Here is a 121,163-nt window from a genome sequence, read left to right on the forward strand (position 1 = left end):
AAACAGAAAGAAAGAAAGAAAAAAAGCTCTATAGATAAGAAAACTACAGTGAAAGAAATTTTTATTTATAGATACAGAAGAAAAGATTGTTCTTTTCAGTTTATTCCAATCAGCTTATCCAATCTGTAAATCTTCTTGTTTTTTTTTTTTTTTTGGCTTTATCAATAATTTTTCATATTATTAAAAGTATTCTAGCATCATATATATATATATATATATATATATATATATATAACTTTCTTTCATTTTTAATGTCAAAGTGAGGCTATATTCACACGCCAAATTAATATGTACTTTGTTCATGTCTACGGATGATTATTCATTTCCAATCAAATAATTATATTATTTCCTTCTTTAAGGAGTTCTATTAACGTTACTCACCATATGTCCGCATTAAAAAAGAACTCCCCGAAACTTGTCAATTAATCATAATTTCTCCAAAAGCGGAAAAGTATAGATTGTGACAAAAGAACTAGTAGCACTGATTCGATTAACTACTCGTTACTTATTATAACGACACATACGAGATGTGCTTATCATAGGTTTTAAAATCTCTGTCTAACTAACGTTACCACGACCCCCACTCCCCGCCCCGCGGCCCAACCCCACAACCCACCCACCGGCCACAACACACACACAAAAGTTGAGACAAGAGATAGCCCAAAAAAGCCACACATCCACACAAAACGAACTTCCCAACCCCACACTGCAACAACGTGCGTTCCACATAGGCACAGTTAACTATTGTTAATTGAATATATATTGGACTATGTGTTGAACAAAAAAAAAAAGATATATTAATTTGACTATGTGCCGAGTTACTGGATAGTGGTAACAGAGACTTTTGTTGATTACTTATAGCTCTTTATAATTTAATAAAAGGACGTTACATAGACCCTTTTTTGGGTCCACCATTTTATAGACTTGGAAAAGGAGAATAGAATTTGAACCGCGTATGGATGTATATTTTATACTTTTAATTCCTAAGACTTTCTAGGAATTAAGAAATCTTCTTCCTGCAGCTTGTGTTGTACGTGATCCCTTGCAAATTTGTCCAATTGAAATAAATTTCATATTTTCTGCTAAATTATTATGTTTGTGCAAAGAAAATGATCCCATATATCCACTTATAATATGAATAAAAGAAATAAACTTACAAGTTACAATGATTTTTGTATTATTTTTACAAATTTCTCTTATATTATTTTTACTGATCTCTTGTGAAAAGAGTTATATATAACTAAATTAATATTGTATTGGACTGCAAACCAAATCTTTATGTTGCTCTTTTACAAGAAAAATATTAATATTTGTCTAAAAACGACAATAATAATAAGGAACGAAGAAGAAAGAAAGAACATTGATAATTGTCTTGGACTCTTGGGGGCTTGGGATCGGAACTATATATTAAAAGATGATGGAGAAAATGATTAAATCATTATCCATGTTATCTAACGTTTATGTTCGTCTCCAACTAAATTTAAATAATAACTCTATATGTTGATGCTCATGAAAGTGATTATACTATGCGCTATCATGTCATACTATCTGTACTTTTTTCAAATTAACATTAAAAAGAGCTAAGTAAGGACGCCAGTCACAATCTTTTGCTTCTTTGGTCCCTTAAAGATATGATTAGTCCCATATTTTGTTTTGCCAGCAAATTAAATTACAAAGTCTTTTGCCATCATGAAGAGAAGGTAAAGCCTTTCATTTCATAAAATGTCTGATCGTACTTCTAATTTTCTTGAATTAAATGCATTTAATTAATAAATTTGGCTTAAGAAAACCATTTGAAACCAGCGTAATTGCTCATAATATCCTTCTCTATGACTTTTTTTTTTTTTGTTCTTTGAAGGTTTGATAAAAGGAGATAAAATGAGTTATATTTACCCAATAAAAAAATGAAGGTAAAATTGTTTTGAAAGACCTGCAATAATTTAAGATTAGTGTGAACTACTCTAAAAAGAAATGAAATTGAAGTAAAGAATTCATACATGTGATATCAACTAGTTGGAATAACATGAGTCGTTATTGGTTCACTTACATCTTTTAATTTAATCTAGGGTCTATTATTAATGTAGGGATAAATATGAGATTTATAGATCATCTAGTTTTAGATGACACCCAAATTTAGCGTAAGAGACAAATTATTGAGTATGTTTGTTTATATGCGAAATGGGGCTAAACTAATGAAATTAATGAATGTCCATATTAATCATATTATATTAAAAGTGGGAAACTCCTATCATCAAAGTCAGATTACAATTTTACTCTTGCACTAAATTAAAATGTAGTAAATAAAAAAATTAAATATTAAATACTAATAGTTAAATTACATGACGAAGGTTAATTACACATTCAAGAGCAGCAATAAATTACATTAATCAACATTACGTGTGCGTCTTTTCATTGCTATACATAATTAGTAGAGTTGGAAGAGTGCATTGAACAATTAAATGTAGATTAATCAAATAGTATAAATTGCTAAACATTTCAGTTTAGAAACAGAGGAGTCAGTATTCAGCCGAAGAATTAATCTCATTATTATTTGGCAGTCTTTTCTTCTTCACTAATAATATTATAAATACTCATCTTAGTGAGACTAAAAGATGCAAAGCATCCTGCAACCAGATTTTCAAGAATTTTGTTCATGTAATGCTTTCATCTTTTCTCTTTTAGTGTTTTTGGTGCATAATTTTTGGACTGTTGTGGAATTTTCAAAGTCTTGATTGATTCGGGTGACTCAAAATTTTTGTTGCAATTATGGTAATGTAATTATTCTCCAATGTTATATGGTGTCTATGTATATATATATATATATATATATATATGTATATATATATATATATATATATATATATATATATATATATATATATATATATATATATATATATATATATATATATCTTGTAGCTTTAATTTTATTGTATTTGATTCTTGATGTGTATGCTTATATTTAGTTTGTCCCGGCTTGTTGAATGAAATAATGTTGCACAGATAGTCATGTGAGCAAGATTTTGCCTCGATTATAAATCAGAATTGAGTTTCTATTGAAAATATTTTGTTTTCCTTCTTAAATTTTTGGCCAAACATTTGATTTATAGTATGAACTCCTCTAAGAAAGATTAACTAAAGAGCAAGAAAAATGCTTTTTGAGTTGTTAAGATTATTTGTGTGCAATTTTCTTATTTAGTGTTATTTTTATTCCATTTCACGTGATTGCCAAATATCCAGGAAAACTAAATTGACAATTTATTTATTATCATTATTGTTGAACTTATTCATTGGATTTAAATGCATATCATAATATACTCTTCAATTGTGAGCTTACATTTTCTCACTTTTTAATCATATCATTATTAAGTATAGAGAAAACACGATTACTACTGAAATATCAAATCAAATCATAATTTAAAGAATTGGAAAAGTAAAAAACTGGGTAGATATACAAAGCGTAGATCCTCAAATTTAATTTTACCTATTAGAAAATGTACTATATTGGTGTAATTCCATTCTAATAATTGCATATGTTCTGGCAGAAACTTCTTATATATTTTGATTTATAATTCTGGCTCAAATACCAGTTTTTACGATATAATTGTGATTAATCTTTTTTTATACTCATTTGTGATAATTGATATGGGGTACATGTGCAACGCACGTGCCCAAAAACTAGTTCACTTAAATAAGGCAGTCTAATTTTTTCCTAGCTTGACACTCAAAACAGCTCCCAAGTCCCAACCATGACTGTGAATTACATGTACTACTCCTCAATTTTATTATCAATGAAGATTCGACTAGGATCTAGCATGGGGCCGAAGTGTGTACTTAAAAAATATGGACATGGCAACATATAGTCTTTATAATAAAAAATAATAAAGAAAAACAAAAGCAAATAATATCCCTCTTTTCTATGCTATTTGTGAGTTTCATATCCACTCTTTTTGGACGTTGATGCACTTTGGCTCCAAAAAATTCTGGGTGGATCTAACGTTGAGGTACCGAATTCTGCAGAATTCAATATTTTAAGCATAAACTTTATATTTGAATTAAGAAATGCACTTAATATATAATAAATTAACTTATTCAGAATATAACAACAACATATTCAGTGAAATCTCACGACATAGAAAAACTTATTTAGAATCAAATAACTAAAAAAAAATTATGGTCCAGAATCTATAAATTTAATATAAATCCATCACCTTTCCCTTTCCCCCTCCCCTCCCTTTATGTGATAAGGAGAAAAGTTGTCCAAACTATAAGTCACTGTGTAACTTCGCCGAATTGCCTTAAATAGAAATATCTGTTCATGTAATGCTGCAAATTATTATGCGAAGTTTCGAAGAATTGCTTGAGAGTGAGTAATATTAGTCCTATATGTCTAACTCGGGTTGTCATCTTTTTTATCTTTTTTTTTTTTTGGCTTTTCATCTCTTCAATTCTATACGAGCAAGAACTCAAGAAGAAAGAACAAACATTGCCAGGAAACAAAGCCGTCCTTTCCAAGAAATACTAACAGAAATTATTCTGAAAGTGTTACGAAACAGAGAATTAAATGACTTCCGAATTTATTCTCTTCTGATTAAAGGGGAAATATTATGAAAAAACGGATGATTTTTTGCCATAATACTGTAGCTGATGTTGATTTGTTGTAAGGAGCCCATAAATCATTTTCCTCCGAGATGTACATCTTCTTGTAAGTTGGTAACAATGTTGAAGGCTCACATTTATCAACAATAATTGTTGTGGATAAGAGTATTAAATATTTCTTCATTCTTAATCAGAGGTCTCGAGTTTAAAGTCTTGACGTATGGAATCTTCTTTATTAGGGAACGTTTTACACCCATTGTGAAACCTCTCGGCATGAATTCTAATTTAATCGAAAACCCCAATACAAATAGAGGCGGAACCAAAATTTTTAATTATAGGTTCTAGACCAACCCTCTTTGCTTATTGAATTTTTGATAAGTTATTTATATACAGGGGCGGAGCTACCCTTCGCTCGAAAATTACATTATATAGATAGGTGAAATTTTGTTTTATAGATATGTATATCAGTGTTGACACTCCTTGACACAAGTTGGAGACTTAGCACAGCGATAAGGGGTTGCAAAACCTCCCTAAAGTTGTGTGTTCGAGCCTGAATCACGACATATCTATCTTTTTTGACACTCCTTAGTATAATTCGGATCCGCCACTGTTTATATATTAAGGAAACTTTTTAACCCAAATGTTGAGTCTGTCCCAACGATATTGGTTATGCCGAACTCGTAGCCACCATTATGACTTCACCCTTAAATACAGGTATGAGACATCAGATTATAAAAACTAAACATAAAGGGCTCGTATTTATGTTTCTGCTACCAACTTTTCCTCGATGTTAAAGCCTCATAACTACGTATGTAATATTATGTTTGTTTTTTCTTCCCAGTTCTATTTATTATAGTTATTAGTTGATAACAATAATCATAATAAGTTGATGGAGATAGTAATCAAATTAGGATCGTTATTAAGCTCAAGCAACGGAATGATTGAAACCTTTTCAGGAAAAATACTATAAAAATCATAAATCTGACAGTGACTTATTTATTTATGTTTGGACTATTATATATATTATCGTCAGTCGTTATATGTCCGAGTCACTTAATGGTGATTTCATTTTCTAGAGTAGACTTGAATAAGAAACACATTAACTTTTTCAAATTCATCCCGACGAGTATAACACATCGCTTTTGGTACTCGGTTTCGTCCAAGTTTACAAGAAAACAACAAGGTGCTAACCCAATATTATATTCCATCCGGATCAAAAAGAATATCCACTTAGGCTTTTTTTCTTGAATCATAAATAGTGTCCACTTATCAAATCAAGAAATAATTAATTTTATTTTTTCATATTTGCCCCTATTAAGTGTTATGTGATCAAATCTCAATACCTATTTAATTAGGGCAGTTTAGTCAAATTACATATTTTTTTAGGAGTTAGTATTTTCTTAAGGGATATGCAAATGGCTAAGTGGACACACTTTTTGATTCGGAAGGATCATGATTCAACGGTGAACGAAAATTGTTAAAATCGAGACAGAGACGAGAATTTAGAGAGACAAGAATAATGGGAGAATTCTTTTTGTTTTGTATTCATTATAATGACCTCCTTATATAGAAATAAGGTCTTCCTTCTTGTAGTATAATAAGGTAATCCCATTCTAATTGGACTAAGCATTCTATATTACTATAATTACAATTTATCATAAATAAAACTATTACAATTAGACTAGATTAGAGTTCCATACCCCCGCCCCCCCTCCCCCTCAAGTTGGAGCATGAGGGTCTCGAATGCCCAACTTGCCAATCAAATATTGATGTTGTTATTTGCCCAAAGCCTTTGTACACACATCGGCCAATTGCTCACTGGTTGACACATAACAGGGAAGTATTAGACCGGATTCTGCATCTGGACATAGTGACAGTCGACTTCAATGTGTTTAGTATGTTCATAAAACACTGAATTTCGTGCAATATACAATGCCTCTTGACTATCACAGTACATTTTCACCGGAGATTTAAGTTCAACGCCCAAACTATGCAAAATTCCCTTAAACCATTTCAATTCACAGACTGTCATTGCCATTGATAGGTATTCTGCCTTTCGCTGACGAGCGAGAGACAATGTGTTGCTTCGTGATTTTCCATGATACAGGTGAATTTTCGAGAGAGATAAACCAACCGGTAAGTGATTTTCGAGTTAACGGATATCCGGCCCAATCCAAATCACACCATCCGTACAACTGAGATCACAATTTTTTCTCATCACAATGTCTTGTCCAGGGTTCTTCTTCAAATAGTGCACCACATGGAGAACCGCGCTCCAGTGTGCTTCCTTCAGTTGCTGCATGAATTGGGACAGAACATGCTGTCACGCCCCGAACCATGGCCTGGACGTAACACGGCACTCGGTGCCTGACTGCATGTGACCGAGCGAACCACATGGCTTGCTGAATCATCATGATACATAACATAAGCGGAATATAACGTGAATGCACGATGAGCCTTTATAAAACATGGTAAGTCATAATACTTACTAAAATACTCGTTTAAACATGAGTGAGCCAAAATGGCTATACGACTCCAAATGTCTGACATGACATAACTGACTTGTCTAGTCTATGAAACCTCTATCATGAGTCTGACTGGAAAACATACTTACTGGGACAAGGCCCCCAGCATACCTTTAGATGCAAAACTAAATAAGGAAATACAATGTCTAAACCCCGAATGAGATGGGGCTCACCAATAAGCTGGTACGTGCAAATCCTAATGAGCAGAAGCGTCGTCCTGTAAATCCGTACCTGCATCGTGAAATGCAGGCCCCCGGGCAATAAAAGGGGACGTCAGCACATTGAATGTACTGGTATGTAAAGTAACCGAAAGAAATGACATGGAACATGGAATAACATGATAAGAACTGAAACTGAAAACCTGGACATGAACAAGAGCATGTGTACATACGTATATATATAACATAAGTAAAAACATGATAAGTAGGGAGAGCAATAACTTATAACCGATCCATGGTCTGGTGCTTGCGTCCCGCCAGCAGAACACTCAGTCCTTGCCAGGGAACATGAGATTTGATAAAATATGAAAGGATCCAGTCATTATGAGAGATCGTCCGGGACATGGGTGGAGCGATCCTCATCCTACGGTGGCTACGTAGTTTCAGGCTATCTGAAGCCCTCCTCGGTAATTAATGCAACTCCCAAAACATGAACATGTAAAATTGTGGCACTTGCTGCCCATGGTATATCATGAATCATATCTTGCTTGTACATGGTTTTCATGAATCATAACTTGCTTGTATAGTTTCATAAGATAACTTGTCACAGTCTTACAAAACATGTTTTTGGTTCATGAGTAATAACAATAATTCGAAATCATATATATACTTGTCTTGAAAACATACTTGTAACTTGCTGGATGAAATCATAAAGTTTCATATAAACATAATGAGAACACATGAGGAAGAATTCATGATTCATGGATTAAGCTAGGATTCCTAATATCCATAATGGAAGAGTAAGAATACAATAACGAACATAGATACAAAATTCATGTACATACGTACATAATTACGGGCTACCAATATGTTGGGTTTAATGCCCTAGGATTTGAACTTCATGGATTTTACGAAACAGATCATGGGGAAGAACGTAGAGATTCCCACATGTGGATGGAAGTTCTACATACCTTAACTTCCAGCTTTTAAGCGTATCACGATGTCCTTCAATCCCTTCAACTTCAATCTATAGCAATACAGGTCATAGGGATTCTATGTTAGCAACAATATCCATGCTTTGTTCATCTAAGCATTTTATCAAACACTTGGTGGGCATGAAGCTCCACAACCTTCATTAATGGTGTTTTCTTCACCAAATCCCCATTCTATTACTTATAGATAATTCCACAATCACAATTAGATGTAATTAACATCATTCTTCATCACCCATATGAATACAACAATCCCAAGTCAACAATCCAACAACTCTAGCATAGTTCATATAATTCTCTTCATCAAACCCAATTATTATTCTCCCAAGAATTCATCAATTCACAACTATAAATGATTAGGGATAGAAACATTACCTTTTATGAGTAGTCACCACGAAATCAACATCCCCAAGTTCGATTTTTAGCTTAGAATGACGACAACAACTTGTACTACGCTTTATCCTTCACGAGCCTCGGGATTCGGGGCCTTCAACTTGGTTGATTCTCTACTTTCTCTCTCTAATTCTCCTCTCTCTCACTTTATCTCTCTAAAATCTGAAAATATGGAGGAAATGGGGCTGCTAGGGTTAACATTTCCCTTAAATACCAAGGGGAAATGGGTTTGACCCAACTTGAAATCGGGTTGGGACCTTTCTGTCTTAAAACGTCCATATCTCTCTATCCCGATGTCACCTATGGGCCCACGACCTATGGTTGGAAAGGTATTTCCATTATCTACAACTTTCGTTCTTTGAGTTTTCCCAAATTCCCAATTTATGATAGGGTTATGGCCTCCCGAAGTCAGGTGACCCGAAACATACATACGGACCAAGATACGGTCACTGTTACGGTCCCGTAACACGAAGTACGGACCGTACCTTGGTAAAAAATTCCAGTGAGGTTATAGAAATTTTTGGTGTGTTACGGTCCACTGTTACGGCCCGTAACACGAAGTACGGTCCGTAACGTCACCGTTACGCTGGCAGAATTTCCAGCGAACAGGCTTCAGTAAAATAGGCATAACTCTTTGCACAGATGTCCGTTTGACCCCCATAATATACCGTTGGAAATATATTTCAAAGGGATACAACTTTCATCAAGGAAGTTTTCCCAAATTCCAAATTAATAATGGGGTTATGGTCGTTGGAAGTAAGACCTTCTATAAACTCACTTGCAAACATGCCCCGTAGAGTGGTTTTCAACTTTGCTTTGCCCAAAGACTCTTCTCATGTCTTGATTGGGTTTCAAACACCATTTATACACTACTCAAATTGGGTTCATTATACCCCCATCTTATAAGACAAATCTTAACCCGGATGTACGAGGTGTTACAATATCTCCCCCTTGGGATCATTCGTCCTCGAATGATGGGTCTTGGTTAAGGATATGGCTAGACATAACTTGAATATATGAACGTGAAGAAACATGACATGGAATATGGAAAACTGACATGACATAGTTTCATGAAAACATGAGTGCTAAATCGTGAGACATGAATAGAGAATACATGAACTTGAACATGAAACGTGAGGCGTGAATACATAAGGGACATGACATGAATACTAAAGGTATTTACCTTGAAGTCTATCTGCTTGCTCTTCAAACAAGTGAGGATATCTGTTTTTCATGTTTTCTTCGGCTTCCCATGTAGCCTCTTCAACCTTTTGGCTCCTCCATAAGACCTTTACTGAGGCTACTTCCTTAGTTCTCAACTTGCGAACTTGACGATCAAGAATGGCTACAGGGATCTCCTCATAAGTCAACCCATCCTTAACTGTTATTGTGTCAGTAGGAACAACCAACGATGGGTCTTCTACACACTTCCTCAACATGGACACATGAAACACGGGATGCATAGCAGCCAAGTCTTGTGGCAACTCAAGTTCATAAGCCACTAGACTGACCTTTCGTAGAATTTTGTAAGGTCCAATATATCTGGGACTTAGCTTCCCTTTCTTGCCAAATCTCATAACACCTTTCATGGGTGAGACTTTAAGGAACACCTAATCATCAACTGAAAATTCTAAATCTCTTCGTCTCACATCTGTATAAGACTTCTGGCGACTTTGAGCCATTAACTTGACTTTCTCCATAGCCTGATAAACCAAATCTGGTCCTAACAACTCTGTTTCACCTACTTCGAACCAACCAATTGGTGATCTGCACCTTCGCCCATACAGAGCTTCAAATGGTGCCATCCCAATACTAGCATGATAACTGTTATTATAAGAAAACTCAATGAGAGGTAAGTGATCATCCCAATTACCTTTGAAATCCAAGACGCATGCTCTCAACATATCCTCCAGAGTCTGAATAGTACGCTCTGCCTGGCCATCTGTTTGTGGATGAAAAGCTGTGTTGAGGTTCACCTTGGTACCCAATCCTTTCTGAAAGGATTTCCAGAAGTTCGCTGTAAACTGAGCACCACGATCTGAAATAATGGACACTGGTGTCCCATGCAATCTGACAATCTCATTGACATACAGCTTGGCATAATCTTCTGCTGAGTCTGTGGTCTTGACTGGCAAAAAGTGTGCTGACTTAGTAAGCCGGTCAACGATCACCCAAATAGAGTCATGTCTCCTAGCTGAACGAGGTAAACCTAATACAAAATCCATATTGATCATTTCCCATTTCCAGACAGGAATATCAATATTCTGAGCCAAGCCACCAGGCCTCTGGTGTTTGGCTTTCACCTGCTGACAATTCGGGCACTTAGCTACAAAATCTGCCACATTCTTCTTCATATCGTTCCACCAGTAAATCTCCTTGAGATCATGATACATCTTAGTGGAACCTGGGTGAATGGAATACCTGGAATTGTGAGCTTCTGACATGATTCGCTCTCTGAGTCCATCTACATCTGGGATACATAATCTGCCGTGGTACCTCAAGGTACCATCATCTCCCCCTTGTTCAAAAGCCGTTGTCTTATGCTTGTGAATCCCCTCCTTCAGCTGCAATAAATAGGGATCACTAATTTGTTTCTCCTTGACTTCAATGACTAAAGAGGAAAGAGCACTATTCTGAACAACCACACCACCATCCTCGGAGTCCAAAAGTCGAACTCCAAGATTGGCCAAACGGTGAACTTCCTTTGTCATAACTCTCTTATCCACGTCTACGTGGGCTAAACTTCCCATGGAATACCGACTAAGAGCATCAGCTACAACATTCGCTTTCCCCGGATGATAGAGAATATCCACATCATAATCCTTAAGCAATTCGAGCCATCTCCTCTGTCTAAGATTTAGCTCCCTTTGCTTGAAGATATACCGCAGGCTTTTATGATCTGTGAAAATATCAACGTGCACTCCATACAAATAATGACGCCATATCTTAAGTGCAAAAACTACAGCTGCCAACTCTAAGTCATGAGTCGAATAATTCTTTTCGTGAACCTTGAGCTGACGAGATGCATAAGCTACAACCTTACCATGCTGCATTAAGACACATCTGGCAAAGTCAAAACTGGAGCAGAAGTCAATCTCTTCTTCAACTTCTCAAAGCTTCGCTCACAAGCATCTGACCATTGGAACTTAATTTTCTTCCGAGTCAGCTTAATCAACGGAGCAGAGATAGAAGAAAATCCTTCTACGAAGCGTCGATAATAGCCTGCCAGACCCAAGAAACTTCTTATATCAGAAACTGAGGTGGGTCTGGGCCAACTCCTTACGGCATCAATTTTCTAAGAATCAACTTTAACGCCTTCACCTGAGATCATATGGCCTAAGAATGCCACTAACTTAAGCCAAAACTCACACTTTGAGAATTTTGCAAAAAGTTCGCGATCCTTAAGAGTCTGCAACACTATTATGAGATGTTCTGCATGATCGGCCTCATTACAGGAATACACCAAAATATCATCAATGAAGACAATGACGAATAAATCGAGATAAGGCTTAAAAACTCTGTTCATAAGATCCATGAAAGCAGCTGGCGCATTTGTCAACCCAAATGACATAACAAGAAATTCAAAATAACCATAACGGGTCCTGAAAGCTGTCTTCGGAATATCAACTTCCTTAACCTTCAACTGATGATAGCCTGTTCTGAGGTCAATCTTGGAATAACATTGGGCGCCCTGCAGTTGGTCAAACAAGTCATCTATTCTAGGAAGAGGGTACCTGTTCTTAATGGTAACCTTGTTCAACTGACGGTAGTCTATACACATACGTAAGGAACCATCCTTCTTTCGGACAAATAAGACTGGTGCACCCCAAGGCGAGACCCTGGGCCTAATAAACCCCTTATCCAGAAGATCTTTCAACTGGGATTTTAACTCTTTTAACTCTGCTGGGGCCATTCTGTATGGCGGAATAGATATCGGCTGAGTATCGGGAAGTAGATCAATTCCAAATTCAATCTCCCTGTCAGGAGGGACTCCTGGAAGATCTTCGTGAAAGACCTCTGGAAATTCATTTACAACTGGTACGGACTGGAGAGTTGGAGTCTGGGCATCTGAATCCTTGACTCGAACTAGGTGATAGATATAGCCTTTAGAAATCATTTTTCTGGCCTTTAGGTAAGAAATAAATCTACCCCTGGGTACTACTGAATTACCCTCCCATTCTATGACTGGCTCATTAGGAAACTCGAATCTTACCACTTTAGTTCTACAACATATTGTGGCATAACATGAAGCTAACCAATCCATACCCATGATCACATCGAAGTCTACCATTTCCAATTCCGCTAAATTAGCTATGGTTCTGGGGTGATAGACCAAAACTGGGCAACCCCTGTAAATACGCCTAGCTATAACTGACTCCCCAACTGGGGTGGACACCTCAAAGGGTTCATACAATTTTTCAGGTTCAATACCAAATTTTTTAGCAACAAAAGGGGTTACATAAGATAAGGTGGATCCTGGGTCAATAAGGGCATATACTTCCAAAGTGAAAACTGTGAGTGTACCTGTGACAACATCTGCTCTAGCCTTTGTATCCTGACGACCTGTCAATGCATACAAACGGTTCTGACCACTGCCTGTATTGCCGGGCCTTGTCGGCCCACGCCCTTGCTGGGCCTGATTGTAACGAGGAGCTGTTGAATTTATGGACTGCGTCACATTACCTCCGGTTCCCTGTCTGGCTGATGGACAGTCCCTCTGAATGTGGCCTTTCTGGCCGCAAACATAGCACACATTTGTACCCCTACGACACTCACCTAAGTGTCTCTTGGTACACTTGCTACAAGCTGGAATAGTATAGACTGACTGACCCACACTAGCCTGAGAATGAGTACTCGATGGTCTAAAGTTCTGCTTCTTGTCATTTCTGAAATTAGGGACTGGGGCACTAGCTGCAGATGGAGCGGGTCTTGCTGACCTGTTCTTAAAGAACCGCCTACCTCCTCCCTGACTAAAGTTACTTGAAGATTTAGCCCTCTTGTTGAATTCTCTATCCTTTTGTTTCTGCAGAGCTTCCTCCTCCTTCAGTTCAGCTTCATTACCTTGCACAAATGCCAAGATCTTAGAGATAGTCATCTTATCATTCTGAGCAGCAGTCTTGGCATCTCTATGCAATTCGGGTTTCAACCCCAGTACAAATCTCCTAACCGTTGCCCTCATGTCGGGAACCATGTGAGGAGCATATCTGGACAACGAAGTAAATTTGAGATAGTACTCTTGAACGATCAAGCTACCCTGCCTCAATCTCTCAAATTCCATAGCCTTTGCTTCCCGGACCTCGATAGGCATGAAGTGGCCAAGGAAAGCGTCAAAGAACTTATCCCAAGTAGCAGAAGATGCATCCTCCCCTCGAGATTGTTCCCATGTCTCATACCAAATTTGAGCAACATCCTGCAGTTGAAAAGCACCAAACTCTGCTGCCTCAGTCTCAGTGACGTGCATAATACGAAACACTTTCTGTAGGCCATCAATATAGTTCTGCGGATCCTCCTCAGCCTTAGTCCCTGTGAAAGTTAGAGGTTTCATTCGCAAGAATTCTTAAGTTCTTGAACTATTTGACCCAACACTGGCACTTAAGCTAGGGGCTGATTCTTGTCGCTGCGCCTGGTTGGCAACGATCTGAGTAAGCAGCTGGATGGCTCCTCTCATCTCCATGTCCGAAGTGTTAGGAGGTGTAGCTGTAGGAGCCGTGAGGACTGCTGTTTGAGTCGGAACAGTCTCTTCGTGAACTACTTCCGCGGCAGCCCTTTGGCTGGTGGCTGTGTTTCTCTTCTTGTAATTTCTTTTGTAAGGCATTTTCTGAAAACACGTACACGCACGAATTAGGAAGCCATCCTAAAAATACTGCTCTAACTGCACGATCTAGAATATGAAAGAAACGAGACAATCCTGAATGTCTTGGCGGTCAACTGTTTATATGTGTGGGGCCCTCAGACATATAAAAGAGACCCCACTGGACACGGTTTCATAGACTCCCTAAAGATCCTTGAACCTGGCTCTGATACCAAGCTTTGTTACGCCCCGAACCATGGCCTGGACGTAACACGGCACTCGGTGCCTGACTGCATGTGACCGAGCGAACCACATGGCTTGCTGAATCATCATGATACATAACATAAGCGGAATATAGCGTGAATGCATGACGAGCCTTTATAAAACATGGTAAGTCATAATACTTACTAAAATACTCGTTTAAACATGAGTGAGCCAAAATGGCTATACGACTCCAAATGTCTGACATGACATAACTGACTTGTCTAGTCTATGAAACCTCTATCATGAGTCTGACTGGAAAACATACTTACTGGGACAAGGCCCCCAGCATACCTTTAGATGCAAAACTAAATAAGGAAATACAATGTCTAAACCCCGAATGAGATGGGGCTCACCAATAAGCTGGTACGTGCAAATCCTAATGAGCAGAAGCGTCGTCCTGTAAATCCGTACCTGCATCGTGAAATGCAGGCCCCCGGGCAATAAAAGGGGACGTCAGCACATTGAATGTACTGGTATGTAAAGTAACCGAAAGAAATGACATGGAACATGGAATAACATGATAAGAACTGAAACTGAAAACCTGGACATGAACAAGAGCATGTGTACATACGTATATATATAACATAAGTAAAAACATGATAAGTAGGGAGAGCAATAACTTATAACCGATCCATGGTCTGGTGCTTGCGTCCCGCCAGCAGAACACTCAGTCCTTGCCAGGGAACATGAGATTTGATAAAATATGAAAGGATCCAGTCATTATGAGAGATCGTCCGGGACATGGGTGGAGCGATCCTCATCCTACGGTGGCTACGTAGTTTCAGGCTATCTGAAGCCCTCCTCGGTAATTAATGCAACTCCCAAAACATGAACATGTAAAATTGTGGCGCTTGCTGCCCATGGTATATCATGAATCATATCTTGCTTGTACATGGTTTTCATGAATCATAACTTGCTTGTATAGTTTCATAAGATAACTTGTCACAGTCTTACAAAACATGTTTTTGGTTCATGAGTAATAACAATAATTCGAAATCATATATATACTTGTCTTGAAAACATACTTGTAACTTGCTGGATGAAATCATAAAGTTTCATATAAACATAATGAGAACACATGAGGAAGAATTCATGATTCATGGATTAAGCTAGGATTCCTAATATCCATAATGGAAGAGTACGAATACAATAACTAACATAGATACAAAATTCATGTACATACGTACATAATTACGGGCTACCAATATGTTGGGTTTAATGCCCTAGGATTTGAACTTCATGGATTTTACGAAACGGATCATGGGGAAGAACGTAGAGATTCCCACATGTGGATGGAAGTTCTACATACCTTAACTTCCCGCTTTTAAGCGTATCACGATGTCCTTCAATCCCTTCAACTTCAATCTATAGCAATACAGGTCATAGGGATTCTATGTTAGCAACAATATCCATGCTTTGTTCATCTAAGCATTTTATCAAACACTTGGTGGGCATGAAGCTCCACAACCTTCATTAATGGTGTTTTCTTCGCCAAATCCCCATTCTATTACTTCTAGATAATTCCACAATCACAATTAGATGTAATTAACATCATTCTTCATCACCCATATGAATACAACAATCCCAAGTCAACAATCCAACAACTCTAGCATAGTTCATATAATTCTCTTCATCAAACTCAATTATTATTCTCCCAAGAATTCCTCAATTCACAACTATAAATGATTAGGGATAGAAACATTACCTTTTATGAGTAGTAACCACGAAATCAACATCCCCAAGTTCGATTTTTAGCTTAGAATGACGACAACAACTTGTACTACGCTTTATCCTTCACGAGCCTCGGGATTCGGGGCCTTCAACTTGGTTGATTCTCTACTTTCTCTCTCTAATTCTCCTCTCTCTCACTTTTTCTCTCTAAAATCTGAAAATATGGAGGAAATGGGGCTGCTAGGGTTAACATTTCCCTTAAATACCAAGGGGAAATGGGTTTGACCCAACTTGAAATCGGGTTGGGACCTTTCTGTCTTAAAACGTCCATATCTCTCTATCCCGATGTCACCTGTGGGCCCAAGACCTATGGTTGGAAAGGTATTTCAATTATCTATAACTTTCATTCTTTGAGTTTTCCCAAATACCCAATTTATGATAGGGTTATGGCCTCCCGAAGTCAGGTGACCCGAAACGTACATACGGACCAAGATACGGTCACTGTTACGGTCCCGTAACACGAAGTACGGACCGTATCTTGGTACCGTACCTTGGTGAAAATTTTAAGTGAGGTTCTGGAAATTTTTGGTGTGTTACGGTCCACTGTTACGGCCCGTAACACGAAGTACGGTCCGTAACGTCACCGTTACGCTGGCAGAATTTCCAGCGAACAGACTTCAGTAAAATGGGCATAACTCTTTGCACAGATGTCCGTTTGACCCCCATAATATACCGTTGGAAAGATATTTCAAAGATCTACAACTTGCATCAAGGAAGTTTTCCCAAATTCAAAATTAATAATGGGTTTATGGTCGTTGGAATTAAGACCTTCTATAAACTCACTTGCAAACATGCCCCGTAGAGTGGTTTTCAACTTTGCTTTGCCCAAAGACTCTTCTCATGTCTTGATTGGGTTTCAAACACCATTTATACACTACTCAAATTGGGTTCATTATACCCCCATCTTATAAGACAAATCTTAACCCGGATGTACGAGGTGTTACACATGCACGCAATACGACAACTCAGGTCGTGTAAAACTGAGGTATATCAATCTACCGACCAGATGTCGGTATGGTTCCGGATCACCCAAATTGGCTTCTTCGGCCAACACCAAACCGTGATTCTATTCCAAGGGAGTATTGATTGGTTTAGTTCCCAATAATCCGAACCGAGAGATTATATCCAAGGCATATTTTCGTTGACAGAGAAATAACCCAGTTGGTCCACGTGTAACTTCAACTCCCAAGAAATAATTTAGAGGCCCGAATCCTTCATGTGAAAACATGCTTGGAGATAGTCTTTTAATCTTTCAATGGCACTATGGTCATTTCCAGAAATAATCAAGTCATCCACATAGACTAATACGTTAAGTTGCATAAATCTTTGGTGCATCGTGAAGATAGAATAATTCGAGTACGACTGTTGAACCCGTATTTCATCAAAGCACTTGACAGTTTCGCAAACCAGCACCTTGGGGCTTGTTTCAAACCATACAAAGATTTTCGGAGTCAACATATTTGGCCAAGACCAGGAACACGAAATTTCGGTGGCAATTTCATATAAACTTCCTTCGCAAGGTCACTATGCAAGAAGGCATTACGAACATCCATATGATGCGACTGCTAATTTCGCGCAGCCGCAACTGCCAGGAAGGTCTGAACGTTTACTACCTTAGCACCTGGAGCAAACATTTCATTGTAGTCAATTCCTTCCCCCCATTTATTGCCGAAAATGACCAATCAAGATTTATAGCGCTCGATTGTACCGTTAGAATTGTACTTGATCTATACACCCATCAATATCCGAGCATTTTCTTGTCGATGATAGTATTTCTAATGTCCACGTTCCATTGTCCTTCAATGCTTGGATGTCTTACTGCATGGCTTTTCTCTGATGTTCATTTTTCATTGCCTCAGAGAAGGTTTTTGGCTCGATTCATGTGGTGATTGCTCCAAGAAAGATTTAGTGTTGCGAGAAAAAATTATCACAAGATATATAGTGAGCTAAAGGATAAGGCGCACCTGAGGATTGTTGAGGATCGGGCGGACGCGTTGTTATACTTTCTTTACGGAATGTTTTAGTGACGTAGTTGCGCAACCGAATCGATTCATGATTCTGACATTTACCTCGACCTAATTGTTCTTTCGGTGGCACTTCGTTGGTCCGGACACCTTCCGTCTGTACGTTTTTCACATTTTCTCTATCTAGACTTGTATCTATCCGATCTAATTCTGCCTAATCTGTTGGTTCGGTATGAGGTGTCCGTATTTCGTCCATCTGAGTTCCGTTCGTACTTACATTATCAGTATGGTCTTCTTCGAAGTTATGTTGGTTTCTTTCTCCCGTCATTTCGTCCGGAATCACTTTTATGTTGTTGACCAACATACCTGATCCTATAGCAAAAGGGAACTTAGTCTCGTAGAAGTCTATATCTCTTGAGACTAAATATTCATCATTCTCTAAGTCATATAATCTCCAACCCTTCTTTCCTTGGGGGTATTCCAAGAAGACACACCTACGAATCCAACTCTCAAACTTGTCCCTCGTTCTTCCCTTTGTGTGGGCATAGCATAGTGACCCCATCACCCTTAAATAATTATACTGGGGCACCTCCCTGTATAAAATTCATAGGGATTTTCCCATTTAAAACCGAAGATAGTGTTTTATTGATCAAGTACGCCGCAATCAAAGCATATTTTCCCCAAAATTTGATTGGAAAATGACCCTGAAATCTCAATGCTCGCACCATATTAAGAATATGACAGTGTTTTCTTTCAACTCATTCATTCTGTTGTGGTGTCCCTGTGCAAGATGTTCAAATAAGTAAGTCTTCATACATGTGAACTCAATTTCGTTATCACTTCTAACAATCTTCACCCTCTTACCAAACTGCCTATCCACCAAGGCGAAGAAATTCTTCAGGGTTTGGGACACTTCTTTCTTGTCGACTAACAGAAAAATCCACACGGCTCGCTAACGATCATCCACAACAGTCAAAAAATCCAAAGCACCACAAGAAAAAGGGGTTCTATATGGACCACGTAAATCACATATATAATCATTTCAAAGATATCCGAAACTATATTATCACTTAAGAGAAAAACATTTTTTGTTTACTTTGACTTTAGCATATATCACATTCTTTATCTGATCCAATACTACTCCCTTTTAGGCCTAAAGCCGTAATGGACTTAGTTACTTGTGCTGAAGGATGACCTAACCATTTGTGCTAAAGATTGAACCAATCAACTGCCTCTGCCTTCATAGCTCGAATCCATGGCACATTTCCTAAATAGTAAAGTCCATCTCAACGCTCACTCGTGGTAATCATCTTCCTCGTGGTGGGGTCATGTATAGCACACATAAAAAAATGGTACTTCACAATCTGAATGATCAACAAGTTATGGCACATAAATTAAATTGCATATTTACAGATAGTGGAGATTGTAGACCCTTCTTAGATCACGCGTGCACTTTCCGCATGTACAAGTTGGAATCTGTTCATAATTCGCCATTTTCTCCCACAGCTTAGTGAGTTTTCCATAGTAATCCATTATGATCCTTCCCTTATGCTTGCACTCCAAAAGTTCTATCTTTAGTTGTTGCATCCGAGGGCCATTAATAACGGCGAATCCCTTTCGGATGCTCATCCATAATTCTTCATCTTCCTCTTTATGTGAAATCATTAAGCGAAGAGTTGGTTCTATGGTGTTGCGAATCCACGACACCAACAGTAAGTTTATAGTCCATCAATCTTCGAAGTCTGACAACTCTTCATCCGGCTTTTTAATCGTACGATCGATGAAGTCGAACTTAAGGCTATCCTCATGGATCTAGCCCATTCCTCATAATTCTCACCCTTCAATTGGACTCGTGTCACCACTATTCTAGGGTTATCATTCGACGTAATGTGGTAGGGGTAAATTGTTTTTCTTTGGGTTTTGTTTTCTCCACCGGTGATTCCTTTGCAGTCATCCCCGGTTCTTGTGTTCTTTCTAACGTGACTCTGATACCATGTTAAAATCAAGACAGGGACAAGATACAAGAATAATGGGAAATTCTTTCTGTTTTGTATTCATCATAAAGACCTCCTTATATAGAAGTAAGGTCTTCCTTCTTCTAGTCTAATAAGGTAAACCTATTCTAATAGGACTAACATTTTATATTACCATAATTACAATTTATCAAAAATAAAATTATTACAATTATACTAGAATAGGGTTCCGTGAAAATTCTTCTCTTATTAGTACTTGTCTAGAATACCAGGAATCATATCTAAGGATTGCCGGAAACTTGTTTTAACAAAATAAAAGTTAATAAACTAGTATTCCCTCTATTTCAAATTACTTGTCTATAATAATTAGGAAATGTTTAATTCTGATATTTGATAAGAAAATGAATCATGAGTTTAAATTAATCTAAAAAACTAGCTCACGAGGTGAGAACAACCCAGAATTCCAAAACCATATAAGAGACCAATTTCCCATCTCCACATTGATATAAGAATTCAACAGCCCTTCGCACGTCCAGAATTGAACATCTGGAGTATGGACAATATAAGATAAGGGTCCAACATCGAGTAAACCATGAACTGGAATGACCTGACTCTGATACCGTGATAAGAAAATGAACTTTGGGTCTAACTCAACTTCAAAAGCTAACACATTAGAAAATCCCAAGACCATATATAGAGATCAATTTTGTTACACCTCAGATTTTTTTTTCGCGTCATTTATATCGTAAGTTAACTAATGTGAGCTCTTGAGGAGTCATGAAACCCGTAAAAGGCTAAGGATGGTATTAAACAAATGTTAAGCATGTACCATAAGGTTTCGGGGTTGAACGAATCAAAGGTGGCATAACCCGTACTTTCAGGGTTAAACTAGGAGTTCGTAATATGATAAGGAGGTAGTGTTTTAAGGTACTTGAATCATATAATATTCGTATTTTATGTATTGAAGTCAAGCAAGTTGTAAAATAAAAAATCGGCGAAAGTTATCGCAAGTTAAATTCATAATTTTGCTGAAATTTGGGTATAATGTCATTATATACTTGGAGTTATGGAGTGATTCACCCACCAAATTGAAGTCTACGAGTCTAGTTTCCAACTCATTAAACTGTTCGTCGATGCGACGTCGGAGCATAGAGATATTCACGTTTTTACGAGACTGCGCAAGCAGCCCCTTATTGGGGCCCACTATAGCGGTGGCCGACTTAAGGGGCTTTTAATTACGTTTTGGGGCTGATCTTTGGTCATTTTTTTAGCATGCTTCACCCCCACATTCTCTCAAGGTTCCCTAATAGTTCCATAAGGGTTGAAGGCGAATCCAAGTAATTACATCAAAGTTAGTTCTAGTGAAGAAGAACAATTCTTTGAGGTTGTGTTGTCATTGAAGATTGGTGTGAGTTGTGTTTAGCTGAAATCAAGTGGTTGCTACTGGGTTAGGTATGTATAATACTCTACTACTCGTGGTTGAAGTTTTTTCTATGTTGGTTGCATTATTTGAATAAGATACCATAAGAAGATACTTGAGATAGTTTGAGATGTTATTGTTCTTAATGGACTGTTTTGGAAGGGTTGTTTCCATGAAGTTTAAATGGTTGTAAACCTTGTAAAATGACTTGTCTATGATGTTGTTATTATGAATATATTGCTTAGATGTCGAACTTGTTGTTGCTATTGTGAATAAGAAGAGAAAGGACAACATAACAATGGAAAGTTATACTTCTTCGTGTTGTTGGATTGTTGGGTTGTTTGAGTGTGAATTAGGAGATGAATATGAAGTTGGAAGTCCTCCAATTGTACTTAATATCATTCTGGACATGTTGTTAAGCTAATGAATGAATGACTTTAGGGTTAAAGGGTTCAAAAGGGATTCAATCCGAGCTTGCCGCTCGTCGTGTTAATTAGTAGTTTCGTTAGTGATGTATTGTGCCCTTGTTATTGTGAAGATTGAAGTATATCTTGAGCTTATTTGGATTGTGTTTTGGAGGAAAGGAAACAAAGTTATGTTAAGGCACATTTTTTCTTTCTTTGGGCATGACTCCAACGAATGACATGAAAGCGAACGATATTCATAAAATGACTCGATTCTCACTAGTGGTAGAAACGTACATTCTTTGCCCTTAATGGATAATGAATTGAATATGATATTCCTCTTGAACTCTCCATGAATCATTGTTGTTGGTATTTTTTGATTCTTATAAACATTGTATGATTGACGAAGTATCTCACACAATGTATTCGGAGGTATACCGACCTTACGTCATTCCGATGACCTTGTGGTATCTTTCATGGTTCTGATAAGTTTAAGAAGTCTTTCTATGACTCATATATATGCATGCATACATATATAAAATTATGATGAGTCCGTGTGTGGCTCTAATAATGATACTTATGAGTCTATGTATGGCTCCGATGATACTTATGAGTCCGTCTATGGCTCTCATGTTACCTATAAGTCCATGTGTGGCTCCAATGATATTATGAGTCAGCGTGTGGCTCCACCGATAATATATATATATATATATATATATATATATATATATATGCATATACATACTGCATTCATAGATATCATAGCCCTCAGAGGCGATTCCGAGACGAGATTGATCTTCTTGCTCATTCTTTACATTGAGGCCTTTACTTGTGTTGTTGTTTTTGCCTAGGCCTTTACTTATGTTGTTGTTTTTGCCTTACATGCTCAGTATTTTACTCGTAATGATGTCCCTTTGCTTGGAGACGCTGTGTTTCACGCCCTCAGGTCCTGATAGACAGGGTAACGATCCGCATCAGTAGGCTATTCTACCCAGCATTAGTATTGGATCACTCCACTTGTCCTGGAGATTACTGTCTTATTTTGGTACGATATTTTTGTGTAGATACGGGAATGGCGGTGCCCTGTCCCGACCTTATGATGTTCATATACTCTTATAGAGGCTTGTAGATTGTTGTCCTATGTATAGATAGTTTGTATGGCCTCGTCGGCCTATATTTCGCTGGATAGATGACTATGACGGCCTGGTTGGCCTACACTTTCATATCCAAATGTATACATACCATTTTAGGTTGCTTAATGTCAAATAGTCTCCTTATAATTATCAGATTATTATAGGATGGTCCTTCGGACCCATTTACGTTGGTAAGCATGGTTATACGTTATGTTAGTGCTTGGCAAGTAAGGCTGGCTGCCCATCGTGGCCCTCCGATTTGGGTCATGACAAATTTTCCCAACCCACACCATTGTTGCATTGTGGAAACTCAACATTCACATTTCACTCCGAATGACAATATGTTATAGTAAATATGACATGTTCAAAACCACATGATTCAAAAGATATTTTACACAGCTAAATTAATGCATAAAATATAAAACTTTACATTTTTAAACTTCATAACCCATGAAGGAGGAAGTATACCATATACACATGAAAAAAGAAGGAAAGTTTGGTTCTTGGTTTGTGTCAGGTTTAGTCTCTTGAACAATAACAAAGAAGCTACCAAACAAAGACTGAGAAATTTCAAAGTCCCTCTTTTTTTCCTTTTTTTTTTACTTCGGTTAGGGGTTATTCTCGAAGGGAAGACCAATTTTTATCAGTTGGTAGCTAGGAAAAACAATGTAGTACAATTTTTTCTTCGCAAAAAACATATATGTACATAGTAAGTGAACTCAGTGGAATTGTGCAACATTGATCAAGAAGCAGTCCAGTTCCTTAGTCACAATATAATTTAATTTTATTTCTATTTTTTGTTTACTTCTCAGTTCTCACCATTGACAACAAACAACCTATTCATTTGTAACACAAATAACTAGAAGAGAATACGACGTATTGTCAGTCCTGTTGAACACGAGGCAGCAACTAGAAATGATTTAACAAAAAAAGTCAATCAAACAAAAAAAACTAGTGTGATAATATACAACAAATACAAATATCAAATCAGCCGAATTTCATGATTTTAGGAGCAAGCCGCAAAAGCCTATCTAAAGTACTCGGCAAAAACTTCCTAGCAAACAAGTAACACATGTTAGTAGGCTCCCCATTATACTCACATTTGGTCCCATTTCTCATTTGATTAAGCAAATCGGCTGTCACTTGGGGCCGAACAAATTTTGTTGGATGAGGCCCACCTTTGGCCCAGTCAACCCAAGTCAACGTTCTATTTCCATTTTTCCACCAATATCTCATTGTCACAAATGTTGGCAAATAATGCTCGTCCGAGTAACATGCGGGCTTGCAAAATCTCTTGAATAAATGAAAATATTTTTGATCGGAGACTATGTCGATAGCGATCTCCCGATCGACCTCGAACCATTGGGACCCCTTTCGCCATTGGGCGAGGGTGACCCATGGTCGCATTCGCTTGTTGTAACGGCCTCGTCCCACGGGACTCAATAGGTCGTAAGACTCCATGAAGGTTTTCGCAGAGTTCATGATGTAGTTGTAGATTGTGGTGAAGTTATATAGAGGAATGCAAGACTCTGAAAGGAGCACGAAACGCTCGTTTGACAAGTCCAGTAATGCGTTTGCGAGTAATCGTCGTTCTGCTTCCACCATGTTAAATTTTCCCCATTCTACTCGCTGCATATATAGTGAAAAAAAGTCATGTCAAAATGTTAAGTTTGTAATCAACTACACAATTAAATCCTCCAACTAACTATGTGAAAAAATGGATTTTTGCAAATTAAGCTTTTGTTATAGGAATGGACAGTAGTTGCTAAACTAATTGGAGGGAGGCCCATTTATTGATGGTCTGTTAATGTACAAAGTCAAATTCGAATTGACTCGAACTTCCCTAAAAGCCCAGATCATTATCCTTCTCACAGAAAACTGTTGGGCTGAGTCCAATATGGGCTCAGCTTCGAAACTTTTCTGGAGTCCAACATGCTCTTCTAGCGTTTACGTTCAAAAGGGACAATTTGCACGATTATCGTTATTTGGGGCTGGTCTTTAATTTTTGCCACTCAAATTGCAGGTCTTTAATTTTTTCCATTCGTTTAATACCTCGAGGTTCAGGATTCGAACCCAGCTTAGTCAAAAAAAAAAAAAAATCGCAAGGCAGAGTTTCGTAGCAAAATTAAGTCTATTCGGACAAAAGTTAAGCCTTAAGGCGGAGGTTTGCCTTGCCTTAAGACTTAATTTTGGGTAAATATTAAGCCTTAAGGCAGAGGTTTCATAAAAACCTTGCCTTGCGAAATTCTTTTTCTTTTTGACTGAGCGGTGGTTCAGACCCAAAACCTCGAGGTATTTTCGGCCACTTTTATAAGCGAAGGACAAAAATTAAAGACCAGCAATTTGAGGGACAAAATTAAAGACCAGCGCCTTTGAAGGGCAATCCACGTAAAAAAAAAAAAAGGTGCAAAAGAGGATGTCTAAGTACAGAAGAAAGGAATTTGGTGAAGTGTGACAACATATTCAGTAGAAGGAAAAGGTGTGATTGGCAAAAAGAGTAGAAATAAAAGACATCTACAACAAAAAGTGCTTAGCAAAATCTTGTCAAGAAAGGCAGTATTGATGCTTAGATCCTTCAACAAAAAGAACACATTAATTTACAAATACTACACTTTACACTTAAACCCCAAAATTTCTAAAATTCCAAGGCAAAAAAGCATCTTCCTAAAATTTCACGAGTATGTTCGCTAAGTTAGCGACGCTAACTCTTCTCATTGCCGATTTTAGCCGACTATCGTGAAAACTTATTCACAAATCATTAGGGCCTTGCCCTAAAAAGACTTCCATTTTCCTAATACAAGTCGATAGTATCAAATATTTACTGCCTGCCAAAAGCTATAGCTGATAGTATGTAAAGTAGAATCTAAGATTCAAAGTTTATAGGTTTTACATCAATTTCAAGTTAATATACAATAATAACTGGGTTCACAATCGAACACTTATAAATATTTGATGAACTTTTAATATATATATATATATATATATATATATATATATATATATATATATATATATATATATATATATTGGATCTTAGCAAAAACTATTTTATTTACCCGTACGTTACACTCTAGATTTGGTCACTGATAGTGCACAATTTTATTTTTAACCAAGCCCATCAAACAACTGTATTTGATCATAGCTCCGACCCGGGTCATTCCCGGCCCATCACCAACGTCTCGCCACAGGATTATTGACATTAATTACACAACATGTACAAGTGTCGTAAAATAGTCCGATCTTACAATCTTCTAACCAAAAGAATGCCATAATTAAGAGTACCATGATTCTCCATAATTAATGCTAAAAGACGCGTTTTTAAATCACAATACAAACGGTCCAAGTCAACTATATATGGTGATATATATTCATCAAATCAGAATCTTTTTCTATAACGCATGCATCAACAATTAAAACGTCTATACTTGGAATCATTAATAATGAATCTGGTCCAGATTTGGAAACAACGATTTCAGCTCAACTAATCCACGTCTCTCTGCTTCCGTGCTGTCTAATAAAACAGGGACCATTTGATACGGCGCCATTTTTTATTTTTTTTTATTTCCCTCCTTAATATTATTTATTTTTCCACTATACTAGGTTTGTGCGTAATACTTAAAAAGTGAACTTGTAGATCTCTATGTGATGGAAACAAACAAAACATTACTTTGTGAAATTCACCAAAAAAAAAAAAGAGCGCCATTGCATGAATTAACTATAAGCGATTTAAGATATATATACACTCATATAAAATACAAAGGTGATGTATGTTTAACCGGTGATAAAAGGTCAAACCTACCATTTTGATCAGCATTTAAGTAAATGCGGAAGATGAGTAAGAAGAAGGTGCATGGAAAATCCACATTGATAAAACACGAGAAAGATATATAAATAATCAGACATGCCTTTTACCCTAATCATGCGTTGTAAAACAGTGCAGACCTAGGACCAAAGCAGACGATATCACTAGTGAACTTGACTGTGAATTGATTTGTGTAAATATCTTAATCTAAGGAAAATAGAAGAATTAGGAGATGCAGATTAACTAAAATACTAGTGTTAGTAAATAGTCTTACCTTACTTGGTACTCTTCGGCCATGAAATATTGGTCCTTCCCCTGGAGCAGTACCATTGAAGGAAGGTTGAGAATGAATGTAAATCGAATAGAGTCCTTCATGTCCTTCAAAAAATCTTTCCCATAATGGAGCCAATGGCAAACTTCCTCTTGCAAGAAACATAAAAGCAATCTTTGGGGTTCTCTTAAACGGCAAATCCCGTACACGTGGCACCATCGAAGCCCTCCAAATCAACTCTTCATCTCTCATATCATGTTTACATTTTGGTGCCTTAAGAAAATCTTGTAACCCAATTCTAATATGACCTACACTTTTGGTCTCATTGTTTAGCAAATTATATTCACTTAAAACAAATGGAATATGTTGTTGAGGCTGAGGAGGAGGTGGTGGCGCTATTGGTGTAGGAGGGGGTGGTGGTGGTGGCTGGGTTTGAGGAAAGAATAATTTGTTTTGTAATGTGTTAGGAAGATCTTTGAGATAAAAACTTAGTGATATACCAATGACTAGACCGGACCCGAAGAAAATAAAATAGACAACAAGATTATGAAGGTACCTTTGAGAAATACTGAATATTTTTGTAGTAGTGAATTGATGCTGTTGTTCATTCTTCATTTTCTTGAAACTCTAATGAAAAATACTATCAGAGAGAAATGGAGTGAAAAGAGGAGGAAGAAGAAGAGGCAATATATATAGTTGATATGGAAGCAAAGAACTACATGCTCTTCACTTTGTATTTATTATGTGCTTTCTTTTCTAGAATTAGACAGGGACAGATTCTAATTACTAATATTTTAACCTATAAGAAGTTTCGGTTTCCCAAATTGGTATTAATTAATTAACACCCCCAAGACTCTAGTTTCTGATCTAAGAAAGTCACGTTGCAAGGATTTTAATAGTAATATATAAAAATACATGTATTTAATATTCACTTTATTTACCTCTCTTATTTTCTACAACAATTTGAACGTATCAATGTCAATTATACAGTTATTTGTACAAGGTTCTTATCGAAAAGAAACTTAAAGAAAATACTTACTAGTGGGATTATTACAGGAATAATGTGCAAGAAGATAGAGAGGAAACGTGATGATCTTATCATTGCTGGAATATATAAGGAATTGAGTAATTCTGAAAATTAGCGGAGAAAGAATATTCTTGGAGTTGATGTAGAGACATGTTGAGGGCTTTGATGATTTACAGAGTGGAGGGAATATTTATTCGACGGATTTAAGAAAATTTTATTAGTTTTTACAGCTAATTTACAAGTTTGAGAAGAAAGATGGAGGAAGGTGAAGAATTGGAATAGAGAGAAAAGAAAGAAGAAATTGTGTTATGCCAAGTGGATCTCATTTAGTCCAAAAATATTTCCATGACTTCCTTCTTTGTAGGATGACAGCCTTGGGCATTGGCCAGTCCACGTACCTGCCTCATTTTCTCGTTCAATTTTCTTGCTACTATATGCATGTGTTGTTACTTTATTGCTAAAATTACAAAGCCCAAATTACAAGGTGTTGGTCTTTCAATTAACAATTAGAGCAAGTTTTGTGCATTAAGGTCCTACTTCTAAAAGAGCGTAATGTGAGTTCACTGATAATAACTGAAAGGTTGAACCCATCAAATTAAAATCTTAAATCTGCTTCTGTTAAGTTCCCATTTACGGTCTTCTAGTTGACAAAAATAAGAGAAAATCAAACGCTAATTTTTTTTATAGCTTTTTTAATTGAAATATATTAACTTCTGCATACGTCATAAAACAACATATGAAAATTTGGAGAATAATAGAGAAGGATTAGTGGGTAGAAGAAAACAGATTGGAGAACAACACATTATCTTTTCTTTGAATTACTTGGAATGAACGTTGAACAAAGTGGAAGGTAATTCCTTAGCGGTGAGATGGCTGCAAGAAATATTAGAATGTATGTTGTTACGTTAATACTTTCATCAGTTCATAGAGGTGAGGTATAGATGCAAGAAATGAGTATTTGAATATCATTTCACACTTTGGCGTAAAGGAGGATCTCGTATAGCACCGACAATGAGCTGAATTGATGAATGATTACGGTTGATTCTCTCATTGATTTTCACATAATTTTGACGCCATCTTGATGTGTTAATTGTTATTATCAATAAAAATTTCGTGCATTCCTAAAAAAAAAAAAAAAAAAAAAAATGTATGGTCAAACACCGATCAAAGTCCTTGCCTCCAAGATTTGCGGCACTTTCCACTTAACGTGCCCAAAGGGGTGCACTGATTTCTTACTTTAATTTCCTATTCCATTGAATCAAATTAATTCATGTAGATGCACATCTCTTGTCGTTACTACATCACTTATAATTCCCTGACTTCAAAGAAAATTGCCTAAACGTCCATTAATCCGAAGTAAAAGGTTGAGGCTTCTATTAAAGAGAACGATGTCGTTCCCTTGCTCTTCCACTAAGCTACTGTGTATCTTCTAGGCAATCACTAGTTTAACTAAAATTTATTTGTGTCGGTAATGCTGTTGTAAGTCTCTCTCCCACACCGTCAACACGGTAGAGAAGTAGCAGAAGAATAAGAAGCAGGTCTTTGTGCTTTTTTAAAGTTGTATTAGTTATTTTCCAATTACTGTACTTGCAAACGTTGGTTATATTCTGAATAGCAGCCGTAAAAGTGAATAATTGGGAAAGTCATCCATTTGCACGATTGTGCTTTTTCGGGGATGATCTTTAATTTAATTTTTGTCCTTCGCCTAAAATATCCCGAAGTTCTAGATTGAAACCGGCTCAGTAAAATAAAATTAAAAAATCGCAAGACAAAATCAGCAAAATTAAGCCTATTCGGGACTCTCGTAGAATTCCACCAAAGTAACATGTCTACCGTGTTTCGGTAGAGAAGTAGAACAAGCGCAGAAGAACAAGAAGCAGGTCTTTGTGCTTTTTTAAAGTTGTATTAGTTATTTTTCAATTACCTTACAAACGTTGGTTATATTCTGAATAGCAGCCGTAAAAGTGGATAATTGCGAAAGTCATCCATTTGCACGATTGTGCTTTTTCGGGGATGGTCTATAATTTAATTTTTGTCATTCGTCTAAAATACCCGAGGTTCTGGATTTAAAACCGACTCAGTAAAATAAAATAAAAATTCACAACGCAGAATTTGCAAAATTAGGCCTATTCGAGATTTTTGTAGAATTCCAGCAAAGTAAAAAAAAAAAAAAAATCTGCTTGCAAAATTTTGCAAGGCAAACTTCTGCTTTAAGGCTGAATTTTCGTGAGCCTTGCCTTGCGATTTTTTTTTTTTATTATTGAACGAGGTTCGATATTTTCCGCCACTTTTTTAAGCTAAGGACAAAAACTAAAGACCAGCGCCTTTGAAGGACCATCCGTGCAAAAACAAATATATATGAGTATGGGCAATTCGCAGGAATGCCCCTTATTCTGGTGGTCTTTAATTTTTGTCCCTCAAATTGCTGGTCTTTAATTTTTGCCCTTCGCCTAGAATACCCCGAGGTTCTGGGTTCGAACCCTAGCCCATGCATAAAAATTTAAAAAAATAAAAAATAAAAAATCGCAAGGCAAGACTTTTGGAAAAATCTACCTTATGCGGCATAGGTTGCCTTAACTAAAGTTCTGCCGGATCGGGCAGAGATTACCTTATAAGGCAGACTTTTAGTTATGCCAAGGCAACCTCTGCCGGAGACGACATAGGTTGTCTTATGGCATAACTCCGAAGTGTAAGAAGATGAGGAATCTGAACCGACAACAGTCCAATCAGTTGGTTACCTGAACTTTCACCATGTTGGTGAGAGTTCGATTCCCCACTTTGTAATTCATATCCCTCATATTTCATCCACTGTATACCTCGCATGAATATCAAGCTCTCCGCTTAGCTCTGCTGATGATCACGCAGAGAGTGTTTCAACATAGGGTTTCTGAGATCACATTTCCTCCACCCAGTCTTTTATGACAAAGTTGAAACTAATAGCAGAAACAATTTTTTGACAGGAATAACAGAGCAGAGCATATACTGGGCAGGCAACATTAGACTTGACGTTGGAGTAAAAAGAGGGGAAGGGGTGGGGGGTAGCGTTCCTCTGCTTTCACAAAGATATTTCCTTTTCTCTTTAAGAAGACATATACTGCATCGTGTTTTTTTTTTTTTTGTGTTGGGGGTGGGGTGGGGTGGGGGGGGGGGGGGGGGGGGGGTTAAGGAAGACATCTACTGCATCTGTCTGCAGTAACAATAGATTCACACTCATGGCTAGAAACAACTGAAGAAGTTTTTCATGCCAGCAGACTACAAGTAATAGCAAGGAATTGAGTCAGTATAACCTCCCTCAAGGTGCTCAACCAGTTCACCGGAATTCATAGCTATTACACAACCGGAAATCCCAAACTAAGGTGGAAGTCCAATATCGAAAGCTAATCAACGGATACAATTTCCGTAATGTGTTAGTTATGGCAGTAAAAATCCATAGTGAAGTTAGTGATTAGTTGTTTAGAGGGGAAATAAAAAAGGGTCAGAATGCAAGAGGCTACCAGCTAACTCGATCCAGAAAGTTATCAAAAATAAGACAACAAATAATGGCTTCCTGGCAATAAAGAAAAGGACAACAAATAATGGTTTCAGTTATTAGAAGGAACTGCTTGTCTATTGGTTTCTCTCTTTCTTTATAACCACGCCCACCCCCTCACCCCCTTTTTCTCATTCCACAAGGATCCCACTTACCCTCCACATGAGCAGAATCTACCTGTTGGCGGTGGAGGTGCTCTACCACGAAAGCAAGCCTCAAAACGTGATGATTTTCCTTAATTAAAGGGAATAACTCATTTTCTGATGGAACTTTTTTTCCTTTGATTGGCATTTGCTGAAAGAACTGGCTTTTTCAGTTATAGCACCGGTGTACAGCAATCCTACAAGTAGCTCGTTCTTAGGTTCGACAATGTCAAAAGAGTTTTTCGCGCAAATCTTTTGTGCATATTTTTTCTCATGACCATAATCTAAGCATGTCCATATTCTCTTCTTTTCCCTGAGTTATCATGAACTCTCACCAAGCGTGTATTGGCATCATGATGAAAAATTACAAGCATCATATATCTTATCTACCAACTAGAGGAGATTTACTGTGCATTTATTGAACAATCCTTTAGCTTTTTCCATAGTGTATGGATTAGCCCTCTTTTATTCTTACCAGCCTCTATATCATTTTTATTAGGGCAGTTACAGTGACTATAAGCACACTTAGTTTTGATTTTGGAAAAGCTCTTTGTGCCTGTCTTTTTACCTTTCATCAAACTAGCAAAGAATGTGAGTCCATGCATGAATACAAAGATGAGAGACGAATAGAAAAACAAATAGAACCAAAGGATCATAACCGGTCAAGGCCTTGTAAAGGTTTCCTTGTACAAAGTGTTAAGAAGTCAAAGATATACCCTTCCCAAAAAAGAGATTTCACACAGTAAAAACCAGAAAAGATGGAGAAAACCCACTTCACCAATTGCAAGTATAACAAGTAACTAAAACAGAAAAAAGAATGAAGTGTAATGTACAGAAGAAACTCACCTAAGCCGTAGTGATCAAATTTATCATATTGATGATCAAGATCCCAGCCCTCATTGCTACAAAAGAAAATCAGGAATAACATTTGATTGTGCTGCTAATGTTAGAGCCCCATCCGCCCTTTGTCGGGATTTATGCTTGCCATGGTGATGGCTAACCTTCTGCTTATCTCCCTCTTCATGTTCATCTCTATCTTTTGCAGTACTTCTATGTTTCTTCTCTTTACCACGAGAATGGAGTTTGCTTTTTCTCAAATTTGCATTTTCTAGTTCAGAACTCTCCATTGATTTAGAATCCTCTTTTGGTCCGGAAGACTTGTCTATATCCAACTTGCCCTTCTGTCTTCTCTTACTTGATGACTTGTCAGACTTCTTAGTTCGTGATGATGATGTTGCTTCATCACCTAAAAGAACATCTCTCACAGCACCAGAGATTAGGTCATCTTTTAACTCTACCTTTTTGGCAGAGATAAAAGGCCCATCCCCATCATCCAGTTTCACCACTACTGGCCTAGGCCTTGCTTGATTTGCCTTTTTCTTAGTGAATAGAGATTGTTCTGTCAGCTTAATCAGATCATCAGCCTCATCGTCAGCATTACTTCCAGTCTTAAGGTCGTTAGCAGGTGGATAATCATCATATACCATCTCCTTTTTCTGTGACTGTAAATAATATAGCCCATGGCGTTTGCGATGCTCAGCAAGAAGAGATGTTGATTCAGTTGATTCCAATTCTTCCTTACTTTGTCGATCAGACATGGTAACATCATCCTTTTCTGAGGAAATGGATCTTCCAAGGGAGAAAGAAGTAGGTATATGCAACCCAAAGTCACCACATATGGCATCCAGATCATCCAGACTTTGATTAAGCACCATTCCTTCGGGCATAGGTACCTTTTCCTGAGAACTTGCTGAAACTGGACCAAGCTCTTCCGAAAAGGCTTCAGCAATTAGTTTGATCATTTCATGAGTCTTCCTTTGTCCCTTGTCATTATCTTCTTCCCTTTTCACCAAGTAACCAGGTAATTCTTCTCTTATCAGTTCAACCAAACCAAGGACATTTCTTGATCTCTCCAGTAGCTCGACCTCATGGCTTCCTGCTAGTGGCCCCAACGTTATTTCTACAAGATTTAATATGTTAATGATAGATTCTTCAGTGATTGGCTCCACCTTTAAGGAAGTTGAGGGAAACCACTCATGAGTAATAGACATATCCTCAAAACTCTCTGTGTCACTATCAGCAACTGGTCCAGTTCTTACAACCTGAGAATTCTCCTGCATCAGATCTGCCACGCCTTGGAAAGCTGAAGAAATAACTCCCTTGGTAGAAATAGAGTAATGCAGATACAAGGTTAGTACTTTGAATGCAGACTGAATATATACAGCTTTTATTGATGATGGCAATAAACTGGTTCTTGGTTGCAGTAGTGCTTCCACAATTTCAGATGGATTTTTTGAAAATTGAACATACTCCCCTGACACCCAAGCAGCTGCTGATAAAATCCTGTGTAGGAAAGGATTGCCAAGCAATGCAGGATCAATTAGCAAATCACGGCCAACTCGAACAAGTTCCGGTCTTGCATCTTTAACTCTCATACCTATATCCACAAGCTGGTTCTCTATTTCCTCCCCCTTCTGACAGTGCGGAATTCTCACCATTTCCCCAAGAAGTGACACATACCAATCGAAATCCACAATTATCTCATACACATTTTTTGAACAAGTCAACAAGATGCAACCCAAAATCTCATTACAGAACTCCGGGTCTGACTTAAGAGCATAATTAATCAAAACCTTGCAAAAATCCACCACATTATCCTCACTAACCATAGCCAAAACAAGCTGCAACGCCTCAAGTTTAATATTCACATCCGCATCACTTAACGATTTAATCACAAAATCCTTATTCTCCATAACCGCCCACAAATGCTTCGGCGCAACAATAGTAAGTGCTTGCAAACCAAGATACTTAAGATTCGGATCATCTTCATTAAAAAACTCCTTAATCTTCCCAACAGCAAGCCTCACCGCACTCTCATGCTCACTAAAACTACTAACAATCGTCCTCACACACTCAAAAGCCAACGACTTCGCCCCCGTTCTCTTCAAATGATCGCAAATCGGCTCCACCAACCTCTTCCCCAACCTCGGTTCCAACGGAGCCAACTTCACGAAAATCTTCAAAACCTTAATCAACAGCCAATTATTCCTCGAATCGACCAATATCTTATAAAACTCAGGCGCTAACGGTAAATACGACTTGGGTTCTTTACAAGCAAGCTCACAAAATACACCAACAACAGCACATACAATCCCCAAATCATTATTCTCCAAATTTTCGACCAATCTCTTAAAACAAACCCTAACCGAATCCGGAAACAACTCAAATAACCTCAAAACAAGAGCAATAGCTTTCTTCCTAATATTCCCTTTACTACTATTAAGTAAAATAAACACTTCAGGTGTTAAATCCCTAGCTAAATCAGGTGTACAAATATAATAAATGGCATGTAAAGCAAGACTTACTTCATGCGAATTATGTGATTGAAGGTCTTTACGTAACTGATGAGTCAGCAAGAGGATGACGTCAGTAGTTAACGGATCGAACGATAGAGATGCTGCCAGATAAGCAATGCGTTTAAAATTGAAGTGTTGTGAGGATGAAAGTTCGATTGCGTGGAAGGCAGCAAAAGACATGTCGATGCCATATAAGGAGTGGAGGTAAGTGAGTTTTTGGAGAGCAGTGGCTTTGGTTTGTTGATCTGTTGATTTGATTTCCTTACGGATTTCATCCAGGGATTTGGAGATGAAGGAGGATTCGTCGCCGATGTAGAGACGGAGACCTTTGATTAAGTCTTCTAAAGAACGTTGGAACAGTGAATCCAGAAGTGAAGAACCACCGGACATATTGTTGAATTCAGTGTACAGTACTTGTGTTGAGGTTCTTTACGAGGATGATGACACGGTAATTGTCAAATTGGGGACATTGCTTGGGATTTAGTTGTTGCCCAAAAAGAAATCCAATTGTAAGCGACAAAAGCGAGCGACTTAAATGCTATTTATTTATAGGGAAGCATTATTTCACAAATGCCATTATGTATTTAGAAAAATGCTATATTTTAGGTCGTATTTTAAAAAATGTGATTCATGAATTGTTGTTCTGTAAGTTGTATTTTTAAATATTTTCAAAGATGTGAACTATAAGTTAAATTTTTAAAATGTAATTAACAAATTACATTTTTAAAATGTGATTAAGTTAATGGCATCTTTCAGATTGTCCATTAGTTTTGGAATTCTTACACTATAGAGGGATTTTTCAAGCCAAAATTGCACATTATGGGGGGCAAATTCCCGAAACAAATATTGCCAGCACATGTGAATTGCAATTTACTCGTTCGGTGTTTACTGTTTAAAAAAAGCAAACGACATTTTGCTAAGATATTTCGTGCTTTTAATTAGTATATATATTTATATATAGATTAAAGAGTACCTTTTTTGTGTGTCATAAAAGAGTACATAAATCGTATAAGTAGATTTTCCACTTACATTCCTTTCTCTAAAGACTATGCATATTTTTCTGTAAAATTGATAGGGTTTACAATCACAATTTGACTTTATAATGCAATATAGGAAGCAAATAATAGGGTGATGCATGTAGTGAAATACCTTTCCCGTATTTAACTGTTGATTTAGTTTATGCAAAACATAGTAGAAGATATCCGTGTATACACTTGTACCATAACACAGTTCTGCATCCCACTTCGCCCTGGTACATATTCAATTTTGCCGCTAGTTATTTAGGCTTTCCCCCTCTCTAGTGGCAACTAATTTGTTATTGTCGTTAGAAACTTATAACGTTCATGTATATGAAGTGTACGATGTACATAATTTCTAATTTAGAAAATCTCCAACTTGCCTTAAATTATTTAGAATTGGAATGAGATGCAACCTAAGCAGGGCCGAAATCATAGAGAGGACTTATAAATCGAATTCAGTTAGTTCTAGACCTAGGCCTAGTTATTTTAATTGATATTACACAGGCAAGAAAATTTTAAGCCTGAAGTTAGATAAATGGGTTTCTTTCACCAAGATAAGAAAAATAACAACAAAATTTCATGCCTCATCACTAAGAAAAACAGCTAAATAGGCAACTTAGCATCATTATAAAAGAATGGGGAAAAAGCTATTTCATACACCAAGACTCCGTTGTTACTCCAATTCGTCTAGTCTTATCTCCAGTTGCTCACCCGTTGAAAGAGTCTTAACATTGACCATACCTTTTTCCCATTCAGCCTTTCCGACCAAAATCAATCTGCGTGCATTTATCCGTGCCGCTCGCTTGAACACCCTTCACAACAAGTAATGGAAAATTGGAAGTATGAGCTTGAAAGTGAAACAACAAAGACCTAATGAAGGTATATTAACAAAGAAATAGAGAATCTATAGACCATAAGCATTAGAAGAATAGCATGTACCATTTAAGTGGCTTGTTCTCCAAAACCAAATCAACGCTTTGCCCTTTTTCCCTGAGAATGGTGGCCACTGCAGATGCCGCACCTTGAAGTTCCTGATCCAGTGAGCAGACAATGTTCTCTACTTGGAGGCTAAGTTCTGGTAGAAGTCCCCTTTCCTTGAGCAGCTGGAGTATCCCAACAGGGAAAGCACAAACAAATACCGTTTAGACCTAAATTTTCTAACAGAAAACATACAGATGAGTCAAACAAGCTAGAACAGGTTTGTTCCTGCAAACATGGTGGTTCTCAAATTGAAATTATGCAATATAGGTATGTATTTTACCGCAGCACTTTCATTTCACTGAATCCAAACTAAAATGTTGAATATAGCGTATCAGAAAAGAGTTACCTTGAAGAAACATATTATGAGAATAGCTGTATGCAATACACTGACAATGTTGGAGGCAAAAATTGTTCCTAAGTAGTGAATAAGACAGCTGCTGTTATGTTTGAACCTGAAAACTTAGGAGTCTGGTTAGAGAATTTGTTTTCTTCTCCATTTTCCTTCTCCCAATAAGTGGAAATGTTTTTGCCAACCTCTCTATCCTTTTCCAGACTACTTTTTCCCAGCCAAAGTGAAATTAAATTAGGTGTTCTCCTTTATCTTTTACTTTAGTGATGACGCATTGTCAAAATCTATCACGAGTGCAAGGGAGACATTTTCTAGACATTACATAAAGAGAACTTGTTCCCTTTGCTGACACGTTTCAATAACAAACTTGTTTTTCCTCCACTCACATACTCAAACTTCATCTCTATCAGCAAGACTTGCCCCATGTGAAACCCATCTTAGTGAAAGTCAACTATTCCGTTAACCAAAAGGTTATAAATCTCAGGAAAACAAGCAGAGTGTAGAAAGCAGTGTAAAATTGTCGTATGACTGGTAAAGATATGAAAAGTTGAGAAGACTGTCTTGGTTGTAGCCCTTCGTGCAATCACATATGTCAGATAAGGTGGTGGTGATTGTCATTTGGTGCATGTTGTGCGCATATGTGATCTATTTAATGGCATATGCCTACAACGGCTACAAGTGTTACATATGCAGGTTAATGATACAGTGGTGGATAAAACAGTGTCCGCGATGTTCAGAGATTAATCGATTTTAAAAGAACCAGATGGAAAACTGAGAATGGTAGTGTTTGGAAGCGAAACAGGCAAAAAGTCTCGTCTGGACAATGTCCATAAAGTAAATGTGAACTTCCACCTAAGTTCAAAGTAGAAGCAGTTCATGGTTCAATTGGAGAACATATTAATTTTTTATCCATAGCATCCCGCAAAAAAAAAAAAAAAAAAAAAAAGGACTGGAAACAGGAAGTTTTACTCACTTCTACTATTACAGCATCACCAAATCCAAATCCACAAGCTGGAAGATCATCGCCTCCAAAGGTAGACAATAGCCGATCATATCGTCCCCCACCACAGATAGCCCGGAGCTTTCCTTCACGATCAAATCCCTGCAGGAAACTGTAATTACTCAATGATGTGGAAGAGATACCCTGTTTGCGAGCAAATAGTTTACCAGTAAGATGACTCCAACAAGCAGTTAACCAATTCCAAGTCTTCTTGAAATACACTTCCATGCACAAAGTTCAGAATATTAACAGAAAATATCTTGAGTCTAACCTCAAAGACAATCCCAGTGTAATAGGCCAAACCACGGACAATTGAGGCATCAAACTGAAGCCACTCTGAATAGCCATACTTTTCAGCAAGTGAGAATAGTTGCTTCAAATCAGACAGTGCTTCTCCTGAGGCCCCAAGTTTCTCTACGCAAACAAAACGGTATTAAAACCAAGATCACAACCTCCGAGCTATAATATTTGCTAATACATCAATAGAGGATTTCAACTGTTCCGTCTCCAACACGGATAGAAATACAATCTTCATCTGGCAAAGTCACATATGATCAAGAAGTGGGCATCTTTGTAGAAGTTCTATCACTTTGTATTCTTGTAAACAGTCTACAGCCAGACTAGACAAAACTGTGCTGCAATTCGTACAACTTTCATGGATCCACTTCCCGGGTGTTTAACAGTTTTTACTAAACAAGAAACTTACATGCAATAAAACTTTTTTTATATAAAACTTCAGAACTGAATAGATTATGGTACATATTAAGGGGTATTTTGGACCATGCATAACACTTTCAACCCAATTATCTTTTGAAAATATTTAATAAACTAACAATATACATTCAAGTCTCAAGAATTAATTTTGATGGGATAGGTCAACGTAAGCAGCTAGTGGATTTTTTACCCATCCAGAAATTCTATGCACCCTCCAACAGCTAATTTAATATTTTCTACTGTACAACTCAGGTAATATACAAGTCACACTAACTTGTTGATGATCACCTACATTAACTACTAGACATGTATGGATGAAGGGAATAATAAAAAAACAAGTGAAGAAACAAACTCCAGGAGATGACTATATTAAGAGACTTCCTGAGCAACAAATAGAAAAAGACCATAGGTAACCTTAGTCAAATAAATGCTGTAACGGCCAACCTTCTAACTTTGTCAAAGACTTCAGTGATAGGACTTGCAATAGCTCTTCAATAGCTACCTCTGACATATCCGCAGACTGCAGATCTTTCCTGATATCATCCATTGGAATCTTTCCGATCTATTTCAGCCAACATGGTAACAGAAGTTGATCAGAAAAGGAGACTGGAAAGTACATAGGAGATAACAACAACAACATACCCAGTGTAATCCCACAAGTGGGGAAAGTATAGTAGGAGATACGTAAATCAATTATATTATAAACAACTGGCTGTTCATTAATTAGGCCCTCACCAGAGTCACCGAAAAATAAAATAAAAAGATTGAGCTCCTAGCAGAAAAAATAATGCTAGATTCTTTTTAGCATAAAAGGGCTCTAGCCTCCTTTAAGCGGTAATGCTAAAAGGAGTAGCTTTGAAAATGAGGGATAGCACCTAGGGGAAATGACTCCACCTCCAACCTTAAGGCTGGTAGTTCGGGTCACCAAGAGAGAGAATTCGGGAACAGGGACTCCAGGTCAAGGGGTTTGTGCTTGGATTTACCAGGTGAAAAAAAATGAATACAGACTAGTTTTAACAGAGCTTTGGAGTTTCTTTTTCTATCTCCTTTACTGTAAGCTTTTCTTTTTAATTGATAATCATTTTTCTTGTTTTTTTAAAAAAAAAAATTGAGGGGGGAAGGTTAACATAAGATCCAAGAAAAATGGAAGATGGAGTTTCAAAATATGTGTATATATATAATGCATTTAATGCAAAAGAAGCAGCTCAGAACCAAGAGCAACCAAGAAGCATAGCTGCTATCTCACTGATGGTGATTAATGTCAACAGTTAGTGCAACTTTCTTCGGGCAGAGGAAGAGACAAACTCCCAAATACTGAAGCTTCAACTAGTCCATTGGATTTATAGAAACAATGTTAACAAACTACCAGTGAATCATATAAGCACGCACAACTCAGGTATAAGTAAATTGCTACCTTTACTGAGGATCCTGCCAAGACATTCTATTCAATAATTTACATTATTTTTTCTAAGCAAGTTCTATAGAGCGATTATAAAACCAGTAAAGTTATATGGGAGTGAATGTTAAGCTTTAATAATATGAAAGTTAAAGAAATGACTAGATGCAATCACAGTAACTAGTATGTTCTACTTTCTGGAATACTATAGATCAAACAAGAGGAACTGAGTTGCATTATCAAACTGACCTTGTCTATAATGATGCAAACTCTACCAAACATGTTTTCCGCGACAGAATAGCACCTCAGCACTTCTTGCAAGACCTATCAAATAGCACAATACGGAGAAACAAATAAAAAAACAATGAAGTTGTTTAAGCCGAAATAGCACCATAAAAGAGAATTTGAATAAGAAGAAACTGCATCACAGGCATAATTCTCATACTTATTTCCAAATAGATTTGCTTAACTTCCATCACATAAGCAAATTCGTTAACTCACTGAATTTCACTTCTTCCCTTTTTCCACTCACTTCCAAGCCAAAATCTCTGATAAAACACCTAGGAGTGACATCATTTTGGTAATTAGGAATTATGTAATGCCTGTCAAAAGGCAAAAGAAGGAGCCACCTGAATTCCTTAGACATTTTCAAGCCTCATCCACCCATTTGTCAGACTGATGCTAAGCTAAACAACATCATAACTTTATTTATTTTTATTTTTTAAAAAGCACTAATATTTTTGCATTTTCCAAGAATATGACATCATCAATTTAAAGAACAAGTTATTTGTAAAACTTGAAATATTACCTAACTTGATAATAATCTACTAATAGATCATCTTCTTTTCAACTTTCTAATAGATTTCGAAAATTTTAAACAACATAAAAGCTGCTTTTTTATTTCAGTTTATGGGTGTTGAAGACATAATTAAGTTAATAAAAATGTGCTCTCTCTAATAGCTTAATCTTCTAGATTAGATGCGACACACTTCAACATAGTATCAAAGTCAGACGCATCTCAATTTCTTGTTTACCCAATGTTAGGTCACCATGTAACATTGTCCATGCTCCAAATAACCAATCCTACTCGTGGAGGGTCTTATTGGTTAAGCAATCGGTTGTTTGTCTCCTTATATGGTTTTGGGTAATCCTAACATAAGCTAGCTTTTGGGGTTGAGTTAAGGCAAAAGGTCCATTTCTTCACAATGGGCATTACAATTTACAAGTAGCACAAGTCACCAAGTAACTACAGATCTATCCTTGTTTCTTGATTTAATTTGTATATTATGGACGTAGTAGAAAAGGATGTGACTGGAATAACGGTTTACAAGCTGGTTTTCGAGTTAACATGTCATGTTTGAACCTAAGTTCCAAATAATTTAATATTATAAAAGGATAGTGGCAGTAGTATAAAATATTGCATTAGTAGCATATATTTCAGGATTCACTAAGTAGAAAGTGGGTCACCTAAAGAAATGACAATAACAAATGATGAATCTTCCATTATATGATATTGACACAAAACAGCATTTAAATTATGTGTTCTTTCGCCACATATCGTTTCAGGTAACTGAAAGTCTGAAATACAAACAAGTAGCAAGAACACGAAGAGTTCTGGCGAATAACAGAAAGAAAAAATGTAGTTTCAAGCAGATACCTTTCTACTAGAGATCTTAAACCCAACATCTGATGCTGTGAGGCCTATGCGCTTGAAGAAGGTAATAATTGAAGATATCAGCTCTGCTTCAGCCTAAAAGCCAGGAATTAGAAATAAATTTGGTGAGTGAAAATGCGAAATTACCATCTAAGCCATTGCATTATATATTTAAAGCTTCTCCAGCAAGAAAACATCTTTCTCTAGAAAAGCTCAGAACTTACATGCAATGGAAGAGTGAAAAGAATACCTCATATAGGCACTAAAGATACAAGTTAATTTGAATCAAACAAGAAAGTTACATTCAAGAAGAACTTTTCACAATAGTGATCAAGATGCTACTGATGAGAACTTAACCCGATTTAGATATAATGACCAGCAATAAGGGGAACTGTATTTGATGTTGACTGATTCAACCCTTGAAGTTGTCTAGTTATCTCTCTCCAAGTCTAGTGTTTGTGTTTTGTCGTTATGTTGCTAGGAGAATTTATATTAGTTGATGTCTTAGGGTTTTGTCCTGTCAGCTTTGGGTTTCTGTATGCTGTTTATTAGCTTTTCAGAGCCACAATGATCAAACTTGGAAAACCGATCTTGGCAAGCAAATTAAGCAGACAGAAACAGGAGACCTGTTAGAAGACAGGATAAACCTATGCCAAGCTGCCATCGATCCTTGCCAGGTCTCCAAGTTCTTCACGTCTTTATGTTATCTATAAGTGACACTAAAAGGTTTTAGCAGGCTTTTACTGTATAATATTTAGGAAAATTAAGTGAGAACGCAAGTTGGTTTACCTATAATGTACCTCAACCAAGACATGAAATTTTGAAATACCTCGAATACATACATCTGCAATATTCTCCCCCATAAACCTGGTTCATAACCTTGCAGACACATTTCTGATTATTTTCATCGATCCTTATCCAGCTAGTAAATCTTTTTCCTCTTTTCACTCAGATTATTTTCTTCAATCCTTATCCTGCCCATAAATATTCTTCCTCTTTCAACCAAGAGAAATGCTGCTGTCATTGCTAATGTCAATCAGCTCAAATGACTAACCACTAGCCAGAAAATATGTTCATCTTTCCATTTCCTTTATGCTGGTCAGATATATTTTTTGTCTGCATACACTAGGCTTAAGTTACTCTGTCATCAGGCTTACAGTCTGAATGAGAAAGAGGCTAGATACTTTATTGGGGTTGCTCAGTTTCCGGAGAAATCGTCTGTAACTTCAAGGAGTTTTGGCACATTACACAGAGAGAGAGAGAGAGAGAGAACTGTCTTTTCTTGTCTCAAGGTGTTGTTTAGAGGCATCATTCCTCCTGCTCCTCTCATTCCCCAATTTAATCTGCACATTAGTTTCTTATAATCTAATTGTCTCCACATCACGACAACATCACCGTTTTCTCATGTCACAAGACCCATGATGTTAGTCTCGTATGATCTCTCTCCCCTCTCCTTTTATAGGTCATGATTAATGTTCAGTGCTTAAGAATTTGTTTCTCAAATTTAAATTGCCCCTTGTGATAGTATTATGCACTCATGTTAACAGATTTGTGCACCATGACAACCATATCAAAGTGCTCTAGCTTATACTTGCACAAATACAACATGTGGGAAACCATTTCATTATCTGTCTACGTTCCTTGGTTCGAGTCTTACCTCTACTAATTATTATTTAACAGAAAAGGTGAAGAGCGGAAAATTAAGTAAAGACGACATCACTGAGTAAAATGGCCTAACAGAAATCAAGCTCTGTCCACATCAAATAACTCAAGACTTCAATTTCATCCATGCGAAGATTTTGACTCAAGAACCAGAACTATATGATGATATTCCTTTTGCCATGAAATATCATCATATAACCGAAAACCTACCAAGAATTTTTCACTTGGAACATCTTTTATTAATAAGGATTCCACTTGGAACATCTAATCCTACCATATCTTCAGACTTAGATTGAGGCATAGTTGACTAGTTGCGGTTTGATATCAACATTACATAGACTAATTCTCAAAGATCAGCAGCATTCAGCTAGGTCTAAATGGGGTATTTATATAGCAGCTGCTACATGTAAACAGCCAAGTATAAAGTTCCAGCAGGTGGCAATAATTAAAATTTTTAATGCTTTTTTTTTTTAATAAACGTGGTGCCCATGGTTCTGACCCTTCATTGACCACTAGATCACACTCTTGGGTGCTTTTTAATGCTTTATAACAGTGGCAAGGATCAACTAAACAGATAGAGCTTAACCTACCGTTACATCTGATACACCAATTATATCCATATTCCATTGGTAATGTTCACGACGTCTTCCCCTGGTCATTCTCTCATAACGCCAGCACTGCCCAATAGCAAACCATTTTAATGGAAGAGATACAGATTTTCTGGACAGAAAAAAACGTGCAGATCAAAATGTGGCATCCCCGCCTGGATACAAAAGTGTAATAACGTATAAATGAATGGTGAACATTGAAAAGTTGCAATAATTCTTGCTTCGCAAGTCGATGAAGAATCATGACTCTCTAAGGGCAAGTGAACAAATTAGACATTTACCCTTTTTGTATCACAAGTCTTGCCAATGAAGGAGTCAGCTCGGGCCTCAATGCAACTCGACGGTTTCCACGGTCCTCAAAACAGTAAAGCTGCAAGATAGAAAGAGAAACAAATGATGTCACAGTTCATCACATTTCATTTTCTTTCTTTGCTATGCTTGAGATAACATAATAATTTATGCAGAACGAAACATGCACCGACTACTAATTGCCTAGGAGTGAGCTTAAGAAAACCTCTAATATACATTTAATGTTAGCTATTTTGATTCAGCAAAATCAACATGTCCCTCGTCAGAATTGAGCTCTGAATCCAAGGTCTCGAAGTATTAAAGCATCCAAGAAATAAAACCAAACATATGCATGTAGTGTGTCAAAATTCACAAGATAACAAATGAACAGGTCAAAACCTGGTCTCTAATTTCCTCTCCAGCCTTCCTAATATATAGAGCCTCTGACTCTAGCACAGGAAAATCAACCTCTTCAAACCCGAATTGCTGCGATACCTGAAATATAAGAAAACAAATAAGCAACTATACAAGGGCAGCAGCAGCAGCAACAACAACAAACAATATACTCCTTCCGGTTCAAAATAAGTGTCCACTTAGCCTTTAGCACACCCCTTAAAAAAATACTAACTCCTAAAAGAAATAGGCATTTTGACTAAACTACCCTTAATTGAATACTACCTATTACTCCCACTGTCCCAAAATAAGTGTCACCTTAGCCAAAATTACGCCTATTAAGAAATCAATAAGTACAATATGAAGTTTACTAAACTACCTCTATTTCTTAGATGTCTTTCAAGAATTGAGCAATATTAAAGAGGACTACAGTCAAACCTCTCTATAATTGTCATTCGTTATAACATCATTTCACTATAACGGCCTAATTTTCTCCTGAACCGATTTTTATGTTATATTTTACTTCTCTATAACAGCAATGGCATTCATTATAGCGGTACATTCTTTATAAAATTACCTCTCTATAACAACCACACTCAAATATTGTGTAATAATATTTTGTAAGAAATATATTATCTATAAAATAAAATTTTAAAAGTATTTATGATATTCATCATTAATGTCATGTACATAGTAAATTTCAAGTACGAATATCTAAAAATCTTCAATTATACTATTAAGTTCTTAGATAGCCTTCAAGGGAAAGCTATTGAATTCCCTTTTACTGAAAGTTTGAACAAAAATCTTCATCAGTTCAAATGTTATATTATTACTAAGAGACTGGAATTTATGAAATAATCTACAATTTTAGAATTCTTACATCAAACTTGAAAATTTAAATTTTCAATTAATTTTAAATGCATATGTTCCTTAGATTTTATTTCTTTATCGGTATGGTATAACTAGTTATGAATTTCTTAGTAATTTATTAGTCTTTTCAATTTTTAATTAATGAAATATGAAAATCAATTGAGATTTTAAAATTAACAAGTATTTTTGGTTTCGTTTATACTAGCATAAAAAGTTTTAAAAAAAAAATTGTGTAGTTTTATTTATAACAGCTAAATGAAATCTAAAGCCCACTATAGCAGCATTGAAATTTTTGGACAAACGCTGCCATTATAGAGAGTTTTGACTGTACTTCTTTTAACGCTAAGGGCATAGTTGGAAACAATTGCTAATTTTTGTCTTGAATTACTAAAGTAACACTTTATTTTTGGGACATTTTTTTTCCCCTAAGGTGACACTTATGTTAGGGATGGAGGGAGTACTACTAACGTGACACATTGGGATTTGGTCACAAAATACAAAGTTAATTCCTCCTTGACTATGTAAATGAACGGCTAAGTGGAAACATATTGAATACCGGAGGTAGTATCAATTTATATAAGTACCTCTGTGAAGTGATGGAAGAGCCAATTGCGGAGGCGCATGTCTTCAGGTGGGAAATCTCTGGTACCTTTAGGAGGATTAACATCTATTTTCTGAGCAGTATCGTTTTCAACTGGAGGCGAACTAACTGAACCAGACCGGCCTGTTCGAACATTCTGGTTTGCCGATGATAATGAAGAAGTAGAGCAAGCTCTGAGAGTATTATTATTAATGCGTGAAAAGAGAGAGATGTTAAGGTGGTGACGGCGGAGTGAGAGAACCGCTGTTGAGAAGAGTGGATGCTGGAGAAAGAGGGAAGAGTTTAAAATTGCTGGCATGTTTTCACCGGCTGTGTTTTCGGCTAAGTTATCCGCTCTCCACGAATGTTTGGGGAACCTTCAGAAATGAAGAGTAGGATTTGAAAAGATTTAAAAAAGATTTGGGCCTACAATACTTCAAAATACCGTAATATTTTAGTTATTAGTAGTGTAACTTGTATTATACACCACTTTTTTAATTTAAAAAAAAAGGTGTTTTCATCATGTATTATTTAAAAATCAAATGCAAGTACATTAATAATGATAGACGGAGGGATAGTATGGCATTCCATCGAATCAGACATAGAAGCAGACGCTTTAGCGAGACAGTGAGCAATTTCATTCACTGATTCCTCAATAGACAACAAGGAGAAAAACGGTAACTTTGAGAAAAGTTTTACAATCAAAATCTAAAGCATCAAGCTAAGAGTAATTCGCCAAATTTCCATCCAGAGCTCCCTTCATAAATAGATTATCAATTTTCATGACAAGTTTGTTGTACTAAATCGCCCCTTTAACCAAGTAAGAGACTCACACTCCTATGATATCAACCAACAAAGGATAGCAATACAGCCAAGGAAAAAAAAAAATCCAGCGATAAATTGACTCAAGTAATCACGTAGCACCATACCTACCCCCACTAAACCTGCATGGATATTGTATGAGGCATCGACATTACATTTTATTGTGGAAAGCGGAGGCAATTTCCATTTAGTCGTCATAGTATTCACGATGGCAATAGGTATCTCGTCCCTCAAATTGGCATTCCTCCATTCTTCTAGTTCGTTCTTCGCACGCTAACCGCTTAATAATGCTGATTTAATCATTTCTTAACCATTCTACCCTATATATTTAAAATATTTATCATGCCATGGGAGAGAGATTCTTTATTCTTCCCATAAAAATAAATTAATGTTAAATTCCCGTTTATGAATATTATAGTAGTTTCTTTACATAAAATGTATTTACATATTGTTATATTTTTTAAGAGGATAGATAATTTCATATCCTGTTTTGGAGACATTTGTATGTTTTATGTCAAATCAATATAGTTCTGTCCGATTTTTAAATCAAGTATGATGCATTCATCAAATAATTTGTGTTTTGCAAAAGGTGAACTTGATGAATGGATCAATTTTGTCACTCGTTTATAATCAAGCTAATAATTCCCTCCCATTATTATAGAAGTGGCTCATATGTATCCTTCGTTAAAGATTAATGATTCTTTTATTAATCTTATTGGAAGAAGGATTTTGGATTATCATTGAGTCACCCGGTGGGAACGGGAATAAAAGTAGAAAGTTAAAAGGGTGGGAGGTCGTATTGTGGTGTCTTTTAGATAACGTATCTTGTACTACTAAAAATAATTAAAGGCTAATAATCAAGGGTGTGGGTTCCATTCGTGTAAAAGGGTATATATGGCACAGAGTTGTAATGAGAAAGGTAATATTGACCCCAATTATTAACGAATGACATAATTGCTCCATTTCGTGAATGTTAAAGCCTTTTCCTTTGTAGTTGTAATCCTTTTTTCATCAGTAGACAAACATTTGCCACTTTTAAAAACATAATGGATTAATGTCTAATGCTTTAATCCATAGATCTTTATTTTTGCAGGTCTTCACAAAAACAACAACAACATACTCAATATAATCTCACAAAGCGGGGTCTGAAAAGGGAAAAGTGTATGCAGATATGACTCCTACTTTGAATTTTGAGAGTTAGAGAAGTTGTTTCCGATAGACCCCCTACTCAAGAAAAGCAATTCAAAACAGTCTAGAGAAGAAAAAACAAAAATGAAAAGGCTATGACAAAATGCTATATAGAGAAGTCTGAAAAAGGAATAATTACTATCAAAAATTAATACGATAATTGAAGTACAAGAGACAACAAATAATAACACAAGTCAAAGAGCAAGAAACTACAACGATAATACTACGACTACTAGTATGGAAGGATAAGCGGGACAATGCTCAACTACCTATTAACTTTCTACCCTAATCCGTGACATCCATAACCTTTTATCTAAGGTGATGTTCTGAGTAAGTTGAAACTGTGTCATGTCATGTCTAATCACCTCTCCCCAATACTGCTTTCACCTACCTCTACTTCTATCGAAACCATCCATAGCCAACCACTCACACTTCCACGCTGGGCATTCGTGCATCTCCTCTTCACATGCCCAAAACATATCACCTCACTTCTATCATCTTGTTCTCTACTGAGGTCAGTTCGACCTTATACTAAATATCTTAATTTCTAATCCTATCTCTTATAGTATACCCACACATCCACGGCAAAACATCATTGTAGTTTATTATATCAATTCCTGTTAGTTTGAACAATTTTGATGATTTGAATAAGGTCAATTAGAATCGTATTTAATGAGAAAGGTAAAATTTTAAAAGTGAAGACTATACATCATCGGAATTTATAATTTTTGTGAACAAATTTAACAAGTATTTATTTGTATCTTCCATAGGTAACCTCAATTCAGGCCTTAATAACCAAATTAAAAAAAGGAAGAAGAAGATGATCCATTAGAAGAAATTTGATAATGAACATCTTACATGTGAAGCAATTTAAAAGCATGTGTCACTAACATAATGTTCAATAATTCTGTCACAAGTGAAAAAATACATGCAATTATGCTAATTAAATACACTCAAACAACTAGCGCGAGAAACAATATAAAAATCTAATTATTTACTAATAGTATATAATTATATAATAGTTTATACACAAATATGGACTAAATCGGATGTTTATACCTAAAATACGTGCTACATGACATAAATATTTTCAAAATAGACACAGAAAGTAATTTTCCCATATCAAAATAGGATTCTAGTAACTTAACCAAAGTGCGATTATGGAGAAAAGGACAAAAATGGTCCCTTAACTATGATAGTAGGTTCAAAATAGTCCCTTAACTATGCACTTAACGGTTTTAGTCCTTTAAGTTTGTTACAAGTTAACAAAAATGGTCCCTTAACTATGAGAGTAGGTTCAAAATAGTCCCTTAACTATGCACTTAACGGTTTTGGTCCTTTAAATTTGCCATAAGTTGACAAAATGGTCCCTTAACTATGAGGGTTGGTTAAAAATAGTCCCTTAAGTATGCACTTAACGGTTTGATAATGTCAGAAAATGATGTCTCGAAACACAAAGACCGACGGACTCTATCGATTAAAACTGAGGGAATCCATCGACTAAATAAAATACACTAGACTTTAGAAATAAATTAGAAATAGCAGAAACTAAAAAAGTTGTCACTACCAAAAACAAGCGAAAAAATGATGGACGGAAACCGATGGATAAAATCGAGGGACACTATTATTTTTTTTAATTTTTATTGTTTTTTACGAAAACCAACGGAAGTCGATCGGTTATTTTTGAGGAAAAATGCGCAGAAGTCCATCCTATAACCGACTAACGTCCGTCGGTTTTGTCCCAAGTTATTTGACCGATCTAGAGTTCTCACTAATTTTTTTTTTTTCATAGTTCTCGTCAAATCTAACAAACAGAGTTCGATGAATATTTTGTCGAGACTAAAACTGTCAACTTATGGCAAACTTAAAGGACCAAAACCGTTAAGTGCATAGTTAAGGGACTATTTTGAACCTACTCTCATAGTTAAGGGACCATTTTTATTAACTTGTAACAAACTTAAAGGACTAAAACCGTTAAGTGCATAGTTAAGGGACTATTTTGAACCTACTATCATAGTTAAGGGACCATTTTTGTCCTTTTCTCTGCGATTATGCTAATTAACCGCGTCATTCTACTTTTCCAATTTCAACTGTAGTTCAGTATTTAGGAAATTTCCCGAATGAGAAGAAAAAGAAAGGTATCAAACCGAAAATAAAGGAAGGTAGAAAGGATTTTACAGGGAATCATGGCTTAATAACGAATCATCAACATTGCAGCAAAATCACATTTCTCAATACTGTTTCTTCCCATTCTTCAACTGTTGTTGGCCGGTGTTGACAGCAGTAAGTAAGCTTAAGATTCGAAATTGCTTTTCCTCTGCTCTCACTGTCTTGCCATTCATCTGCCACAAACCCTTAACTGATTTCCCTCGACAAAATTAAAGTAATTTTGGGCTGTCTATTTGTGTGTGTTTTTTCCTAATTATTTGTTACGCAGTTCGGCTTCTTGTCTTTAATTTGAATAATATTACTTGCCATACACTTTTTTTAACCTTCCAAGCATTGAGCTGAATCACAACCTATTGAGAGATAGAATAGTCAGGGGTAGTTTTGTAATTATGGTGCATATTTGTGATAGTTGACAGCTGGTAGTTAGTTGTCACTTAGTCTGGTATGTATATATACGTGTAGCTTGTACAAAATACACAGATCAATACATTTTAATTCTCCACAAGAACTGCTCTTAGATATTTTCATTCCATAGCTTTTCTCTTAGGTTTAACCTCAGTTGTTGTCGATTAACTGAAGCTATATTATCAGCCTTGATATGGTATATCACTCTGTTCACTTATCTGGCCTACAGTACTACTGCATTGTGTTTTATTTAATATCTTGCTATGAAGTATATTAACTTTTTCATGACTTGAAAATAAATACATTATGAGCTAATCATGTCTTTTGAGGTAATTGATAACGTGGAATTGGTCGAGGTGCAAGCAAGCTGGCCAGACACCACAATTATAAACAAATTACTCTTCTGGGATCTTGTTATATTTTCTATTAGCTTGGCAAAATAAATGGTTTGACTTGAATTTGTAGTGTTTAACTATTTCTGTAATTCTTTAACTCGAGATACATAAAAGCTGCAGATTAAATGATCAAGTAGACGCCACTGCTAAATAAATCCTGTAGTGTATTTTCCATCCTCCATATAATTTGTTTCCTCTGTTGGGACTTTTTGAGAACCAACGGGTGCGGATAAACTGATTGGTCGTCCGAAATTGATGGGAATTAAGAAAGCAACTTATACAGTCTTTATATAAGTAGGTAGAATAATACAGTCTTCGTAGAACTTTGTAACTATTAACATGACAAACTAGCTGGAGTCTACTCTGTTGGCATTCTTAGTTAACTTTATTTTTAAATTTCATGGCTCTTCCCTGGAATTGAAACAAATAGTAGAACGAGACAAGTCATATAGATATCTATATACATACACGAGGATAAACACAGAAACTGATAGATATAGCTTGTGTATGACATTGTTCCTCCACATCATAACTGCAAAGCAAATTTATTGGTATTCATAATTGTGTTATCTTCCTTTTCAGAGCTTGTTTCAACAGATTGAAAAGCTGAGTCATCTAACATATAACCAGCTGTGAGCAGAGATAGGATGAACATTATGAAGAATCTTAATTTAAACTTTTTTCTAATCTAGTAGCTTCTTTGATTGGACAGGAAACTATAATCTTTTCCCCCCACACTCGGCACAATCAGAGAAGGTCTTCCTCTCTTCTGTGTATTTTATGATTTTTCTGCACAGACTGGGATAGGTTTTCCTGGTCTGTAAATCAGTTGGAGATGTTTTCCAAATGAAGTCATCATCTTCAAGGTAAATTACATTTGTATTCTACTTTATTTCAGAGTGAAAAAGGAAAATTGTGTTTTGTTTTACTGTTGGATTTGCTGGATTAAACATTTATGTCACACCTTGATAATGTGGGTTTGATTTATCAAGACGTTAACCATTTAAGTACATGATTTTCAGGCATAGCTGAAAGTTCACCATGCCTCGTAAGGCAAATTCTGGAGTTAACTACAAGGAAGATTTTGATGACTATGAAGATTACAGTTATGACGATGATGATGGATATGATTATGCAGTGGAAGATGGTGAGTACCTCTGCCCTTTTTAGGGAGCTTGAGAGATTCCCAATGCTTAATCTCTGTAGGCTGCACAATTCTGTTCCATCTCCCCTCAAGCACTTAACAAATAAGAATAGCAGATGACATTAAACTTACTGAGATTACTTCTCTTGTAATGTTGACATACCTTTGTTGATGTCATGTTTGAATAAAAGCATTTAAGTACTTCCAAATTCATTTGTGCAAGCTAATTAAAATTCATGGTATTGTCCATTAAACTGCAATGACTTGCTGTATCTTGTTATTTTTCTCTGAACTGTTACAGCAATAATTTATGTGTCATTATTCTGTTGTTGACTATGTTTCTTAAAGTAGGTTGGTGGAGAACGTTTAGTTGTTGTGTGGGGCTGCTCTATACTACTCACTGGGATTCATAGAAGGATAAAAATACTTAACAAGTTACTCAAACTATTTCCAGGCTTAAGATATGATTTGCTTAATTTCTTAGAAAACTTTCTAAAAGTTATACCCCCCTTGTCTCAATTTTTGTCTCCCATGCTGGAATATCCCAAAGTTTTTGGTACCCTACAGATAATGATATCTTATGCAACTTCATGACCATTTAAATTGAGGTCCTTAATGCCATTTTTTCCTCTCTACGCTAAGTGTGAAACTAGTACTATTACATGAAAGATCACAGGAAATATCAATGAGATTTCTTGTTTGCATAGTTAAATGTTTATGGTTGATTACCATGATCATAGGTCTTACCATGATCATAGGTCCTGGAAATAGCGGCACCTCTTAAATATAAAGAGAACTTTGAAGAACTCAATATGTTTTTTAACAATTTGCTGCAGGTGTGCCACCAGACACAAGGTCAAAACAGGAGTCGGTTAAGGCGGGGGTTTGGCGTTGTCCCATTTGTACATTTGATAATGAAGATGCTATGAATGTATGTGATATATGTGGAGTCCTTCGTAATCCATTGGTCAAACATTGTGTCGGCAGTAAAGAAAATACAGGTTAGCAACTCCTGAACCTGTCCCCGGGGTCTATATGCGTGTCTCTGTGAAATTTGTTACTACGCTTAACACACTTATAAACAGATTTCCTTACTGTATTTTCCATCTCCATTACTAAACATGAGAATCCCCACTTGTGGGACTATACTGGGTATGTTGTTGTTGACTTGTTGTATTACTACACATGAGAAAACATTTTCTTTTGGGAGCTCCAGGGAGAGGGAACGGTTTGTTTGTTTCCTTGGTAGTCCATTGGTTGCAATTCTCCTTGATGTTATCTCATGCTTTACTTATTGCTTATTTGTCTGTTGGTATATATATGCTCTCTGTGAAGTTTGTTACTACCCTATAGCACACTTGTGAATACTAGCAGTATGGACCAGCGAAATAGAGAACATGATAAGGCATTTTCTTTTGGGGGCTGGGAAGAGGAACTGTTTCCTTGGGTAGTTCGGTCGCATTCTCCTTGATTTTGTTTCATGTTTGTCTCTATGAAACTTGTTACTACCATTTAGCTGACTAGCACACGTGTGAAGTTGTGAAGTGCTTTGCTTACTTGCACTATGGACCAAAGCATAATACAGAACATGAGAAAACATTTTCTTTGGGGGCTAGGGAGATGGAATTATTAGATGGTTGGTCCATCTCTTAATGTTATTTCATGCTTTATTTACTTACTATAAAACAATGCTTATTTGAATGTTTTGGGCATTTCTACTCTGTTCTTGGTCTGCCTATTTTGAAGGTTATTAAACATCGTTATGTTGTATGGACAAACTACCTTTTTTAACATAACTATGTATAGGTCTTATCTGTTCTGCTTGTTGTTTCATGTGTGGTCTGCTTGCTTCTTCATAGAGTAGATGGTTCCCGTGCAGTTGGTGGCATATGTAAAGATTCTGGAGCATCTGTAATGGCTGAGTCTCTATTTCCATCACTGCTGCTTCAGAAACCAAAAAAGGCTATAAACTCTGAAGCACAGAATTACTCTTTAAAGACCGAAGATTGCTTTAACTTCTACAGGCCTGGAAATATGTGTGGACAGTTTCATGATTTATACAGAGATTTTTGCACTCAAAGCCACTGCAAGATTGATATAGGTCTGCAGATGCTCGAGCACAGTCCGGTCTATAGACATATGAACTTCCATTTTTTCCCTCCCCTTTGCTTGAAAAATTGTGTTTGCCATTATATTACTTCTATCTCTGTTCATAATTGACCATCTTTGCTTTTAATCCATTACCTAACATATGCTAATGATGGTGCAGTACCTTTCAAGTTTGAATCCCCATCTCCAGACGATGTAGTACTGAGTAGAATAGCACCATCCAGATTACCTCCCAAAGGTACTCTATTCATGCTTTAGTTAACTGCAAAAATAAATGAGAAAGTACCTGCAATCAGTGAATCTTAATGCATCAACCATTCTTGAATTGGCCTCATTGACGAAGATGGAGCCTTGGAAATAGTCAATGGAGGGTCACTACAAGTGATCTCCTGGTCGGAAAGATATATCAGTATTTTTTGAGAATTTATGTTGAGAGAGCAAAGGTGTCTGGCTGTTGTCTTTGAAACACACCTGGACACTGAGTGAATGATTTCTTACAATAATTTATTGTTTATTGTTCCCTTCCCTCCAGGCTGCACAAAGTGCTCCTTACTTTTTTTTTTCTCCACCATAATCTTCTTTCTTTTCTCCTTGGAAGAGTGAGTAAATACACGGCATTTTAAGGTTTTTCTAGTGGTTTGTCAAATAAACTCAGTATGACTAGGCTGAATTTCTTGTAAAATCAATGTAAGTCTTAGATCTCATTTAGATATCCGTGGAATTGTTAATTTAGTGTTTTTCCACGAAACTTCTGCTTTTCTTTTCTTTTGCCCTAACTTAGGTAGGGGTTCACGAGTACCCTTTCTAGGTTTTTGAACACTTAGTTGTGTAACTGTTTTCTTATGTTTTTTTATATATTTTTTTCTTTTTGGAGAGTTTTGAAATCGTTTATTTGCATTGTTGGTCTCCTTTCAGCTGATACTGACAAGGTCTTACAGTTAGATACCCCTTCAAATAACAAAGAACAGAGTACAGAAGTTAAAATAGAATTGGAAGGAGATCCAAGTTCTTCAACATCATTAGTAAAAGTTAAACACGGTGATTTGAAGGATAGTGGTCCTTCTACGGAAATTAGGGGAAATAATGGTGTAACAAGCAACTTAAACGATATGTCTACATCATCAAAGCCTTGCAATGTGGATATTGGAAAGAGCGACAGTGCAACATCAAGCTCAAAGAGTAAGCCTCAGAAAATTGTACAGCCTCCTCAAATAGAAGACAACTTCAACCAGCTAAATCTTGCAATTGTAAGTCCTTAGTTTACATTCTCTTGATAGTATATATTACACTGCTTTTTAGTTGCCATTCTTTTCAATATGTAGGTTGGCCATGTGGATTCTGGGAAGTCAACACTGTCAGGAAGGTTGCTACACCTTTTGGGGCGGATATCCCAGAAAGAAATGCACAAATATGAAAAAGAGGCTAAGCAGCAAGTGATTATTCAATCTTCATCCTTTTTGTAAGACGATTTCAAATCTTTACGAGGTTATTGACAACTCTGTTGTCTATTCAATCAGGGAAAAGGGTCGTTTGCTTATGCTTGGGCATTGGATGAGAGTGCTGAAGAAAGAGAGAGGGGAATAACTATGACAGTGGGTGTTGCCTACTTTAACACTAAATGTTACCGTGTTGTTCTGCTTGATTCCCCAGGCCACAGGGACTTTGTCCCAAATATGATATCAGGAGCAACACAAGCAGATGCAGCAATTCTTGTAATTGATGCTTCAGTAGGTGCATTTGAAGCAGGTATTGATGCTACTGGAGGTCAGACGAGAGAGCATGCACAACTTATCAAAAGCTTCGGGGTGGATCAGATTATAATTGCTGTTAACAAAATGGACGCAGTGGGATACTCCAAAGAACGATTTGATGCAATTAAGAAACAGTTAGGCTCATTCCTCCGTGCTTGTAAGTTTAAAGATTCTTCAGTAGCATGGATTCCCCTAAGTGCCATGGCAAACCAAAATTTGGTGACAGGTCCATCAGAGTCACGGTTGTTGTCCTGGTTAGCCTACTAACCAAACATCCTCTTTTTTTTTTCCTTCCTGTTTCTTGTGTCACACGTCTATGGTTTTAAGAAAAGCATAAACTTACTAGTATAGTTAATGCTAGTCTAATGCTAGTCATGTCTCTCAACTTTATCACACATAATAAAGAGTTCTTAATAATAGGTAGCTGGAATTCAAAATAGCGAAATTCTTCCTAGATATCAATAACTTAAAGGTCGACTTACATGTTAAGATGAAGACTGTGCCATTGAGTTAAATTTGTTAGTAATTGTAGTTCTACAATGTAAATGGAAGTGAATTTTGGATATCTAAAACCCAACATATCCTTAAGATGAATGTTGTAGATGTACACAGATTAGAGATGAAATATTCAACAAATAACAGAAGAGCACACACAGAGAACAAAATGATAAAATGTGGCCTGAGATTATTCACCATATCCTACATAGATCTCCATGGGCAGCAGTTAGTATATGGGGCAATATGATGATTGAAGATGATGAAAGGGCACGAGGCAGTCTTAAAATTGCAAGGACGGAATTGGTCTTTTTCTTTTTGGGCAAGGAGGGAATTTGTCTGAGAAAGCCTACAAACTCTAGAATCGGTGCAGATTTAGCTAAAAATAATAGATCCATTTAGGTGATACCAGCTAGTTGAGATTATTGGCTTAGTGTTATACAACAACGACATACTCAGTGTAATCCCACAAGTGGGGCCTGGGGAGGGTAGCATGATGCAATCAAGTATAATCTAGTGGAATTAGTTAATCTAGGAGTAAGAAACTCGAAGAACATGAATGCTAGACCAGGGTATTAACAGAGAATATAGCTTATTTGAGAGAAGCTGAGAGAAAGAAGAGATTTTGTATTATGATCAATGAATGAATTGGATTACATATATAATAGGCTGTATAGTTAAACTTGACTTGCTAACTGAATCGTATGAAATGATTACACAACTACCGCACAATTGAACAACCAAAACTGTCTAACAGCTTGCAACTAAAACAGTTTTGTAACTAACTTTCTGCCAGCTCAGCTGAATTGTAACTCCTTCAACTAACATGTATCAATACCCCTCCGTGAAGAACATCCTTGTCCTCAAGGATCAAAGGATGGAAATCTCTGCTGTAACTCAGAAAGATACTCCCAAGTAGCCTGATCAGCAGCAATGCCAGTCCATTTGACCAAAACTTGACAAACGGCTTTGTTCCCCTTTTCACTAGTCTTCTCTTCAAGATAGACTTAGGAAGTGGACAACGAGGACTAGATAAGTGAAGCACAGGAGGATGGTTAATACTAATTGGCACCTCATGGCACTTCTTCAATTGAGAAACCTGGAATGTGGGAACATCAGTAGGCAGCAAAAGCCTATAAGCTACTTTACCAACCTTAGCTTCAATAGGATATGGCCCATAATACTTAGCAGCAAGCTTATTAAAGGGTCTAGTAGCAACTGAAACTTTCCTGTAAGGTTGTAATTTCAGATACACCCATTTTCCCACTTCAAATGATCTGTCAGACCTGTGTTTATTGGCAACATCCTTCATCCTTTGTTGAACCCTGGCCAAGTGAAGCTTGAGTAACTGAATAATAGCCTCCCTTGCTTCTAATGATCTATCAACCATCTCAATAGCAGTTTCTCCACCCAAGTAAGGAAGATGAATAGGGTTTTTTGTCCATACAACACCTCATAAGGAGTGCACTTGAAAGTGGAATGATAGGTGGTATTGTACCACCATTCAGCTAAGAGCAAATACTTGGACCAATCCTTAGGACAATCTGAGCAAAAACACCTCAAATTAGTTTCAAAAGTTCTGTTCAGCACCTCTGTTTGAGGGTGGTAAGCTGGGAATCTTTGCAACTGTACTCCTTGGAGTATAAATAACTCCTGCCAGAATGAACTCAAAAACACTGGATCTCTATCACTAGTAATTATAACTGGCATATCATGTAACTTGAACACTTGGTCTAGAAAACATTGAGCAGTATGGGGGTGGTGCAGGCTTAAGAAAGGACCAGACTTGCTCAATCTATCCACCACAACCAAGATCACATCCTGACCATGTGATTTTGGAAGTCCTTCAATAAAGTCTAAGCATATATGTCACGCCCCAAAACCCACCCTAGACGTGACCGGCATCTGACGTCATGAACAACATCGGAAGAACCTAAACGATACAATAATAACACTTGAACCCGCCAGGTTCAACATTCGCCTCCAACAGTTTATAAAACAAAGGTAAACAAATCATGCATATAAGAATTAAATCAGCGGAAGTCTTTAGTTATCTATACTTGTCAAACATAACAACGTGCCCAAGAGTTAATCAATAACTCAACAACTACCCACAAATGTATACTAGGGAGCTTCTAAGATAAAGTAATAATAGTCTGACTCATCGGGACGCAGCCCGGAAAACTAATGTAATGAATAAATAAATCAATAGGGTGTCCCACGAACGAATGTGTGGGCTCACCAAATTAGCCGCAACAGCAAGTCCTTCCTAAACGCCTGGAGTATTAAGAACCTGCTCTTCTCCGTTACCTAACATACCATCAAAAACAACAATGGTATGCCTGAGTACTTGTCACGACCCGCCCACCTAGGTCATGACCGACGCTCAGTTAGCCTAAGCCAACTGAACAAGCCTGAATCATTTCTTGTTAGTAAAAATTTCGGCAGAGTTTCCTCTGTACGGGGAGAAAATCCAAAAATCAAAACCTGTCAACACCCAGTAAAATAATCCAACGAACTACAATACCAACATATTAAGTGTTATAGAGCATTAGAATCCCAAGATGGGCTTTCGCAAAACTTATAAGTCCCAAGCTATACTTTACTAACACAAGCCAAAATAAGATATACAAGGCCGACTTAAGGAGCAAAACTCTAGGATTAGAAAAAAAAAAAAGGAAAAAAAACTAATATACTATAGTAGTTAGCAACATGGTTGCCCTCGCGAAACAAGTGGGGGGCTTACTGGATTCGTTGTCAGCTCTGTCTATCGCTCTGTCTGAGTCAGAATGTCACCTTCGGCTAAATTATCTGTAGGAAAATAAAACAAGGGAGTGGGATCAGTCACACCGACTGAGTGAGTAATAATATCAACCATAGCGTTTTATTCCGGACAAGCATATGTATAAGAAATCATGCAACATATAAATCATCAAAAGATATCTCCTTTAGACCAACAGAACAATACATCTATTAAAACTATGTTTAAACTAGTTAAATAATCACGTTCTTATTTATTGGGAGGTCCCTATGCCAGTATCGAAATATACATTATGACGCTATGGATTTACCATAGCCGTCTGACTACCCCGTCAGCTAGGTTCCCTTCTAGAGGGCCTTTGTACAATACGAGTTCACTTACAAGGTGCACCAGGTCTAACGATCCCGACGTTAGATAACGGCGAATCTGGCAATAGTTTTTCCGAAAGTTCCTTTTTCATAATACAAATGGATTCTTTCCGTGTCAAGAATTTAAATCCAGCAGTATATATCAACTCATCCTGATCAAAAAGAAGAATTTATAACAACTCATAAAGGGCATAGTTCAAGAACATCCGGTGTGTAAAAGTGAATTGATGTGTTTTTATATATAAGGCCATGTTGTTGCTTATCCGCGTGCAAATAATCTCTTTCGTTAGACGACCAATTCTATGCAAGAAAACGACTTTAAAACATGCTACAGAAAAAGAAAATCAACTATGAAGGAATTATCACTCACTGTACTCTTGCCGAATAACTCCAATTCGCTTCCGGCAATTGTCCCCTTGAAGTATCAGTTATCTAAAATATATAAAGCAATATTCGAGTCACATGTGGGCTTATCAGATGCTAATTTGCCCCAATTAACCTATGCTCGTCAGGATACTAAATTTTGATTTCTAGCTATTGCTATTCTCTGTCTGTCTTGAGCATACCAACAACAGGTTTTTAGTTTTATTCCCCAAATTTAGAACTCTAGAAGAGAATTTCAATTTATTTAATTCTAAATCTTAGTTGTTATTGCTCCCTACCCAACAAAAGGATGAATTTAGTGATGAAAGAACTTACTTGCAAAGTCAAGAATGGAGAAACTAGTTGGATCTTGAATTTTTCTTATCTGGTTCTAAGTCTCTAGCTTCTTTTCTTCACTTCCTTTCCCTGTAGCTCTTGTTTTTTTTTTCTTCTCCTTGGAACTATGCTATACTTATCTCCCTTTTTTTTTTTTTTTTTTTGTTTGTTTAAGTTATCAAGTAGGTTCTAGAGAAGTGGGTAATAAATAGCTTATGATTGAAGTAGTATGGGCCAAGACTTAATACCTAAGTAACTTAGATGGGCCAAGGCCCAATATTTCAGGTTGTTATAGTACTTCGTACACAGTGAGTGCCTCGGGGACAATAAAACCAATGTAAGAGCAGTTATTCAGTTTGTGTATCTCAATAAGAATTATTAAAACCGATTATAAGGCCTCTTGTCAAGGTACAACTTCAAATATGTCTTTCAATTGATCATAATTAACGACAACAAATTCATGAGAAAATAAGAATGTCACACATGTCAATACAGGCCCAAGAATCAAGCACATCGAAGGGGTGACCGTAGAGGCTCCCTTGTCACAGTGCACTACACCGGAATGTGGAATTCTCGGTGGCTATCCTTCCTTCCGAATAGCTGGGCATTAACCGCAATCCGGGTAGCGAACCCGGTAGTGGCCACTCTTCCTCCCGAATGGCTAGGCAATTACCACACTAGGATCCATAGTGGCTACCTTTTCTCCCGAGTAGCTAGGCCAAACACAACAACAAAGTTCATAGCATAGAAGCTGATTCACAATTTGTCTCAAGGTATGTCACACCATCAATTAATATTAAGATTCATTATGCCATATCGTAAAGATTAAGTCATTTCAGTCAATGTTTTAAAAACTTATAACCTCTTTACAAAAGATTTTCATGTCCCAATTCATCAAGGAGAATGTCATTACCAACTCTTAACCATCATTATTAAGCATCTCTCATGGAGGAAAACATTCATAATATCTTATACATATATAGGGTTTGTTACAATCTAGGTTTAATGTGAGTTTGTCCCCTCACACACATAACCACTATTTAGACATGAATTAGAGTTCAAGAAACATGAAAATATTACTTCCCCTTTCATTTATTAAAGAATCTTGAATAAAATTTATACTCCCAACAATAGGTTCAAAAGTGATTTTCATTCAAAATAACTTTTCAAAAAGAGAGACATACAAATCATCCTTATAGTCAAAAATGATTTTTAAAAGAGACATATCTTAATATGTTAAACAAAGTTTAACAATTCACTTTTCTAATGAAGAACACCCAAACCCTAGCTTGAATCACTTTAGGAAGAATTATGCTGCAAACCCTAGGTTTTGATCACAAGAATCATGGTAAGAATCATGGGTTTGATGTTAGAATAGATTAGTAATATTAAGGGTGTTCTTACCTTTGATTTGAAGACTTGGAGGGATGATTTTCGTGCTTAGGGTTTGGAAGGATGAAAAAAAAATGGGAACAAAATAAGACCATACCCATTTTAAACCCAAATTTTCTGCCAGAAACGGTGAAAGTACGGCCTACTAGTACGTCCCGTACTTTGAAGTAAGTCCCGTACTTGTAGCCCGTACTTAGGCTGCCAAAACCAGTGAAGAAAGGAAGAAGTACGTCCAAAAGGACGTCCCGTACTTTCTGGGCGTACTTTGGGCGAAATCTCCCGCTTTTGTGCCCTTCAATAAAATGGACATAACTTTTTGTACATAGCTTTGCTCGGGCTGGGAGACCTACCGTTGGAAAGCTATTTCAAAGATCTATAACTTTCATCAAGGAAGTTTTTTCAAATTCGCAACACATTTTCATGAAAATCGCTCAGAAGACAGGCCTACCAAAACTTAGGAGAAGTTAAGAGCCCTTAAGAACTTCAATTGTTGGTTTGGCTTCAAAGCGACCATCTTCCACCCGAATTCATCAAGAATGGATTCATATAGATATAATATCATGTTAACACTAGATTTTTACACATTCACACCTAACTCGGATTTACGGGATGTTACAATATATCTGTCCAAACTCCCTCAGGTATGGGAAGAGGTTGTAACAGACCTGGTGATGCTGCAGCATCATATTTATGCCTCTGACAAATATCACATTTATTAATGAAATTCCTCACATCAGAAATAAGATTTTTCCAATGAAATAAAGACTATAACCTCTTAATAGTTACATCCATACCAGAGCGTCCACCTTGAGTTGTGCTATGCCATAATTCAATGATAGATCTCCTTAGTTGATTATCATTACCAATGACTAACCTCCCCTTCCCTTCCATCTGAGCTGATTATTACACCAAGTATAACTCTTGTAAGGTTGGGCTTGTAGTCTAAGAATCAGCTCCTGCAATGATGGATCATTCACCCAAGAATTCTGAATTTGTAAATACAAAGAATCATTGGGAGTGAGTAATGAGGTAGCCAAAAGTTCAGCATCAGGCATCCTGGACAATGCATCTGCTGCTTTACTCTCAGAACCTTTCTTGTATTCAATGGAAAAATCAAAAGCCGTTAGTTTAAATATTCCAGCAACTTGGAAATCTGTGTGCACCTGTTGATCCAACGAGTGTTTTAAGGCTTTCTGATCTGTCTTAACAATAAAGTGAGTACCCCACAAATAATGTGACCATTTTGTAACAACAAAAATGAGAGCCAACAGCTCTCTATCATATACTGACATTGCTTGATGTCTAGGGGCCAAGGATTTGCCTATATAAGCAATAGGATGTCCTTGTTGCATTAACACAGCCCCAATGCCCTTCCGACTGGCATCTGTTTCAACTAAAAAGGGTTGAGAGTAGTTTGGCATAGCTAATACAGAAGCAGAAATTAATGCATGCTTCAAAGTAGTTTAGGCAGCAGTAGCTTCGTCAGATCATACAAACCCTTCCTTCTTCAATAAGTCATGTAATGGTCTGCATATAGCTCCAAAATCTTGGATGAATCTTCTATAATAACCTGCAAGACCCAAAAAACCCCTCAACTGCTTGATGTTAGTAGGTAAAGGCCAATGTTAAACAACAACAATGTTCTTTGGATCAGTTGACACTCCTTCAACACTTATAAAATGACCAAGATACTCCACCTTAGCCACTCTGAATGCGGACTTAGACATCTTTGCATATAACTGATACTGCTTCATTAGTTCAAAAACAGCTCTCACATGATCCACATGAGCAGTCACACTCTTGCTATAAATCAGTATATCATCAAAAAATACCAGAACTGATTTCCTTAGTAATGGTTTGAAAACAACATTCATTAAACTTTGGAATGATGACGTGCATTGGTCAAACCAAAAGGCATCACCAAAAACTCATAATGTCCTTCATGAGTTTTGAAAGTAGTTTTGTGAGTGTCTCCTTCAGCCATCCTCAGTTGATGGTAACCAACTCTAAGATCTATTTTAGAAAAGATCTCAACACCACCTAATTCATCCAGTAAATCTTCCATTATTGGTATGGGAAATTTGTCCGTAATGGTCATTTGATTCAGATCTCTATAGTCAACACAGAGTCTCCAACTCCCATCTTTCTTTAGTCTCCAACTCCCATCTTTCTTTCCAACCAATACAACAGGAGAAGCATAAGAAGCATAAGGACTAGTGCTAGGCTGTATCACACCTTGATCTAACATTTCCAGTACCAGTTTTTCAATAACATCCTTCTTAACCCCGGGTACCTATAAGGCCTCTTGTTGACTGGGTTAGATGCTTCTTTAAGGGGAATTCTATGATCAAATGAACCCCTATGAGGAGGTAATGTAGTGGGCAGTTCAAAGATGCAAGAGTACTGTTTTAAAAGTGCAGACAAATCTGGCAATGTTTCAACACTTTGAGTAGCTTGAATACTGTGACATTGAATACCTTCAGGTTCAGTAACTACTAATGACATCATGAAAAATTGGGCACCTGCTCCATCTTTTTTAACTAGAGGTTTTATTGATACAAGTTAGTTGAAGGAGTTACAACTCAGCTGAGCTGGCAAAAGTTAGTGACAAAACTTTTAGAGGTATTTACAAGTTGTTAGACAGTTTTGGTTATTTTGGTTTGGTTCAAAAGGTTTCTTGAAGCTAGAGTTTGGTATTGGCTGTTTTTGGAAATTGTGTTGTTTATAGTGGTTTGGGGTAGGTAAAAGTGCCGTTTGAACTGGTTTGGTTATGGGTTTAAGCGTCAAGTCTTAGCTTGAGCTTCAAACACCTCGTTTTGCAACCTTGCAATCTTGTAGGCTTGCATGAGTGTTCTTGGTGACTAAATTTTAACAGCTTTATTTAACTCAGGTTTGAGTCCTCCTAAAAAACAACTGATGGTATTCTCAGTTGACAAATTCACAACCGTCAATAGTATATCAAACTCAGCCCGGTATTCTTTAAAACTTCCAGTTTGAGTCAGATTTTTCAATGATTCCATATGATCTTCAAACTCTTCACCAAAATTTTCATTTAAAGCTAGAACATAATCAGTCCAGGTTGGATCTAACACTGAATTCCTAGCCCTCATGAATCATGCATGACCTATGCCAAGCTATTGCCTCTCCTTCTAGATGAATTGAAGTTACCTTAATCCTTTGATCAAAAGGAACTTCATCCATTGCAAAGAATTGGTCTACTTTATATAATTAAGTCCTCAAATCATGGCCAAAAAATTTGGGAAATTCCAACCTAGAATATCTTGTAAAGAAGTTACCAGTATGTGTAGGGGTATGATTAGCATGATTTTCCTTCCTCATCTCTGGCAAAACTTCAACAGAGCAGCTCCTATCCACTGATGAAGATTCAGCCCTTCTAACTTCTTGTTCCTTTCCTTTCCCATTCAAATGGTTGATAGTTGTTCTTAATTCCATCATCTCCTTATCAACCATAAGATTGAGATCATTCATGTTATTCATACCCTCCATCAATTTTAGTAATTGATCTTGAATAACAACAACAACAACAACAACCCAGTGAAATCCCACAACGTGGGGTCTGGGGAGGGTAGAGTGTACGCAGACCTTACTCCTACCACAACAACAACAGTAATTGATCTTGAATCTGTGTCAATTTATCCTCCATGTCTTCAGTTGGTCGGTCTTGATTTTTGCTTCTAGTAACAATTTCGCTGCTTCTGGTCATTATTCTACTGCCAAGGATCGAATGCTCTGATACCAATTGATGCAATCAAGTATAATCTAGTGGAATTAGTTAATCTAGGAGTAAGAAACTCAAATAAGATGGATGCTAGACCAGGGTGTTAACTGAGAATATAGCTAATTTGAGAGAAGTTGTTAGAGAGAAAAAGAAGAGATAATGAATGAATTGGATTTCATGTATAATAGGCTATATGGTTCAACTTGACTTGCTAACTGAATCATATGAAATGATTACACAACTACTTCACAATTGAACAACCAGAACTGTCTAACAGCTTGTAACTAACTCACAGTTTTGTAACTAACTTCTGCCAGCTCAGCTGAGTTGTAACTCTTTCAACTAACTTGTATCATAGGATGTACGCAGACCTTATCCCTACCTTTGTGGGGGTAGAGAGGCTGATAGACCCTCGGCTCAAAAGAAAATAGACAACAAAATAGCAAGATACAAAACAAATGCAGCAACAGATAGTAATACGCATTACACACATCGATTGCTATCTGTGTGTATGAGATAAGTATGAGATTTAGAGAACTTTTAATTTCATGAAGCTCCTAATCTGCTTCAAAAGATTAATTAGTATTGAAATGAGATGGACTTGAATAGAGCAGAATGGAAATGGAGGATTCAAGTGTCTGAATCCAATTAATTTGGGATTGAGGTGTAGTTGATTGATATGGGCTTATCAAATTAAATTAGTTGTTCAACACAAATTTCTTGAGGTACCGTTTTGTCTTGATTCTTGACAAACTCATGAAGTAAGAACATGGCTGCAAAAACTTGCAGGTTTCGAGGTCCTTGCCTATTGGATGCAATAGACTCTCTCCAACCTCCTCAAAGAGATTACTCGAAGCCATTCTTAATGCCAATATGTGATGTTGTAAGAGCACAGTCTCAAGGACAAGTGTCAATATGCGGTAAGTTGGAGAGGGGAGCTCTTCAAACTGGAAATAAGGTACTGGAGACTATTACAAAATTCCTTTCTTGTACCCTTTCGTTCGTCCATACTTCTCACTTTTAGGCGAGAGGGGTGTTGGTTTGTGCTTTTGTGTGCTATCCCGCTTCAAAATTCGTGAAAAGTCTTGAAAAACATCAGTTGCTATTTCTGTGATTAGGTATTTGCTATATCAGAATCATCTTTCTTTTGTGTATCGTGGATTGTGTTTAAAAAGCCGATTTTGTATTGAAGCCGATAAGAAATCGCATCATTATAATCTTTTATTTAACACAAAGCCGATTTTTTTAAAAGCGGATAAGAAATATCATCATTATATCTGTCATTTAATACAAATCCGATTTTCTTTGAAGCCGATAAGAAATCTTATCATTATATAAAAAAACCGGCTTTGTATTGAATGAAAGATACATAATAATTAGATTTCTTATCGGCTTAAAAAAATAGGCTTTGTTTTAAATAAAAGAATATATAACGATGAGATTTCTTATCGGCTTCCAAAAAAGAATCAGCTTTGTATTAAATGAAAGATATATAATGATGAGATTTCTTATCGGATTCAAAAAACAAAAAATTGTGTTCGGTATATATAGACTGTTGAATGGTTCGACTCAACCATTTTGTGTTAATGTATGAGTCTTTTTATCGAAATCACTTATCGTTTGATATCTGAGTTTCTTTAGTGGGTTCTGTTGCAGTAGTAGCTTTGAGTTTTGCTGTTTTTTCTTAATTTATGATGACTCAGCTGACAAAGGCACTGAACATCTGATATATGAAAGAGCGAACTGCTGCGGCGAAACTTTAGAAAATCTATCTTGTGGGCTGTGTAGTTCCATTATATTTGACAGACTAATACCTATGCATCTAACGCCTAGTTATGAACATGGCCAGGTTTTAGTTATGCCATTCAGAGAAATGGCAACAGTGCGTTCCTTGGAACGTGATTCGCAGGTTTGTAACGCTGCAAAAGCTGGAGACAGTGTTACTATCAATCTACAGGGTATTGATGCAAATCACGTGATGGCGGGGGGTGTCTTGTGCCACCCGGAATTCCCTGTTCCAGTTGCAAATCATCTGGAACTGAAGGTCCTCATCCTGGACAATGTCGTTCCAATTTTAATTGGCTCCCAGGTACCATCCATTATTGATTGTTCTAGTGAAAATTTTCAGAAATTTCTGTGTCATGTCTTATGTATACAACAACAACAATAACAACATACCCCGTATAATCCCACAAGGTGGGGTTATGTCTTATGTATAGTTAATGATTATAGAGCACTTAATATCTGGAACTATGCAGTTAGAATTTCTTGTGCACCACGCTAAGGAGGTTGCAAGAGTTGTGAGGATTGTGTCATTGCTTGATCCAAAGACCGGAAAGGAGACCAAGAAATCACCTCGATGTCTTCTGGCAAAGCAGAATGCTGTAATCGAGGTTCTTGACAAAAGCAACTCTCATGATTCATGTTTATTTTTTGTATTTCCTTTTCTTTTCTTTGAAAATTGGCTTATTATAGACAACTCATCTCGATAAGCTTGTTTGTGATGGTTTTAGGTGGTTTTACAAGGAATGGTTTGCATTGACGAGCATTCTAATTGTAAAGCTCTTGGAAGGGTGTCCCTCAGATCATCAGGAAGAACCGTTGCACTCGGTTTGGTGACTCGAGTTATAGGGAAGAAGGAATAAAGGGGAATCTCCAGTACTGGAATGAGAATGTTGGCATGTCCAGAACACAGCAGCAAAGGTACCTGTGAATATCTGTAGCCTGAAAAAGAGACGACATGGACGGCAGCAAATTTATCTTCTTCTGTAAAGTGACTGGTATCCTCCTTTTTCTATGTCTGAGGAAAAGTGGGAATCAATGGGGTGCTAGTCATGCTTTACATGTACATTACATTTATTCTGATAGGATTGTTTTTCTTGTGCTTTAGCATGACTAATTTTATTAGGTTCCTTTCATAATGTATTAATGTATTATTTACTCGGAAAAGCGCAGGCGCATAGGTCGCGAAGCCGACAACTTTGATTCTTTCTCTATAATTTAATATAAATCGGTGCACAAGTATGGTATGCGGTATTGACAAGTTTCAGTATTTGAGAGTGTGTATGGTGAATGGCTAATTATGTTTAGACTGATTTTAGTTGGTGATTCTATTCCACTCCACGCTCTCTGCACAAGCTTTTTGCGTGCCATACATAATATTAATCACCACCTAACTTTTTTTTTGAAGAAAAAGGGAATCCCATAAGAAGAAAGTCCATTATTAGTAATTTAAGTGGACTGCTGATTTATATCGATATCCAATATTGGCTAGTACAATATATGAGGCACTTTTTTAAGTAATTTTACCAGTTCCGTATTTCACCAGTTATTAACCCATTGTTTTGGACATTCTTGGAATCAGAGAGTTGAATAGTGGCTATCAGAAATGCATTTTTCTGGCCGAACAATGATGTTTTCTTTATTTTTGTTTGTCAAAATTTTGATTCTTTTCTGAGTCGGAAAAACCAAAAAGAAAAAAAGAACATATAAATACAAAATTCTGTTAAGTCGTTCTATTTATTTATATGAAAAGAATTGTCCAAAACTATACAGCAACTCTGTAAGATTATTTTATACCGGTAAGAACATGACAATTAAAGTATTTTTTTTGAAATGTAAGGCTTTTTTTTTTTTTTTTTCTCCTTAGTTTGAACCTAAAAAAGAAAACTTTAACCCAGTTGCATTTATCCGTTTGATGGTCAAATAGGTTGGCCACAAATTGAAAAAATCAAACAAACCAAATTAACAGAAAGTTGCTAAAATTGACAAGTACACTCACCTACCACTTACAGTCAAAGGATAAGGAGAAAAAAAAGACTACATAATTTCTTTTCCTCTATTTAAGCCTTTGGGAAATAATAGATATTTTATAAAATTAGTCGAGGTGAACGTAAACTCGGACACTGAATTTCTTAAAAGATAGATTAAAATGATGCAATAAACAGAAAAAGAAAAGGCAAGTCAAAACCTGCTCAAGTTTATTAATAGTAATACTTTTTGACGAAGAAAACAAAAGTTCCCCAACTTTAAAAAGAATTGAGACAGTAATCAGCAATCAATGTGAAAATCTCATCCATTAACAACTTCTTTCCTTCCTCATCCACACATATTCTTTCTCACACTTTTGTCCTTTTACAATGAAATCATACTTCCTTGATTTTGCGGGTACCATATCAGGGCCTGCGACAAAACGACAAATTTGTCCCTACTAACTTTTTTTTAACCTTTAATTAATTTAGACGCCATTATCCAAAGTAAGCGCAACGTAATATTCCCTCTTTGTTCTATTTGATACATTTTTATATTTAAAAATAATTTAATTTAATATTTTTATTTTATTTTTAATGAAGTAATTTATAATTTCACAAATATTTATAGCTTATTTTAGATCATAAATTTTTTTAAAAAATCTTTCTTTCTTAAATTTTATTTCTAATCAAACAATATCGCATAAATTGGGATAAAGGAGTAATACGGTTATGGTGGGACACTAAGTTATCATGATGTTTTGATTTTGATTTTTGAATGTAAAATTACATCTATTAAAAAGTGTTTTACCTAAGGTGAAAACTTTTCACGTCTGGCTATGAAAATTTCAAATACAATTTGAAGTTGCATTTAAAATTTAAAAAATATTTAAAATCTTATTTTTACTTTTAATACATTCAAACAACCATATAATTTTTGCAAAAATCATAAATAAACACAACTCTATCTTCAATTCCGGCTTCAAAATCCAAATAATGTGAAAAATATTTGCATTTCATGGCCAAACGCCTAGTTAAATTAATCAATCCAAAACGAAAGTAAATCCAGCGTGGCTGTATGTTACGCCACGTGGGTCCGGGTCAAACTGTACACAAAAGTATTCCACCAGTTCTCATCCACAACTAGGAATCCCTCCTTTCACCTTCGAACAAAATCTCCCATCTAAAATTCCATTTTTAATTATTATCTGTACAAAATATTCATATGATTCCATAATTAACAACTTTATGTATATATGAATTGAAAAACAACAAGAGCCGGAAAAAAAAAAAAAGTCTACGTATATATGCACGTATAGTCAGACACATATAGAGATTTCTGGAGGAGTCTCTTCTGGCCAAATCCAAATACAAACTTTGTAACAGACTCTCTGAATTCACACAGAGAGAAAAAAAAAATAGAAAGTGTGTACGTGTATGTGTGTATTTCCTTTTTTTTTTTTTTTTCTTCCTTGCATACGTGAAGGATAAAAAGAGAAAGCAAAAAGTGTCCATTTCCTTTTGCAGTACAGAGAGAAAAGAGTTTAATTATTGCACATTTTAGAGAAATTAGAGCTAGGAGTTGTAAAAAAATGGCTTCACAAGGAAGAGAAGGAGGTGGAGGAGTAGCGGTATTATGCAGTGGTAATAGTGCAGTTTCATCTACAACGGCATCTTCTAACGGTAACGGAGTTATGGAAACGGAGAGTAGTACAAAACAGGATTCTCCTATTCTGTTTTTCCTGTTTTTTCATAAGGCAATTAGGCTGGAACTTGATGCACTTCACCGTTCGGCGTTAGCGTATGCTACCGGACAATTGACAGATATAAAGCCGTTGCTTAAACGTTACCGTTTTCTTAGATCAGTTTATAAGCACCATTGCCATGCTGAGGATGAGGTATTTTCTCGTCTACTCAGTTCTATTAACACTTATTAAAAAATTATCGTTGATTTTTTCGGCAATTGTGAGTTTTGTGTTAGTATGGTGAATTTTTTGTGATTTTTCGGTTAGAAAATGTAGTTGTGTGAATTTTTTTGTTAGTAGGGTGAAAGTTTTGTGATTTTTTGGTTAGAAAATGTAGTTATGTGACTTTTTTTGTTAGTAAGGTGAAAGGTTTGTGATTTTTCGGTTAGAAAATGTAGTTATGTGACTTTTTTGTTAGTAGGAGAAAGTTTTGTGATTTTTCGGTAATTGTGACTTTGTGTTAGTATGGTGAACTTTTTGTGATTTTTCGGTTAGAAAATATAGTTATGTGACTTTTTTTTGGTTAGTAGGATGAAAGTGTTGTGATTTTTTTGTTTGAAAAATAGTTATGTGAGTTTAGTGAAAAAAGTCCATAGTTATGTGAGCATTTATGAAATTTAACCTTGTATACAGTGACATTGTCTTTTCGGCATAGGGAATTGCTAATCGAGCCATACTGTTAAGTTAGTTACTAAAACCTCGTTTCATTATCCAACCGTATGTTGCTTGTTGTTGCTATTGAATTCTTGGTGAGCTTCCTGTTACTTGTTGTCTCGCTCTGTGCTCCTTTTAATGACTAGCGATTTAGTTACGTGTTTGTCTATAACGAAAATTCTTAAAAGATGATATTGATTCAGAAGCACTTATTTATTAGGTTTAAATATAGCAGACAAAATTTATTCGTCTAATTAATATCTATTCTGTTTTTATTGGGGCAAACACTGCGATCTTAATGCAATCAATACTTCCCATTACGAACGAACTGTTTAGATAGGAGATGATGTTATTTCGTGGTACTTATTCTGTCTTAGCGCATTTTCATGAAATCTTTTTTGGAGCAATCTAGTTATATCTAATGTTAAAATAGGTTTTCCTTGTTGAATGAGGACAAGAGTCTTCAACAAACCTTATAGACTGTTCATACATGAAAGTAATCCCTCTGGCCAAGATGGGGATTAGAATTCAATTTCCATGTTTCTTCTTCTGCAGATTAAGGATCGACATCTTGTTGAGACAAAGACCCCTACATCAACTGTTGTATGCTATGATGGTTCTAATGGTTAAAATAGTGTACCTCGGTGCTATTGCCAATTGGCAGATGTGACATGTTTGTACTTCCATCTGGTGCTGCGCTTGATTCCCTTTCTTAGATTTAAGTGATAATGGTTTGGTGCTTTTGAGGTTACTGGTGAAAACCTTAAATTTAGATCTGCAGAGGCCGTCAATAAGACACTCACCCTATACTGTTTGATTGCAAAGTATTTCTGTCTGGTCATTTGGATATTATTTGCTTAATATAGCTTGGATTTTCTAAAAGAGTTGCAGAGTTGGAGGATAGAGAAAATAGAGACTAGAAGGATACAATTTTGAATACAGGACCTCTTTGTGCATTTTGGACGATTCGGCTAGAAAGAAATTGAACAACTTTTGAAGGAGTAGAAGAAGAACATACAAAAATCGAAGGAGGCCTGTTGTTTCAACTGTGTTTTTGGTGTAAACATTTCATTTTGTGTAGTTAGATGATTTTCTGGATACATAACGGCATGTTGTTTTTAAAAGTTAAACCATCTTGGTGTAATATACGATGATATCATTTTGGATTATACGGAAAAAGTGCCATGGATATTGACTTCTTTTGTCGTGCGTGATAAAATGACAAGCTTCTTTGTTGGTTCTACTTTGTACATGTCTTCTTGTATGTACCTTTGCTGGAGATGATAGCATGATTATAACAATTGCAGGTGATCTTTCCAGCTCTTGATAGACGTGTGAAGAATGTAGCACAAACATACTCCTTAGAGCACAAAGGTGAAAGCGATCTTTTTGATCACCTTTTTGAGATCTTAAATTCTGAGAAGCAGAACTATGAAAGTTTTCCACGAGAGCTAGCATCTTGTACTGGGGCATTGCAAACTTCTGTTAGTCAGCACATGTCAAAAGAGGAAGAACAGGTATTCTCATAGGAGACACTGCTTACGTTTCATGTTCAAGGATTCCACATCTTACATATACCATCCTAGTGGTCAGTTGTTACAGCTGCGAGCCTCTCTCTTTATGTGCTTCTTTTTACACTTAAGAATTACTAGATTCATAGAAGATCTGTATTATTGTCCACATGATATGCTTTAAATTGATCTATTGCACTTAATTAAGTCAAGTTTACAGATAGTTTAGCTTTGTTGCTTCTCAGAACAGTTAGATACGTGTGTGGGAGTTTTACTATTTTGACTTGTAACTAGCCTGAGAGGATCGGCAAGGTCATTGTCTGGTCAGCCGTCAGGCTAGTATCATCTTGTTTTTTGTTGCTTACAACAAGGGTTGGTTTTTGCCTAGAGTATATTTGTCCAGATATAACCTGCGCCTGCATAACCTGGGCTGTCAATGGTTGGGTTATCAGATACATATAATATATTCGACAGAACTTCATGTGTCCGACGTGATATCAGTGTTAATCTCACAAAATCAAATAACTTGAAAATCCATACAATTTACATGTTTGTTGACTACAAATATTCCTGACAGGTGTTTCCTTTGCTCATTGAGAAATTCTCAGTGGATGAGCAGGCATCACTTGTTTGGCAGTTCCTTTGTAGCATTCCTGTGAATATGATGAAAAAATTCCTTCCCTGGCTTTCATCTTCTATATCTCCTGGTGAGCACAAGGATATGCAGAAGTGCTTGTCTATGATTATTCCAAAAGAGAAGCTTCTCCAGCAGGTTTTTTTTGTTCATGTCTAGATGCTAACTGCTTTTCTTTCTCTCTCTCTGTTTGCCTTTTCTATTGTTTTTTGATATTGGTAACATTATTGCCTTTTCTATTTTTTCCCCTCTAAGACTCTGTTTTTTTGTTATGCATCGTTTGTTGAAGGTAATTTTTTCCTGGATGGAAGGTGGAAAGAGTGTCACTGCAGTTGGTGGGCATGACATTGATGCTGAGCTGCCTTGCTCTGTGGATTTTAACTCTGTCACAGAAACTTGTGCGTCAGGAAACATAAAGTGTGTGTGTGAATCTTCCAGCCCCGGGAAAAGAAAGTTTGGGCTAGAGGGTGATACCTGTGATACTGATTCTGGAAACCCAATTGATGAAGTATTGCATTGGCATAATGCTATTAAGAGAGAGTTAGATGAAATAGCAGCAGAGGCAAGAAGAATTGAGTTCGCCGGAGAATTATCTAGTTTGGCGCCTTTCTATGCAAGACTTCAGTTTATAGCTGAAGTCTGCATATTTCATAGGTATTGGTCTATGAAAATTCTTATTTCATTATTTGATAGATAGAAATTCGTCAAATCTTACTAAATTAAAATGCAAGTTTACAAGTTCACTGAAGATACTACGCATGCCATGCTGTTGTTCTATTTGATGTCCATTTAAGTGAAAGACCATAAAGTCATAATTGATGAGTCTTCTTGTCCTTTCATGATGGATCTTTATTTCATCAAATTCTATAATGCCTCAACCTATTAACTTTTTTGCATATACGAGATCACCTATTTTTTGTTTCTTGAAGCAACTATATCATTGACACTCTTCTTGTACGGATTTAGTCATGAAATCGTGATATGATTGTTTATGACTGAAAATTAGAGTTTTCGGGAAAGAAAAGAAATTGTTTGTTGCCTATTACTTGTATTGATCGTCACTCAATAATCTTAAAGTTTTTAGATTTTGAGCACAAACCATCCTTTGGATCTCTTCTGTATGCTAAAGCTAATGAAGGACAAGAGCATTGCTGATTTACAACTTTCTTAACAGATTGTTAAGTATTACAGATCTTTAGTTTTTTAAAAGAAAGAAACGAGGAGCAAAATCTCTTATTTGCAAAAAAAAAAAAAAAAAAAAAAAAATGCATATATAAAGGTATTTGCAGGATACTGGTGAAGTAATTCTATTAGTCTTTAATCTTCTGAAAAAGTTCGGGGAGCTAATCTTGCTTGTGGTCTGACATTTGGAGCTCTGTCCAACAGTTGCACAGGATTCTATTTAAATTATACATCCTGCACTATTGATGAATGAGCTTAATGTTAGAAACTGTAATATGAGCAATTTACTAATGCTGATGAATAAATTTTTCCCATCCAGAACAAACCGGCTTTTTAGTCCTGTCTCAAACAGAAACTTTAATCTTTAGATTTACCTTATGGCAGCATTGCTGAGGACAAGGTCATATTTCCTGCTGTAGATGGAGGGCTCTCCTTTTTCCAAGAGCATGCTGAGGAAGAAAGTCAATTTAATGAGCTTCGTTGCCTGATCGAGAGCATTCAAAGCACAGAAGTCAATTCCACCTCAGCTGCTGAATTTTTCTCCAAATTATGTTCTCAGGCTGACTTAATTATTGAGACAATTGAACGACATTTTCACAATGAAGAAGTTCAGGTAGGGTTCATTATAAACTTATTGTTTTCTTGCTGAAATTAGTACTAGTTGTTATGTGTCTCATTGTATGTTGACATGACCAGATGTGAATAAAATTGGGAGGTATTAATTTCCAAAAGTATGAACTTCTCTGTAGGTTCAATAAGCTCCAGAGTCTGCATACTCCATGAATTGCATTCGGACTCACATCTACTTTCTAGATAATCTTGTAGCTATTGCTTGCCTTTGTCTCCATGTCCGCAAAATATCCTTCAGAGCTAAAGGATGTCTCTCTCTTGTCCTTCATATCCAGGTTCTTCCGCTTGCTCGAAAGCATTTCACCCAGGACAGGCAGAGGAAGCTTTTGTACCAAAGCTTGTGTTTAATGCCATTGAAGTTGATAGAGCGAGTCTTACCCTGGCTAGTGGGAGCACTGTCTGAAGATGAAGCCAGAAATTTCTTAAAGAATTTGCAGCTAGCTGGTACTGCTTTGTTGCTAGAGCAGTTGATTTGCCGGCAGTTTTGTTTTTTTCCTGAATTATGTAATTGAATTCTACTCTTGCAGCTTCTGCAGCTGATACTGCTTTGGTGACCCTATTATCTGGTTGGGCATGTAAAGGACGTGCAGATGGTGTATGTTTGTCTTCTAGTGTCACTGGTTGCTGCCCTGTTAAAAGGTTTGCTGACATTGAAGAATATTATACTCAAGCACCTTGTCCATGTATTCTCTCAGTCAAATCTGATGATTCTAAAAGGCCATTCAAAAGAAACCTTACTGCTCTTTGCACAAAAGATAATACATCGGACTTGTCCAAGGGTGTAAATGCTTGTAATATCTCTTGCAATGATCAGTCATGTCGTGTGCCAGGATTGGGAGTTAGCGATAATAATCTCGGACTAACTACTATATCCACACCAAAATCTATTCGTTCGTTGACCTTCAGTTCTGCTGCTCCTTCTCTTGACTCAAGTCTCTTTATCTGGGAGACAGATTGTAGCTCTTCTCAACCCAACCATAAAGTGCTTCCCATTGACACCATATTCAAATTTCATAAGGCGATACAAAAAGATTTGGAGTATCTTGATGTTGAATCTGGTAAGCTTAGGGACTGTCCTGAGACTTTTCTTCGGCAGTTCATTGGAAGATTTCGGTTGCTTTGGGGTTTGTACAGAGCCCACAGTAATGCAGAGGATGAGATAGTTTTCCCTGCACTTGAATCTAAAGAAGCACTCCACAATGTGTCTCACTCCTATATGTTGGACCATAAGCAGGAGGAGAAACTGTTTGAAGACATATCATCTGCCCTCACTGATCTTTCAGAACTTCACGAAGGATTGAAGGAAGACTACCAGGTTGAATCTGGCAGGACTATTGTTGAGTCTACTGGCCTGCATGATAGGGATCGCAAAAGAAAATATAACGAGCTTGCCACAAAGGTTCAAGGAATGTGTAAATCAATCAGAGTTAGCCTGGATCAGCATATATTCAGAGAAGAACTTGAGCTGTGGCCGCTATTTGGCAAGCATTTCTCTATGGAGGAGCAAGACATAATTGTTGGTCGTATAATTGGAAGCACAGGGGCTGAAGTACTTCAGTCACTGCTGCCTTGGGTAACTTCTGCTCTTACTCAGGATGAGCAGAATAAGATGATGGACACATTAAAGCAGGCTACAAGAAACACTATGTTCAGTGAATGGCTCAACGAATGTTGGAGACGAAATCCTGATGTATCTTCACAGCCTGAAGCCTTGCAAAATAGCAATACAAACAGAGGTTATTGCTATGACCCTAATTATTTCATTGTGTATCCTGCTCTTGGATCTGCAGTTTAGTGCTTAATTTATGGCTTGACCGTTTATTGCATCTAATGGAGATAACATCTGTGCCTCGATAAGACAGGTGTTGATTCTCATGAAGGATTGGACCAGAGTGACTGTATGTTCAAACCCGGTTGGAAAGACATTTTCCGTATGAATCAGACAGAACTTGAGTCAGAGATCAGAAAAGTTCACAGGAATTCAACTCTTGATCCAAGGAGGAAATCTTATTTAATTCAAAATCTGATGACTAGGTTTGTATTGGTGCTTCCTTTTGCTATTATTATCTATTGCATCTTGAAATGTAGGTAAATAGACAGTAAACCTCATGTTGATCATTTTTCCATGTAATCAGCCGTTGGATAGCCTCTCAGCAGAAATCACAAGCATCAACAGAAGAAATCTCTCGTAGTGAAGATGTTGTTGAGTGTTCACCGTCCTTTCGAGATACGGAGAAGCAGATTTTTGGATGCGAACACTACAAAAGAAACTGCAAACTTCGTGCAGCTTGCTGTGGAAAATTGTTTACATGCAGATTCTGCCATGATGAAGTGAGCGACCATTCAATGGACAGGTAAACCTTAGATAGAACTGCCTGAGCTTGTAGTTGGGTTCTTTGTATCTCATGTTTATTCTTTTTCTAGGAAAGCGACTATAGAGATGATGTGCATGCGTTGCTTGAAAGTTCAACCAATTGGACCCAGCTGCACGACACCATCATGCAATGGATTTTCCATGGCAAAATACTATTGCAGTATATGCAAGTTCTTTGACGACGAGAGGTAGACGAGTCAACTCACATTTTTTCTTTTAGAGTTTGGCATAAAAGTGTTGCTTAAATACTACTTCACACATTTATCCTTTGGAGTGCATCTTTGAAGTGTACCCAATTAGTGGAGGAAGAATTGCATGATCTGTTTTTGTCAGCTAATGACCTTAGAATCATTGCAGTTCTTGACAATATCACCTGGGTATATGTTTATCTCTTACATAGGTCATTAAAGGGTCATTTGTTTGGAGGGACTAGGAACTAGAAAATATTATTCATGCATAGCTAGTGCAGTTTTGGTTGGCTGTATGAGAAAAAGTAAGTCCTAACTAACGCAGCTTTCGGTTGGCTGTGTTAAATAATACCGGCATTAATTTACGTGTGAATCTATGTACTATTTTATGCGGGATAGATGTGGAATAAGTGTGTGTATACTAGCAACACGGCGATGAAGTATTTAAAGATAAAAATGTCCTTAAAGTAAGTACTCCCTAAGTCACATTCTATGTCTTATTAGTTAACGCATAGCTACTCCTACAAAATTATTCACTGTAGAACAGTGCCTTCATTTTTATTCACTGCATAAACGATCTCTGTATTATAATCCCAATAAGAACTAGTATTTGAACCGACCCATACATAACAACATGTTCACTATTTCTCTCGAGCTAGGAATGGGATTGATGATGAAATAAAAGAAAACATATGAGATTGACACATTCTCTATTTCTATGGAAAATTGATTTATGAGAACAGGCAGTTTTCTTCTGCTGAATGACTATTTTCTGTATCAGGCCAGTATATCACTGTCCTTCTTGCAACCTTTGTCGAGTTGGACACGGTCTTGGAATTGATTTTTATCATTGCATGAAATGCAATTGTTGTCTGGGAAAAAGTTTAATAGAGCATAAATGCTTGGAGAAGGCGTTAGAAACAAATTGTCCCATTTGCTGTGAGTTCTTGTTTACTTCCAGTGCAACAGTTAGACCTCTGCCTTGTGGGCATTACATGCACTCGGCTTGCTTTCAGGTGAAAATTCAAGTCATATTGTACAGTATGTGCTCTCACATATATTTGCTTTGACTACTTACGAATTTTGGGAATTTATTCACTTTATTTAAGCTCGTTTAAAGTTAGCCATGCTCTCTCTGCCAGGCATATGCTCGCAGTAACTACGTTTGCCCGATATGCAGCAAATCCATGGGTAATATGGCGGTAAGATAACTTTCCCGTGATCTCCTTTTATAATATTCTTTTTAGGTTGCGCTATGTGCCTAAATGCTGTTCGCTGCTGCCTCCAAGCACAATAGCTGGCAAAGTGAGCAGTACGTGTATGTTAAAGTTGTGAGGCCTTGAGTTCTTTGTTGAGTGTCACGTAGTCTGAGGCTTTATAATCACTTTTTGAGGTTTCCATACAGCAGCCATGAAGAGTTTCCACTTTTTCAAAATTCAATTCTTCTCTTTTGATTTGTGGGAGGTGCCTCTTCTCGCTGCATTTCCCCCCCTCCCTCCTTTTCATGTTCTTGATTTTCCTGGGAGGGTTGGTGGGATGGGTCCTATTCATAAGGCTGTTGCCACTCATAAAGTGGTCCTTGAGGGTGTGATTGGTGCGAAGGACTTCTGAAAGAATTGATACTTTAACAGTAATGGTGTTGTGCCTGGAGTGGTGCCCTAAAGTTTCTATAAAACATTTTGCCTGCCAGGTTTATTTTGGAATGCTCGATGCACTGCTGGCTAATGAGGTTCTTCCAGAGGAGTACCAGAATCGTTGGCAGGTTTGCCTTCTTAATTAACTTTCCATTTCGCATTTTCTTTTCAGTTTTTGGACTTGCATTGGCATCTTTTTTCAAGGTTTTAAATTTGTCGATGGGATGGAGAACATGTATAGACCCCACTTGTGGGATTACATTGGGTATGTTGTTGTTCTTGCTGTTGTGGATGGAGAACATGTATAATATGATTTTGGTCATGTTGGTGGGATGCAAAACATATATAGCATGGTTTTTTGGTGGGATGAAAACATATATAGCATGATTAGTTGGTCATCTTCTTAAATAATTTATTTCGTTTGCTTCATAAAGCTTAAAGAAGTCAAGAAGGAACAGAAGAGATGGCAACCAGAGGAGTGATTTTTTTTTTGTGAGTACTAAAAATGGACGTTGTTGTTGCCGCATGGTGACATTGTTATGACTCTTATAGCTGTCTCGAGTCTCGACATCAGTAATGTACTTATATTGGACTAAAGAAAAGGAAAATACTGCTTAATATTGATGATCTATTTGGTGGTTGTTCTAATTAGAATATTATATAATGTGGTACTAGATGTTCTGTTAAGAGTTTGTACAGCATGATGATACTTAGTAGGCGTTTGGCCATAGATACCAAAAACAAATTCACTTTTTTTGGAATTTTTGAAGTTAGAGTTGGAGTTGGAGTTGGAGTTGTGTTTGGCCATAGTTTTTGAAATTGTAGTTTTTGGTGAAATGTAGTTGTAAAAAAGTGAAAAAAAGTTTCATTTTTTTTAAAAACAAGTTTTTTGAGTTTTTGGTATTCCGGAATACAACTTCAAGTTGTATTTGGAATATTTATGACCAAACGCCCAAAAGTGAAAAAAGTGGAAAATAATTTTCGGAAAAAAGTGAATAATTTTTATGGCCAAACGGCACCTAATATGCACGTGCATTTTTCCTTAAAATATCCATCTAATATTACATTTCAAATACAGGACATCCTTTGCAATGACTGTGAACGGAAAGGCCGGGCACCCTTCCATTGGTTATATCACAAGTGTGGGTGCTGTGGATCTTACAACACGAGAGTCATTAAAGCGCCCACAACAGATCCTGACTGCCCTCTCTGAAATGACTGAGTTAGGAATCTCTCCTCTGTTCAATGAGCTTTTGCACCTGTAAATAATGTACAGAGGACTAAGCTTACTCCCCTAGTGTCAATAGATTCAATACTATGCAAAAGAGGCAGTAGTTCTTCTAAACAAATATGCTTATTGCGCTATTAAAAGCTTATATAGTGCAGCTATTTGGATTTAGTGACAGCTTAAGTTGAGAGGTGGCAAGTTTTGGCGGAAAAATCATAGTGGTCTTTGAGTTTTAACCCTGTATATAGAGCCTTAGAGAGACAATAACACCTAATGTTAAAAGTCTATAAATTCGTATATAATAGATATCTTTTAAAGTAGTTTTACTCCAGAGGCAACTCTCACGCTTTCTGATATGTTTTGATCCGAGCTCTGATGTTTTTCGTTTTGTCATCTTTTTACTAGTTAAAAGACTTCAATGATGAAGCAGGCTTTCTCATTTGGCGGAAAGAATGATCATAAATTGTTTGATTTATTGAAAAGGGTAAGACATCAATAGATTACATTCAAAATCAACTTCCAGCTTTACCAACAAGAGTCCATACTAGCTGCTAAGAAACCGTCCGATACTGCCTGTGAAAATTAACAGGCTAAAGACCAACCAGAGTTGCTAGTTTCATCATATATGTACACATTTTACCAAAAGCACCAAATAAATAGATAGCCTACTTAGTTTAGGACAGGCAGTCAAAAAACATTCACTTCCTAGGGGAGGAGCACACTTTCTATGAGTTCTTCGTAGTCCGAGATGGTTCAGGTTCAGTGCCAGCATTCAAAGGAGGAGCATCTGGAGCAGTTCCTTCCGCCAAGTTCATCTCTGCATCAGTTACTCTCATTACATTTGACAAGGCAACCACATTCTTCATATTTCCTATTATATACTCGTACTGCAAAGTAAGATTAATTAGTCCTTGAATCCTGCAAAATAGAACAAGCTTGACATTTGATGTGGAATAGCTGCTTACTGCATCAACTTGTCCACAGCGGTAGCTCAAATCAATGGCTTGTTTATAGTTTTCCTCCGTCAAATTCTCAACCTAGCGGTTAAAAAAATCATACGGATTAGTCCTAAAAAAACAGCATAGAAATGAAGTCACGCAAATGGACTATAAACAAGAAAGACCTTTCTTTGCGAGTTGATATACAGAGTTTTGTAGCTGATGTCTGTCTGTGTAACTTCACTTGCAAAGGGCCTTTTGCCTCTCTGTTCGGTATTCAAGTAGAAGGTTTCAAGCATATCGGAATAAAGCAAGTAACAACATAATAAGTGTCACTCTGTAAGTAAAACAACATTATACGAATGCAGCATTTCTAATCACTCAAGTCAATCTCAAGGTCCAAAGAGCACAATGTATATACTTAAACAACCTGTTCATGAAAGGAACTAAAGGGAGAAAATAAAGAAAAACCTTTTTTCTTGAGGCAGAGAGAGTAAATAAAGAAAACATTGCTAGGGCCTAAATGAGTATATAGGAATAGGTGTAACCTTTTACAGTCAAGTGCCATGAAACATTTAAACTTTAGGCACACTAAAAGCCTCTCCGGATTGGCTTATTCCGGTGTATTTAAGCCAAAATAGCTTTTCTAGCATTTTGTAGTGTTAGAGTAAGATTACAAAAGTGCTTTTAAACTCTTATTTTTATGTCAAATAACAAAAATAATAAGTTAGGATTTATAGCTATGGCTTTTGACTTATAAGCCATAAGTCATGAGCCCTTCCAAACATGCGCTAAGCTTAGCTTTGAAAAAGGGAAAAGGGTCAAATATACTCGTGAACTTTGCAAAAATGTCTAGATATGCCCTCCGTTTAAAGTTTGGCTCATCTGTGCCCTTACCGTCCAACTTTTGGAACTATATACTCTTGAAGACGTTAAATGCATTGCTGGAATTTCCATTACCATTAAAAATATTTTTTTAACATCATAAATTGCCACGTGACATTAAATTGCCACGTGGCATTTAAATTTAAAATACCCCTCCCATCTAATCCACCCATCCAATAACCCGACCTGCCCTCCCTTTTAACCCATCTAATCCATTTACCTTCCCTATTCCAACACCGACCTCCATGGATCTATCTCCATCTCCCATTGTCAAAACCACCTTCATTTAACATAGTAACATTAGTTACTAAACAAAAATACTATCCAATTACGATAATCAATTAAAAATTAGAAGATGAACTAACAGAGGTGGAATTTATGGCCACCCCATTATCAATAGCAGCTTCACAGAAATGGCCACAACCCATACATTTACCAACCTCGATTAACACTCCAAGAAGATCATACACCTCTTTTGCCTTTCACCATTAATTTTCTTATCTCCGTTCCTTTATTATTTTTTTTTTCTTTTTTCTTTTTCTCCCTCCCACCTCCACCTAACGTCGAGCCACCACTGCCAATACCCCCACTCCCATGGGCAAAAACCACATTCATCTAGCAAAATAAACCATTAATACATTATATTCATCATCATCAACACCAAATTTTCTTTGTAAACAAATGGGTATTCGTTTAAGCATCGATTTGAACCTTTGGGCCTCCACTACTAATATAGCATTTATCTCTTACTTGTAATTTTAGTTGAAAGATTGAAACGTTTCAATATTTTATATCAAATTACACAGAAAAAAGATGAATTTGGGTCTCAAACATATAAAGAAGACTTGCCCCCATTTGTTGAGTTTATCAGTAAAGAAATTAGAATCGGGGTTTTCGAATTGATTCAACAGAAAACTACACCAATCCATTTCAATCAAACAACAAATCTCAGCAATCAATTATCCATAGAAATCAAGTGAAGCATGACTTGAAATAGTGAGAAGAGTAGAGATGGACCTCAAAATATCAAGTAGCTTGTTACTTTGCTTCAGTGAACTAGGACCGTAGCTCGACTAGAAATACCTCTACTTTAACCGGAGAAGAAAATTGACGACTGTGTCAATGAGGTTTCAGGTGGTGATGGAGAATCGGCCGTCATTGATGGTTGTTTCTGGCCGTGGTTTTGCTCTGTTTTGGTGGTGATTCTATGGTTGAAACTTGACAAGGAAGGTGAGATGGCCGGTGATGTGGTGGAGGAGCGGTGGTTCACCCGGCGATGTCAGGTTATTTTGTGGGTCGGGTATTGGAGGGGTGGGTTAAATGGGAGGATCTTTTAAATTAAAATGCCATGTGGCTACTTCAGATTTTTCTAAAAAAAAATTAAAAAAATTAACAGGTTGGGAAAATCCAGCAAGGCATTTAACGTCTTCGGGGGTATATATGTGCCAAAAGTTGGACGGCAGGGGCACAAATGAGCCAAACTTTAAACGGAGGGCATATCTAGACATTTTCGCAAAGTTCAGGGGTATATTTGACCCTTTTCCCTAGTTTAAATTTGCCCTCCGTCAAAGTTTGGGATCAAATTTACCCTTTCTGTCAAAGTTTGAGATCAAATTTACCCTCTCCGTCAAAGTTTGGGATCAAATTTACCCTCCAAGTATGGCTTATAGTTTAAATTTGCCCTATGTCAAAGCTTCAGATCAAATTTGCCCTTTTCGTTGAAGTTTGGGATCAAATTTGCTCTCCCCATTAGGATACTTGATAAATTTGCCCTTATATGGATGAAAGTCTGACTTGGACTCCACAACACAAAAAAATTAGCCACGATGGATCCACATAGGCTCCAAGTAGACTCCCAAACCCAATTCTCTTTTTAACCCGTTTCCCAATCCCAATTCTCTTAACCCGTCTAGACTATTGCTGACACTAAGGCACATGTAGTAATATGAAAAGCCGGAGTTTTAATCGCATCGAGGTACACACGTAATGCATAAAATAGGAGGCATGTGAGAAAAATTCTGCAGTATCAACAACAAATGTTTAATACGATCAAGGATTCGTTGTTCTCTCCAGAAACATAGAATTTATCTGACCGGCAAAACTTTCTTAAACATGACATCTATCTTAGGTGAACTTCGATGGAGCTAACTTAACTCATTGTTGTCGCCTCCCTGTCAGAAGCTCTAAAAAACTATTCAAGAGAACTGAAAATGGATTTTCAAAGCTGAACTGCACAAATTTATTTTGTTGTCTTGTTGTCACTTTTGCAGGATCATAACTTTTCTGATCTTACTTTCGGTATATGTTTAGGAATGTATTCCGAGAAAAAAAAATTCCTCTGTTCAGAAATGCTCTGAAGAGTTCAAGAAGAAACCTTCACTATGACAAAACAAATGTTGCAGAGGCACTTTTTTTTTTCAAAAGAGAATTGGGATTGGGAGACTACGTGGAGCCTATGTGGATCCAACGTGGCTAACTTTTTGTGTTGTGAACTCCAAGTCAGACTTCCATCCATATAAGGGCAAATTTATCAAGTATCCTAACGGGGAGGGCAAATTTGATCCCAAACTTCAACAGAGAGAGCAAATTTGATCCCAAACTTTGACGGAGAAGGCAAATTTGATCCCAAACTTTGACGGAGGGCAAATTTAAACTATAAACCATAAACCATACTTGGAGGGTAAAATTGACCCTTTTCCCTAAAAAAACTACTCCTTACTCTGTTCCTTCAGTTTCATTTTGTTTGATATAGTACTCAAAATTTAATTTAAAATAAATAAATATAGACTTTTGTAAAATTATGATCTTAAATATGTGTGTGTAGTATGACTATAAAACTTCAAATCTGTACTTCTAAACATGTCATAACATTCGTGTGACTCTAAAAAAGTGTTTTTTTTTTGTGTAACAAAATGTGTTTTGAAACGGATATTATAAAGAAATAGTGACAAACAAAGTGAAACAGATTAGTTACCAAAAACAAAAAAAGTGAAACAGATCGGGTAGTCAACTTAAGCAACCAAAAACACAGAAGCGCATGCATGTAAGAGAAAGCATCAAAAAATCAAACATGAGGGAAATGACAATGATTAGACATTAGGTTTTTGGTTAATCTTTGCCCGAAAATAAGGGTAAAAACAGTACACAATACCTCATTCTTGGATGTTTCCTTAATAGCTTTTATCTTCTTAGAAGATAGTACTATCTTTTTCCGGTCATGGGCCATTTTTGTTACTTTTGTCTTCCTTCCAGTTCCTTTTGCTCCGGCAACTATTGGTTTCTTCTTATGTGTTGCTTCCAGGCCAACTATCGGATTTATCACACGTTTTGCTTCTGCTATTCGCTTGCTCACACGTCTTGCTTCGACCTTTGGTTTTCTCCCCATTTTTGATCTCAAAACAATAGTTACTCACACACTACAAGTGCTCTCTTCTTACAAAATAGTACAACACGGTAACAGTACTACTTTGAAAGCTGTGTGCGTTTTACGAGACTGATAAAGCTGTTATCAAACTGGCCTTCATTCGTGCAGAGCAGGGGTTTAATCTCTATCGTTCGATTCGACTCGTGCATGCGACGTGTAAGGTGGAGATTTCTTTGGGTTTTGTTTTTTCTCATCGTGTAATTGGAATCGTTTTATGGGCTCCAAGCTGAATGTCTTTTCCTTAATCCTTTTTTTTTTCTCTCCATTTTGGTGATTGGATTGATGGATTAAAAAGCGTGACATAAATTCAACTGGTGTTTGGTTTGCGAACAAGTTATCAGTGGCGGAGTCAAATGTCAAAATTAAACTTTTTTGTAAATACTAGACTGTCTATGCTTGTGCTGCGCACGGGCCCAACACTTTAGATCATTTTTTTGTGCGGATTGCCCTTCGTTTGGGGTGGTCTTTAAATTTTGCCCCTCAAATTTGTGGTCTTTAAATTTTGCCCTTCATATCTGTGGTCTTTAAATTTTGCCCTTTGCTTGGAAAGATGGGCGAATACATGAAGTTCTGGGTTCGAACCTTCGCTCAGGCATAAAATAAAAAAATAATTTAGCAAGGCAGGACTGGGGGAGTGTATGCCGGATCCAGCATACAATCTTTAAGAAAAAGTTAAAGTTATGCCGGATCCGGCATAACTAAAAGTTTGCCCCTCAAAGCAAAGTATGCCCCTTCCAGCAGACTTTTAGTTAAACATAACTAAAAATCTGCCGGAGGGGGCATACAAAATTTAAACTTTGCCTTATAAGGCAAACTTTTAGTTATGCCTTAAGGAAAACTTATGCCTTATGGGGCATACTTTTAGTTATGTTTTATGAGCACACCCTTAGTTAAGGCATTAGTAAAGGTTTACCTTGAAAAGTTAAAAAAAAAAATACATATATATGCTTCAAGGCAAAGTTTGCCCATAAGGCATAAGTTTGGTAATTCCTTAACAAGTTTATGCCGATGGGGGCATACTTTTAATGGGCAAATTTTTATGCCGGATCCGGCATAAACTTATGAAGTAATTATCAAAGTTATGCTGGAACCGGCATACTTATGCCAAGTCTGCCCATAAGGCATAAGTATGCCGGGTCCGGCATAACTTTGCTAATTCTTTCACAAGTGTATGCCGATTGGGGCATAGCGAAATTTAAACTCTGTCTTGCGAATTTTTTTTAAAATTTTGCTTTGTGTGGGGGTTCGAACCTGAAACTCATGGCATTTAGCGAAGGGCAAAATTTAAAGATTTCAAATATGAGGGGCAAAATTTAAAGACCACCCCAAAAGAAGGGCAATTCGCATCTATGTGTATATAATTGTCTTTGAATAGTGATTATATATATATATATTATGTTTAAAACACGATTAATATAACATTATAGTTTGTGCTCCGTATCTAAGATTTTATTATATTAATGTTTGCTACGAATACAAAATCGGCAAATTTATTAATATTTTTTAAAAGAGAAGACTTGTTTAAAAGGAAACTATTTTCCTCTCTTTGAGATAAAACAATAGCAATATTTAAGCATCAGTTGATACTTTCAATTTTAATTCGATTAATTTAAAGGTATAAAATACTTATTATTTTTTATCAAATTTTGATTTGGATAATTCTAATTCAAATTATTAAATTAATTTTACATGTTTAAAATGAAACAAAGTAGAAATTGATTTTCTATTTAAACGAAGAAATACTATTTTTTAATTTTTGGTAAGTATTCTCGGTTTAGCTCATTTTACTTGTCATGTTGTCTTTTGCATGGTTTTTTAAGAAAACGTCAATTAGAATTATAATTTGACTAATTTACCTTATTCATTATTTGATTTCCATTTGATATTTTTTTTATGACATTAATCTCTTTTCACATTTATTAGAGTAAGAATAAAAATAAAAAATTAATTAAATTATATGTTATTTTAAAATATAAATATTTTAAGTATATTTATTTTAGTGAATATAACAAATAAATGACATGGCGGAATAGCAAATACAACAGTTTAATATCTACATTAGATCTCAGGCTAATATAAAAAAAAACTGTATGGTTTGACTACTTAAGTTTTTGAAGAAAAACAATTTTATTTGCTCCCACTAATGGATTGATACGCACGTGGCAATGAATCCATCATTATTGACTTAATGAGATACTTTGGAAATTACATGAATATTGTTTGATTTTCTTAATATGGAGTGCACTTTTTTTTTTCGGACATTATTAATTTGCACTATTTTTATGCATATATATATATATATATATATATATATACACACACTATGTTCAAAACACGATTAATATAACATTGTAGTTTGTACTCCGTATCTAAAACTTTAGTATATTAGTATTTACTACGAATACAAAGTCTGCACTTTTTTTTGACATTATTTTTTTTTTTAATGTAGGGTTCACTTTTTTTTTTTTTACAGTGAGTTTCGAGACGGTGGGTTCCAATTTTTTTTTTTTTTTATATTGCTTGATGTTGTTTAGTATGAGGTCCACCCTTTATGGGATGCACTTTTTTTGACATTATTAGTTTGTACTATTTTTATGCATATAATATATATACATATACTATGTTCAAAACACGATTAATATAACATTTTAGTTTGTGCTCCGTATCTAAAACTTTATTATATTAGTGTTTGCTACGAATACAAAGCCAGCACTTTTTTTTAACATTATATTTTTTTTAATATGGGGTTCACTTTTTTTTTTTTTTTGATATTGCTTGATTTTGATAATATAGGGTCCACTTTTTTTTTCCCCCATGAGTTTGGAGATGGTGAGTTCCATTTTTTTTTCTTCCTTTTTTTTATTGCTCGGTGTTATTTAGTATGGGACCCACCCTTTTTTTTAAGGGACAACGGACGACGAAGCATGGGTCTAAACCCATGCTTTATATAGTTTCTTCTTTTTTTATTTTGATTTTTTATATTGCTTGGTGTTGTTTAGTATGGGGCCCACCCTTTTGGACATTATTAGTTTGCACTATTTTTATGCATATAATATATATATATATATATATATACATGGGATACTATGTTCAAAACACGATTAATATAACATTGTAGTTTGTGCTCCGTATTTAAAACTTTATTATATTAGTGTTTGCTACGAATACGCACGTGGCAATGAATCCATCATTATTGACTTAATGAAATACTTTGAAAATTACATGAATATTGTTTGATTTTTTAATATGGGGTGCACTTTTTTTTTTGACATTATTAATTTGCACTATTTTTTTAATATTAGTTGTTGTTTGATATATATGGGGCCCATAACTTTTTTTAAAAATTGGAACGGATATATATATAGCATAGAATTATGGGGCCCACAATTTTTTTTATATTAGTTGTTGTTTTTAATATATATGGGTGGGGCCCACAATTTTTTTTTTTGATTAAATTGGGATATTGCTTGGTGTTGTTTAGTATGGGGCCCACCCTTTTGGACATTATTAGTTTGCACTATTTTTATGCATATAATATATATATATATATATATATATATATATATATATATATATATATATATACACATGGGATACTATGTTCAAAACACGATTAATATAACATTGTAGTTTGTGCTCCGTATTTAAAACTTTATTATATTAGTGTTTGCTATGAATACGCACGTGACAACAAATCCATCATTTTTGACTTAATGAGATACTTTGGAAATTACATGAATATTGTTTGATTTTTTAATATGGGGTGCACTTTTTTTTTGACATTATTAATTTGCACTATTTTTTTAATATTAGTTGTTGTTTGATATATATGGGGCCCACAACTTTTTTTTTTAAATTGAAACGGATATATATATACCATAGAATTATGGGGCCCGCAATTTTTTTTTTTATATATTAGTTGTTGTTTTTAATATATATGGGTGGGGCCCATAATTTTTTTCTATATAGTGTTTATATACGTAAATTATTAAATTTCTTGGTAGTTAAATATAGTATTTACAATATTATGCAAGTTAGTAGTACGTACTCTCTTTGTTTCAATTTATTTGAATCTATTTCTTTTTTAATTCGTGCTAAAATGAATGACCTTTTTTCTAATTTGGAAACAAATTCACTTTATGAATGATTTACAGTCACACAAATTTTCAGGGTTTATTTTGAGCCACAAGTTTCAAAAGTCTTCCCTCTTTCTTAAATGTCGTGTCCAGTCAAATGGGTTCATATAAATTGAAACGGAGGAAGTATAATTTTTTTGAATCTCTTAATTAGAATTTTTGGTTGGCCACTGATTATAAAATATATAATGAGAATGAAATAATAATGAGACTGTTAATTTGATATACTTGTTTTGGTAAATTCTTGATTTATTTGATTAAAACTGAAATATACATGATATAATATATTTGCATATGTTTAATTTTATATCAAATAAACTTGGATGACCTATTATTTTTCTGAGTTGGCTCCCCTCCAGTACAAGATCCCTCCATTTCCTCAAGTACCTCCTTACAATCTTGACATGTGTCTTCCTAATGATCTAATGGATCAGATTTATTCAATTAACCAAAAGAATTTAACCACGGTAAACAACTCTCTCTCCTCACGGGGCTGCTCTAAAAGATTTCTTCTCTCTCAAATCTTACAGAAAACATAAGCGAATTCCAATTTTGTTAGTTCAAGTTTATAGTAAAAATAGCTTATTTCTTGTGATGAGTCAAATTTTTCAATTTTTGCTTTTTATCTTTTTTTCTCTTGGAAATTTTGTTTTACATTTCCTATGTGGGTTATTCAAAGAAATTCTTTCTTCATTTCATCTTCTTGTTTAAGAGTTCAAGATCTGTAAATTAAAACATTTTCCTTTCATTTTTAATGCAATCAAGGAGATGAATATAACGAATTTAGGCAATATGATGGGTAAGAAAAGGATGAAAGGTGTTTTTCCAGCATGTGAAGAATAAGAAAACAGCAGTTAATAATTTAAAGAAATTGAGGACTAAATGGAAGACAAAGTTGAAGAAGAAGATTTATTTATTGCTGCTAAAGATTTGAAATTTGGGGATGCTTATTTTTCTTCTAAAAGATTTAGGAGAAAAAAGAAGGAATTCATCTAAGAAACGTGAGGAGAGAGAGAGAGCTGTTTACCATGGTTAAATTCTTTTGGTTAATTGACTAAATCTGATCCATTAAATTATTAGGACACGTGTCAAGAATTTAAGGGGTGCTTGAGGAAATGAAGGGATCTTGTATCGGAGGAGAGCCAACTCCATTATTTTCAATTTTAACCTTGATCTGCTTAAATAATTTTGGAAGAAGAGCTATGACGAATGACAGTTTTACTATTATTTTGTTTTATCTCAGGATTAATTATTCTAATATTGTTATCCCAAATTGATGGATGTAAAATAAAAATATATCTATAATGGGGGTATAACTTATGCCAAATTTATTTATATTTAAAACAAAAATTCAACCAAACATGAAATTAACAAACGACTCCTTAAAGAGATGAATAGAAAAAACAAAAAAGGGTCAAAATTACCCCTGAACTTTGGAAAATAGTTCATTCATACCCTTCGTTATACTTTAGAGCCAATTATACTCTTACCGTCATACTATGGGGTCAATTATACCCTTAGGTCTAACAGCTGTCACGTGGCATCATCCCAGCCCTTCAAAATTATTTTCCCCTCAAATAATTTTTTACCCACTAAAATAATCCAAACCGACCAGAATTTTTTTTTCCAGCCAAAGTGATACGGACCCAACCCATTACCCTTGGGCTGGAAAAAAAATTAGGTCGGGTTGGGTTATTTTAGTGGGTAAAAATTTATTTGAGGGGAAAATAATATTGAAGGGCTGGGATGATGCCACGTGGCAGCTGTTAGACATAAGGGTATAATTGACCTCACATTATAACGGTAAGGGTATAATTGACCCTAAAGTATAACGAAGGGTATGGATGAACTATTTCTCAAAGTTCAGGGGTAATTTTGGCCCTTTTCCGTAGAAAAAAAGGTGGAAATAGGTATTGAGGGAGCTTTCGTGACATTCCAATCCTTGGACCTTTAATTTAAGGGAAACTGACACAAATGGATATCCAGCCCAAACTACTAACAATCGGATGGCCTAAGAAGCTTAAAAGACATTTTTAACCTTTCTAAAATAATTTCATTTCATAGTCTTTTTTTACAGTAACTAATTTCAGCATATGTATCCAAATTGTATCATTGTTGTATAAAAAATGTATCGTACGTATATAGAAAATGTATCATTGTTGTATAGAATATATATCCCTACAGTATGTGTTTAGAAAATATATCATTGTTATATAACTTGTGTTTAATAAATGTATAATCAACGTATATTTACTAATTATATACATATTATACAATTATTATATATGTTCTGGGATATTTTTTGGAGGCTCGATTAACGTACACTTACTAATTATACACATATTATCTATGTTTTGGATATTTTTTGAAGGCTTTCGTCGACCTTTAGTGTAGACTTTTTGATCTTTTGTGGCTATTTTTAGTCGCTACAAAAAGTCTGATCTTTTTGTAGTGAATGGACTGCTGGGCTAACGCTTGGCAATTGTTTGGGCCGAACAACCAACTCACGGCATTAAATTCAAACATGGGCCAAACAAATTTCTTATGGATGCCCATGTAGTGTTCTTTTCCCTTAATTTTAAAGAACTTCCTACCTAGTTTAACTGTTAGCCATCCGCCATTTGAGAAGTAATTTTTCCCTCCTTATTTGCGAAGTTAATACGGGAGAAGAGTAAGAATATGTTGTATGAATGATACCATTCTCCAAATTGTGAGTTCTTGATCATTGGATTGTTCCTGTGATCTTACAACAACATGTAATTTTATAGTGAGCTCTAATTATAGGTTATTAGGATGGAATTGCTCTTAATTACTAGCTAGTTCTTTCTCCTAGAAACCGGACGTTTGAGTTTCATGCACAACGATTCAAGTGGCAAAAACCCTTTCTTTATAATAAGTGTTTTTTTTTTTCATCTTTTGATAATTGTTATATTCGGAATCAGCTTGCATGCGCTTCGATTAATTTTATGGGGTATTTTTTACCTCCCGCCAGCACATACATCGATAACTTTATTCACCAAAACTCAAACATATAAAAAATACGGATCACATAATGTTTTTGTCATTGCATATTAATGTAGTATATTTTATTTCCACATATAAATTGAAGGAATTAATAACCACTTTTACTAAGTGGCAGTACGAAAGAGTCAAATTAAGAACGTGCTCGTAATGACACTAGGACTGTTGAAGGGCCATCTATGGCCATACTCTCTGGCTTCTTCAGTTTTATTACCTACTGCCTTTTTTTTTTTTGTTTCCCCTCTTAATGAGTACTCGTATTAGAACTCGATTAAATTTAAATTTGCTTTGAAAAATCTCATATTAAGGTAAAGCATGTAACAAAATCGACTCCATATTTAAAGAAAAATCTCATATTAAGGTAAAGCATTTAACAAAATCGACTCCATATTTAAAATTCGAAGAGCGATTTGCAGGATTGCCCTTCGCTGGGGGTGGTCTTTAATTTTTGTCCCTCAAAATGGTGGTCTTTAACTTTTGCCCTTCAGGCAGAATTTGCACATGGTCAGAATTTACAAATTTCTGCCTTAAGGCAGAATTCCGCCCATGCAAATTCTGCCTTGCGATTTTTTTTTTACTGAGCTGGAGTTTGAACCCACAATCTCGGGGTATTAGGCAAAGGGAAAAACTTAAAGACCACCCGTTTGAAGGGTAAAATTAAACACCACCCCAAATGAAGGACAATCCGCTCAAAAAAAAGAAATTCAAACATGAATCCTCAAGAGTAAGAAATACTTACCCTTCTACAAGAATTCTTGTTGGCTACCTTACCTACTCTATTTAAGTACCTAAGTAATATTGTCCTCTCCTTCTTCCAATTAGGTCTTTCACATTATGATTAGTAACTCACTTGACTATTTCATTTGATCTAAAAATGCGATTTCGCTCGCTAATCTTGAACCACCAAAGGAAGGTTCTTTGAAATGGTCCGGCTGGATTTTTAGTCGTGCAAAGCATGATAAATGATTCTAAGCTAATTATCTACCAATTTTGGTGGCCTAAAGAAGCTACTTTGAACTATTAATATACTTTTAACCATATATCCTGCTTGCCAATAATATATTAAGTAGGCATTTGAACATGATTTGATTGAAATTTGGTGCAAAAAATGGTGTTTGAAGTTAAGTTTAAAGGGATATTTGGAAGTTGAAGATGTGTTTAACATGAAAATAGAATTAACGTTTTTTGAGTCATGAAAATTTAAAGAACTCCTAAAACTTGTTTTCCAAACTTTAAATTCTACATATTAAGTTTGAGATGAAATAATAGATCAGTTCAAAAAATAAACACTTACTTGATCAAATAGTCTCCAAATATTATTTCAATTATTCTAAATGTTATTTATCGCCGAATGGCTCCTAATTTTCCAAGGCTCTCTTTTGCATTTCTTTTACAAGGATAATGTTTAGACCAGCTTACGCGCAGATAACTTATTTTATCAGGTATTTGCTATCTGACTATCTTTTACCATGATAGATATTAGGTAACTTTACTCGCCAAAGCTTAGACATATGATTTTAACATATTTTCTCTCTATATACTGGGATTTGTGTGGCTATCAAAGGCTCTCAAGAAGATTTTCTAGCATCACTCAAACCACTAGGAAAATAGAAGAAACCATGATACACACATAAACGTAGTTTCCAGCCTATTACTAGAATTTTTACGCCTAAGAAGGATGATACTAGTCTTAAACCCATAAAATCAGACAAAAACAGCAACATACAAAGTAGTTTAAACCTAATCACGATATAACACTATCTCACAAAAAGCTAAACAAAAAGGACAGACCTAAAGTAATCTTGAAATTCGTATGAAACAATTCATATATTCAAGACAAATCAAGGGAAGAAACCACAGTAGACAATCACCAAATAAGGTTTATATCTGTCTCTGTGTCTCCTTAGACTATGACAGTACTGGGATATCAATGAATAATATGAATATGTACATTTTAACTCATCCACCAAAAAATCCTCTTTATCCTTCACTTTATTCAATTTTTAGATGTAAACTAAACAACACTGGTATTACTAGATATTTAGGTGTCAGTTTAATTTGTACATGGATTTTTTTTTCCTTTTTTAAAATATTACGTATCTGGTTATACATTATAACTAGCATATCCAGACATAACTTCAACTTTCAAATACTCCACAAATGTTCGACTTAAACTTCAAAAAGAACTCTTTTATCTTCCCCAAGTTTCAACCAAGTCTATGGCCCGACGTGCTTAAACTTATAATTATGGATATGTGTTGTTATCATTATGGTCAAACGAGACAAAACGGTGCCCAATTCTGCAAATATTCAGAATACATTTCTTTCCTTCTCTTGAATAACTCCAAAAAAAAAAAAAAAAAAATAATCTTGAATCTATAACAAACTGTGATTCATTTCATATACTGTAATTACTACTAATTGGTACACACAAAATCATTTCTTACTCTTCTTATGTTTCCCATTACGAAACAGAGAACCTAATCCAAAGAGATTTTGTGATGCAACATTAAGAACTGGACTAATTCGAATACCATTACCATAATTAGGTCCTGTTGCTCCATAATTCTTTCTCAATGGTGGCTTTTGAGATGATGGAAATGTATAAAAACTAGCTGGTGCTGATGAATTCTTGATTTGCTTCAATTGCAGATTACTCTGTTTCTTGGAATTTGGCACTGAACCAGTAGAATTGCTGCGAGATAATAAAGGTAATGACCAAAATGAGCTGCTTTTTTTGTGTGTATTAACACAATGAACACTACTACTTCTCTTGATACCCCAAAAAGAATTAGAATTAGGATTCTTTTTGATCTCTTGCTTTGAATTTTGATCTTTTTGGGGATGGGGTGGAACAGAATTGACTAAAGTTTGAGTCTTTTTTGATAAAGGGACTTGTATAGAAGAAGTAACAAACTTTTCTTGAAGTTGAATTGGACGAATTAGTCCATCTGAAAAGAGTTCATCTGCTGAAGAAGTTTCTGTATCAGTACTATTGCTAATACAAAAATCGAATTCAGGACTTGAAGAAAGTGATTCTTGGACTTGTTGGTAGTCTTGAATATTGGAATTTTTGTGGCAAAGATTATGGGAGAAAGAGATTCTTGGACTTGTGGTTAAGCTTGGAGCTTCAGAGATCATATCAATGGCCATGTTTTTTTGTTTTTGTTTTCTTGGTACAATTAATGAAAGGAAAGAAGGAGAAAAAAAAAATCTAAGCCGTGTGGAAAGAGGACAAAGATTCAACTGCGATGTGGGAACACTGACATACTGAGGAAAAAAAGGAAATTTTCAGAGGATTGGTTGCAGAGTCAAAAAAAGAGAGAGAGAAGCTAAATAGGTTTGAATTCTGTAGCACTTGCCCTTGTAGTGGACAAAGGCTGAGTGGCTTTTGTGTCAAAAAGAAATATTAGTACCATCTACTAAAAGAGAGTTTAGTTTTTGCGGTGAAGGGTCAAAATTGCAGCTAGATCATTCCAAATGAAATAATTTTGCCTCCCTTAGAAAGTTGGTTCAGAAGAAATAGTATCATGCACTTAAAGAGAGTTCACACATTCAATTAAAATAGATTATCCCGACATGTATTCATCCTCTCTTATAACTTATTCATACTTAGTGACACTTTATATAACTTTAGTTAGATTTAAATGACTTGTTTATAAAAGATCCGGAGAAAAAGAGAAAAAAGACTGTTCCCTTGAACTTCGCAGATGATCTAAATTTTGTCATTTAACTGCTGCCCCTAACTTCACAAGGGCAAAATCGAGCCACTTTCATAACGGTAGGGATAGGGAACGAGATAATCTTTCAATAGAGGGAAAAATTGTTATGTTTCGCATAGTCTTAGGGTAGTTTTGACCCTAATCAATAATTTTTATATTCGTGTGAAATTTTTTACACTATTGGATCAATATCTTGAAAAAGCGAGATTGATAATTGGGAAATAAGACAAATTATTTGCTACAAGAAATTAAAATATATTGACACTAAAAATATTCTTAATAAGTGTATTCGAGTTTTATCCAAAAATGAATTGCATGTCTACTCCTACAAAATGAGTATGCACGCTGACTTGGAGAATGTTAAAAGGTTCAAAGCGACAAGAGTTACCTTCCTATTACGGCAACGAACTACTTTTTGCGAAGCATTGAATCTGTCTTTATGCCATGATGTTAATTATTATCTTCTATTACACATGAAAATACCATAATCCTTTAGCAGCAAAATGTCTTTTAATTGGTTCAAGAATGTGCAAAACATGATAAAGTCCAAATATAAAATTATAGTTGAGCATTAACCTATCAGACAGTGAAAACTCACAGGGTAATAATAATAAGTAACTAGAAGCCAGGAATGATTTACCTTCACTTTGAAGCAACATACATCATTTATACTGTTTGTTCATATACTAGCATACATGTTATATTATTTCCCTAGCTTTTGTCGCTACACTTTTGAGTCATGGGCCTAAATACAATCGAGTAATTTTCCAGATGCCAAATATAAGGTTATTGGCACCCAATTACGATAGGAAAGAGGTTGGCTTCTATCTTGAAGCACAAACAATTTTTTATCCTTCATCAGGGAGTTTTAATTAAAATAATAAAAATTCGTCTAATTCTTAATTAAAAATCTCGAATTTTAATTTTAAAAATTGAATCCTCTATGATAGATTGATAGTAAATACGAACCCTCTTATGGTAAACCTTTTACTGCGTGAATCGGAATCAATTCATATAGTAAATTTCGCATACCGAATAGTTATTTAAATATATAACTATTTTTCTTGCTCTTGTTTTTACAAATTTGCAAGTTATGACATGTATCTTGGTAAACATTAGAAGACGGAGGTTGTGGTTAGCGGTTAGCACTTGACCCCTTTCTTCTCTTGACTTTTGGTGGCTGCTAACTCAACCACTGACTTAATTATTCTTTTTTTTTTTATTATTCCATTTGATTGTTTCTAGAGAACAGGCTTAGATGAAAGAAAATAGAAAATAAAATTTAAAAACTAAAATATAGAGAAGAAGAAGAAGAAGAAGAAATTCATGTTGCTTTGTACTACTAGGTTGAGTGTGTTTAATTTTATTTTTTTTAATCAACAAGCATGTTTAATTATTGAAACATGATCAAGTAACACATGAAAAATGTTGATTATAAGCCCCTTTCAGTGAATAATCCAAGATCCATCATTGATTCGTAATTGCTAACAGCATAACTACGCTACCAGGAATAATTCATCTCAATTGAACCTTTACCCACTTCTTTATATTTAATGAAGACAAACTAAGTGAACTTTATCACTAGTAATTAATTCGAATTAAATAAGATACAATTGCCCATCATATAAACACTTTCTTTGCGGATAAAATCAATTACAATTATTTCTACAAGGACGTCAAACCTAACTTCAGCGCTCTCTATGATGACCTGTGTCATGCCTCTATAAAAATTATGACAATCATTATCAGGAAAGGTGAATTGATTGGGTCATACTTAATTCAAATCCATTAACATTTAATTAAAAATTACTTGTCCTGAACACAATCAAAATCATACGTGTGTCAATAGACTGGTTCCCTCACTAACGTACCTTTTTTTTTTTTTTTTAAAACGAAATACCCAAGTTCTTTTCCCCCCATTATACTATTAAATGTCACTATTTGTTAGTGACTCCCCAAAATAAGAACTGAAATGTACCTTAATATATTTTGCTATTTGACTTTTGTTACTTCCCTTGGATAAATTCCAATATACTAGAAGCTATTTCGGATTGATATGACTAAAATAAGCATTAGTATATTTCAATTGGGAGTAGTTGAAAGTTTCAGATATATTTGGTCTGATTCTGCAATTGAAGACATGCTTTCCATTTTCTTCTCAACAAGCACATGAAAACAACAGATTAAGCAAAGAGTACATGTAGTTTGCTTTGAAAGTTCAGCAATGAATATTGCAACAGTTTGCAATTAATTGTGTTCTGCAACACTTTTATATTGGCTTATAGCCTGTTTGACTAAGCTTCTAAAAACAGTTTAAAAGTACTTTTCAAAAAAGTATTTTAGCTAAAAGCAGTTTATGTTTGGCCAATTAATTTAAAAAGTACTTTTGAGCAGCAATTAGTGTTTGACCAAGTTTTTAAAAAGTGCTATGTGTATTTTTCTCAAAAGTACTTTTCAAAAAAGTACTTTTGGGCAAAAGTTATTTTTTCTAGCTTCTGAAAAACTACTTCTGCTACTCCCCAAAAACACTTATTTTCTCCCAAAAGCTTGGTCAAACACCTCACTTTTTAAAAAATAAGCACTTATTGAAAAAATAATTACTTTTGGAGGGAAAATAAACTTGGCCAAACAGGCTATTAGTCTAACTCTCGGAAGGATAATTTTCTTTTTTGTACCACTTTCTTCTAGAAACTCTGTCCGTGTGAAATTGCTTAAGTTGCTCGTCCAAGCCTAAATAAAGGAGGTGGATTGCAGTAGATTCACAACCAACATAAAACTCATCAATTCACGAGGAGTCCCTATAATATTATTTGATATGACGATGTGACATGAGTTGAGCTTAAATCGAGAAGTAAGAATTCATATAACCGACCCAACTTGTTTGGAATTGAGGCATAGTTGTTATACCAGTTACATCTAAAACTAACACGGAGAGGATTTTCGGGTTTTGCTAAAACTAGTTCATTGTTGACTTCTAGACCAGAAATCAGAGCTTTAATCACAAGCTTTCCCCGCTAGCTTCTATTGTCACCACTATGGATGTAATATCATCTACTGAAGGTTCTAAAATTGAATTGACATCACTTAATTAGATCAGCGTCCATTTTGAATTATGAAACGCTAGTCAATCTCGAATAAATAAATAAATATTTTTTCCCAATTTATCAACAACAAAAGAATTTTAGTTGGAAAATGTTAATAGTGGTAATGAACATCTAAGGTTAAAACGAAGATATCCGGACGATAGGAAGTCGAGGTCCATAGAACATATGGACCAACCATGGCGTGAGTGAAGGTATACATCGATCAGTGACAGCCCTCGTTCTCACAGAGGTTCTGTCAATTTTTCAAGGTTTTGACAGACGAACCATATTTGATACTACTTCACATGCCAGCAACTTGTCCACATTCTGCAACTAAGGCCCAACAACACACCTAAGTTGTGGCCTCACAAGCCATTGAGTCCTTGGCGAGTTGGCCATTGCTCATTGTGTTCACAACCTTACAAGATAACAGGGCCCCAAAATCAAGTACGCACTTGTTGCTATCAAAGAGATAAACAAAACAAAAGTATGCCAAATCAACGAGCTATTTTTAGTCCTCGACAGACCTAATCAATGAGTGTTTAACTCGAGTGAAAATTGATGCCCACGACGGATGGCTGGTTAAAGAGAAGGGACCAACAATCGTCTAAAGATGGGGTACACATGAAACCTTACGCGAATCCAACATCAAAATGAGAAGAAAATGAAAAAGTTTAAAAGGCGTATCATAAATTCACATGGTACGCTCGCTTTTGGATGACTTAGCCTGAGAGACAAATTCGTTGGGTCTACTGGGCCAAAGCGGACAATACATGTCGGGGGCTTGGTTTTTTCAGCCTCCGACCGAATCGAGAGATCAATCCAAATAGGCTGATTCCACCCCAAAGGTTACGTCTGCCTTGCTCTAGTTGCCTCAACCACAAGAGAACAAAAAGTAGACCACTCAATTTACCCAACGACGAAAAAAGAAGGTGGAACCCAACGCCAATTCTCTCCCGCAAAAGAAAAAGAAAATCAGATCTAAGGGAACACTACGGCTGAGCCCAAAAAAAAAAGGAAAAAAAAAGAAAAAAAGAAGAAGAAGAAAGCTTCTACATAATGCAGACTAGTACTGCAGACCCTAACAAATGCAGGAAAGATGATACTGCAGATTTCCAGAACGCCACTTCTTCCTACATTAATCAGAGGCCCTGAATAACGAAATAGGAAAAATCATGGACAAGATCATTGGAATTTGAGCGCACCATAAAGCTATGGATGGCATACTGCGAATTGTGAAATAGATTACTACAAAATAATGCTCTCCATAATTTAAAGGAAAACAACCGATTGGTAAATATCTCTAGGATAATAACCAAGTTATGTAAGTAAATTGCTTCCAATTGTTCAATCATTTAATACTAAAGTCATTCTTTGATAAAGAATTCTAATTTCTAAATCGAAAGATTTGTTTCTTTCAACCCCTATTTAGATTTTGACTAAAGGTCAAAAAGCAACTTTCTTTGAATATTTAGTCATTCTAAAAGATGATGAGATAAAAAAGTGTAACTATTCTGAACCAACAAAACTATATTCACAAAGTAGATATGACAACTGATGCACAACTACAAGTCAACAACTATAACGTCAATAGTTTTGACCATTTTTCAAGTTTACACACGATGATGCCTGAAAAGGAATTTCTATTTACACAGTTGGTTTTAATTATATGAATTCAATGATGCAGTTCTATTATATCTGCAAGAATGCCAGGCATGAACCTCTTACAACCTTACCTGCACGCAAGCTGCAGCTGGAAGAGTTACCCGTTAACAACTTTCAAATTGAGTATTCAAGGATTATGTATTGACATCTCGTAGACCAATCAACATTGCGAAGGCACAACAAACAAGCATCATGGATGAAAGATGTACTATTTGCAAATCATTAATCAATGATCGGAATCATCTCAGATCAATGACATCAAACTTCAAGTTAGAATCCATATAGACATCTGTACAATGCTTGTAAATTGGGCTACCATCAGGAGGGGGGTCATGTGGATGAAAACCACGCCTTGGACATTGTCGGATAACTGTCATACCACCCGGATTTGTCAATCGGAATATTCCATGTTTTCTACACACATTAGAATACCACAAATTAGTTAAGATGAGCAATCCCCAAAAAATATTCCACTCACGCAGGGCAATTTTCTCCAGTCATGGGAAATAGCTAATTTGTTACGGTTAAGTAGCTAGGTCGAATAACTAATTCCACCAAGCAAGATATATAAACCCTATCAAATGATTGAGTAATGCACAATCCTTGTACCAAGAAACGGCTTTATACTAAGAGAAAATTCTACTTCACCAGAGATTGAGGCTACTTTACCTTGAACTATCTCTTGGGGCCATTACAATTGCAATAGCTTCAGGCAACATGATCTGCTTAATCATTAGTAAAGGAAATAGGTAAATCCAGGATCTGTGACGAAATCATATCAATAACAAGAAAAGGATGCGCAGTAGATTAAACATAAATTCAGGTGTAATAGGCCATGTAAAGTTTTGCCACAGTCTTCGTAAACAAACTAGAGACATATCCCGGTTGGGGAAGTAGAGAGTTAAGAGTACAGAAACCTGATATGAATATTGGGTGTGAACATCAATGGATGACATGAAACATGATTGCGTTGGATGTGTCTGAAAAGGAATGCAAAGTGAAGAGTCATTACTTGACTTTAATTGTATCATGGAGTAAAAGCTTTTCAAGTTTCTTTTGAGATAAAATACCATATTAAAGTAACTGGAAGAGAAGCTCTTACATAACTTGTAGAAGGTACCATGGACAACATTTTAAGATACATTTCCTGTTATGACTCAATAAATCACAACAAGTATTCTAGGTGTTCTAATAGCTACTTGATAGTTGTTACGTATATTTCCTCACAAAAGCATAGCAAACCCCACCAGATCACAGAAACTAAACTGTGACTTAGTGCAATAGTTTATACTTTAACATGACATCATAATTCAGGAGTAATTTATCAAGGACTAGGATCCTCGCAAAATAAACTTACATGAATCCACCCAAGAGGAAACAATGATTGCTTATCTTGAACTTCAAATATTTCCTCCTCATTTGTAGTTTGACACTGCTTCGAAAGAATTCGATCAGGATACTATCCAGGAAACACATCCAAAGGACAATACAAGGACTCTCTTTTTTGAATATAGAGGACTCTTACTTACCGAATCTGATGTCGCTTCCTGCTTGGGAATGATTAGAGCTGTGACATAAAATCTTCGGTTTTTCTGAAACAAGCAATAGCGTGGATGATGATACAGCTACAAAGTGATTGTAAGTTTGTAACTTAAAACACAATGGTAAGAGTTAATGGGACATACAAGTGATCCAGCAAGAACACCACAGGTTTCAAGATTTTTGTTAGTATTGGACTTGGCTAACTTCATGAAAGTATCCATCACAGATGCTGACTACAAAATGAGAATAGGTGAAAGCATTTCATAATGTAAGACAAGAAATCAATAAGGAAATGGACAACCAAAAAAATGGATGTAGAAAAATCTCACAATGTGCAATTGCAGGGGATCTTCAGAACAGATTAGACCATCAGGTGATGATTTAACCAATCCACATTCCATCTCATCGACTGGACATGCAGCGGTTGGCATCAAATCTTGTACCTCAGCAAGAACGGGTGGAGGAGAAGGTTGTCTAATAATTTCTGATTGTAGAGGGCTTTCTTCTGTATCAAAGGAAATCAATGAAGCAGGTTCATCAAGACGCAGCACTGGCTTGTCCCTGTTGACTGGCAACGTTGATTCCACACATGGTTTTCCACATTCTGAACTGATATCATCCTTTTTATCAGAACACTCATTTTCAACAGGCTGCAGGAGGCTGTTTTCCCTTCAAGGATTAAGGAATATACTCAAAACTCAAATGCAAGCACGCTGGCAGAATAAACTTATACAGTAAATAAAATTATCCGTTGGTAACTCAGGACTGCATTATAAACCCTGATAATGTCATTACTAATATGATTTGCAACAGCTAGAAATATTTACATATAAATGATAAAAACATGTTGAAAATTAACTCGATTACTATGAATCTCACCTGGGGATCAAAATTGGAGTGAAGTCCACATTACTTGGATAAGACACCTGCATTTAAGAATGGAAGTTGTAATTACTACAGTTACTTTAGTCATTACATTCCAGAAAAGGGGTTATTTGCCGGGACTCCCAATCTATGCCTATCCCCTCAACCAGGGCTTCTTTTCTCCAGAAATAAAGATAGAAAACAGAGAAGTAAAATGGAGGGGGAAAAACATCCTAGAAAACAGAGAAGTAAAATGGAGGGGGAAAGCATCCTTCATTCTCCTCTGTCACTAGCTTGAGGACTATAATTGTATTTAACCAAGCCAAAAAAAAAAAAAATCCTTCATACCCCTCTGTTACTAGCTGGAGGTTGCCACTGTCCTCGAAGTCCATTTGGACCCAAGATGGAATGTTTGCTCAGAGTTTCATCCTTTGGATGCGGAATACTAAGTGACCTAGAAAAGCAGAAAAAAAAAATAGCAACATTAAATTAAATAGTTGACATCCAGCAAACACAAGCTCAGTTTCACCTTGACTAATGCATTCTACCTCGTTGATCATTGTTTCTAAACCACACATTATGCCAGCCTAAGAAGAGATTTTACTTGCAACTGCTATACTATATGATTTCAGTGTGTAGATTTGTGTTTCTTATGCTTTGCGGACAAGTTAAAGCTAAAGCAATTACTTCTTGATTCTTTTAATCTAGCATGGGAATGTAAAATGTATCTTTGTCATTCCATACTCATGTGTTTATTAAGATAAAGAGAAACTATTCTTGACATCCGCGTGATTTACTTTAATAATTTGTAGTTCCCAAGGAATAATGATGCACTACTCCAAGAATGAAAGCTACAAACAGGTCTATTTCATACTAAAGTCAGTTGGTGGTTTGTGTATAAGTGATTCCATAGGTCTTCAGGAAAATAGAGGCATTGTAAAACGAACAGATTCCACATGCAACATTCACATTTAGCAAGAGCTCCGAGACTAGGGCCAGAATGACTACTCCGTGCCATTAAAGCGCATTGATCGGCCAAATTGCATCTGGCGATAAATTACAGAGTAATCCTTATTGGAGAGACTTACAAACGGCGGATATGCTCATCTACTGGCTTCACAAGCAAAAACTGCTGAGTTGTTGGAACTTGAGACCCAAAATCTCGAACTGGTGCGGCTATCTGTGAGATGTGGAAACAACGCCCATCAGAATAGACCATTAATACAAGCAAGCATCTATCTCTATGGCACCATGGTATCTAGGGTTATGAAGCATGTACAAAACAAAGAAATTTGGAATCACTGGAAAATGGAAACTACAAATTCCAACTCAAGACCATGAATCTAGTATTTCATTCACCACCTTTCACCTTATCTTAAATAAAATCTTCTAAGGCAATCTAACACACCACAATCTCGACATTTTAAGTAATTTCTCGGTTATCAAAAAATCATCTTTAAGATGAAACAACCTATGGCTATGAGACGCCAAATTTTCCCATAAGTAAAAAGTTTTGTTTCTGGCAAACCCCTTAGTTAGTGCAAACTGCAATTATCACTTTGGTAAGCTTCAAGCAAACAGCTTCTTAACATCTTCAATGCACCTCTTGATTTCTGGTGATTATATACAGTGCGCTTGGAGTACTGCACACTAGTACAATACACTTTCAAGAAAATATGAAAGACAAATAGATCCCATAAAACCAAACTTGCACGCATTACAACCAAATTCAAGGCAGCCAAACAAGAAACTTGAATGACACCTAAGAAGTAGTAAGTACATGATGCATACCTTATTTTTCCCCCAAGCCTTAAAGCTTTGCTTATAGGCAGGATAAAACTCCCCAGATAATCCTAAAAGATTATTTTGATGATGATTGTTCCCCTTATTCACTTGATATTTCCTGTTTAGCTCCTCAAGTTTCTGTTGAACTATTGGCTTCAATTCCTCAAGCTCAGCCACGGCATTTAGTAATCTCTTGAGATCAAATACAAAAAAGTAAGACTAGGTAAAGCTTACACATGAACCTGAATAGAGGAAAGGTATCGATGTCTTACCTTTTTCAAATAAATTTTGTTGCTCTGAAGTGATGCTCGATAATCTCGATGGCATGGTATTGTCTCCGAGACCAAACTTAAACAGCAAACAGTAATTCAAGTACATACTTCCGGGTTCAGAAAAAAGTTAAGCCATCCAAATCACTAAAACCACCTAGTAATTCAATCTAGAGGCTTCTATCTTAAGAAAAAATAGAAAATACCTTAAAAACTTAAGGTTTGATTACAGAGACCTAACTTGAGGTTACTCAATCAGACATAACTCATCCTTAATTTGAGTAACAAACTTCCCGCACTTAAAAGTTTAGAGAAACCAAAAACTTTTTCTACACATAAATTAACCTACTAGCCCACTGGATTAGAATGTGGATTCAAAACAAACGAAATACTTATTTAAGTATTTAACAAGCTTTTAAAACTCATTTTTTTAAAATCTGGTGAATCAAAGCAAGTCTTGAAAGACTCAAGCGCAAAATTTAGACAAAGTATTTTTGTATGCTTCTCTGTACCTTACTCTTAGTTGGCAAGTAATTAGAAAAAAAAATGATTTTGATGCATGCACAATTGACAAATGTGCTTCTTAGGAGATAACACTATTACCCAATAAGTCAGCTTGGTCAACTCTGTAGAAAAAAGAAAAAAGAGTTTGGCTACTCAAATCTAGAAAGGGAGGTCTTCTAACATTCATGATTCAACCACATCGGAATTAAGCATAATAAACATAAACCTTAATGCAAGTCTGTGACATTAATCTGAAAACAAAATATAGCTTTGGATCATTTGACTTCATTTCTCACCTTGAGTATCTAAGAAGCATGACATACAAATCTATGACGTCTCCCTCTGCGCGAAAAATGTCAGCCTACAATATTGTAACCATATCATTTTCCTGCGATATCGCTCATAGGGAATAAAGAGGAATTTGGACTCAAATAGAAAGGTATATTTATAACTATTACCTAATAGCAAAGCACTTGAGCACCAAAAGATATTCGATTGATCATAAGAGTCATAAAATGACGTGAAAGTTACTAACTCAGTGGCATAACAAAGCAGGCATTCCAACTCCAACAGGAAAAAGTGCACCACCAAACAAGTACTATGCTATAGTTGAGATAATATGAAGAATGCAAAGAAAAGGCTCAAGAGTAATAAACAGGGATAGCAAACAATAACACTGCCGGTCGATCAAATCAAAGGATCAAAAGTGGCTAGCAGAGATGAACTAACAAGGGTTTCTAAGATCGTGAAAGCACAAGCATCATACAGATATCATAGTTATTGGACAAACTACTAATGCATTATAACATCGATGATTGCCTATTCCCCTGTACTAACCAAACAAGAGTATGAATAGAGTGAGGGAGTCCCATTCCCATATGCTACTTGACTTGGAATAGGACCAGAACAGACCGAAGAACTAACCTTTGAAGCAAAGAAAAATCTTAATGCAAAGCCAGCATTGGACCTCAGTACTGACCTAATAAATGAGCACACATTTCCCTAACTACATCAAAGTGGAAGAGTTTCACTTGCTCTGTTTCAACTAAACCTTAACCATCCAACCACCTAAAAAAGTTAGCATTCAATTTCTCAGTTCAACAATTGTTCTTTTTTATAACCGTGGTGTCCGGGCCAGCTTGCGCGCACCTCGACTAATTTCGCGGGATACCTGTCACCTCCCACCAGCAACAGGTACCAGCTAACTCTGTCCACCAAGGCTAGGGCAGATGGGACGAAATCACCCAGTGCTACTAGGATTTGAACTTGAGATCTCATGGTTCTCAACCCACTTCACTGACCTCTAGGCCGCACCCTTGGGTGCAACAGTTGCGCATTTTAGCTAGAAAGCATTACAGAAGTTAATGGTGGACTCTTGGCAGAGATAATCCTAGAGAGTTAAAAAAATGTTTCTGAAGTATGGCAGTCTTTTCACTATTACTTTCCCAGTTAAAGATGTTACAACACACAACACCCACTGAAATTCCATAAAGTGGGGTCTGAAGAGCGTAGCGTGTACGCAGACCTTACCTCTACCTTGGGAGGTAGAGAGGCTGTTTCCGGAAGACCGTCGGCACAAGAACCAGCAATTCAAAGCAGTATAAAAGGCATGACAAAATAACAGAAATCGAAAGACACTAATCGAAGTACTAGCAATAGCAAATAGTAACAAAAATCGAAAGACAAGGCACTACAAGAATACTACTAGTATGAAATAATAAGTATGACAGCACTCAATTACTTACTAACCTTCTACCCTAATCCGTGTCCTCCATAACCTCCATCCCAGTTAAAGATATTATTACAAATAATAAATAAATAAATAAATAAATAAATAAATAAATACAATCATAACAATGTTATGACAATGATAACAACAATCACAACAATAACGAAATACTCCCAATAGTTCTCCAATGAAAACCCTACAGTCGCCAATTCTTTCAGAGGACACGTCAGTGGTTCAATTTTCAAGCTTAGGAGTTGCGCACGCAATGATATATCTTTGATCACTGAACAATCGATCTAAAATTCACTAACTTAGTTCTCAATTCAAGGAAATGCAAAAAAAAAAATACAAATTAATAAAGTAAAGCTTATAGAAATGGACCTGTTTGAGGACATTATCTGCGATACGATAGTAAATTTTCAAAGCGAGTCGATTATCTACATCGAGTTTCTTCGTACGCGCTGCGATGTTGATTTGCCCTGATGATGACCGGGTCATCATATTGAAGAAATTGTAGATTTTGTTTTTCTCTATTTATGCTTTGTTAGCATTCAATTGAAGCAGATCTTTATTTGTTAGCTTGATTAGAGACAGGCAATTGAGTCTTCAATGGCTGCTTGTGCTTGCAAGAGAGAGAGACAGAGATTGGGGGAAGAGACGGGTCAGGCGAACAATGAGGTAATTCATGAATCATACAGGGGCAAATTTGGAAAGACGTTATTAGGGCCCGTTTGGTTACGCAAACATTCTTCTCTTTTTGGTGAACAATAGATGGAGCACTTAATAATACTCACATCTTTTACTAATAATAATAATTATCGGTATCAGGAATTCACTAGTTGGATTAATTAAAATTGTACTATTTACCTCAAACTTATTATAACATAATATAATAATATATAAAAGAATAAGTATATATTTTATATATATACTACTCCGTTTAGCACTAAATTATGGGTAATGAATATGTAATGAATATCCGAATTTTGTGTTAGTTTTGACTTCTGAATCACATGATTCGTTTTGTTTATTTGAATTCTTAATAAATTATCTATACATATTAAGTAAAAAAATCAACAAAAATATAGAGTTTAAGTTAAAAGGTTCTACCAAAGCATTTAAACTAACATTCTGTTTGGATCATTGTTACTCATCGTTTCATAATGTAATGTACTGTATCGTATTGTTTTGTAGATACAACGTCTGAATTGACTGTACCGTTTGCTGTTGTTTAATAAAAAAATTATTGTTCGATTTGACTGTATCGTACTGTATTGTAATTGGTAAGTTTACTAAAATGTCCTAAACATTGTACATATTAAATCTATCAACAATTACTAATAAAAATAATTTAAGACAACTTCTTTCTGCTAATTTATCACAAATTATGCCTCGTATAAGCTATTAAATTCATGCAAATTCTACCAAAATTAATGAAAAACATGTTATGAATATTACAAACAATAATAAGATGTTATGAATATTAAAAACAATAATAAGTACACTTTTTTTCATTAGAAGTTCCTTATATATCCAATGTAGAAGCAACGGTGCACTTCTCCAATCCAACATTGCAATTCGAGAACCTTTCCATTTTCTCGTAGCATACGAAAAAAATAGCTCTTGAGAACGAAATTTGACAATTAATAATTAATTGAAATTAGTAAAGATTTTTTAACCAAAACGCAGAAGGAGAGAGATGATGAAAGAAAGGGAGAGCAGCCACACATCTAAACCTAGAAGGAGACAGGAGAACGAAGAAGATGTAGGCAAGTATATTTGGGTGGTGTTAAATAATATAAGGGTAAAAGGTAAAATAGGATTAAAAAATATTATCTAAGAACATAATTAGAAAGAGAAATTAGACAATAATGGAATAACACCAAATCGATTGTTACATAAAATGAGACTTTTCATTGTTACGTAACGACAGAAGTTAACAATACAATAGTTAAATTCAATTTACACTTCACCATTAGGTTGGTATTGTTGGTTGTAGTCTTTGGCTATGATGCAAGCCCTGTAATGATTAATAGGTTCATCAAACTTAGTGTCTTTTGTACAGTTACTCCCCAGTTACTTTATGAGATGATACGCAAAATTATAAATAGGAATTTCAACAAAAAAAATCAAAGAAAGTTTGATAAATGAAAAGAATAACTCCATTCTAGTGCCCGTTCAAAATCTTTATTGTACTTGTTAGGAAAATTTAATAGCCAAAATTTATTAAATATTTGAAGAAACCGGTAAAAAAAGACAGTAAGTGTTGGGCCATTTTACATTAATTAATTATTTAACGAAAAGCAAATATAGGTACAAACAAATGAGTCACTTTTATGAAATATTAGAATAATATGGTGGATGTCCAATTCCTAAAAAATTAACTCTCACTACTCTTCTCCATGACGTATAGTTAATCCTCTACTATTTCCTCACCATTATGTGGTTATTACTCCCACACCTCCATGATCTCCCCCATAACTATCCCACGATGTCAATTGGTTAATGTCATCTTTAAGATAATTTTTGTAACTCTACTTCTATATAATAGTATAAATAGAGCTATATGATGTAATATGGATACACGCTTGTAGACACTTGAACACATTAGGATGAATAAGAAATTTCTCCTCTCTTGTCTCTCTCTCTATTTCTATTATTTTCATCCTTTAATATTATTACTCTTTTAGCTTAATTTTACAACACGTTATCAGCACGAAACTCTAGCCAAATTTCTACCATCTTGCAAGTTATGATTATCTTCTATCCTTCAAAGGCAACCACAAATTGACGTGGTACAGCAAATTTCGTGGCATGGTCTTTGTATATATATACAACCATGAATAAAAGGTGATGTTGCAATTTTTAATGCAATCCTCAGGTATGTTTTAACTACGATTACAACCACAATAATCCGATGCTATGCTAGTTAAGAAAATGATTTAGTTACCGCTATGTTAAAACTAAGGTGTTTGTTTTCATTTCTTAAACTTTGTTTTACTTAAAATTGTAAGTGCCTCACGGTGTCCATCCATCTCTATTAGACTAAGGATTAGTTACTAATTGGAACAAAGTTGAGACCATGAAAGAAAGCACTCAAAAATTTATTCTTCTAAATTAATGAAGTTAGATGAATGAGTTACGAAGGAATAACCAGTAAAAGTTCCTTCCGAGAATACGTGCATAGTATAATTTGATCATATAGTCAATGTTCTTTCACTTCTGTGTATGTCCAAGGAATATTTCATTATCAATTTGAATATGGCTTTATGTTTATACTTGTACTTTAAAAGTGTATCATGTTTATGAACCTCATTCTTGCTTTTTAATCCCCTGAAGAAAGTTTTCAGTTTTTAGGCAAGGAACCACCTACCGTTACGGACTACATAAGGTGAGGTTACTTTATCTTATCATATAGTGTTTATGCCTATAATCGTTAAAAGTGATAATAAAGGCTTTTAATGATTTTATCAATTCTTTAAATATGCACAATCAGATTGGTGAAGTTAACATACGTTTTTGTTCATAAGCTTAAAGTATTAGGCAACTGAAAACTCAATATAGTCCAATTTTGAGTAATCTTTTGATGAGATTGTCGTTGGAATATTAAAAGATGCCACAAATTTTATACCTTGTAGTGATTCTAGATATATTTTATTCGAGATAATATGTATCAAAGTGTTAGTATATTGCTTACTTCTCTTATATTATAACGTCACAAAAAGATTATGAGATATTTGAACAAATTTCACCAAGACTCCAAGGTCTGTTTCTCTTTTGGCCTTCCTTTATATTTGTTCCGTGTTACTAATATATTTTGTACGGACTTGCTGGACTCCTCGTGGTAGAGACATTTCTATTTTAAGAGTTTACTTTATCACCACAATTTGATAATTTACATTTGGCCTATTATGTCATTGGTTGAGGGTAAGACGGTGGATTCAAGTCCTATCGCATCAAGAGGGTAAGACATCGGGTTTGAGTCCTGGTGCACTATGATAATAAGATGTTGGGTTTAAGTCCCATCATATTATGTCCTAACACGCTTTATATGGATAAGTGGTTGGGTATGAATCCCGATTCACTATATTGATAATATAATGATGACTAAGGCAAAATAATATTTATTTGATGAAAAATTGTGAAGCCCATCCCACTTGACATGCTCCATTCCTTGATGTGAATGTGGTAGCGGTGAATAATATATATGTCTGAAAGAAGACAAATAGTGGAATGTATGAATCTAGACGTGGAGGGACAAAATAATAATAGTCATCATTGTGGTAATATAAAATGAAGATCATTATGGGGTCTCATAATGGTCCTTCAAAAGGTGAAGGTAATTTTTTCCATCAAGATGTGGTATGAAAGGTCATTTGGGCACACGGTTGTCGTGCAACCTAACTTGATGAAATTGTATAAATCCTCCATCAAAGCAAAAGATACAATTTCAAAGTGATGTCGAGGTGGGTCTATGATTATGATAAAGACAATGGGCTTATAATGAAAATTTATGAAGCACATATATATGACTATAGTCCATTCCTTGAACATAATATTGTGACTTGTAATGAGCATCGTGAATGCTCGCCTATTTTGAAAGTGAAATGTGAATACATTATGGATAAGGACGTGCTCATGTATGGTTGGATAAATACCGCAACTCATCTCTACGGTAGGTTTGAGAAAAATAAAGAAATTCTATATTGGCATAAACGGACATTGGTCACGTATTTTTAGTACATCATAAATATTGTGGTATGCCTTATCATGAATTGTCGAAGGATAATAGCAAGAAATAAATCTTGCCTATAAAGGTTTTGACCATGACCATAATGACGATTACTCCCTAAACGGAGATGTTCACCATATGGATGGTATTATGAAATATGTGGTAGTACATAATTAATTGGGAGCCTTGGAAAAGCTAATTTGTTACTACCTGGAGGAATGAAATTATTCATAATATTGGTGTTATAGTAAGTCTCAAAAGAAACTTTTTAAATTTCAAAGGCATTGGTCAAATATGAATTATATTGAGATTATAAATTATGTGAAGGTTTAATATCTTCTTATTACTACAAATATAGGGGGTAAATAAAATGTAGGTGTAATGTTGTCCGGTTTTCCTCCGAATTTGTACTACATAAACACAAGCATGATGGAATCACACGCCACAGAAGTTGGCATGACCGATTGGTCATCCATTCAAATATAATGCGAAAATAATTGAGAATTCATGTGGTTAAATATTGAAGAAATAAAATATTCTTCAAGAATTCTCTTGTGCTGCTTGTTCTCATGATGACAAATTGGTTAATTTACCAGCTAATGTTGGGATTGTATCCCATGATTTTGGAACGTATTAAAGGTGATATATGTATGGGCCCAGTCACCTGCCATGTGGACCGATTTACTATTATATGGTTTTAATAGATGCGTCTATATTATGGTCATTGGTCACATGTGCGTTTGGTATCAACTTGCAATTTGATTTTTGCAAGGTTGTTTGCTCAAAATTTTAAATTAAGAGCACCATTCCAAATTATTAAATGATGTTGATAATGATGGTTTACATCCAAGTTGGTTTAGCAGAAATTGTATGCCTCAATTATAGCTAAACAATTGGTTATGAGAAAAACTCCGAAAACGAAATTTGGGATGAGATATGTTATTTAATATGTAGCAGCACTTGTACGCATCAAGCCAACAAGTTATAATAAGTTCCCCTATCATAATTGGTTCAGGGCCAGGAACCAAATAATTCCCATCTAAAATTTGAATGTGCGGTATCTGATTTAATTGCTCCAGCACAACGCATAAAGATGGGTTCCCAAATAATGTTGGGAGGTAAATGCTAGATTTCCTAACATTAGGGTGGGGGGGGGGGTGATAAGTGGCTGGAAAATAAGGTATATGTAATGAATTATCACTGGTATGATCCTCGTTGAAAAGATAATTCAGGTTAACTGCCAGACACATTTGCTGACCCAAAATTGAATATTATATTCTAGCTGCAAATGCTCCAAGAGTGTATTTCTGTGTACATCCGAGCTCAAAAGCAAAGAGAGGATAGGAATCTGGGCATTGGTCTTTTTCAACTGCTCTACAACTGAGTATTCGCTGGCCTTAATTTTTCTCAAAAATTCTTCTGCTTCGGCTTCTGTCACAACCCTTTTGGGAGGCACATTGCTTTCTTTAGTTTGCCTCAATCTAGCTAGCTCTTCTGGGGTATAGCACCTTCCGGACCTTGTCATTCCTGACGTCTTAATCTTGTCAGTGATCGTTTCCTTTCGTCGACATTCCATCACAGCTTGTTGATAATTCCATGGTCGGCTTTGGTATCGATTACTGGCAACTGATTTGGCGCTTGAACTACCTCCACAGGTGTTGATGAAGCTCCTAATATCTCGACAGGCACAAAACCCCTTATCACTATAGCCGGAGAAGCAACGGCCACAAGACCATGATCTTTCACGCTATCCACAGACACTATAAATTTGGTTGGATCGTCATCACTTTCATCTACTCCAATCATATTTATCGAGGCCCCATCATGGGTTGGGAGTGGATTCATATCCACGTTTGGTGCCAGTTGTTTGACCATGATCTGTTTTGCTTCAATAAGATCTTCAACTTTGTGTTTCAATGCATAACAACGATCAGTGGAATGACCTTTTACCCCCGAATGATATGCACACGTTTTAGTGGGATCAAAACTTCTAGGTAGTGGATCTGGAATTCTACCTTCCACAGGATATAATAAGCCTGAAGCTTGCAGTCTTTCAAAAACAACGCTCAATGGCTCTCCTAACGGTGTAAAATTGCGGAAAGGTCTATTTGGGCTAGGTGCGGATGCATTGTTTGGATGATGAGATTGTGATGGTGGAGTTGGGTATGTTGGTGGTCGTGGAGCTCGGTATGTTGGTTGTGTGTTATAGACGGGGTAGGAAATTTGTGGTGATTGAGGCTGGTAAGATGACAAAGCTTGGTTGTATGAATGTGACGAATATTGGAAATATTGTGAGTGTAGAGCATTAGACCGGTACCGCGGAGGTTGTTGATGGTGGAATGAGGTGCTTCCTAGAGCCATTACCGCTGCCGCTTCCTTTTCTTTTTCTTTCCATTTCCGAGAGTGCCAGTTTGTATGGCCTTACTAGTAGACTGTAATGCCGCTAGACTTGTTATTCTCCCTATCTTAATGCCATTTTCGATCATGTCCCCAGCTTTGATCACTTCTGCAAAAAAATTTCCGCCCATTGTCACCAAACGTTCATAATACTCCGGTTCTAGTGCCTGAATGAATAAAGTAATTTATGTTTCCTCCATGGGCGGGTGTACCCTAGATGCTTCTTCCCTCCACCGTATAGCATATTCTCGGAATGATTCGGTTGACTTATTCTTTAATTTTTTAATTGAGATTCTGTCAGGAGCGATCTCAACATGAAACTTGTAATGATCTACAAAAGCATTTGCCAAGTCATCCCAAGTACGCCATTTGGTTGTATCTTGCTTGGAATACCATTCTAAAGCTTTTCCACTCAAACTTTTATTAAATAGTTTGATTCTTATCCCTTCATTCTTCCCCACACCAATCAACTTTTCACAATAGACCTTCAAATGGAAGAAAGGGTTTCCCGACCCATCAAACTTCTCAAATTTTGGAATCTTGTAACCTAGTGGCAATTCTACCTTAGGAAATGCACATAATTCTTCATATCTCACGCTTTGGTTACTACCGAGTCCACGCAAACTTCTCATAGCATTTTCCAAACTTTTGAGCTTTCTATTTATCATTTCATCATTAACTGCCCTTGCCTCCTTTTCGACTTCGACATAATGATCGACATCTGTACGACATAATCCTTGGGTTTGTGTCATGGGTGGAGCTGTGGCATAAGTATATACCGGCGGAACTTGATGCGCATTGGTAACATCATGTGCCGGCGGTATATACTGAGCTTTTGAAGAAGCGGTTGTAAACAAAAAAGGAGCATTTTGAGTAACTAGGTGGGCGAGGGGTTCGGAATGAGCTGGTTGAGAAGTGGTAAAATAGTTTGCTTGGTTAAGTTCATCCAAATTTGGGAATGGAGGTGGCATAGGCAAAGTCTGACGAACCCCATGAGATGAAGTCATATGTGGCGGAGTTTGAGAAAATGACCGATTTTGAAGTACCATATGACTTAGTTCAGCAACTCATCGCTCCAGACGAGCAATGATCTCCAAATGTGTTTCTGGTTCATTAGAGGATGTGGGATCACTCGTGATCGGTAAACTAAGAGATGGCTCAGATGAAGTGGTTGCATTGATCAAACTTTGCTCCATTTTAGAACGAGTCTTTTTAGTTAACCAGGTGATTAGTGATGAGTCAAAGTCTGATTTCTTGGCTTTAGACCGTGTGAAATATGGATGCTCCGCCAGTTCCCCTTTAGCACAAGTCAACCTTTTGTATTGAAAATAAGTTTAAAAGAAAAAAGATAAAATAAGAAAAGAAAAAGAAAACGAGTCAGTATACGATAAGGACATAATATTGCACATAAACACATTATTGCACATAATGCATCGCGTTCTATAATGCAAGGGACCTCTTTATGCCAGAGGTAGGCCTAACGAACATTTGAAGGACACATGTCTTTTATGTATCATTCCATAACTCTTCCTAAAACTAATTTACAAGAATAATAAAAATTGATTACATGCCAGTTAATAATACGGTTCAAAGTTAATCTAAGATATCTAATACTTCATTTCCACTAATTTTCTTTGGTTGTCTTCAAACCTCCGGCATTAATTGGATGCTCCACGACAACCTGCAACAAAATGTCAGTTTTCCTGAAATATTTATCTATAGAGTACTAGGTCCACATATTCCTCACATTTATCCTTCAAATAATGCACATAAATAGTGAATAGTGTCACTTAGAGTCATAGACTCATTTGGACATTTGGTAAGATTGACTAATGAACTCAATACACTAAGGGTATTAAGCCTCCTAGGTTTAAAATGATGCATGTCCTTACAAGATTTTGGTTTTCGCTCTACCCTAGGTAGACTAAGAGTTGGTTTCCTACGACACAAAGCTCCCCCAAGTGGACAACTTGGGAGTGGAAAGTCTGTGGCTGTCGACTGCACCGCCGATCGACTAAATCCACCAGATCAATCCAGTTAAAGGGGTAATTTAGTAGTGCACGGCCGCGAACCGCGAAACCGCTTTAAGTGTGTGAATAGTGTGAATTTTCCAGGAGTGGAAGAAATATGAACGGAATGCCAATTTAATGAAAGAAAAACATATATATTACATGGAAAAGGCAAATAAGGCATAAAACAATAATAAAGACATTTAAAAGCATATAAGGCAAAATAAAGAAACAAACAAACAAAAACACCCAACAAAAAATCAATTAACCTAAGTCTGTTGTGATTAGAACCTATAGTCCCCAGCGGAGTCGCCAAGCTGTTATACCCCATTTAAACGGGTTAAAGTAGGAGTACAACATATTTGTGATTCCTATTTGTTTTGTTTTAAGGAGTCGCCACCTAATTGATTTTAAGGTGAATTAGGACACCTAATTTATTAACCAAGGTAAAGCCTAACTAAACCTCTGTTAATGGTCTGTTCAATTAGCATGATTCTAGGTAAGGGTTCTAGGTTATCCTAAAGGGAAGGGGTTAGGCATCCTCTAGGATCCGTCAACTACGGTTATCCGGCCAAACTTAGGTTAATTAATTAAGGCTAAATATAGTGTTTAATTTTAAAAATGGCTTACAAATATTGCTAAAGTTTTAAAAGAAAATAATGTTAGTTATAATAAGATTTATAGAAAATAGAGGCTCTTTAAGGGCTATTTTAGAATAAGACTTATAAAGGTTGTTAAGGTTTTGAAGGAAGAGTATAATAATGCTATTTAAATAAGACTTGTAGAAAATATGATAATTTGCCCATAAATAATAACTTTTGAGAAGAGATTTAGAAATTTTGAACTTTGAATAAGTTATGTTATATGAATATAGCAATGTAAAAAAATCTAGGCTTATAAATAGAATTCAAAAAGAAGTGAGTTTTCTTTTTCCTTTTATTATTTCTTATTAACTATGCTTAGCTAAAAATATGCGTGATTAATTCAAACTTGAAGAGTTATTTATAAAATATACTTGAGTTTATACTTGCGTATTAGTGACGTTTTAAAATGTTTATGATAAAAATATGATTCCCTTTACTTAAAATATATAGTCATGCCATTTTACAAATCAATTATTCCAAATAAAATAAATATTAGACGTTATAAATAGTTTTAACATGAGAAGAAGAGAATAAAACTTACGAAATTAATTGTTAATCTTCCTTAAACTAACTACCCATTACTAAAACTAAACTTACTGATTCATTAAGATTTATCTAAACTAAGAAAACAAAACAAAACAAAGAGTTAGTTGTATAATACAAATTAAATGCACAAAATAAACTAAAATGAAGGAGTAAATAACATTAAATGGGCTCAGCCCATTTTGGGACTGCTGGGATCTGTTTGCAGTTGGGCTTCGGCCCAGTCATTTTTTATAGACTGCTGCGATTGGGCTTTGGCCCAGAACTTTTGTGTTCTATTCTCTTTGCTGCGAACAGAACTGGACAGGGAGGGAAATAATATTTCGTTGGGCCTTGGCCCAACATCGAATGCGGAAGAAGAACGAGTCCCTCGGACTCGTATGCGATGATCATGCATAAAAACGAAAGATAAGGATTAGTATGCAATCAATAAACAAGGCTAAACATGTATAACATAACTAAAAACAGACCAATGGATTATGTATATAATATGTATATTTGAGTATATTCATGTATATACATTCTTCAACTGAAATATACTTGCAACAACGCACAAAATTTAAACAAACCAAACTGATAATAAACTATACATGGGATTTGCTAACACATGTTTACTCATGCGAAAATGCATCTGATATAGACTGCGTATATTCACAAGGACACTTTCCACACGAGAGATGTAGTATTTAGGAGAAAAAGATAAGTGAGAACATGCACAGAAAGGTTTTTGTCAGACCATATTGGGACTTTACAAGCTCAGGAGCATACAACAGACATATAAGGTTGCACTATAGGACCTTCGATCGACTTATTCAGCGAGCACCACTACTAAGACATTTTAGCAAGTGATTATATACTCCTAACAAGGTCTCAACACTTCTAACTTACATACAGAAAACAGGTTTGCTTTAAACAGACAGCAAGACGTCAAGAATTAGGTTCTTTATGATTAAATGGGTGGCAACTTATCAAGAATACATGCGAAATTTCAAACCAGTTTTTAATCAGTGTTTCGAATCAATTATCACAAATATGCATGCAATGACAACTAAGTTCAAGAAGGAACTATTGTAGACTTGAACATTCAAGGATTCAGGCATGAGTAGGTGCACAGAATTAACTGGACAGAATTGAAACTAAAAAGAGGAAGGAGGTTTAACTGGCATTAGAGGAACAAAAGGGGAAAATACACTCAAGAAATATTCATTTCCAGGAGAACATTGGTCAAAAACAGATGACACATTAGGATGCAAGATAGGCTATTTAACCTTGTCCAAATATCAAACAGCCGCCCCAATAATCCTAACAGGTAATTC

General features: G+C 35.9%; 8 protein-coding genes and 1 long non-coding RNA gene across 18 annotated transcripts; 2 read left to right on the forward strand and 7 right to left on the reverse strand.

Annotated features, from left to right (window-relative positions):
- Window positions 1-24,120: 24,120 nt before the first annotated feature.
- On the reverse strand, window positions 24,121-28,656 carry LOC132634340 (glycosyltransferase BC10-like). The gene is made up of 2 exons (XM_060350600.1): window positions 27,424-28,656; window positions 24,121-24,976 (listed from the first exon to the last, which is right to left on the reverse strand). Exons 1-2 carry the CDS (start codon window positions 28,033-28,035, stop codon window positions 24,335-24,337), a joined length of 1,254 nt encoding a protein of 417 aa, XP_060206583.1. The 5' UTR covers window positions 28,036-28,656; the 3' UTR covers window positions 24,121-24,334.
- Window positions 28,657-32,748: 4,092 nt separating this feature from the next.
- On the reverse strand, window positions 32,749-36,000 carry LOC132633259 (AP-3 complex subunit delta). Its single transcript, XM_060349550.1, has one exon. It carries the CDS (start codon window positions 35,863-35,865, stop codon window positions 33,022-33,024), a length of 2,844 nt encoding a protein of 947 aa, XP_060205533.1. The 5' UTR covers window positions 35,866-36,000; the 3' UTR covers window positions 32,749-33,021.
- A 936-nt stretch (window positions 36,001-36,936) lies between these two features.
- On the reverse strand, window positions 36,937-47,381 carry LOC132633260 (histidine--tRNA ligase, chloroplastic/mitochondrial). Its single transcript, XM_060349551.1, has 11 exons — window positions 46,994-47,381; window positions 45,546-45,641; window positions 45,140-45,228; window positions 44,841-44,970; window positions 42,592-42,684; window positions 41,184-41,258; window positions 39,983-40,100; window positions 39,096-39,238; window positions 38,798-38,926; window positions 37,434-37,597; window positions 36,937-37,306 (listed from the first exon to the last, which is right to left on the reverse strand). The coding sequence occupies exons 1-11, from the start codon at window positions 47,306-47,308 to the stop codon at window positions 37,168-37,170; spliced, it is 1,491 nt and encodes a 496-aa protein (XP_060205534.1). The 5' UTR covers window positions 47,309-47,381; the 3' UTR covers window positions 36,937-37,167.
- Window positions 47,382-51,054: 3,673 nt separating this feature from the next.
- On the forward strand, window positions 51,055-69,480 carry LOC132633261 (uncharacterized). Of its 6 annotated transcripts, none has more exons than XM_060349555.1 (13): window positions 51,055-51,286; window positions 52,681-52,834; window positions 52,991-53,115; window positions 53,949-54,113; window positions 54,977-55,213; window positions 55,382-55,459; window positions 56,137-56,468; window positions 56,544-56,654; window positions 56,739-57,226; window positions 67,216-67,384; window positions 68,276-68,515; window positions 68,685-68,819; window positions 68,940-69,480. In XM_060349555.1, exons 3-13 carry the CDS (start codon window positions 53,010-53,012, stop codon window positions 69,069-69,071), a joined length of 2,193 nt encoding a protein of 730 aa, XP_060205538.1. In that variant the 5' UTR covers window positions 51,055-51,286; window positions 52,681-52,834; window positions 52,991-53,009; the 3' UTR covers window positions 69,072-69,480. The 6 variants fall into 6 exon arrangements, with proteins under 6 accessions (XP_060205538.1, XP_060205535.1, XP_060205539.1 ...); XM_060349552.1 differs by having other exon boundaries at window positions 51,055-51,282; XM_060349556.1 differs by having other exon boundaries at window positions 51,055-51,282; window positions 54,992-55,213.
- LOC132633262 (uncharacterized) lies at window positions 59,774-61,590 on the reverse strand. Its single transcript, XR_009579617.1, has 3 exons — window positions 61,544-61,590; window positions 60,967-61,028; window positions 59,774-60,278 (listed from the first exon to the last, which is right to left on the reverse strand). It is a non-coding gene; the product is annotated as an uncharacterized LOC132633262 (long non-coding RNA).
- A 1,844-nt stretch (window positions 69,481-71,324) lies between the features above and the next one.
- On the forward strand, window positions 71,325-82,286 carry LOC132633263 (zinc finger protein BRUTUS-like). 3 transcript variants are annotated; one of them, XR_009579618.1, is made up of 14 exons: window positions 71,325-72,073; window positions 73,882-74,091; window positions 74,663-74,857; window positions 75,009-75,373; window positions 76,286-76,514; window positions 76,807-76,975; window positions 77,059-78,267; window positions 78,394-78,565; window positions 78,667-78,885; window positions 78,956-79,093; window positions 79,875-80,134; window positions 80,236-80,295; window positions 80,784-80,855; window positions 81,806-81,872. XR_009579618.1 is itself a non-coding variant. In XM_060349559.1 (14 exons), the coding sequence occupies exons 1-14, from the start codon at window positions 71,768-71,770 to the stop codon at window positions 81,938-81,940; spliced, it is 3,714 nt and encodes a 1,237-aa protein (XP_060205542.1). In that variant the 5' UTR covers window positions 71,326-71,767; the 3' UTR covers window positions 81,941-82,286. The 3 variants fall into 3 exon arrangements, 2 of the variants coding, with proteins under 2 accessions (XP_060205542.1, XP_060205543.1); XM_060349559.1 differs by having other exon boundaries at window positions 71,326-72,073; window positions 79,875-80,109; window positions 81,806-82,286; XM_060349560.1 differs by lacking the exons at window positions 71,325-72,073; window positions 73,882-74,091 and having other exon boundaries at window positions 74,665-74,792; window positions 79,875-80,109; window positions 81,806-82,286.
- A 122-nt stretch (window positions 82,287-82,408) lies between these two features.
- LOC132633264 (uncharacterized) lies at window positions 82,409-87,376 on the reverse strand. 2 transcript variants are annotated; one of them, XR_009579619.1, is made up of 4 exons: window positions 84,796-85,358; window positions 83,079-83,159; window positions 82,921-82,992; window positions 82,409-82,842 (listed from the first exon to the last, which is right to left on the reverse strand). XR_009579619.1 is itself a non-coding variant. In XM_060349561.1 (4 exons), the coding sequence occupies exons 1-4, from the start codon at window positions 87,161-87,163 to the stop codon at window positions 82,681-82,683; spliced, it is 549 nt and encodes a 182-aa protein (XP_060205544.1). In that variant the 5' UTR covers window positions 87,164-87,376; the 3' UTR covers window positions 82,409-82,680. The 2 variants fall into 2 exon arrangements, 1 of the variants encoding a protein (XP_060205544.1); XM_060349561.1 differs by lacking the exon at window positions 84,796-85,358 and adding an exon at window positions 86,930-87,376.
- A 9,171-nt stretch (window positions 87,377-96,547) lies between these two features.
- On the reverse strand, window positions 96,548-97,939 carry LOC132634341 (uncharacterized). Its single transcript, XM_060350601.1, has one exon. It carries the CDS (start codon window positions 97,510-97,512, stop codon window positions 96,796-96,798), a length of 717 nt encoding a protein of 238 aa, XP_060206584.1. The 5' UTR covers window positions 97,513-97,939; the 3' UTR covers window positions 96,548-96,795.
- A 4,735-nt stretch (window positions 97,940-102,674) lies between these two features.
- LOC132633265 (AMSH-like ubiquitin thioesterase 1) lies at window positions 102,675-110,252 on the reverse strand. Of its 2 annotated transcripts, none has more exons than XM_060349564.1 (14): window positions 109,904-110,252; window positions 108,090-108,154; window positions 107,293-107,368; window positions 107,027-107,212; window positions 106,324-106,415; window positions 105,584-105,689; window positions 105,251-105,297; window positions 104,701-105,031; window positions 104,515-104,604; window positions 104,359-104,421; window positions 104,187-104,261; window positions 103,747-103,809; window positions 103,499-103,551; window positions 102,675-103,243 (listed from the first exon to the last, which is right to left on the reverse strand). In XM_060349564.1, exons 1-14 carry the CDS (start codon window positions 110,021-110,023, stop codon window positions 103,069-103,071), a joined length of 1,542 nt encoding a protein of 513 aa, XP_060205547.1. In that variant the 5' UTR covers window positions 110,024-110,252; the 3' UTR covers window positions 102,675-103,068. The 2 variants fall into 2 exon arrangements, with proteins under 2 accessions (XP_060205547.1, XP_060205546.1); XM_060349563.1 differs by having other exon boundaries at window positions 104,701-105,040; window positions 109,904-110,250.
- Between the last annotated feature and the right edge of the window lie 10,911 nt (window positions 110,253-121,163).

Source organism: Lycium barbarum, chromosome 3, assembly GCF_019175385.1.
Source record: "Lycium barbarum isolate Lr01 chromosome 3, ASM1917538v2, whole genome shotgun sequence".
Lineage (NCBI taxonomy): Eukaryota > Viridiplantae > Streptophyta > Magnoliopsida > Solanales > Solanaceae > Lycium > Lycium barbarum.

Bases quoted from the DNA above. Each gene is read 5' to 3' on its own strand.
- LOC132634340 (XM_060350600.1), bottom strand. From the start codon at position 28,035: ATGAAGAATGAACAACAGCATCAATTCACTACTACAAAAATATTCAGT. The intron at 24,977-27,423 runs GTAAGACTATTT...CTATATATGCAG, and splicing joins GCCGAAGAGTACCAAGTAAG to CGAGTAGAATGGGGAAAATT.
- LOC132633259 (XM_060349550.1), bottom strand. From the start codon at position 35,865: ATGTCCGGTGGTTCTTCACTTCTGGATTCACTGTTCCAACGTTCTTTA.
- LOC132633260 (XM_060349551.1), bottom strand. From the start codon at position 47,308: ATGCCAGCAATTTTAAACTCTTCCCTCTTTCTCCAGCATCCACTCTTC. The intron at 45,229-45,545 runs GTTTTGACCTGT...TCTATCTTGCAG, and splicing joins GAGAGGAAATTAGAGACCAG to CTTTACTGTTTTGAGGACCG. The intron at 38,927-39,095 runs GTTAGACTCAAG...AGTTTCCTGCAG, and splicing joins ACACTGGGATTGTCTTTGAG to GGATTTGATCGTGAAGGAAA.
- LOC132633261 (XM_060349555.1), top strand. From the start codon at position 53,010: ATGCCTCGTAAGGCAAATTCTGGAGTTAACTACAAGGAAGATTTTGAT. The intron at 56,469-56,543 runs GTAAGTCCTTAG...TTCAATATGTAG, and splicing joins ACCAGCTAAATCTTGCAATT to GTTGGCCATGTGGATTCTGG. The intron at 68,820-68,939 runs GTTCTTGACAAA...TGATGGTTTTAG, and splicing joins AGCAGAATGCTGTAATCGAG to GTGGTTTTACAAGGAATGGT.
- LOC132633263 (XM_060349559.1), top strand. From the start codon at position 71,768: ATGGCTTCACAAGGAAGAGAAGGAGGTGGAGGAGTAGCGGTATTATGC. The intron at 72,074-73,881 runs GTATTTTCTCGT...TAACAATTGCAG, and splicing joins ATTGCCATGCTGAGGATGAG to GTGATCTTTCCAGCTCTTGA. The intron at 79,094-79,874 runs GTAGACGAGTCA...TTTCTGTATCAG, and splicing joins AAGTTCTTTGACGACGAGAG to GCCAGTATATCACTGTCCTT.
- LOC132633264 (XM_060349561.1), bottom strand. From the start codon at position 87,163: ATGGGGAGAAAACCAAAGGTCGAAGCAAGACGTGTGAGCAAGCGAATA. The intron at 82,993-83,078 runs GTCTTTCTTGTT...TTTAACCGCTAG, and splicing joins ATATCAACTCGCAAAGAAAG to GTTGAGAATTTGACGGAGGA. The intron at 82,843-82,920 runs GTAAGCAGCTAT...CTTACTTTGCAG, and splicing joins GCTGTGGACAAGTTGATGCA to TACGAGTATATAATAGGAAA.
- LOC132634341 (XM_060350601.1), bottom strand. From the start codon at position 97,512: ATGGCCATTGATATGATCTCTGAAGCTCCAAGCTTAACCACAAGTCCA.
- LOC132633265 (XM_060349563.1), bottom strand. From the start codon at position 110,023: ATGATGACCCGGTCATCATCAGGGCAAATCAACATCGCAGCGCGTACG. The intron at 107,369-108,089 runs GTGAGAAATGAA...TTGCTGTTTAAG, and splicing joins ATGCTTCTTAGATACTCAAG to TTTGGTCTCGGAGACAATAC. The intron at 105,041-105,250 runs GTGAGATTCATA...TAATCCTTGAAG, and splicing joins ACTCCAATTTTGATCCCCAG to GGAAAACAGCCTCCTGCAGC.